Source organism: Camelus dromedarius, chromosome 8 (genome assembly GCF_036321535.1).
Source record: "Camelus dromedarius isolate mCamDro1 chromosome 8, mCamDro1.pat, whole genome shotgun sequence".
Lineage (NCBI taxonomy): Eukaryota > Metazoa > Chordata > Mammalia > Artiodactyla > Camelidae > Camelus > Camelus dromedarius.
This window is the reverse complement of record NC_087443.1, coordinates 71,172,812-71,316,990: the sequence shown is the minus strand read 5'-3', so window position 1 is coordinate 71,316,990 and position 144,179 is coordinate 71,172,812. Positions and strand designations below refer to the sequence as shown.

Sequence of the window (144,179 nt, the reverse complement as noted above, 5' to 3'; positions counted from 1 at the left end):
AGCTCCTGCTGACCTCTCAGTAAGAGCTCTTTGAATGTGTGAACTGGAAAGTTAACTCAAATTGACTTAGACAAAAAAGAGGAAGGGCAGGAGGAATCAAAACAAGGGCCTCCAACACTTAGGATTCTCTGTCTCTCCTCAGCCTCTGTCTTCATTCCCCAAACCCGCTGGAACACAGCTACCCTTAGCTCTGGGCTCACATACACACAATTATTACTTAAGAGGAAAAGGCTCATTCTTCCAGCTCAAAGTATAAAAATCCCCAAGAACAACTCTGATTAGCCCAGCTTGGGTCACAAGTACATCCTTGGGCCAGTCACTGCAGCCAGAGGAGTGAGCTTCCACAACCGGCCTGTTTGGTTGATGTGTTGGTTGGTTGGTTGGTTAGTTGGTTGGTTTTTTGGCGCAGGGCAGGACCTATTGCCATGGCCCTGGGCCCAGTTCATTGGAATGAGGAAGGTGCAATTCCTTGAAAAGAGGGGAGCAAAGCTGAGAAAGAGGACAAGGGATGCTGACAAGTCCTAATAAAAATGTCCGTGACACCTCCTTGCAGAGCTGATGTGCAGATCAACTGATAATGGATGCAAAAGAGCCCAGTAAAACGACTTTGTTTAAAGCATGCTGTGCACTGCTTGCTGTCATTTGTGGACAAAGAATAAAGCTCAGGAGCCACGTGGCTGAGCGAGCAACCCAGAACTGAAAGGTAGGAGTGATGGGTTTGTAACTAGCATTGTGACCTGGGGTGAGTCAGAAAACCTCACCAAGTTCAGTCCTATAAGGATTAAATGACATAATGTGCCTGGCTCAACATCTGAGTCTCTAGTACCTTCTTCCCAACATTTAGAATGGGAGTTTCAGGATACGATTCATAGCAAAGAAATGCCAAAGGAAGGAAGCAAAGGAAATGTGAGTGTAGGGTGGGCATTTTTCCTTACTCAAGCCATTGTTCAGTTAATGTACTTTTTTTTTTTTTTAAGTTGAGTCTGATATCAGTTCTTTCGGTTCCAGAGTCCAAAATTGGGTAGGCAATGTACATGAGGAGTTCTCCAGCCATTTATCCACATCCTTCATTGGTCATAGGCCCATCACTGCATGCTGGGTGTTTGACCTGACAAGACAGGCTTATTGTCATGGTAGCCACATGCTCCAGATTGTCTAGGACTGGCCCAGTTTCAAAGAGCCTGCCCTGCTCTCTTCAAGACCTCACTCACTAACTCTGCATCCCATTTTGTTTCCTTCATGGCACTTCTCTTTACTCAAAATTTTCCTATTTGCTCATTTCTTGGTTGACTTGTTCGTTTTCTGCTGTCCCCACGAGGACATCAGCTGCATAGGCACATCCCCACCTGTCCTCATTACAGGATCTCCAGCTCTCAAAACAGAACTGGTGTGTGGGGGCCATTCAGCAGTACAACTGAATCGAATGACGGAAGAATTGTCAGACCACATGGCCTGTTATCTGTTTCACAAGATAGTCACAGCACTTGACTTTGGAACTTCACTCTCATTTGGGCCTTACAATAAACTTGTAAGTTAGGTATTAATTATCCCCATTTTATAGATGAGGAAACAAACATTCAGAGAGATTAAATGGTTTACCTGGCATCCAGTGACAGAAAGGGACAGAATCAGGGCTCCCAGTCCAGTGGTCCTTCTGCCTTAGCACACACATGTCAAAGTTGGATGAAGGAAGCAGATCAGAGGAGCAATGAGGAGGCTTTGAGAACAGAAAGGTAGAGGACACCAAAAGTTACACTTTATTTGCTTGGTTCTGAAAGCTCTTTCTTGGAGCCTAATGTTATTTAGATACAGACACTTCCAATTTGCTGAACTCTCTCGCAACCACTTCTCCTTCAGATGCTATGGCCTTTCTTAAGATCCAGGTGGGGGTTTTAAGGACAGATATCTCTCAGCATGTCAAAAACTTGATACAGGTTTGTTTCTGTGAGTCAGGACACTTTGGATTGCAACTGACAGAAATGCAAACCAAAGTAGCTCAGACAAAAAGGTGTCTCGTCCAGCCACAGGAAGGAGAGAGCTGCAGCTGGGCCACAGAACAACTGAAACCAGAAACTCCGGCACCACCTTTCTCCTGCCTATTGAGTTAATTCTCCCTACAGCCCAGTTTTCTCCATGTAGTTGCAAAAATGCTCATTCACATCTTCTGTCTCATATTCCAATGTCCTCCCCCACTCCGCCTCCAAATGGTTCTAATTTTTTAAATTCCCAGGAAAGAACTCTGGTCCGGTTTGAGTCGGGTGCCCAGCACTGAACTAACCGACTGCATGGGTGTGACGCGAGCATGGGGCCACATAGCCCAGACTCGGTCCTGTCTCTGTGTATCTGCGCCTCCTCCAGGGAAAGGGCAATTGTCTGGGCCTTCACCCTATCTGTACCTACTACAGTTTTGGTGCCTGATAATTTTGACTGCCATGCTGCCTCTTCAATTACTGTCATAGTACTCAAAGGGTCACAGCCTTCATTAATTAAAACAAAACAAAACCCTCTAACTTTCTGCATTCTTAAGTGGTAAGACAGAAGTGGGCTGACTGACCTCTCAAGTCCCTGCCAACTCCCACCCATCTGTGGTTTCTGGATGTCAGTTTCTCTATAGTCCCAACATCCTTCCCAAATGTGAGCATCCCTCTGCTGTATCTCGTAGAACCAGAAACCCAGGTACCCAGAGAGCCTAAGGGGCCTGGAGAATAAACTTGGTTGAAGTGGGTGAAACTCTGTTGCATTGTGACCAGCAGGAAGAAACAAGTGTCCTGCAGACACAGCACTGGGCAGAGTCCAGGTCTTCTAGCTCTCGGTCCACCAGACTGCCATCCCTGTGAGCCTGAAGCCTCCGAGGCCTTATTGCACTACTTGGATGTGCCCCACCCATCTCTTCCTACAGCAGTGTGGGTATCCCCTCTCCAAGGGGAACCCAGGGCCTCCTGCAAACACAGATTTCCATGGATTTGGGAGTCAAACGTGGAAAAGGCTCCAACACCACAGTGGTGCTCTGCCCTTTGCTCGGTGGGAAAGAGACAGTGAAAACCAAGAAAGCAGGCAGGGCTTCCCATCAACAGGGATCAGCGCTCCTAGCAGTTACTGCTGAATCTCAAAATGAAAATAAATGCAAGAAATTTAATGTTTCTAATGGTGGCTCTCAGGCTCAGGAAGAATTTCTGAATCTCAAAGGAAAACTGAAAGAGTCTGGTGCCTCTATAGCAGGATTTCAGGGTTTAGAAATGGATCCGATGCTTCCCACCCCTTAAATGTGCCTATGTTTGATGAAGTCATGCCTAAGACACCTCTGTTGGGTGCAGATAGCCCTGAGCTGGGTTTAGAAGTATATAGCAGTAAGTGGGTGACATTTACCTGCATTTATAGGGCAGACAGGATGGGATTACACACAGAAGGATTAAGGCCTCCTGAGAACCAGGGAGGAGGTGATGCTGGAGCCAGGACTTAAGGAAGGAGGAGAGAGTAGCCAAGTAAAGGCATAGGGAAAGAGCAAAGAGAGGGTGTATGAGCATGGGCATTCTGGAACATTTTTGACCAGAGCATAGGGTGTGAGGTCAAGGGTAAGCTCCTCAAGGCCCTGAATGTCATTCGACACATTTAGACTACACTCTCTAAGAACTGAGCAAGCACAGATCACTTTCCAGGTGAGGTAAGTGTCACCAGAAAGATGAGGGGGCCTGTGAGCCACACATGCGCAAAGAGGAGCCCGGCCCGTGTTTCTTTGCCACCCGCAGCAGACGCTAGCCCGCTCTCATCCCAGCGCCCTTACCATAGCCGGCTGCCTGGAGAAGGGGGTTGGTAAGAAGACCAGAAAAGGGTGACGTGTAGAAGGTCCACCCAAGATCAGCCCAACCCAGGAGATAGCGGACAGCAGTTAGGAAACTAGCCATGGTCGGTCAGCACCAAGTTAGAGCAGCTGGTGCCAGGCCAGTATTAGAATGGAGGGCTGTTTTGGCCCAAAAGACACTGTGCCTTCCCAGCGAGCCTTGGAGGGCAGGACTCAGGACCACAGAAGGTTTATCAGCCTGGAGCAGAGGAAGCCCTTCCTTGACAGCCAGTGATACCCCCCTTGGAAGAAGGGGTGGGGTTTGGTCAGAGTTGCAAGCACTCGGGCAGCCCAGAAAACCACTTGGCTGCTTCCTCTGCTCTGGGAGCATGGGGGCCCCAAGAGAAAGAGGCACAAAATCAACAGGAATTGGTCATGATGGCTGCGCCCTCGTGTCTGCTCTCTCTCCCTACCCCTCCCTTTCATAAAAGGCAACCCTCCTGATTAATTTCTGGTTGCCGTTCACTGCTCCTGACTTGTCATCAATCTCAAGGTGTGCCAGGATGCTTTATATTTACTTGGAATTGCTTGCCTAGGCCTGCTGAATCGGCAGTCCTATTAGCAGGATTTTTTTTTCATTGTGTTTGTGAAATGAAACAAAATAGAAACGCCCTACCCAGAGAGCGCTTTCTGCTCCATTTCTCTGAACACCGTCAGGCTCTGGGGAGACTGTGAAGTCTTTTCAGGGGGCCAAGGGTACACCTCTGCCTTTGGTGCTAAGGAGACCTGGGAGGAGGTGTTGCTGGCTCCCCCGGACAGGGGCAGGCAGATAGAAGTCCTTCCTGCTTTTACGAAGACAGAATGGTGGTGAGGGTGGAGAAAGAGATCCCTGACCAGCCACAGCAAAGAAGTCATGCAGCTGATCATGGCCAAGACGCTGCAGTGCAGGACAGGGAGGGTTAAGGGAGGGAGACGGGTTTTAGTCCCAGTTCTGCCCTTCCTCTCTGGGACCTTAAGCAAGTAATTCAAGCGCTCTCTGAGTGTCACTTTCCTCATTTGCAAAGTGGGGAGAATTATTCCTGCTTTATAAGGTGCCCATGAGGATTAAGTGAAACCTCACAAGCATAATTCCTTGGCACAATGCCTCGTGCAGAGACATCCAGCAAATATCTCAGTCATTCCCTTCGGGGCATTACCTTCTATAGTGCTGTATGTTAGAGTGTGGCTTCTGGTGGGGCAAGGAGAGGAGGGGACCTTTTTCTGGGTCCTTTGGTGAGAATAATAAAAGGTTTGGGAAAGGCTTCAAGAGCCTGAAGCACACATATAACTAATGAGATGAGAGGGCAGTCAGCCCTCCTGAAACTGCTCCAGGGAAGTGATTTATTGCCCAGAAGCTGAAGTGCTCCAGCATCAGTAACTGAGGAGAAGTCGAGAGCACTTTTCTGGGTCACAGACCTTGGCCTTGCACTCACCATGCTTCACGTGAATAGTCTTTGTGTCAGAATTTATAATCAATCCTTTCTTAGCCGACCTTCTTTGTGGCTGACTTCTCCAGCATCGCGAGCCTGGGCTGTGTGCAAAATGAAGCACTCAATTCGTGCCAGAGAGAGAGAGAGAGGAGTGAGTTCCCTCCTCAGAGCAAGGTTAGGAAATGTTTTAAGCAATTTGCATAGAAAAGAAAACTCCTGCAGACCCTCACTTGTATGGAAATCTTGGTCCAGTGCTGCTATGGGGTATTATACAGTCAGTAAAAATGCTGCATTGAAGAAGTCCTGTGAAAAAATCAGAGTACAGAGTTGTGCTGTATGATCATACTATGTGATCTAAGCTAACTTTAAATGCATTTTAAAATTTTTAAGATGAAACTATTCCTTCCTCTGTCTACTCAATGGATGATGAAGGCTTTTTTAGGGTCTTTTTCCTACTTTTCTGTGTTTTATTAATTTTTCTACGAGCATGTATCTTCATAACGATAATAAAGATGAGGAGAAAAAGGAAGAAGAGGAGATAAAGAATTCTGAAAGGCCTCTTAGGCCTCTGTGTGTTGCTGGTTCCCATTTAAAATCACACTTTCCCTCTCTGGATACCAAGAAGTCACTGGGGAGGGGGAAGCACCACGATGACCAGACCATGGACATCAGACCAGAATCTCCAGCTGCAGAACCAAGGCCACTTCCCAGGTCTGCAGGGTGCTGACAACCAAGGGAATTACACACCCTCATGTTGACTTTCTTAGCATCTCACCTGCTGGAGAAAGAATGTATCGGTGAAGCCAGTGGTTCCGCAAAGGCAATCTTACACAGGTAAGTTTAGTACATAAAACAGGTTACAAAGGAGGCAGAGGGCTTATTAGGAGGGAGAGAGAGAGGGAAAGAGGGAGGAAGAGACAGGGAAGCCCCAGCCATCCCCGCTCAGTCCCCCACGCCCCATCCCCCATCCCCAGTCTATGAGCCGTTTGGATTTCCGTGGAAAGGAAACACAGCTTGAAAACCTTGTAAGGTTCAACAAGGCCCATCATGTGGAGAACAGAGATGATAGTGGGAAAGGGTGGAGAATTCTTTTTCTGAGTAATCAAGAAATATATTTTTGCTGAAAATCTATTTCCATTTCAACAGCTCCAGCCAGCTCTGTTTTAGAAACAAGCAATAAGGATGTTTTTACCAAACACATATGTCCTCTGGGAAAAGTGTAAGGCTTGATTTGTGAATACATTCAAGTTTGACTTATCAGGCTGCTTCATGGGCCCTGCAATTTGTGATACTGAATAAGGTGGTGATTACCAGCAGTTGATTCAGGCTTACGACAGGTTATTTGTCCCTGGTGAGTTCTGTGCTGGGCCTCCAGGAGGGAAAAAATACCCTTTTAGATTTGTCTCTGCCTAATTGTCTCCTGGAAGAATAGATTGCTGTGGGTGTTAGTTTCTTTTCTTTCTTTTTTTTTAAAATAAAGGTAAGTTTGTATATTATTAGAACTCATTTGCAAACATGATCTAAAATATTAAAGGCAGAAAATGTGCTTTTTCTGCATTTGGACTATTTAACTTGTCTCGGCACCTTTTCGAGATCTGGATCCTGGTGGATGGGAAGCTCTCAGCAGCCTTCAAACACATCTCCTGTCTCCATCTGTTCAGCCCCTGGGGGCCTGAGTGTCTCCTTTCTTTTGTCTTTAAAAACAGGCCCCCAGAGGCTGCAGGCCACCTTCTCAAGCATGCGGATGTGGTGTGTATGTGGGCGGGGGCACTCAAAAGGTCACTCTAAGTACATTTCTGGACTGTCATGTGCTGTGGAGACCCAACTGAGAGGAACCACAAGCAAGGGTCTGCAGAGGTGCCAGCCTTTCCTATGCGACAGTGGCAGCAAACACCTCTGCAGGGACACTGTGCTGGGGCCACAACAGAGACCAAGGGGCCTTAAGTACAGGCTCTGAGGGAAGACTGCCTGCTCCACCAGCTACTTCCCGAGTGATCGTGGGCTAGATTTTCCGCCTCCTTGGGGCTGTGCGCTCACCTGTAAAATGAAGATAATCACGGTAGCTCATAATGAAGGCTTTTTATATAATCCCATTGGCATTGTGATTACGTAAGAAAATGCCCATAATTTTTAGGGAAACACACAAAGTATGGAGAGAGAAAATGGACAGGAGATCACGGGTTTAAAACAATTGGGCAAAAATATAATGGGGGATGATACCATTTACATCAAGTTCAAGAACAGGCAAAACAAATCTATGATGATAAAAATGAGAATTGAAATGCAAAATGAAATGAAATAAAGGAAAGAAATGATAAGTGAAACGTGGAAAAGAGGAGCAGGCAGCTTTCTGGAGTGCCAGAAATGCTCTATAACTTGATTTCAGTGACAATTACATGGATGTAAATATTCGACAAACCTCATCAACCTGCAAATAGTTCATCACCATCATCATCATGATGTGACTGTAGAGTACGACAAAGCAAATGTAGTAAAATTTTAACATTTAGGGAATCACAGTCAAGAGTATATGGGAATTCATTCTTTATATTTTTCGTAACTTTCTGTAAGTATGAAATTATTTGAAAATAATAACAGTTCAAAATAAAAAAACTCATACCTGTACACTTAATATCTGTGCATTTTATTGTATATAAATTATATGTGAAAATAAAAGTGAAAAGGGATTAGGAAGGCTACATAACAAGATCTTGATAAATGTTGAATCTGATAGGTATATGAGGTTCATTATACCATGCTCTCTGCTTGTACGTATGTCAGACTATTTTTATAAAGCAAAGTGAAATTTTAAAAAATTAGAAACAACCAAAATATCTATCAAGCTCCTGGCCCTGTGTCTGGCAGAAAGAGGCTTCCACCTCTGAGAATGGCCCTATCAGGGCCACCCTACACCTTCTCGTCGGGTGATCAGGGAATTACACATCTGTCACCCTGCGGATGCTGGCATTGCCTGTGACCATGCTGGACAAAAAATGCACCTGCAGCTGGTTTTCTCTGCCCTTCAACTGAAATAAGGTGAAACAAATAGCCAGACAATGTTGGGGACACATGTCCTTTCGGAACTCTCACTCAGTTGACTCCCTTTGCCCAACGGGTCTTCCTCCTGCAGGAGATACACTGATGCAGCTGCAGCCAAGGTCACAAGGAAAAGTCACAGAGGGCAAAGGCGGAGACGTATAAATACCTTGTAAAACAAGCAGGAGCCACTCTGGATCTAATTTCTCAAGGTAAATGTTTGTCTTGGCCGAGACAGAGGGAAAAAGTGAGGGCTGATGACCTGTGAAGTGACTCAAGCACACCTCTTAAGGAAGTCTCAGTGTTTATGAGGACGGGAGCACTGACCCAGCAGTGTGGAGATCTGGGTACTTTTCTCTTCACATCACTGATGATCCTTGTGACCTTGGGTGAGTCACCACCCTCTCCCTGGACCTCTTTCCTCCACCCACAAATGAGGGTTTAGACCAAAGGAACCATGGGTGCAGTCCAGCTTTATGACTCTTTAAAACAAACATTGAGTTTCAGGTGGGAAGACTCCAGGTCAATGAGTCAGCAGCAGCTGGCTCAAGGAATCCACCAAAAGTCAAGGCTCCATGTGTTCTAGACTCCAGGCAGGAAACAAATGAGGATGCAGGCCAGACAGAGATTGGGGGAAAGATACCTAGTTTGGCCAAATCTTCTGAATTTTCCAGAGAACCTGAAAAATCTAGATTTTTATGTCCAACCTCCTGATCTTCAAATGATAGTAATGATTTCAAAATTTTTAATAAATGCCATGTAAGCCTAACAAAAATACCTGTGAACAGAATTAGGTCCCTGGGCTGCTAGATTGTGCCTTTTGTGTGATGTCATAGCCTCCTGGCTGGGGTCTGGATCGGGGGGTCTCTGATCTTTTCAACATTAGGGTTTTGTGTCTCCCTATGTCTCAGAGATCACCACCTCAAAGCTGAAGGCAAATTTTAATGACAAATATTTCATTTTTTTAACCATAACCTACAGTAAAAAAAAAATTGATTTCACATCTACTGGAGGTCACACACACATACATACATGTCTAAAACTAAAAGAAAAGATTCACAAGATAAAACTTACTCCTACTACAGGCAATGCCCTCTGATATTGTCTATTCCATTTTATCTTACTTCATTTTTTAATGCTGGTAGCAACCCATTAAACTGATTTCATGGGTCAAGTTAGAGAAACACTGCTTTAGATTTCACAGTTATTTAATTCTCCCTCTCACCTTATGAGGTAGGAAGTATTATTATCCCCATTTTACAGAACAGAAAAAATTAATCTCCAGCTTCACACACCAGATCCCATTTTCTTTCTTTTATTCTTTTAATCAAAAAAGGCCAGAATGAGGGAGTTAGGAGACTCCAAAAGACAAGGTCAGAAAGAAAAAGCCCCAGAGTTTAAGCAGTCAAGGAGGACCTTGGGGAAAATAGAAAAATCAAGCAGGGGATTAAGACTGTATGCTGTGAAGCGTGTAGTTTAAAGACTCCCCTGTGTCTTCTGCAGTAAATGTAGAAGTAAATGTAGTAAGTGTGCTGAAGACACAAGGGAGCCTTTAAATTGCATGCTCCACAGCATACAGCTGTGAAATCTGCAGTAAAATCCACATGGCTCCGCATGCTGTGGGTGATGGCTTCTGCAAGGAGGAACCAGAGATTTGTCACCCAGATTGCCCCAGCAGATTCCAAGGGGATGAGGAAATTGTTAATCCCCAGGGTCACATGAGAACTTGAAACTCCAGCTCCCAAACTTGTAGAGCTGGGTGATTGGTGGGAGAATGGGTAGGATTCAAATCCAGATCCATTTGACTATCAAGGCTGGCCTGGGAGCAATAGAAATAAAAGCAAAAATAAACAAATGGGACCTAACTAAACTTACAAGCTTTTGTATAGCAAAGGAAACCATAAACAAGACAAAATGACAACCTACGGAATGGGAGAAAATATTGGCAAATGATGTGACTGAAAAAGGCTTAATTTCCAGAGTATATAAGCAGCTCATACAACTTAATAATGACAACCAAAAAAAAAAGCCAATCCAAAAATGGACAAAAGATCTAAACAAGCAATTCTCCAATGAAGATATGCAAATGGCCAATAGGCACATGAAAAAATGCTCAATATCACTAATTATCAGAAAAATGCAAATCAAAACTACAGTGAAGAATCACCTCACACCAGTCAGAATGGCAATCATTCAAAAGTCCACAAATGATAAATGCTGGAGAGGGTGTGGAGAAAAGGGAACCTTCCTACACTTCCCACACGTTGGTGGGAATGCAGTTTGGTGCAGCCATTATGGAAAACGATACAGAGATTCCTCAAAAAACTAAAAATAGACTTACCGTATGATCCAGCATTCCCATTCCTGGGCATATTTCTGGAGGGAACTCCAATTTGAAAAGATACGTGCACCCCAATGTTCAGAACAGCACTATATTCAATAGTCAAGACCTAAATGTAAACAACCTAAATGTCCACTGACAGATGACTGGATAAAGAAGCTGTGGTATATTTATACAATGGACTACTACTCAGCCATAAAAAATAAAATAAAATAATGCCATTTGCAGCAACATAGATGGAACTGCAGATCATCATTCTAAGTGAAGTAAGCCAGAAAAAGAAAGAAAAATACCATATGATATCACTCATATGTGGAATATAAAATAAAAAAGACACTAATGAACTTATCTACAAAACAGAAACAGACTCATAGACATAGTAAACAATCTTATGGTTACTGAGGGGCAAAAGGGGGTGGGAAGGGATAAATTGAGAGTTTGAGATTTGCAAATATTAACTAGTATATATAAAATAGATAAACAAGTTTCTTTATAGCACAGGGAACTATATTCAATATCTTGTGAAAAAGAATATGAAAATGAATATATGTATGTACATGTATAACTGAAACATTATGCTCTACACCAGATAGCGACACATTTTAAATTGAAGTATAGTCAGTTTACAAAAAAAAAAAAAGACTGGCCTGAGAAACCTCATCATTCAACTCTACTACCTTCCAGTTCATCATTAATGAACTGACAAAAGCTCCATGTCGTCTCCATAGGCAATGATCAGAGAGGACAAGAGACAGAAGCCTAGCCTAGGGATGTCAGTAGGGGAGATTTGGTTTCTTGAGATATTGATGAACTTCGCTCCTAATAGGACCAGTCAGCTAAGCCTAATAATTCTGTTTCTGATTAAACTTTGCAGCCATCTGGTCTGGGTGGGGAGCCTGGCAACACCCTACATGGCACCAAGCAGCATAGCCTGGCCTTCACTTGTAGCATTTCTGGGATGTATTCTAGGATGGTTAAGTCTATCCCCTTCTCTCTGCCTCTTTCCCTTGTGTCTTCTACCTCCAGACTCCTAAAGAGAACCAATGGGATTGAGTGTCTACTTATAAAGCACAGAGGCAAGGATTTCAAGCATTTGCCTCGGGTGGCTTTCGGCTTTCTCCAAAGTGTGTGGTGTAAGCATAGTTGTTGAGTAATGTTTAAAGCCAAGGAGTCTTAGATTAGGATCGCAAAAGGCAATTAACAAGGCAATTTCTTCCCTTGGTTTGTATTTGTATATTATTAATGAACTACAAGGCCTCCTAGTGCGGTAAATTAGCCTAGGTAACTGGGGAGCAGAGTACAAACATTTTTTTTTCCCTTAATGGTCTCAAACTTTTATCTCATATAAAGAAAACTATACACAAGCACAGAGAGAGCTCCCTGTTCTGACAGCTGCTGAAGAACATCAGAGCAGCTCTGATAAATATTGATGTCTGTTTATCCAAATGCCACAGACCATGCTGGCAAGCTGCCACCCCTCCCACCCCCATGCAGCCCTAACTGGCAGGACTCATTATGCAAGGAAACTCAGCTGCCTTTGCTGAAGGACCTTCAGCCTTTGTTTCCTGAACACACGCGCACACGCGCACGCACACACACACACACAAATCCTAGGGGAGCTAGTTGTCCTGACCTACAAAGGTCAGGAATAAGGAAAAAAAAACTATAACGGAATGGCATAAGTATATACTCACATATAAAGAGAATGGTAACCAGAAAATTCTGCCTTGCTGAGATACCTAGCTTAGGAATGTGTGAATCCTACTCCAAAGTGCTGCTTTGTTACAAAATCAATGCCAATAAGAAATAAATTGTGCTACGTATATGTACCAGACCATTAACGTGGAGACATTAATAATCACCCATTTGATAAAGTCTCAGTGGAGCATTGACTATGTACAAGGCAATGTGAACAATACCCTTCACTTAGTCCCCATTCATCCATTTCTAAGCAACATGATTCAGCCTCAAAATGTTTGGGACTAAAGCAGAGTGTAAATTAATAAGGTCCAGGTATTCATTCCTTTAATGACTATTTATTGAATACTTATCATGTATACGCCAGATGCTAGGCACAGAAAAAAAAAAAAAAACTGGAAAAGACACAGTTCCTCAAAGAGCCCAACAGCTAGTGAGAGAGACAGGCAGGATGATAAAGGTTTATAAAGCAGGCCCTGGAGAGGTGTAGCCTGGGCTCCTGGGACCCACAGGAAGGAGTGGCCCATGAGGAGTGGCTAGGGAAGGTTAATGTCCAGGGGACAAGCCAAGTGCCCTAATGTCCTCTGCTTTTCCCTACATTGATTCCTGCTCTTGGTGTGATAAACTTGGCCCTCCAGGTGGCCTTCTCAGGAGGGCTGGCAGACCTCAGGTGGGCACCTCTCAGATGGGAAAATCTCAGTTGGGCATCTCCCCATGCCTCAAGAATCCCATTTTCTCCCTTTAGAGGCAAAATAAAACAGCTCCTCATTTCAGATTTTTTTTTTTCTGACAAAGTCTACTGCTTTTTTGTCTTCCTAGGCTCCTTTAGACTAAGGGCTCCTTGATACACTCTAGAGGATGCTGATCCTGAGGACAGTCAACCAGGCTAGGGATGCCAGGAGCCCCTTACAATGCTCCAAGGAGATCTACATGGGGTCAGAGACCTGGTGGAAAGCCACATGCAGCCTCTCGTACCTGCATATTTGCAAAAAAAAATTGCAGAGCAGAACTGCCTGACGTCTCATCCTCCACAAATCGGTGGGTCTGTGTATATGGATGCCTCTAATTTACATTTTATGAGTTTCTACTTGGATGACATAATAAGCACCTGCATGCAAGTGTTCCTTTGACTGGAATGTCCCCCATCTCTCCACCCCTATCAGCTTCATCTAGTTAAACACCTACTCATCCTTCAGATCTCAGGGAAATGCGCCTTCCTCCGAGAAGCCTTCCCTGACCCCTTGGGCTAACTGCACAAGTTTTTCACTCTCACTGGGCCAGGCACCTCTCCTCCATGACCTTTGTCATAGCCTGCAGTTGTGCATTCATCTGGGTCATTTAGTTTTATCTCTGCCTGCCTCTCCCGCAGTCAGACGCTCCATGTGGGAGGCACGGAGTCCAGGTTCTTCCCCTCTGTGATCCTAGCTCTGCTCACTGCTCTGCAGGCTGTGTGCACTCAGCAAATTCTCCTTGATTATTGAATGAGTTTCAAGAAATGAGACTCTCCCCAGAACCTGGTTCTCCTGCTCTACCACACCTCTGCCTGGCTTGGATTTCTCTTTGGTTTGAGGTTTGCTTTACTGATCAAAAGCATTATAGGCAAAGGCAAAGTCCTTTTGTTTCCAAATATCTCCTGTCACACTTGGCCCAAAGGAGCCCTTCGAAGGCAGCATGCAAAAATAATAAACAGGGATTTTTAAAAATTGAGATCTGAGTCCAAACAAGCCAAATATTTTGCCAAGAGTAGCATACATTTGTTGTTTCAGAAGACTATCATAGATACAAATCAATAACATTTTTGTTGCAGTAGATTAACCTCATGTTTGGAACAGGAAAAGAATCTAATAGGCAGATCTTCGTCTGCCCTCTCCCCCTCTGCAATATGATGCAGTGACGCCAGAGAGAAGAGCTTGAGGACGCAGAGGGTTAGAAAGCTAAGGACATTGTCTACTGCAGAAAGCAAGATTTGGAGAGAAGGTCAGATTCTCCCTGATCTGCCAAGTTGGTGGATAGAACTTTTCACTTACTTGAAATGCAGTGCGCAGATGGGTCACGTTGAAGGTGTCCTTTTGGCTGCATGTTTGAAGAACCAGAGAAAGCCAGCCTGTGAATAGAGGGAGGATGACAGAAGAGAGGTCAGGTGTCCATGAATAAGAGAGCTGTCCCATGTTCAACCTTCTAGATCCTGGTCCTTGTTCCTTTTGAGGCCAACCTGAACTGCCTATCCTTGGAATCCATGGTACCTGCTGTGTCCTCTTAGAAAATGCCCTGTCTCCACCTTTCTTGTTGCCAAAGTTAGTTTGAGTGTGTTTCTCTTTTTTTTTTTTTTTGTCTTCTAGTGGTTTTTTCTTTTTTAAATTGAAGTATAGTTGATTTACAATGATGTGTTAGTTTCAGGTATACAGCAAAGTGATTCAGATATATAGAGATATATATAGATATAGACATAGATACTTTTTCAGATTTTTCCACTATAGGTTATTACAAGACACTGAATATGGTTCCCTGTGCTATATATAGTAGATCCTTGTTTATGTATTTTGCATATAGTAGTGTGTATCTGTTAATCCCAAACTCCTAATTTATCTCTCCCCTCCTCCCTTTCCCCCCTAGTAACCACAAGTTTATTTTCTATGTCTGTAAGTCTATTTATGTTTTGTAAATAAGTTCATGTGTGTCATTTTTTTAGATCCCACATGTAAGTGATATATGGTATTTGTTTTCTCTTTCTATGTCTGACTTACTTCACCCAGTATGATCATCTCTAGGTCCATCCATGTTTCTGCAAATGGCATTATTTCATTCTTTTTTATGGCTGAGTAATAGTCCAGTGTGTGTGTGTGTGTGTGTGTGTGTGTGTGTGTGTACACGTCTGCCCTTTTTTCAGTTTTTTTTCAGTATACACACACACACACACACACACATATATACACACCATATCTTCTTTGTCCATTCATCTGTCAATGGACATTTAGATTGCTTCTATGCCTTCGCTTTTGTAAATAATGCTGCTATGAATATTTGAGTGTATGTATAGTTTTCATGAAAACTCTAATTCCAGGAGTAGAATTGCTGGATCATATGGTAACTCTATTTTTAGTTTTTTTAAAGAGCCTCCATACTGTTTCCCATAGTGGCTGCACCAATTTGCATTCCCACCAGCAGTGTAGGAGGGCTCCCTTTTCTCTGTACCATCTCCAGCATTTATTATTTTGGATTTTTTGATGATGACCATTTTGACTGGTATGATGCAATACTTCATTGTAGTTTTGATTTGCATTTCTCTAATAATTAGCGATGTTGAGCATCTTTTTATGTGCCTATTTGGCCATCTGGATGTCTTTTTTGGAGATTTGTCTGTTTAGATCTTCTGCCCATTTTTTGATTGGGTTGTTTGCTTATTTTTGCTATTGAGCTCTGTGGGCTGTTGGTATATTTTGGAAACTGAGCCCTTGTCAGCTGCATTGTTTGCAGATATTTTCTCCTATTCTGCAGGTTGTCTTTTCATTTTGTTTATGGTTTCCTTTGCAGTGCAAAACCTTTTAAGTTTAATTTGGTTTCATTTGTTTATTTTTGCTTTTATTTCCATTACTCTAGGAGACAGATCCAAAAAAGATATTGTTGCAATTTATGTCAAAGAGTGTTCTGCCTATTTTTTCCTTTAGGAATTTTATGGTATCCAGTCTTACATTTAGGTCTTTAATCCATTTTAAGTTCATTTTTGTATATGGTATTAGAGACTGTTCTCATTTCATTCTTTTACATGTAGTTGTCCAGTTTTCCCAGCACCATTTATTGAAGAGACTGTCTTTTCTCCATTATATATTCTTGGGTCCTTTGTCATAGATTAATTGACTATAAGTGCATGGGTGTATTTCTGGGCTTTCTATCCTGTTCCATTGATCTATGTGTCTGTTTTTTGTGTCAGAAACATACTGTTTTGATTACTTCAGCTTTGTAGTATAGTCTGAAGTCAGGGAGTGTGATTCCTCCAGCTCCATTCTCCTTTAGTTTTAGTGTGTTTCTGTTCCTTATGTATCAGTTTCCTGTGCTGCTTTAACGAACCTGGAATCTCTGCCTCCATCTTCACATGGCCTCCTCCTCTTCTGCCTGTATCTCTCCCCTTCTGTCTCTTTTAAAGACATCTGTCATTGGATTTAGAGCCTACCTAGTTAATCCAGGATCATCTCATCTCAAGATCCTTTACTTAATTACATTTGCCAAGACCCATTTTTCAAATGAAGTCACATTTACAGTCACTGTGGGTTAAGTCTTGGACATGTCTTTTTTTGAGGGGTAGGGGACACCATTCAACACACTACACCTTGCAACACACTGAGCCCTAGGGGGAGTTTACCAAATATTCCTGATTAGCTTTGCAAAGTATCAGTGACTAGCTGATACACTGGCCACAACACAAACTGTTTATAGTTCCTAAAGGATGAATACATGAATGAAAAAGCAATTGGCATTTTTTGTGAGAGAAAAGTTTTATGGCAAATTGTTTTTGAATATTCTAGGATGGAGCTAAGCCTTGGTCTGTAACATCTGAACTCGCTGTTTTCTCTAGTCTCTTGTGGATTTGTATGAATAATACTATAGTTAAATGGACCCTGTGGTGTACTGCACACTTGCTAGGTACTAGTCACTGTACTTGGCTCTTTATGGGGCAACACAGTTATCTTCTGAGGGCGGTATTATTACCCCCAGGAGTCACACTCAAGTAGCAGCAAGTTGATGCTTTTTACCACTAGGATGGCCTTTTTGGAGATCTGACACCTTTGAGGGAGGCCGATATCAGAAGGAAGAGAAGGACCTAATGTGGGCAACACCTACTATATGCCAGGCACTGCATGTGGTGCATCACGATTGTTATCTCCTCTGATCTTTATAGTTCCTCCATGAGAGCGATGGTGCAGAAATTTGTGGAAAGCTGATCACGTTAGCCAGGGCTTCCCATGGACATAATCTACTGAAGTCAGTAGGACAAAGTGCCAGATGTTCCTGCTTATCAATACCCAGGACTGTTCAGCCCCTTCAGATCTACTCATAACAATGTACGGAAGGTAGACACATGACCCAGGTAGGCACCAGAATGCAATTGTAAACTTAAGGTGAGAAAGCACCTCCTGAATTAGAATACTCCTCTTTCTTGAGAAGCTGCTAATGTCACCTCCTAAGCTGTCGGCCTGGAAGGGAACTGAAGTGAAGCAGCCTCCAAGGTCAAGGTCCAAATAGAAGCCTTCTCTTGGCACATATTTTGTCTTAGTAGTTTTCTACCCAAACCCCAGGAAATGATTTCCTTTCAAGAGCCTCATCCTGATCTCATAGTTTCCCTCTTCCTCCTTATTGCCAGTGGTATCCTTTCCATCTCCTGCCCTTAAGAGTTGAGGACCCACAGTGCAGATCAAATCACATCTAACCTCCCCTCTTTATTCCTCTTCATGTAGCTCCATGCACCCTGTGTCCCAGGTCAGCCACCAGGACATCATCCTCAGCTCCCTTCTGCCCCAGAACTGTAGGAGCCCATGATTGGGTTAATAAATTGTAGCAGACCCCAGCTGCTTGTGAAGAACAAATGTGCTTAGTTAATAAGTCTCCTAACCGCTTTGCTAGCAGGCTCCTGTGCATCAGCATTCCTGTCTCCTTGCTGTAAAAAGCAGAGACAATTCCTTGCTTGCATAGTTGAGGTTTCAGCTTAGGGCTGCTTCTGCAATGGCAAAGCCATTGTGTGTCCCTTGCTATAAACGCAGGACATGGCTTGTTTGTCATAAGCATAGGTCAATAGTTCAGGGTTTACTCTGCTCATTGCAAAGCGATGACCCATGCCCTCAGCCATAAACGCTGGGCATGCTTTCTGCTGTTTAGATAGTCTGTAACCTCCAAGACCAGAAACTGGCAGTCTGTTGGTCTGTTTCATAATCAACTTCTTATATCTGAAGAATGCACCTTGTTCCCCTCTCTCCATGACTGCCCTGAAGATAAGTTAAGCCTTTGTACTCATTGTGGAATTTGCAATCTCTACCCGTTCCTGTTTTTCCTTAAGCTCGTGCATTCCATGACACAATTGTTTGTGATCTTTTCTTTGATTGTGCACAATAAATACAGGAGTGTTTGAGAGGCTCAGGATGTTGGACTCCCTCTTGCTCTCTTGACATTCCACAGAGTCTCAAGTCATTGATTCCATCTTGGTGGGACTTCTGCTGGATGGAACCCACACAGAATCATCAGTCATCGAGTTCTGCCCATTTATCTGCCACCTCCATGGCTTCCTCTTTCCCTTAACCATCATTGCCCTGGAGCAGGTCCCCAGCATCTTTTTCCTGGACTCAGTCAGGTGTGCCTACCTATATAGCTCTTGATATGATCTTGTTGTTCCTTTGCTTTCAACTCTATGCTGGCCCCCCGTCAACCCACAGCAGTGGTTTTCAAAATGTGTCTGGAGGAACCCCAGTTTAACACATCTTGTTGGGGTTTTAATGGGCCAGTAAAATGGGCCTGAGTTATGAACAAATTAAGAGACACAGGACTCCAATAGATGGGAATGAAAATACCTCCTTTCTTATTGGGAAAGCTATGTTAGAGGACATGGCTTAGCTCTGACCAAATAGCGTAACAACTCTTCCCTGAATTAAACTACAGATGCCCTAAACAGTGTGAACATTCCTCTTTCTTGAGAAGTGATTGTTCTTTGAGAGGCAGGTACCCAGGTATGGATAGAGAAGTTTGAATTACCGTGCAAAACCAAGGGTTAGACTCTTGTTAAGCAGTATTTCCCAAAGCGGGTTCCGTAGAACACTAACTTTGGAAAGAGATGATCTGGGAAGAAAGTGTTCCGCGGTCAAATGCCTTTAGAGAAAACTGCCCACCGTGTTGTCCCTCACAAGAAATACAGCACAAGGAGCATATTAGAGGCTCCCGGGTCTGCAGTCAGGAAATCAGACTGACTTTGCCTATCAGAGGTTAAGTTTCCCACTTTTTCCCAAAATTATTTAACTTAAAAAAAAAAATCAAAAAACCTTTGAGAGCGGTGAGTTTCTTTATATATCCACGTGAAAGAAACTCCATCACAGTGAGGCTATGGGCCTCTTTCTGTCCCCAAGGGAGGAGGAAGAGGTGAGCTACTGATTGGAGAATGGGGAGGTGGAGAGAAGGGAATATGGCTCATGCCCTTTCTCCCCCTCTCTTCAACTAGGGCTTTCCTAAGTGGACCTTGGCTGTTCGTTTTTGTTGCTTCTATCAGATTGCCACTCTAAAAATCTCTTCTTTAATTTTGCTGTTCTGATCGTAGAATGAGTAGTTAAGAATGCTTTAAAAAAGCATGTGACTAAAGGAGAGCAAAAGGGCATTCTTGATTTCGCGAGTTTAAAAGTAGTTCATTCAAGTTTTACACGTGACCTCTGAACTCTGATGCAAAGAGGAAGGGAATAGTGCAAGGCCATTCGGAGCAGCTCTGTGGTTAAAAGTAGTATGAAGTCCTTTGAAGGATCCTTTGCAGAGTAGAGACATGTGGAACAGTTTTAAAGGAGAAGATGTCTAACCTTCATATTACATTGGAAATATGTGTCAGTTTTGTTCATGAGACAACGTGAATGGAGTATGAAATGTAGTGATGGGAAATTCTCCTTGGTCAAAGACAATCTGGCTCCTCTTCCTTAAGATGGAGACCTACTCCCACCCCCAACCCCATAGACCTTTGAGGTAACTAGAGAACATGGAAGAAAAAAGATCTGCCCAGCTAAGCAATTTTATGGAAAAGACCCTACGTGCATCAGTCTAGAGTTTTAATTACTCTCATTCTAATAGGAATGACCATTAAAAAGCCACATGGTCTAAACTGGGCAGGATCGATGTTTTTAGCCAGCTCTGGAGTTGTCTTCAGTCCAAAGATATTCTGGTCTGAGACAGAAATTGAGACAGTGTAGGTAAAAACATCTGAAACCCATGAGCATCTTCCATCTATTGATCCAAAGGTATCAGAGAATGTAATGAGCCCAAGCATGGTTTGAGGAAAGTAGCTTTAGCACAAATGAGAACAGTGTCCTGGGGTTGAACGAGCATCTAGGTCAATTTCTATAGAGATCCAGGAAAACAGGAGTTTTGACAGCCATCTGTTTCTTTGATCGATGCATTCAGGTCCTCAAATGAATTTCTTTTAAATATGTATGTATAAAGCCTGACAAGGCTCTTAGTAAACCAATACTTGTCAATGAATCCAGTAATTGTCAAAGCTCCTCTTCAGTTTGTATAAGAAGTATGCCCACAGATGTGACTTCTAGGGTCACTGGTTGTACAATTCAAGGGGTCTCGTCTACCCACAGGAGTTCACATATACCAAATATATCCAAATAATTCATTCAACACACTTTGAATTCTTGGGCCTGGAGTTATAAAGACAGATAGAATGTAGTCCCTGCCTTCAAGAAGCACAGTCTAGTTGGACTGACAGGCATGTCAGCAAATTAAAGTTCTCTGTGGAGTGACAGAGTCAAGGACAGAAGTATAGACCGAGAAGAGCAAGATCCAGAGGAAGAAAGGGTGTCAGAATGCCTGGGCAGGAAATAGAGATTCTTCAAGCATAGCAGAGGAGTCTGGCAAAAAGGCAAGGGCACTCTATTATGAGAGAACTGCTTGTGCAAAGGCCCTGAGGTGTAAAGTCTTAGTATTCAGGGGGCTGCTAAGGGTTAGGTATGATGAATATTGGAACAGAGAGGGAAGGCATGTAAGATGAAGGTGAAGAAACATAGGGAGAGGTCAGACCTTTCACTCACTGCTTCTTAGCATTATAGAGTACCTGTTATGTACCAGTCAGGTACTGTCAATACAGCAGTGAACAAGACAGCTGCAGTTCATGCCCTTGTGGAGTTTATGTTATGATGGGAAGAGACAGAATAAACAAGTTAATAAACATAATTTCAGACAGTGATGAGTACTATGAAGGAAGTAATCAGGGATGAGACAGACTAATGGATTTGGGGAGCAGCTTAGAAAGCATGGTCTGGGAAAGCCATTCTAAGATGATGGCTATTAAACAAATGAAGGATGAAGGATGAAAAGGCCAGAAATGAAGACTGAGGACCCACATGTGGAGGTCCCTATCATTTAGGAGACAGAGAGAGGAAGAAGAGGCAGCAGAGGAAACCAAAATAATTAATCAGAGATGTAAGACTATGTAGAGAAAGGACAGAGTAATGGAATCTAAGGGGAAAAAATGGAGTCTGAGGCCTTTCTTTCTCCTCTCTACTACATTATTCACCTTTCACTTGGCATTTTTTTTTTGAAGGATGCCTATCAGATTTCCAGGTAAAGCTAGTGGATTCAGCCAAGCAACTGATTTTCCTCCTCTTAAAACCTAACTTAAAACTATATTAAAGGAATTTTTTGGTAAGACCTAAACCCACAAGGACAGGGAGAGTTGGCTAGGATACAGCATCAAAAATCTGGAAAGCAGATGGGTGATTGTTAACTGACTTAACAGACACAAGGAGGCCAAGTCCCAAATTGGAAATGGGGAATGTGAGAGCTAACATGACAAAATGGAATATGGAGAAAATTAAAAAGACTCAGGAGTTGGTGGCACCAAGTACCTTTACAAATGAAGGTGAAGGTGGGAGACTAAAATCTGGAGGACTGGTTGAAAGCTGTTTGAGAAAGAGTTAGATTCCCTTCTCCCACCCCACATTACTGGTGACTGCCCCCTCTCACCCTGGCAGAAGACTAGAGATATAATCCTTGGAGAGAGTAAAACATGGCTGAGGGCAGGAGTGCTATAATAAAATAATGGAAAATTAGTAGATGGATGCCTACTGGTTTCTGGGTACCTCCTGATTGCTGCCCTTGTTCAGTGCCCAGAACCCTGATATTCTGGTCTTTACCTTCAAGCCCAGAGTTTCAAAAAGCATTCTCTGAGGAATCAGACTTGTCCAAGAGGAAACATCTCAAGATACAACATGAGCAATTACCCTAAGAATGGCTGATTCAGATCATTCTATAACAAAGTGCAAAATCTAGAAGCCCACCAGCATACACAAAGCTCCCATTAGCTTTTTGGTCCACTTATCTAAAATATGTGCAGACCATTACCTGACTGAAAAATAAACTCTTACATTCATGATCAATTGATTTTTGAAAGAGGCACAAAGATAATTCAATGGAGGAAAGAACAGTATTTTCAACAAATGGGCTGGGACAACTGGATATCTATATGAAAAAGAATGAAGTTGGACCCCTACCTCATACCATACACAAAAATTTATTCAAGATGGATAATAAACCTAAATGTAAGAGCTAAAACTATAGAATTCCTAGGATAAAGTAGAGGAGTGAATCTTCATGACCTTGGGTTAGGCAATGGTTTCTGAGGTGCGACACAAAAAACATAAGCAACCAAAGGAAAAAACAGATAAATTTGACTTCATCAAAATTGAAAACTTTTATGCTTCAACAGACACTATCAAGAAAATGAAAAGACAATTCACAGAATGGGAGAAAATATTTGCAAATCATATATTTGAGAAGGGACTTGTACCTCGAAACTTAAGGAACTCTTACAAATAAATGAGAAAGAAACAAATAGCCCAACTTAAGAATGGGCAAAGGATCTGAATAGACATTTGTCCAAAGAAGATCATCATTAGAGGTGAGGGCAATGCACATCAAAACCACAATGAGACACTACCACCTTACACCCTTCAGGATGGCTAAAATCAAGAAAACAAGCAATGGTGAAGAAGTGGAGAAATTGGAACCCATATACACTGCTGTTGGGAATGTTAAATGGTGCAACCGCTTTGAAAAACAGCCTAGCAGTTCCTCAAAAGGTTAAACGTAGAGCTACCATATGACCCAGCAATTGTGTATGTATATATCCACGGAAAACATACGTCCACATGAAAACTTGTACACGAAAGTTCAGAGCAGCATTTTTCATCATAGCCAAAAAGCGGATAAATGTCTAAAACGTCTGACAGGTGTACCAACAAATTGTATATTCATGCAACGGAATGTTATTTAGCCATAAAAAGGAATGAAAAATACTCATAAGTTCTATAGCATGGATGAACCTTGAAAAAAATTATGCTAAGTGCAAAAGGCTAGTGACAAAAAAAATTACATACTGTGGGATTCCTTTTACGTGAAATATCCAGTTTAAGCAAACAGACTGAGACAGAAAGTGATTAGCGGTTGTCTGGGGTGGGCTAAGAAGAAATGGGGAGTGACTGCTAATGGGCACAGGGTTTCTTTTTAGGGCATTGAAAATGTTGTAAAATTAGATTGTGGTGATGATGTCACAATTCTGAATATATTAACAATGAATCAACTCTACATTTTATATGGGTGAATTTTACGGTACATGAAAAATATTTCAATAAAGCTATTAAAACTCTCACTAGTCATAAAGATATCGACAAAGCATATAGATACTGTCAATATCTTCCTAGCACTACAACATGTTTCCCCATCTTACTACTCAAGGCCCTCTTGGCACTTTTTCAACTTGGAATAACCTTGTAAAGCCGGTTGGTCTTCAAAAGTAAGATGAAGCAAGTCAACGTTTTGTAATTACAGGAAAGAGGTCCTTCAGAGTTAAGCGGACAGGTTTTTACCCAATGGGAGAGGGTAGGTCGTTGGTGTTGTTTTGTAACATCTCATACCCTAGCACTTTAACACATGCTTATTAACTGTTTGCATGATGTTAATAAGACTTATTTGTCTTTTGCGGGATCCTGAAGAGCAAGCAGAAGAAAGATGTTCAGCCTGGGGTCCTACTGAATTTTCTTTCCTAATGTTGATTATTTGGTTTCTCTGGACATGAGGTGGTAGGGAGCAAAGAGCCAGTGTGGCATAGTGCTCACCAGGTCAGAATCTGGACACAGATGAACCTGGCTTGGAATTCTTCCCTGGCCATTTAGTAGCTTTGTGACCTTCTGCATGTTGCTTAGCCTCTCTGTGCTTCCATTTCCTCTCTGTAAAATGAGAATTCTGTCTTTACCTCAGTTTTCATTTGAGCACCTAACCCATTGTAGGTACTTTTGTTTTTTTTTTTAAAAAAAAGGCTTTTAAAAGGCATTTATGAGTAATATATCTTAGTGATTTTTTTTCCTGACTTAAAAAAAATAGTGTTAGCATTTTCTGCAGATCAGTATCCTATCCTTCTTTCATTAGTTGTTTCATTTTGATGTATTTATCATTAAGTTACTTGTCAAAGTACTTCCTGAAACTCTACTATCAATCAGGAAATAAAGAATTAAGACATTTGATTGTTACATACTTTGTTATTGAACAATTGTGGTTCTACCATTGCTTAGCAAAAGCATGTAGCGTGCAGAGTCAGAATGAGGACACAGAGCTGAAGAACCCCATTCTTCTGATGCGTGGGGGTCAGTACGGGTCAGTGAGGGCACGAGGCACTGTACATCTCCTTGGCTCAAAATTTTCTTTTAAGGTCCTATTCATCCCAGGGAATCTCTGGGGGGTTAAGTAGAAGTCTTTGTTACAATGCAGATATTTCTGAGGCATCAACAGCACATGCACAGTAATGATTAAATTCAGTTGTCTTTGACATTTTGCCAGCTTTCAGTCAGGTTTTCGATTTTTTAAGAAGTTTTGCCATTGTGAAGCCATATTTGTCAATGTAGAGGGAGAAGAGAACTTTAACAGCTTGATGTATAATTTTCAAACATGTTAAGCATTTGCACTCTAGCCCTGACCCCACATTTTAAGGATGGGCCTGATTGCTTCAATCGAATAATCAGATTGTTCTTTTTCTAAAATTTACCTAATAAAACCTTATCAACAGTAAGTATGTGTCAGACTTCTTATAAAGTACTTTCTACATATTACCTTATTAAATCCTCCCATAGCCCCCATGTCATCTGTAATTTTATTATCCTTGTTTTACAGAGGGGACACTGAAGCTTGGAGAGTTTAAGTGACTTGTTCAAGGTTATGTAACCATGAAGTCCTGGAGCTGGGATCTGACCCCAGAAGGCCCGAGTAACTTTGGGAAAGGGCACTTAAGGAGGGCTCACTTTGACGCGCATCCCTGTGGGGAACTTGGACTTGAGGAAGGAGCTGCAGGAGCACCAGGGTGTTGGGAGAAGGGGCTGCGCGGGCAAGTTCCCGCCGACTCTGCAGTCAGACTGGAGCTTTGATGCCACCTCCAGGGAGCATCCCCAAGCACCAAAGGCCACCAGAGGCCTGAGCAGGTGCAGAGGAGTGCCAGTGCTGCCAGTTCTTCATGTCCTCCTGATCTAACAACACACTGGTGAGAAGAACGCCCTGTTTATTTTTGTTATTCTTGGATGCTCATTTAACAGGAAAATTCAGAGGACTGATTCCTTCTTTCCTTCCTTTCTCCTTCCATTCCGCTCTCCCTCTTTCTCTCTCCTCTTTTCCACCCATCCATCCCTCCCTCCTTTCTCTCTCTCTTCCCCTCTTTCTCTTTCTTCCAGGAAATACATACTGAGCAACTACTATGCACTAAGCACTATGCCAAGTACTGAACAAAACAGACAGGGCCTCAGCCTTATGCCTAGGAGGGAGACAGACAGCAAATTAACACAAAAAGACTGAAAATTACAACCAAGATACAAAATGCCATGAAAGAGGGGTAGGTGCACTAGGAAAGTGTGTACTAAGGGAATCTGGCCCGGTCTCCGGGTATCAGGGAAGACTTCCCCAAGGAAGTGACATCTGAGCAATGACCTAGGTGTTAGCAGGCATTAACTATACAAAGGTTCAAGAGAATGTATCAGGCTGGGAGCCCTGTGAGGGAGGGACCCTGCGGGTTGGATCATGAAGATTCTAAGAGGAGGCCAGTGAGGCTAGACTATGAATAGGGGGCAAGGTTCCAGACCTTCCAGATCTGGAAGTAGGCAAATTATGGCCCCCTGCCTATTTTCATAAATAAAGTTTTTTTGGAACATAGCCACACTTGTTTGTTTACCTACTGCCTGTGGCTGCATTTGGCTACAGTGGCAGAGTTGAGTACTTACAATAGAGAACTTACGGCCTGCAAAACCTAAAATATTTGCTCTCAGTCCTTTACAGAAAAAACCTGCAAAGCCCTGATGCAGACCATGGAGGTCAGGCCTTGCAGGACAGTTGAGGATCGTGGTCTTTATCCTAACAGCCATGGGGAGTCATCGAAGTGTTTTAAGAGGGAAGGGGGTGGGGAATAATATTTTTCCAAAGAACATTCAGGAACCAAATGTATACTTACATTTTCAGGGTGTCCCAGGCTATGCCCTCCAAAGCCCCTTCTGAGGGTATCTTGGCAATTATCCCTGAAGAATTGGGTTCTAAGAATCGGGGCAGGTGACCTCATCAGTTTCTTCCTACCTAAGTCCTGTGTTAGCCAGACTTCTTTGGGAACAAGTGACAGAAACACAACGTAAGCCTGCTATAAAGCAGGCAGGGAATGGATTGGTTCACCCAGCTGGGAAGGGCAGTAGGATGGCTCATATAAAGCAAGAGAGATTGACAGAAAACAGAGCCTGCAGCACATGAACCAGGGGCTCATCATTGCCAGGACCATCTCTCCATTCCCTCCTCATCTTTGCTTGATTCTTCTTAGCTTCCTACACAAACAAGCATCGTCCACTGGACAATTCCAGGTTTATGTTCTCCCAGCCTTAGCCACCCAGCAGAAAGAGAGCATTTCCTTTCTATAGCCTGTATATTCTTGGGGTTGGATTCTGATGGATCCTGCTTAAGTCCTATGTCCTCCCTTCCTAGAACAATCATTGTTGTCTAAGGGATTGCGTGTGTAAATTGTCCAGACATGGGTCATGTGCCTATCCTCGGGGCCAGGGGGTAGAGCCTGGAATTGAGAACTCCAGGAGAACAACCTAGAAGGGGGAGTTCCCAAATGAAAGTAATGGTATGCAGATCCCCTCAAAAGATCCAAACAACATAATAGACCTGCTATAGCTGCCAGGCTGGTACCCACAAGCTTTGCAGAGGAAGCCACCTCTGCTCTTGTGGCCAGAGTGGACCAGAGATCAGTCGCAGAGCAGCCTGGAACACCTGTCAGCTGGACACAAGGGAGGCTGATCAATGCTGAGGTGACTCAGCACAGATGTCAGGGTGGGGGCCCGGGGGGCTATTCACTGAGTGGAGCTAACCAGTCAGACCTTCTCTTTTGGAAATACAAATGCCTGGTTTCCAAAATGAGGAGGGCCGTTTGCACTCAGATTGACATTGCCAACAACACTCAGAAATGTGTCCTGGTTTCTGTGTAGCTCACTCTACGTCCCAGGGCATAAACAGGAATCCATACAGTAAACCCCCTTGGCTCAAGGAAAGCCAGCCCTGACTTTCCCCCTAAGGAATTTGCCTGTCTTGATCACTACAATCTGATGCCCTGGGAGTATCTTCCTCTGCCTTTTAAAGGGAAAATGTTTCTGTCCTTGAATTTCACACAGCAAGAAATGAGCTACTCTTCTGGCAAGGAATAATCTGGTCAAAAGAAAGATTCCCTCATTGGAAGAGAATTTAAACACTTCAGCAGGTGACTGGGGGAGGTGTAACCACCAGACTTTCTGGGGGAGGAAGCTGAAGTAAAAGCTCAACACCATGGATTTAACAACCTGCTGGTGGCTGGGCAGGAGTCCTGAGTTCAAGTTCCTCCTGGGGCACCAGGGGGAGTCACTTCTTTCTTCTGCAAAATGAAGTTTCTTTCATTCCTTTTACAAAGCTATAGATTAATGGCTGGATCAAGAGAGCAGTGTGGCTGAAGGGTGAGTGAGGTGGAAAGTGAGAGATGAGGCCCGCAAGGTCATAGAGGCCAGGTCATTCAGAACGTTGGACTTCACTTTTGAACTTCAGCTTTCACCTTGCACCAGATAGGGAACTGTATTAGTGCCTTGTTGCTGTAATTACAAATTACCATAAATTTAGTGGCTTAAAACAACACAAACTGATTATCTTACAGTTATGGAGGGCAAAAGCCCAACCTCCAGCTCATCTCATTGGGCTGAAATTAAAGTGTTGGCAGGGCTGTATTCCTTTCTGGAGGCTCTTTGCCTTTTCCAGCTCCTGGAAGCTGCCCATATTTCTTACTCCCAGCTCCCTTCCATCTTCAAAGCCAGTAGTAGTGGGTTGAGTCTTTCTTACAACACATCACTCTGATCTTTCTCCCTCTTCCGCTTTTAAGGACTCTTGGGATCACATTGGCACAACTGGATAACCCAAAATAATATCCCTTTCATAAGGTGAGCTGAGGAGCAACCTTAATTCCATCTGCAACGTTAATTCCCCTTTGTCATACAACACAGCATACTCATGGGTTCTGGCAATCAGGATATAGACATCTTTGGGGGCCACTGTCCTGCCCACCACAGGAACCGTTGGTGGTTTGGGGCAGATGAGTGGTAAATCAGACTTGGGCTTTAAGGCAGTCAAGGTGGCATCTGTGTTTAAACAGGCATCAAGGTGGCGAGGGAAGAAGCAGAAGGGCCAGTGAAGAGGCCAGTTAAGAGACCACTCCAAAAATCCAGGCCCAACGTGGTGCTTGAGCCGCGATGGTGGACGTGCTAAGAAGTGATTTAATTCCATATACATTCTGAAGATGGAGCCAACAGGATTATCAACAGGTATGAGAAAAAAGAAGGAGGTGTCAAGGACAACAGAAGACTTGGGGTTAGACAGAGTTTGTTCAAATCTCCACTCCTCCACTTTCTAACTTAGTGACCATTGGCAAGTTATTTATCTGCATTAAGTATCTGTTTCCTCATCTATAAACAGGAGATGATAGTACCTACCCCAAAGGGCAAGTGTGAGACTGTGACTGCTTCTGCAGCGCTTAGCACGGTGGGCCCCCATTCCTGTGCTCTTGATCTATGATAGCCATTCTTATGAACAGGACTGCAGGGAGCCACTGAAGAATTTTTAGCAACAAAGTGACAAGATCATATTTGTACTGGAGAAAGATCATTATTGCGACAGTGTGGAGAATGATTATAGGAGGCAAGAAAGGCAGAGTGACTAGGTAGGAAGTAATGAAGAATTAAAACCATTGCAAGAGAAAAGAAGAGGGCCTGAAAAAAGGGCCAGGTAGGAGGGCTAGAGCAGTGGGGACACACTTGGGATATACTAAAGAGACAGAATTAAAAGAATGTGGGGGAGTATGGAGGGCTAGGAAAGTTTGGACAGGTGGCTGAATGGCAGGGAACATAGAGGATTAAGTTCAACCAAATATAACAGAAAATCCAGGGCTGCTATGGTACCTCCAAAATGTCATTAGGGATCCAGGCATCTATCTGTCTCTTCTGCCATCTTTAGCATATGGCTTCCATCATCAAAATTACCTCAAGGTCCAAAATAGCTGCTGGAGCTCCAGAAATCCTGACTGCATTTCAGACAGCTGGAGGTAGGAACAAACAGGGGAAAGCAAAATGGTGTAGCTTCCGGCTGAGTCAATTCCCTTTAAGAGACTTCCAGAAGGTCCTACACAACACTTCTTACATATCAGAAACCAGTCACATGGACACATCCAGGTGTAAGGGAGATTGGGAAATACGTGTCTTTTATCTCGATGCATTGACATTCATGAAAAATGGGAGTTCTGTTACTAGTGAAGAATGGAAGAATGGACACTGGGCAGGCAACCAGCACTGTTTGCCAGAAGGAAGACATTCAGTTTTGGTCAAGTCGAATTGGAGACATCTTAAGGATGGGCAGGGGAGGAGGTAGCTGGAGAGATGAGTGGAAGCCTTTGAAATGGATGTCATCATCCCAGGTAAATGATGTAGAGTAAAAATAGAGGAGGACCAAAAAGAGAATCATGGAGTCACTCAAAATTTTATGGGCTTGTATAGGAAGAGTAGCCATAAAAACCAAACCAAAACAAACCAAAACAGAGAAAGGAAAACAGGAGAAGAAATAATTTTAGTAATGTTTATTCACTTATGGGTACAAAATAATATAGAGGTTTTTTTTAGGGATCAATCAATAACACTCCTCTTCCTTACCTGCGTTCTGAACCAATTAAGAGCGAGTCATTGCCAGCTAGGATAATGGAGAAAAATGTCTGGGTTGCCTTAAGGACCTGATGAGAACAAAGACCATGAATTTATAGAAGCAAGAGGGGAGGATGGTTGGATTGATCCAGAGCTGAGGTTTTGCAGCCGGAAATGATGGAAGGAAAAGGATTAGTGCCACGCTCTTGGTTAAAAACCTTTGGAGATTTTATAAAGACTGCAAAATAGAAGCCAAACTTGTCCTGATAGTCACACCTTCCATGATTTGCTCATAATTTGTCTTACCTCCATCTCTCTTCCTCTTGGCACTGACCCTATTCATACCATCCTGCAACCATCCTGGTTCCAAGTGCCCTAAACTCTGTTAGATTCCTAACTTCTGAACTTTACCCTTCCAATCATAAAAGCCCAATACAAATTCCACTTGCTGCAAGAAGCTTCCTACCTTCCCCAGCTGGAATTAACCCTTCATATCCTATTAAACTAGAATTGCCCATCTATGCTCATTCTCAATCCTCTCTCTCCTTGGAGAAGTTGCCTCACCCACCAGCAGCCCAGAAGAGGCAAGCCTCTTGGGCATAAATAATAGGATTAGCAGAGCCCATCTGGAGTGTCTCTCCTAGCACTTGAAATTGAAATAGCAGGTCACATTAGGTACCAGAAACATAGGACCCTGTAGATGTGGATGCAGAACTGGTGCCTTCCAAAGCTGCCTGCATGCTGAGGTTATGCAGAAGTAGGAACCAAGAGCCCTTTAGGAGAGGGGAAAGGACAGAGACTTGCAGAGAGATGTAGAGACAAGATACTGGGTGGCAACAGGGCCAGAAGGAATGAGAGAAAGAGCCCTCTTACCTCCAGGTTTCTGAGAGAACCCCAGCTGAGCATCTTGGGGTTCCTGAAGCTATCCAATCTCAGTTAACTTGAGGCAGTTTCTGTTCCTTGTAATCAATTGTCCCTACCCCTGAACCAGAAGGCTCCGTTCCCACAAGGTGCTAGGTACTGTCTTTTAACATCAGTTATGCAGATGTGTTTCTGCTTCCACATGGGCCTGGCACCCCCAAGGGCAGGGACTCTGTCCTATTCATTCAGTATCTCTGGAGCCTGGCACACGTGGGATGCTCAAAAAAGTTGCTGGATTTGAATTCTGACAGTTCACAAAATGGTTTAATGTATCATTTTTAGGCAATCATTCTAAACTTCTCTATCTCTTCTCCATATTTTGTGATACTTGCATTATCGTAAATCATTTTTAATAAAATTGGTTTGCGCTACTCCTAAACTCTCCATATTCACATGCTTTGGCTTTCTCATCCTATTTGGTGGTCACCAGGAGGGATTCAGAATTTAACAGCAGAAGTGGTCCATGCCTCTCTCCACCTGGTAAGAATGCTAGTCTTATATGTACCCCATTTTCCAGTATTCAATTGCCTTTCCCCTTGAAATGGATACTTCCCATGAAGCCTGTTTGGGCAGCTTAATTTCAATGATGTCACTTAAGACTCATTTAAAGGTCAGCAGGTAAGCTAAGTATTTCTTCCTTCAAAAATTTACTCAGAATCATAAATGTTCAGAGCTGGGGGCCAAGGCTTCTCAGACTTCTGAATTTCTGTGAACTAGCATTAATATTTTTTAAAAGGTCGCTGAATTTATATAGTTCCAGGGAATGCTTTTATTAACACAGCATCATATTCTGCAATGCACAGGACAGCCCTCATAACAAAGAATTTTCCAGCCAAATGGCAATAGTGCTAATGTTCAGAAACCCTGAGTTAGCTGAATGACCTAGTGAAAGGCAAAATGGAAAGCCCCCAACCTGGCAGATATTTGCAGATTGAAATGTGGGGGTGGATTGGCTAGGTGGGCTGTGATGAGGTCAGCCAGCCAGGGGCTGGACTGGCTACCCACACCTGGGTAGGATGGAGGGACAGGGCCAACATTCATGGACATTTTGATTTTTAAATGGGATAAGGCACATAAAATGCCTAACATTGTGCCTGGCATGCAGTTGATTCCCTATAAATATAAAATAATTTTAATTATAAATATTAAATATAATAATAATTGTTATTGTAAGTGTTCAATAAATGTTGGACATTTTTAACACAAGGGGAAAATATTCACACCAAAAGGTATGCTGAGCTCCTTCATGGATTTGGAGTGCACTCCTCAGGGGACAAGTTTTGCTGGGGACCCGAATAACCCTGCGTAATAGATTGAGAAGATGTGGGATTCCCAGAGGTAATCTGAGGAGTAAGGAAGAGGCAGGAGAAGGGAAGAAGACGGAGGAACCTGCAAGATGGAGAGTGAGGCTGAGAACTCACTTCCAGGAAAATCACCAACTTCCCTTCTAGGGGAGGGAGGTGGTTGAAGAATATTTTAAGATGCAGAATGGATTAATATACAGTTTGAGGATTTGGTATCTCAGTAATGTTAAAGTTACTCAGATAATCTTCCACCCCACCTCCAGCTTCTGTGACATTTACTACAATGGTACAGGAGTGGTATGAGTAAGACTTTTGGTGGCTATTGAGGAAGAGTCTACATTTCCCATTTGCGTTGAAACAGTGTAGAACTGAGACAGCAGCCCAGAAGCAGAGGCCAGGAGCCAGAGGTGACCACAAGAAAAGAAGTTGCCTGGAGCTCCCAGATATCCCGGCAGGGCTCTGGACTTCCATAGGATGTGGAATATGGTTTTGAGCCTGGTTCCCTCAGCAGGCTTACATTTTCATAGCAAAGGAGCCATTTAGGTCTCACATCTGGGCATGAATAAGATTAGATTAGCCTAGTTGCAAAGTTCTATACCTGCTCCAGCTGGGTCAGAACAGGGCCGAACTCTGTTTTAGTTCTAGAATCACTCCGACTCAGGACAGTCACTGGCTTGGAGATCTTCCAAGGCTAGAGAGGAACACTGCCCTGGCCCCTTAAGACCAGCCAGAACCAGCCTAACTTTCAGGTATGGAATATCTGACCCCTGTGGGAGTAGGGATAGGTTGTTGTGGTGTCTGGTGGTTGGAGCACATAAGCATTTATGATGTAACCAGAGGGCAGGAGGAGTAACATTATTGCTGGGCAACCTGGCTTCATTAACTCTATGGCTTTGGTCAAGGTGCTGCCCTGTGCAAAATTTCCTGACGTCTTTCCTCACCGCACCTCCCCCCTCAACTCCCCTTTTCTGTGCACCATGGAACCAATAAGCTCCCTTCCAGCTCTAGCAACCTTGGCATCATAGTACAGAGTAGTGACCAAGGGTTAAGGGTTTAGTTTTAGAGAAACCAAGTTCCATTGCGTGACCTTAGGCAACCTAAGTTCCTACGCCAGTGTTTGCATCTGTAAAATGGATGACAGCTAACTATAAATGTCTCTTAAATGGACTAAATATAGTAATACACTCAGGGGGCTTAAAGCACTGCAAGAGCTTCGCAGTGAGTCACTATTCATCTTCCAATCATCTGGCAAATTCATCTCACACATCATTCCTCATACCGGCTCTTTTACGTTCTTCTGATTTAAATCTCGGATTATCTACCTAGGTGGTAAAGTTAGTCCGCATCTGACGCCTTTTTTCTGTCCCTCCTTCTCAGGGCCCACCCTCCGCGGACGCAGAGTCTGCTGGTCAGACTGATGGTGGGCGACGGCGGTTCTCTTAAGGCAGTCCAGTCTTGCCCTCGGCTTAGGAAGTCTCCGAACGGCCAGCTCAGATCCTCTGCGGCGCAGCCCTGCCGGGAAAGCCGCCAGACCATCCTCAGGGGCGCGAGTGGAAGAATCACACTGCAGCAGAGGTAACAGGGACCACGGCCAATGATGGGGGATGGGCGCATTAGAAGATAAGGGATCAAGAATGCGCCACGCCATCTCTGCTCGGCCTCCTTAGCCTCCAAGCAGTGGCTCCGGTTATCCTCCCAGATTCCAACAGACTTCAGAAGTGACAGCCACGTGGAACGCGGGGAACTGGAATGTTGGGCGTGGGAGGCGGGGCTGGAAGGGCGCCCGAGAGGTGAAGGACCCGCGTACGCGTGCCCGGGCGCCGGCTGCCAGGCGACGCCGCCGGGAGCGAGTACGTTCCTGACGTCACGCGACGTTCGTCCAATAAGCGGAGGCTGCAGATGGCGCCGTTCCGCCCCCTCCCGCCCCCTCCCGCCCCCGCCGCCGCCGCCACAGCGGCCGCCTCCGGGAGTGTCTGGGGAGGCGCGGGCCGCCGCAGGCTCAGGCGCTGCAGCGCTCCGGCTGGAGCCGGCGGACTAGGCCCAGGGATACGCTCGCCCCGACTCCGCCGCCCGATGTCCTCAAGATGGAGGCAGCGGGGAGGGCGGCGTGAAGAAAGCGGCGCTGTGGGCGCGGGAGCAGGGACCCGGGCGCCCAGGGCGGAGGCGGTGGCGGGATGGGGCTGCTGCTCATGATCCTTGCGTCGGCCGTGCTGGGCTCCTTCCTCACGCTCCTCACCCAGTTCCTGCTGCTTTACCGCAAACAGCCCGAACTGCCGCCGGACGAGGCCTCCCGCGCGGGCGACGGCTTCCGCTACATCAAGCCGGTGCCGGGCCTGGCCCTGCGCGAGTACCTTTATGGCGGCGGCGGGGCTGAGGAGCCCTCCGGCGGGCCCCCCGAGGGCGGCGCGACCCCGACCCCGGCCTCCGAGACCCCCGCTCCGCCGACGCGGGAGACCTGCTACTTTCTGAACGCCACTATCCTGTTCCTGTTCCGGGAGCTGCGGGACACCGCGCTGGCCCGCCGCTGGGTCACCAAGAAGATCAAGGTGGAGTTCGAGGAGCTGCTGCAGACCAAGACGGCCGGGCGCCTGCTGGAGGGGCTGAGCCTGCGGGATGTGTTTCTGGGCGAGACCGTGCCCTTCATCAAGACCATCCGGCTCCTCCGGCCCGTGGTACCCGCGGCCACCGGGGAGCCCGACGGCCCCGAGGGGGAGGCGCTGCCCGCCACCTCCCCCGAGGAGCTGGCCTTCGAAGCGGAGGTGGAGTACAACGGGGGCTTCCACCTGGCCATCGACGTGGACTTGGTCTTCGGCAAGTCCGCCTACCTGTTCGTCAAGCTGTCCCGGGTGGTGGGGAGGCTGCGCTTCGTCCTCACCCGCGTGCCCTTCACCCACTGGTTCTTCTCCTTCGTGGAAGACCCGCTGATCGACTTCGAGGTGCGCTCCCAGTTTGAAGGGCGGCCCATGCCCCAGCTCACCTCCATCATCGTCAACCAGCTCAAGAAAATCATCAAGCGCAAGCACACTCTTCCGAGTTACAAAATCAGGTGAGAGAGGTGCGGGGACAAGTCGCCCACCGGCACGGGGGCCTGGGGTGCTGGGAACCCGGGCCTGGCGGGACGCTGCCGCCGGCGTTGGGTGGAAGGGCGAAGACTTATTCCCAGCCCCTGCTTTCCGGGGCTCTTCCCAACCCTGGCAGAGCCCTAGATAGAGGCAAGTAGGGCCCACGTTCTTTGCTTCCGAAAGACATTAATAGGAGGTAGGAACCTTTTCTAAGGTGCTGTCAGCAGCATATTGAACATGGAAGGCAAGTCCACCCTCCTTCCCGGAGTCGGCCCTGGGGCTGTTGAGAAACTGTTCCTGTACGTGGTTGCTGCATCGAGGGCAGCTTTGCAGCATCACCTTAGCCACGTTGAGAAATTCTTCCTTGATACAAAGTACAGGCATGAGGAGTGCTGGTATCCCAGGGCTGTTATATTGTGCAACTTTGATGGTTTGGCAACTTTGAGGGCAGAGGGAGGATCTATTTGAAAGGAGTACTTTCCCATAGCAAGCTGGAAACGAGTTAGGAGCCTGTACATAGTGCAGTTCTCTGTACACTTTATGTTAATGTCATCTGCTCTTTTGGGGGAGGTTCTACAGCACCAACCCAGACTCTGTCCCTCGTGTGTCAACTCCATGACCGCAAGTTCCTCCCACAGTACCTGAAATTGCCCTGCAGGTAGTATTTTAAAGTATTTAATGTATTTTAAAGATAGGTAATGATTTTAACCTTTTAAAGAAGCCTTCCTATGTCTGGCAGCTTGTTTCTATGTAGGATACTATTTTGATTAACGTACAGGTTTCTTTTCTGTCTGTCTGTCTTTCTTTTAATATAGCCCTGGAAGGGGAAAGGAAGTTTTGCAGGGCTAGAAGTTTCATCCACTTTGTTCTAGGAAGGCTTGTCGGTGTTGAAGCAGAAAGGGTCATCTATGGCTATTTCTTCTGAAACAAGTGAATTTTAAATTCTACTTTCAGACCTTTAATTTTGTGTTCATTAAAATGTTTGACCCTTTTGGATTTTGTTCTTTATTATAAAATTATGTCAGTCTGGTATTTGCCTTACCTAGTTCCCTTTAGTGGAAGTTACATATTTGTAGATCACTAATTTTCTACCGCAGTTTCAAGCATCAGTGACCCAGATGATTAAGAAATAGTTTATGTTTGCATTTGGGGTGGAGTATTGACTTACGTATGTGGTGGATTTACCTTACTAACTGTGTTTTGTTTAGGCTGATAGCACAGACTGACAGCTTAAAACTGTCAGGTGGCAGGGGAAAATTTTAATGGAAATATTTCCCTAGATTTGCGGTCGTTGGTGAACTGGTCATTCACTATGTTTGATTTCCTGTTCTGTGAAGTAGAATATACCTTAAAAAAACCACTCTTTCAGTTCTGGAATATAAGTGACTAAATTATAAATGAGTTCTGGTGTTTAAGCAGTGAGATATTTATAGCAGTGTGTTGCTGAGAAAGTCATGAGAGAAGGTTGTCATGGATTTTGATAATCTATCACAACTTCAATACTGATGTTTTCTGGGCGACTTTCAGATAGTAAAACTTGATTAAGTTATTGTTTGGGGGTTATTTGCAGAATAGCCAGTGGTAGTGAGATTACATGTCATTTTGACATGTAGACTTAGAATTCAGTTAAATCTGAACGAAATTATGATTAGGAGTTATGGAGCCATTAATAGGTTTATTTTGTTGAAGGAACTTTATCATCTATATCACTGAACAGCATCATCATTTAAAATACAGCAAAATTGCTTTCACTTACTGTATCCAAAGGGATTTTTAAAAAACAGCATGCATTTTGTTATGTATGATTTTCAACTTTTAAACCTTAAACATTAAATGATCACCTCCAGAAATACACATATTTGTGCTCTTTATATTTGAAGGCATTTCAGTGGTCAGTCAGTAAATATTGCACAGAATGTATCACTCAGTCTGTAAATATTTATTGTACACCTGCTATGTGCTTGTTGTAGGTGGTGGGGCTTCAATGCTGAACAGCCTCAACCCTTATAGAGGTTAGAGTTTAGTGAGAATTGAATAACCTGTATGTAATAAGATTTAAACTAGAATGTGATTGATGGGGTTGAAGTAACTAGGAGGCTGATTTTATGTTAGTAAAAGAAAAAATAGAAGTGTGAGGATGAAAAGGGCTGCTTCAGGAAGTGTTGGGTTCTCTCATCTGTGTGTAGCTGTTCTTTCTGCCAGGAATCTTAAACTACTGATGTGGAGCGGATTCAAGTTTCAGCTAAGAGAATGAATTAAATACATTTAAGATGTATAACAGTTCTCATAATGAGAAATAAAGTAGCTAGTGTTTATCCTTTTTCATAGTTGAAGGAATAGTGCTCAGAATAGTTAAGTAACTTGCTTAAAGTCACACAGCTGTCAAGTGGTGAAATCCAGCTCTGGTAAAGCCAGGCTCCCTTTTTTCTTAAACTATACTAAGTTGTTCTTAGGGAATTTTTTTTTAAGTATGCTATCAATATAATATATGTGGAGGTATCCTTCCAGATTAACTGAGAACTCTGAGAAGAGTATGACTATAAAGCTTTTTTTCCCTTTAAATTGGGAATTTTGAAAAAGTATCCTTTTAAGATTAAATCATAAGATTAAATCTCTGGGTGCTGCCCCACATAGCATTTCTTCTTTAATCCAGCAGATTTTATTTCCAAATAGAAGGGCTTGCTAGTTTACCCTTTTTAGCTATTTAATCTACTTAGTAGAGCTAAAGCAGTAAAGAAAATTGTATTGAGTCTTAGGAGCCTTCAGCACTTTAAATTATTATATGACAGAAATATCTTGCCAATTAACTTTGTTGTCACTTCCTCCTCCCTCTTCATTTGTTTTTCCATTTTCACGTTGCTAAAGTAAAGGGTCCATCGGGACTGCCAGTTTCTGATGTCTCATCGAGAGATGAGAAGGGAGCTCAGGGTTGCTTTCTAAGGACCCAGCTGATAGACACTTCATTTTACCCAACTAACACAGTTGGTAAAGCATTATATTTAATGAGTTATAATATGTATACATATTTTCTACATATTATAATTCTAATTTTACTAATATTCTCATTTCACCAGCTCAGTGTTAATTGTGTTGGTTTTTTTTTCTTAAAATGTATACTTTAAAATAGTAAATTAAAGTTGTAGGTTTTTTTTTTTTTATTATTCTGAACGAAAAATTAGTCTTCGAGACAGAGATTACCGCTAATGTTCTTGACCACGTGGGAAGATCCATCTGCAGCATGAAATCTGAATACTAGTCCTGAGGAGCTGAGGGTTTGGAAGTAAGATGTTTGAGATTCTTACTGATGCTTCTGTTCCGAGAGCATTATTGCTGGGTCGTTAGCACTGGTTGTATACTGAAAGGTCAGGATTCAGTTTGCGGGTGCTTTTAATTTGGCCCGCACTGGAGGTTTTATGTTTCTCAATTACCGACATTTAAAAATGGAAGAATTTGTATGATTTGGATTTCTGACTTCTCAGGAAAATTTAGACGATCTCGTAGCCCCAGACCTGCATTCATCCTAGTGGTAAGTAGTAAGATGGAGAGATGGAGTCTAGAGCAGCTGCCAGAGGCTCTTACATGTAGTTTATAGTCCCCACCCACTTTCTCTGCTTACTGATGGTACCTGCCTGGCCTCACATCATATGAATTTGAGAGACTTACTAAATGAGGAGCGTTACTGACACTCTTCATTAAAAATGGGAAGAGTTAATAGCTGAATAGTAGAGGGTGATCATTTTTACCACTCCTTAAACAGTTTATCTTTGAAGAGACTTTCACTGAGAAATTTTATTTTATAAAGGACATTATCATCATAATGTTGAATTTTAAGAAATCATTCTATTAGAAATCTTTTTAAAATCTCTTGAAATATTTTTTTGTTTCTCTGCAGTACAGTGATAGTAAGTAGATAGTGCCTACTTTTCCCTTGAGTTTGGTGGACTTCTTTAGTGCAGGGTATGGGTCCCTAATTAATTATATGTAAGCATTTACTTTTCTGATCTATAAATAAGGGAACAGCTACTTAGAGATAAAATTTGAATTCAATGAATGAGAATGGAACAAATATTTGGGAAAGATTTCACTTTCCAAGCTCATGGAATATCTTCTGAACATGACTATTTTTGTTATAACTGTTGTTCTTTTACTCAAAAATATTCTAATATATATTTGTGGAAATTGTTCACATATTCTTAATGACGAAATTGAGGAGGTGAGGACAGGGATGTATTTAGTTAGATAGGGTCTTTTAGTATCTTTATATTTATCTGTGTTTTCTCTAAATATATCATTAATTTCAGAGAACTAAATTAGGGTTGGTCTGGAAAGCCTCATACTCTGTAATGTGGTTTGTAATTGTGTTATTTCTTCCTTGGTCTTATGAGATGAGGAAGAAAAACATTTATTCATACTGTTAGTTATTGCTTTTTTAATTTTACTGATTATTCAAGGTAAAGACATGAAGTAATCCATATCTTAAAAACTTTCAAAGTAAATTCACTGAAAGCTGACAATGTCATTTGTAAAGTTAAGCATAATGTACTGTGTTTATTTGCTTACTCTGTAATACTTTTTTTTCTATATATGGACAGCTTTTAAAAGGTGTCTTTGCCTAGGCTGGAAAATACTTTAAAATAGCTACTAAAATTCCTTAGTGATTGTAGAAATCATAGTTTTACTTACTAATAGTAGGAAAGATAACTCACCTTTGATACTTTGGAGAGTGGAGACAAGGACACTGGGATATTACTCTAGCTCTTCCAGAGTAATGATGCAGTAGCTAATTTTTTAATCTATTGTGCTTTTTTTCTTGTACTCCTCCTCAGATGACTATCTCTATATAAACGTAATTGTAAGATCATGGTCTTAGATAAATAACTAAGTCATTTTTAAAATGGCCACTTATTTTCAGTAACTACTTCCTGAAGAATTCCATACCTGGTGTTGTGAGAGTATGATGAAGGTGATAAAAATGGTTATAACATAGTTCATGCTCTCAGGCTGGCTAGTCTTCCTGGGAAAAACAAAAAATAATTAAAGCTCATTATTACATTATGACATTATTATGACATTTGGATATATTTAAGACCTTCAGTTTTGTGAGAAACAGAAAGAGGAGAGGTCATTGTCTCGACTTTGTGTTGTGTAGTATTTTGTGGCCTTAGGTTTCTTGGTACACCTAAGTATATTCCAATTGGTGCTGATTTTACTTCTTGTAGGTTGGATTTTGTTAAGCTATTTTTAATTATTGTGATTTAGGCACTTAAAACACGTTAGGTGGAAAATGATATGTTGAAAATTAAGTCTTTCCTCTAGAAATTCGCTTTATACATTGAAGAGAGAAGAGTAATTATGAAGGTCCTGTTGAGTTCTGATCAGTAGTGTATACAGGTCTGTTGGCTGTCTGGGAAAGCCCCACTTTGTTCCTGGGAATAGCCAAAGCAGATCATTATAAAGTAGACTGTAGTGGAGGAGCATGGCTGATCAAACACTTCATACAGACTTACTAATGTTATTAATCTGTCATGAGGCAGAGGCACAGGTAATAAAATCAGTTTGCTGACTATATTTGCCAGGCAATATGTGTACAGATGCAAACATTTGCTGTCTCACTTAATAGTTACAGCTACTGTGTAGGAAAGGTTGGTATCTCATTTTTACAGATGTGGAAACTTGAGACTTAGAGGGGGTTAGTGTGTTTTTCAAAGTTAAAAAGTCCTGGACTCCCAAAGACGTGAGATAAATCAGTGGTTACGCTAAGTAAACCAGGAGTGTGCAAACAAGTTGATGTTAGGCCCACAAATTGGGAATGATTTTTACATTTTTAAACTTTACATTTAAAATAACTCAAAAAGAAAAAAGAAGAAGAATGTACAACAGACCATGTGCACCTACCAATTCAAAATACTTACTATCAGGCCCTTTGTTAAAAAGGTTTGTGAATTCCTGCTCTAAACCCTTAAACAAAAAGCCTTAAAAACCAAAAAACTATGCTTACGTGCCTACGAAAAAGAAACATGTATGCATGTAAGTTGATAGGTACTTTTAAACCTTTTTTTGAGGGTCCTATCTTTTTAGAAAGTTAATGAAAACCATGGATACTCTGCAGAAAATAAATGAACAGTTTAATTTTATAAAGTTTTTTGTCCTCTGGAAACCTGTCTGGGGTCCTTACACTCTAGGTTGAGTGGTAAATGCAGATAGAAGGACCCAATTTTCTTCCCATAAATATAACTAAAACTAACAGGCTAAAATAAATATGAAGCACTTCATACTGGCCTTCTTGTATGGCTTGTATGGCTCAGGCATTTCTAAAAAACCTCTCTATGCAAGGAAGTATATAATCTGTCTCTTCTTTTTTTTTTTCCTCTTAGTAAGATTCCCTATAGCAGGCTGAAACTTTCCAAATCAGTTGTTCAAAGAATATCTGGCATTTCATGTTAGTTTCTACCAATAAATACCTCATTTAGACTCAGCATTTCTTCCCTTCACATTCTCCATTTTCTAAGAACTGGGTCACCAGGCAACAAGTCCTATTAAATCCCTTTATTCCTTTCTGGAGCCATAGGACCTACCAACACTTTTGGCGTGGCATCAGAGACCATCACACTTCATTGGAAAGTTGTAAAGCAACTACCTGGTCATTAGCAGAAGTTGTACAGAGTAGTTTCCAAGTCTCTCTTGCCAAATTGCTAGGACTCCCATAAAACCACATACTTACCGTATTTGTACTAGGGGAAATGATGTGTAAGTTTTAATTATTTACCTTCAAATGAGTAGAGCTGCAGGTGCTAAGTAAAGACAACCCGTACTATGGAATTATTTCATTCTTTTTGGGTTGAGGCTATAGAGAAATGCTTAAATTACTATTCCAGTAAATAGAGCTTTGGATTAATGTGTACCTGAATTTAGCATTCTTTTGAGCAACAACCCTTGGACAAAAGGCCTTAATCTTCTCTTAGTCTGAGTTTCCATTATCTGTAAAATAGAAATGGAAACGATATCTAATTGGAGATAATAAATGTCACATATGTCTACCAAATAAATGTATCTTTCCTTTAGTAACTAATTGAATATACGCATTTATTGATTATCCTACCTTGGTCAGACATTTTGCTAGAGATATGTCAGACGTTTGCTGGGTGATACATTAAAAAAATTTTCCCTTTTCAAATGAGTGATAAACTCATTGTAAAAATTCAGTTAGAAAAATATGAGATGTCAAAGTGAAAAATCTCCTGTGATACGTTTTCTTAAAGCAAAGTGTTAAATTTGGAGACTATTCTTACATATTTTTTCTAAATGTATTCTAATTTGTTATTAATTTATAAAAACAGGATCATAGGTGATACCCCACTGTTAGCATCTTGCTTTTTTTTTTTTTTTTGCTTGTTTTACTCACTATATTTTAGTTTTTCAAATATACCTACTTTATTTGCTTTGACAAGTGGTTAGAATTATACTGATTGGAAGTACCGTAACTTAACCAATTCCTTGATTTTTTTTTCAGTTTTTCACTAGTACAAATAATGGTACCATAAACATCCTGTTTATATCTTTGTGTAGATACTAGGTTTTTTCTTTTGATGTTTTTAAGTTTGGTTTTTTTGTTTGGGGATTTGTTTTCCAGTTTTTTTGCAAATGTTCAACTATTATTTAGGAGCATTAAGAAGTTAAAAATGTACTTCTCTCTCTTTTAATTTTATTTTCCTGATGTATACCCAGTGTTAAGTTTGAGGTGTACACCTAACTCAATCCTCAAACACACATATACAGACCTCTTATATACTAAGGAGGTACCTGTTTTTCCCTCTGCCCTTCCCTATCCATCTCCCTCTCCTTTTCTCCTTAATAATAAAATGGGGAGTATAATATAAATGTGACTCAGAGAATTGGTTTGTAGGTATAACATGGACATTCTCCTCTATGCAGTATATATGGGTCTAACTCATTCACTGATTTACTCCACTCCTGGCAGTACTCTCTCGCTCTGAGCTTATTATCTTCTATAACTTTTCCTTCCAGTCTATTCTGGCCTCCTGGCTATTCTTACACTCCAAGCTTGTTCCCATCACAAAGCCTTTGCTAGTCTTTCTCCAGCAATGTTCTTCCCACAGATAGCCAAAGAGCTCACCCTGTCACTTTTCTGGTCCCTGCTTCCAAATCACCTTTTCAACTATCCTGTATAAAAAAGTATGTTAGCCTTTTAAAAGCAGAATTTTTTTTTTGCACAACCTTTTTATTAACACATAATGTGTGTGTGTGTTATGTTACCATGCGTGTATATAGACACTGCCCAAAACCTAGGTATAATCTGTCTCTTCTTTTTTTTTTCTTTTTTTTTTTCCCCTCTTACTAAGATTCTTACTTATACTTAATAAATTTTCACAGAGTGAACTCAGCAATGTAACTAAAGTGCTGGGATTTTGAATTTAGTCTGTCTCAAGAATACCTGTTCATTGAATTTCTTAAGCAGAATGCATGGAACATATTTTAAGCCTTTTTTTTTTAATGGTTGAAAGTTTTCATTATAAACACAGACTGATAATATGTAACTCAATTCTTCCTGATTGTAAAATCAGTATTGAAGAGAAGTGCCTCCTCCTCACACACACACGCGCACGTGCCCACAAGCATAAATGATGCTGACTGAGGTCTCCAGCAGTACACAGTGCTGACTTCAAGGTCTGTCAGGCACCTTATGGACACCATCTCTCCTCTTCTCACTTCCACGTACAAAGACAAAACACAACTGTGTTTGCAGCCTTCTCTGACACTCCAGAAGCCTTGGTTTTTAATTTCACATTCTTAGGAAAGGTCAGTATCAATAAACTAGATTATCATCCTTCCCTTGGACTAATACAGAATAACAATAAAACTTATTTTCACTCTTTTGGTGCATAAATACCAGTTTTCATGAAATCAGTGAAATGCATTAGAACATGTATTTCTTCTCTAATCAGCATGACTTTATGCCTGTGAATTCTTCATGTATTGTAGGGAGAATGGCTGATGATAATGTAGGTGGAGTACTAAAGTGTCTGTGCTTTGATTTGCATAACTTTGATAACAAAAAAAAATGCTACACAATTTTCCACTCCCCAGCATAATTCTTCCTGATATATACTTGCAACAGAAATGCTGACTAGCACAGTAAAGATGTTTTAGTTGGGTTTATTCTTTTGTATAAAGTATCTGTTGCATATACGTGGTTCATTGGTAAGGTATGTGCCAGCTGAATTTGTATTTCTAACCTCGGTCTATTTAGAAATGGTATTTCTGCTAGGATCAATTCCATATCCTACCTGTATCAATGTGCAATTATAAGTGACTTGTTTTTTACTATAAAATTTTAAGTAGCAATGATAGGGGGATAATATTTCTGTTTAGTAGCTGGCTATAAGAATCTCTGTTTTGAAAAATGACTGTGCTGTGTTCTTAGATACAGCTGTTTCATGACATCAGTATCTACTAAATAGTGCATCTGGTGTTCATGTTGTATGCTAACTCATTGTCCTTTCCACACAATAGCCTTTCATAAATATTAGATTATACTCATACTCATTACTAAGGATGAATGTGGTTGCTGACTACACAGTCTTGCTGCCTTAGTTATTTGGTCAAGCAAGTAAATAATTCAAAGCTTTTAGTTCTATGAAACTTGCCATGGCTGAAGTAAGAGCCATTCTTCTATAGCTAATTTCACTGTATAATTATTTTTATAATACATTGAAAATCTTACTGTGTTCTTACCATTATTAAGTGTAGTATTATTTTCTGTAAAACTTAGGAAGATGATGTCTGGTCTATTTTAATACTTGGAAAAGTTGTTAGTTCTCAGTATTTAGCTTTGGATTTTAATCAGGACTATAATTGCAAAATCTTGACATGGGAAGAATTTAAGCAAATGTTTGTAGCAAAATATAGTTCCTTCTGTTTGCTAATGCTGGAGTGGTAGATGGCTGAATTTAGTTCAGATGTTTTGAAATTAGTGAAGTGTGAGGAGAAAACTCATGACATTCTTAGTCTGTAGTAAAGCCCGTGAATACAGTTTATCTAAATTATAGGCCGTTTTAATTGCTCAGTTAAAATATTTGAGTAAATTATTCAAAATATGTTAATATTTAGTACTATAGACTTAGGGTTTGGACTCATTCTGAGATTCATGCCAGTCAACAAGCACTTATTAGATCAGAATCTGTGGAGCGTCTGTGCTCTTAAGGTTTCTCTTGGAAGTAATTCAGGCTCTTGCCCTAAAACAGTAGGATTAGGGGATGAGGAATGTCTGTTTACTATGGATGTTTACTAAATCATTTCTTGACTTAGTGTATCCTTGGGCAAGACATACAACTTCTAATTTTTGATACTGAATGAAATAAAAATCTAAAGATTTTAAAGTCCTTAGAGAAAAGAATTACATAAATGTTAATGTCGTATTATTATTCACTTCTGTTATTTCTGCATAGGTCTAATGTAGGAATTTTTCCTAAATATGCAGGTACAAATCATCTTTAAAAATATTTTCATTTAGTAAGTTCCAACTTTAGTTAGTGGTTGATTAAGCACTAAGAGTAGAGGAAGATAGGAATAATACTAAAATCGTTTATACTTCAGAAGATGCTTTGCTACTTTTACTTGGATAGAGAAGAATGAGGGGCGAGCTGGACAGTTACAACCTTAAAGTATTAACTTTCACCTCATTTCTCTTGTTCCGATCTTTTGCTGTTTCTTACTTCATATCTGAGGTGGAGTTTTTGTCTGATACATCTGAGTGGCTTAAGAAGATAGACCTCTGTGTTATATACTTCACTGTTCGTGTCTTTACCATAGTAGGGAGTTAACAATTTTGCCTTAAGGTGTTTTCCCTCATCCACTAGACTTCAGAAGAGATTCAGTTTACCCAGTAAATGTTTGATACTATCTTTGTTCAGGACACTATGCACTGCAAAGAGAATTAGTGCAGTGAGGAAACAAAACTGTCCTTCCTTCCTTCAAGATTTTTAAAAAATCTAGTAGTGAGAAACAGTGTACTTAAAGTAAGATAGTAAGTTACAACTTGGAACTTAAGAAGAATTGTCAGACTAAGAAGAATTGCTAAGACTAAGAATTGCCAGACTCAGTGATTTTCAAAGTGTGGTGTGGGGACCCCTTTGGATCCAAGAGGAGCCTCCCAAGTCAAAAACTATTCTTATAATAATACAAAAATGTCATTTGCCTTTTTCACTGTCTGTCTCATAAGTGTGCAGTGGAGTGGAATGTGAGCTTGTATATTCTTATGTTTAAAAGTATTATTTATAATTTCTAATGTGGTAAATATCAATAGATGTAACCCACATAAACAACAGCTTTTTGAAGTCCTTAATTTTTTTGAATGTATAGAGGTCCTGTGAACAGAATCTTTGAGAACCACTGGTCTAACCTGAAGTTTATTTATTTTTTCCGTATGTAAAGGAGGTACCCCTATTGCCTCACTTTCTGAGTCAGCTGTAATGAATATTAAATACATACATTATTTTCCGTTGCTTTAGTATTGCTTGTACATACTGGTGTTGTAAGGAGTACAGGGCTGGGATGTCTTGCAGTTTTGACTGTACCATTTACTGTGTGATCACAGAAAGCCACTTGAATTGCCCCATATTTAGTTTTTTTCACATGTAAAATAAGACTTATAATGTACATTGTTACGAGTTACGAGAATCAAGGATGTATATGAAAGTATTATGTAATTTATAGACATACTAGAATTGTATAAAGTAATTTTTATATTCTCTTATTCAAAGGCATGTGTTGGGGAATCTGGTAGAGAGAAATAGGAATTTGGATTTGAGGACAATTATCATGGTTCTGCCCACCCACCTCCCCCCCCCTTTTTTTTAAACCTTTGTGAAAGCTGAGAGTTGCGGTTCAATTGACCATAGGCTATGGTAATGGACCTTCACATTGTGGGTCGTGATGAACATAAAAAGGTAGACTTATCAGACACGGTCAAGAGAACTACTTGGTTCCCTGAGCAACTTATCTCATTTGATACTTTCTCTCTCGTGCAGATGATATCAGTTAACACTGACTCATCTTTGAGTCACCAGCTATTGAGTTCTATTATGAGGGACCTGCAGCCTCTATTATCACTCTTTTGTTCAGTGCTTCAGAAAATTGTGAAGGAGTTTAGATGTAGATAATTCTGTGCGGAATTAAGAGTTTGGATAAAAGTGAAACTTTTATATTAGGTAGAGGGTATATGGATGAGCAGGGGCGGGGTTTTTTTTTGTAACAATATTTATTATCTTTGTTCTTATTAGTTACATAACTGTTCAGGAATATTTTTTTCTCCCTAGGAGTACAGAAATTAAAATAATTTTCCCAGATACGGACTTTGTCAGCCCAATGCACACCAAGGAATTCCATAAATAGAATAGTTCTCTATGGGTTTCCTTAAGTCGGTTGCTTAATATATTCAGTTTAATATAAGCCTTAGTTAAAAAGCTTAATGACACAGAAGGTGATACGTAAGGTAGGGAGGCATACTGACTGTTACTAATTTGTTTTCTTGCACTTACAAGTTCATATCCTCACAAAGAACACAATTAAAAAAAAAAATCAACTAGTATGGTGACTGAAATCATGGCCACCTGAAGTCCAAGGAAGACAAACAGCTATAACCATGAACATCAAACGTGGTAATGTTGAGCCCTGAACTGGTTCCTTGTGGAAGGGAAGAAATTTGCTGTCTCACATGTCTGTAGGAGACCAGCCTTCAAATAGATAAGTAGAAAGTTTGATAGGAAATATTTCTAGAGCACCTTACTGTGCTGAATGCTTTATGTGAATTTTCTCATCCAGTCCTTACAGTAACCCTGTAAGATAGGTGCTAATTATTATCCTACTTTTACAATGAAGAGACTGAGGCTCTCAAAGTTTAATTAGCTTGCCCAAGGTCTCAAAGCTCCTAAGTGCTGGACCCACAATTCAGAACCAAGTCCTGACTGCTGTAAACTACCTTGTCAAAAAGAAGCTGAGAAGTGAGGGGCGGTAAGAACTTTTCATTATTTCATGTAGTCCTTATAACAGCACTGTGAGGTGGGTGCAGTTATTATCCGCCTTCTGCATATGAGGAAACTGAGGCTTAAAGTCAAGAAGTTTGCTCAAGGTCATATTGCTGGGAAGTGGCAAAGTGGGATCCCAAGCCAAGCTGTCTGGCTCCAGAGTCTGCTCTTAACCACTCTTCTGTCCTGCCTGTCAGATATGTTTCCTCCTCAGGCAACTCCTTGTTCAGTGGGAGGCAGGGGTGGTGTGGGAGAGCTGGAGAGAGACAGACACGTAAAGATGGTGATTAGAGGCATCACAGAAGTGTGCGTGAAGTGCTTTTAGAACCCAGATGAGGAAGCAATGACCAGATGGGGGGGGGGATGGGGGGAAGGTTAGAGAGGAGGTGACTTTGAAGGAGAACTTGAATAGTGAAAAGAAGCTTACCTTGTGGGGCTAAGTACGGGATCAGGGTGATTAGCAGGCAGACCAATCTCTCAGAAAAAATAATATAGCCGTACTTGCTAAGTGTGGAGGGGCTCGGTGTGTGAGTTGTCTTTTTCATGTAATATCAGTTGAACTGTTTAAGTAAATTGAAAATTTGAAATTTAGGTTCATGGTTTACCAATATAGAAAATTAAGAGTATTTCTAACCACTTGTACTTTTTCTTTCTAGTTTTATGTAGTTTTGTATTAGTGTGCTGTATTTTGCATAATAACGTGTACCATACAAGTTACGGCTAGTAGAGGTTTGTGATGAAATTTAAATAGAGCAGGAGAACTCATTATTTAAAGGACTGCTGGGGTGCCTCAGAAGAATAATAAATGGAAACACATTTTGAAAACGATCATCGCTGATTTATCTAGTTTATACATCTAGTTTGCTAGTTCGTAATGTGCGAGAGCCAAGACTGTCGGACTGAAAGGCAGAAATGACACAGAACTCTCAATTGCCTGTTTGTATCTGCTTGTTCTCTCTTCCTCAGGCAGAATGTAGTGCTGTTTGTATCCTTGAGTCTGAAATAAGACTAGTCTCTGAGTGTCTGCCTGATTGGTCTCTCTATTCTTAGGTAAGAATTTTGTTGCATATTTGTTGAAGGGATGAGATGACATTTAAGCTGACTTTAAAGGATAGTATAGCTTTAGGCACAGGAAGATGAGATGAAAGTACAGTGTAGGTAGAAGAAATAACAAAGGAACAGAATCAGGACATTTATGATGTCTTTAGGGATTCAGTGAAGAAGCCAGTTAGGTGAGACTCAAGTGCAGAGAAGGAAGAAAACCAGAATTTGTGTGCCTGTTACATGACAGGAACTCTAGGTGCTTCACATGTGTGAACTCCCTAAATCTTTGGTATAGTCCTGTGAGGTAGCTTTTTACTAAAGAAAATAAAAGAGGCTTTAGAAATTACAAAATTCTAAGTGATCATTGAAAACCTGAACCAAGCCATTGGGAACACAGAAGAATAGTAGAAGAGACATTTTAGCAACATGAATTTGGGGGAATGGAGGTGGAACTGATTGGTTGTGAGAAGGGGAGGAGTAAAAGGTAACTTCAGGTTTCTAAGTGTCTGAAATGCCAAAAAGAGAAAACAGGAGAGGAGGAACAAGTTTGAAAGAAAGTGTTCCATTTACTTTTAAGCATAAATGTATGGAACATATAGAAGCTGTGAGAGGAAATGATGTTGCTAAGGAAAGTATAAAAGAGAAAGGACACAGAAGGGGGGAACCAAAGTTGTTTGGTATACAAAACAACCTCTTCTAATTCTCCATTATGGGAAATTTCAAACTTATTCACAAGTTAAGAGAATCATTCAGTGAACCCCCATTATTTGCAGCCAGATAATCATTAACTTGTGGCCACTTTTGATCATCTGTATCTTCCCACACTCCCCTCTCCTGATTATTCTGAATCAAATCTATTATCAAATCTCAAATCTCTAAATTTGGTATGATTCTAAATTCTTTACACAACACCTTCCCTCCTTGACGAAGCCTCATCCAACCTCTGCTTGATTATTTCTAGAGGCAGAAGGCATGCCGTACACTGAGACAGCTGTGTCCTTTTCTGACTAGCTCTTACTGTTAGAAAGTTTTCCCTTTTATTGAGCTGAAAGCTCTAGCATATTTATTATTTTGGCAAGGACACAAGAACCCATGCTGAAGTCAAGAGTAGATTTAGACTTCAGAATATTTTTTTATTGGGTTTGTAGTGAACCCTTTTTCTCTAAAGATCTCAGTGTTTGCAAACAGTATTACTGTTGCCGTGTGATGGAGATGTCACCAGCTGGCATTCAGGGTGCTTATAGAGCAGTCTTGAAGAAACATCTCAGTCAGAGCAAAAACATATTTTAGATGTTAAAAAAGATTCTCTCAGATCCATATATAAGAAGAAGGCTTGGCTCCTCTTGTAGGTGTAAAATTTTAAATATGTATTTTTAAAATGTTACCAAAGTAATGCATATTTTTTAATTAAACATGTTTTTTCTTTTAAACTTTTACTGAAGTATAATTCATTGCTCAAAAAGTGAACAGAACAGCATTCAGAACAAGGAATCTAATATTACCAGCAATCAAAAAGTCCCTCATATGCCGCCTTCCCTGCTCTGTCTAAGAGTAACTACTATCCTGACTTCTACCACCGTAGCTTTGTATGTGTGTTGGGGAGAGGTGGGAGTTGCCTGTTTTTGAACTTCATAAAAATTGAGCCATAGTGTATGCATTCATTGTTTTTCTAGCTTCTTTGGCTCAATAGTATATTTGTGAGATTAATCCATGTTATTGTGTATAGATGTAGTTTTTTTTTTTTTACTATATTTGCTATGATACATTCCACTGGAAAGTACCTCAGTTTATCCCTTCTATTGTTGATGGACAGTTGCTGTTACAAATATTCTTATGCATGTCTTGGTAAACATTTACGCACATTTTTATCAGATATGTAGGATTGATGGGTCATAGATTACACATCTATTCATAAGCATAGTAGATAGTGCCACACAGTTTTCAAAGCAGTTATAATAGCATGGTAGCAGTTTCACATCCTTTTCAGCATTTGATATTGTCTGTCTTTTCATTTGAGTTAATGTACATAACTTAAAAATCAAGTATAATATAGGACTTATGATTAAAATCAGCTGTTACTTCCCTAAACCCTCTTCTTTCCTCCCCTAAGTCACATTCTTTAGGAGCAACCATTTAAAACTACTATTTCTGTTTTTAACAACTTATAAGAGGCAGTGATTAATAACATGGGTTTTGGAGCTAGATTGCTTAGATTATTTTCTTGACTCCACCACTTACTGTGTAACTTTGAGCAAGTTATTTAACCTCTCTGTGTCTCAGTTTCCTCCTGTACAAAATGGGAATTAATTATAGTACCTACCTCATAGAATTATTGTGAGAATTAATAAATGTAATGCCTTTTACATAGTGAGTACTCAGTTAAATGTTAGCTATACTAATTAGTTTTAGTGTTACTCTGTATTACTCAAAAAAGTCATACAACTGTCTTGATTTTTTAATCAGATAAGTCTAATGAAACATTTACATATCAAAGCAATGACAAGAGCAATTATCTCTAGATAATTGGGTTAGATTTTTTTTAAAATAGCTTTATTTAAATATAATTCATATTCCATACAGTTCACTTGTTTAAAGCTTACAATTCAGTGATTTTTAGTATATTCACAGACATGTACAACCGTCACCATGGTCAATTTTAAAACATTTTTGTCACCTCAAAAACAAAATCCCATACCCTCACCCATCATCCTTCTTACCCACCTACCACCCCTAACCCTAAGCAACTATTAATTACTTTCTGTCTCTGCTGACTCCTCTATTCTGGATTTTCATATAAGTGAAATTATATAATTTGTGGCTTTGGGGGCTTATTAGCTGTATCTATTTGGAATATTTTTTCTGCTCCTCTCCCTCCCCTCCCCTTCCTACCCCTCTCTTTCTTTCCCCTCCCCCTGGCACTCCTGTTATGTGTATGTTGGTGTACTTAATAGTATCCCACATTTCTCTAAGGCTCAGTTCATTTTTCTTCATTTTTGTTCCTCTTACATAACCTCTGTTGCTCTGTCTTCAAATTCACAATTTTCTTTTTCTTCTGCCAGTTCACATCTACTGTTCATAGCCCTTTTGGTGGGTTTTAAAATTTCAATTATTGTACTTTTCAACTCCAGAATTCCCACTTAGTTTTTAAAATTATTTCTGTGTCTGTTGATATTATGTATTTGATGTGACATCATCATAATACTGCCCTTTACTTCTTCAATCATGCTTTAAAATTTGTGTGAACATATTTGTAAGAGCTGTTTTAAAGTCTTTTTCTGTTAAATCCAACACCTGATGACTCTAACTGGCAGTTTCTTTTGCCTGCTTTGTTTCTGCTTTATGGATCATGCTTTCCTGTTTCTTTGTATGCCTTATAATTTTTGTTGGGAACCAAATATTTTAGATAATATACTATAGCAACTCTGGATACTGGTCCTGCTGTCCCAGGGCTTGTTATTTGTTTGTTTTTTAGTCATTTGCCTGGATTATTTTAGTGGAGTGTTGAGTCTCTGACATTGTACCTATTGTTTTCAACAATGCCCTGAGGCACAAATTGTTCTAAAAATGAATCCAGTCAAATTGTGGCTCCTTTGAAGGAGTAGTTTCTGAAGTTAGTGTTTGATATTTGTTTTGACCCTAGGAAAGCTCCTCCCAGCTGTGTTAGTTCCTGGTTCTCTCCTGCAAGCTAGGCAGCCTTTATCGTAGGCTGTATCTTCATTAAATCCATGAATCTCTTCCCATTAGCCTTTCATCTCAACCTCCATTGTTCATGAGAACATTTTTAAATTTGAGCTTTTTCATATTCTATTGTAAACAGTTCCTTTGGGAAGAGTTTAGAAGCTGTTTCATGGCCTGCTTTCCCTCTCCTCCCTTGGCAAAATCTTTGAGCCAGGGCTCTGGAGTTAGGGATGGGGACAATGGCAAGTTTCTCTGTGAATGACACTCCCACTCTAACTATTGGGTGCTAGATGGAGATAGGATGAGAGGTGGTAGCAGCCTGAGGACATCTTGGCATAGAACCACTGTGACATGAGCCAGGTCAAGGACAGTCAAGGCCCCTGTTTTCTTAGTGTTTTTGGCCCAAGGTTGAGTCACTGTTCCACAGGTGGGGACTGTGTCAGTGAAAGGAGTTGCCAATCTCTTGACCACACTTGCCCCGAACTTAGCCTAGTAATAGGTAGCTAAGGGCCAGATGAGAAACACTGATGCCTGCTCTTCCCTTTGGGAAGAAAGCCCTCTAACAGGGAGCTAGAGGGGGTGAGGCAGCCTGTGTTCTTGGCTTTAGCAGTCTATCTCTTCCGGGCTGAGCTTGTTGGAGGGAGCAGTCTTGGTTCAGACACCACAGACTCTCACCTTTCTTGCCATATTTTTGTGGATTTTCTTGAATAGAATTTTCTTTGTTTGCTGTTTGTTTTTAGGACCATTTGCAGAGGCTTTAATTTTTGTTTAAATAATTTTCACCAGGTTCATGGGGGAGCAGGTTGGTGGAGCTTCTCATACTATCATGATAGAAGTACATCTTCCCAAGTTGTTGTTTTTTTTTAATTGAAGTGTAGTGATTTACAATATTAGTTTCAGATGTACAACAAAGTGATTCAGTTTTATATATATATTTATGTGTGTGTGTGTGTGTATATGTATATCTATATACACACACATTCATACATATTTTTTCTTTTCAGATTCTTTTCCGTTATGGGTTATTACAAGAAATTAAATATAGTTCCCTGTGCTATTTAGTAGGCCCTTGTTGTTTATCTATCTTATATATACTAACATGTGTCTGTTAATCACCAACCCCTAATTTATCCCTCCAGCCTCTTTCCCCTTTGGTAATCATAGTTTGTTTTCTATGTCTGTGAGTCTGGTTAAATAGAATTTGTATCTTTTTAGATTTCACACAGAAGTGATATCATATGATACTTGTCTTTATCTGACGTAACTTCACTCAATATGATAATCTCTAGGTCCATCCATGTTGCTGTAAAGAGCATTATTTCATTCTTTTTATGGGTGAGTAATATACCACATCTTCTCTATCCAGTCATTTGTTGGTGGACATTTAGGTTGTTTCCATGACTTGCCTATTGTAAATAGTGCTGCTGTGAACATTGGGGTACATGTATCTTTTTGAATTACAGTTTTCTCTGGATGTATGCCCAGGAGTGAGGTTGCTGGATCATATGGTAACTCCATTTTTAGTTTTTTAAGGAACCTCCATACTGTCCTCCATAGTGGCTACACCAGTTTACATTCCCACCAACAGTGTAGGAGGGTTCCCTTTTCTCCATACCCTCCCCAGCGTTTGTTATTTGTAGACTTTTTAATGATGGCCATTCTGACTGGTGTGAGATGTTACCTCCTTGTACTTTTGATTTGCATTTCTCTAATAATTAGCAGTGTTAAGCAACTTTTCATGTGCCTGTTGGCCATCTGGATGTCTTTTTTGGAGAAATGTCTATTTAGGTCTTCTGCCCATTTTTGACTGGGTTTTTTGTTTTTCAGATATTGAGCTGTATGAGCTGTTTGTATGTTTTGGAAATTAGCCCTTGTCAGTCTCGTTGTTTGCAAATACTTTCTCCCGTTCTGTAGGTTGTCTTTTCGTTTTGTTGATGGTCTCTTTTGCGATGCAAAGCTTTTAAGTTTAATTAGGTTTCATTTGTGGGGTTTGTTCTGTTTTGTTTTGTTTTGCTTTTATTTCCATTACTCTAGAAGACAGATCCAAAAAATATTGTTGCAATTTACGTCAGAGAGTGTTCTGCCTATGTTTTCCCTCTAGGAATTTTATGGTATCCAGTCTTACATTTAGGTATTTAATCCATTTTGAGTTTATTTTTGTATATGGTATTAGAGAATGTTCTCATTTCATTCTTTGACTTGTAGCTTTCCAGTTTTCCCAGCACCACTTATTGAAGAGATTGTCTTTTCTCCATTGTATGTATATTCTTGCCTCCTCTGTCATAGATTAATTGACCATAAGTGCATGGATTTATTTCCAGGCTTCCTATCCTTTTCTGTTGATCTGTGCGGCTGTTTTTGTGCCAGTACCATACCATTTTGATTTGTAGCTTTGTAGTGTAGTCTGAAGTCAGGGAGTGGGATTCCTCCAGCTCTGTTCTTCTTTCTCAAGATTGGTTTGGCTGTTTGGGGTTTTTGTGTTTACATACAAATTTAAAAATTTTTTTGTTTCAGTTCTGTGAAAAATGTCATTGGCAATTTGATAGGGATGCATTAAATCTGTATATTGCCTTGGGTAGTATGGCCATTTTAACAATATTGAGTCTTCCAATCCAAAAATACAGTGTATCTTTCATCTGTTTGTGTCATCTTCAGTTTCTTTCATCAGTGTCTTCTACGGAGTACAGGTCCTATGCCTCCTTAGGTAGGTTTATTTCCAGATATTTTATTCTATTTGTTGCAGTGCTAAATGGGATTGTTTCCTTAATTTCTTTTTCTATTTTGTTGTTAGTGTATAGAAATGCAACGTATTTCTGTATATTAATTTTGTATCCTGCAACTTTATCAAATTCATTGATAAGCTCTAGTAGTTTTCTGGTAGCATCTTTAGGATTTTCTATGTATAGTATCATGTCATCTGCAAACAGTGGCAGTTTTACTTCTTTTCCAATTTGGATTCCTTTTCTTTCTTTTTCTTCTCTGATTGCTGTAGCTAGGACTTCCAAAACTATGTTGAATAAAAGTGGCAAGGGTGGATAGCCTTGTCTTGTTCCCGATCTTAGAAGAAATGCTTTCAGCTTTTCACCATTGGGAATGTTAGCTGCAGGTTTGTCATATATGACCTTTATTATGTTGAGTTATGTTCCCTCTGCACTCACCTTCTGGAGAGTTTTTTTATCATAAATGGATGTTGAATTTTATCATAGCTTTTTCTGCATCCATTGAGATGACCATATGGTTTTTATTCAATTTGTTAACATGGTATGTCACATTGATTGAATTCCAGGTTGGTTTTGAAAGTTTTCTACAAGAGGAAGTACAGGTAGCTTGTAAAAATCTAGTTTTCTGAAAACTAGAGAAAACATTGACATTTTTAAGTTGATAGTTCAACAGGAGATAAAGGCTAATGAATTTTGAAGGATTTTGTGATAAGATGGGTAGAAAGGGAGGGGGATAGAAGCCTCCTTCACTGTCAGGATTCCCTTATGGGTATGAGACACTTAAAGGCTTGGACTAAAGTTTTGAAAAACCAAGTGTTCTTAGAGAATGTGAATGTGTGGGTTCTGTTTATTAGCTTGTTGAACAAATAGATTTATCCCACTGTTTAGTGTGTTGTTTTTAAACATTTAATTTTAAACATTAAATGGAATACATTTTTCCGATTTTAGTTTATTTTTATGCATAAATTCTTTTAGGAGACCCCCCCCCAAAGCATCACTAAATCCAAATTAGATTTTACTACATACAACATGGAAGTCACACCCAAAAAGATTTGTATTGAATTTCAGCTTTATGCTTGACAAGAAAAATTGATTAATAAAACAGCTGTGATTTAGCAAACTTGGGATTATTATATTCAAAGTTGCTAGTGTATATAGTGATATTTGTGATTTTTTTTATCCAATGACAGAGTTATATGTTCTTCAGGAGCCTTATGTGTTAAAAACACTCAACTACAACATTATATTAATATAATAGATATAGTTCTTAATTTTTTTCTTCTCAAAAATTTGGTGCCAGCCTGTGTGAATCAAATGATTTCAATGGAAATTAAAAACCAAAGGGGGCTTTCTTTTTTCCATCTAGTTCAGAAGCAGGAGAAAAGCACTGAGCATTATCTGTATACCTAATGAGCTTTCCCTAAAAAGTCTTTTCTTTGATCCTGTTCATTGGACACTGTAAAACAGTATTTCTCCCCCTCTGTTCATATCTTTCAGTATAAATTGTCATATTTTCTAAATGTTTATTTCACTTTTAATGTTAGATTTTTATAAATCAGCTCATCACATACTTCAGTCTTTAGAGTGTGTGTGAAAGGTACAGACAGTTTTGAGACCAGATTGCATTTGAGATTTCAAGACATAAATGCCCAGCAGTTTAAGTGACAGCAAGAATAAGAGAGTGAAATCAGTATATATGGTCTGCTGCGATCTGGGACCTAAAGCCAGTTATAGAACGTGTTTAGGGTTTGGATAAGCTTTGAGGAGTAGGGGGAAACCTGTTGGTACGAAATACTTGAAAACAGGGTATCCTCTGGATACATGAGGTGACTGCCTAGATTGGAAGGTTTCTAATGAGGAAAAATAGTATTGAAAAGATTAATTATGGTAGTCCTTGAAAGTGAGACCAAGAACTTTTGACTGTCTTTTTAGTGTGTGGTTAGTGAGAAGGCATTAAAGCTTTTTAAGCAGACAAATGTCATCTAGTGACAGTGTATGAAGTGAATTGAAAACTGCAGGCCCTCAAGCCCAGTTTTCTCTCATTTTCTTTGTCCTTTGCTTTCGTGGATGAGTACAGATTATGTTTCAAATTAAAGTTTTTTTAAGCCTATAGTTTGTAACTGAAACTTCTCCATAAAAACCAAGAGTATTAACAATGAGCACATAAAAGCCTGAATAATTTCATAGGTAACTGAAGTGTTACGTAGTTTGGGCTTTGAAGAAGTCATACTAGCTTGAATTCTGATTATGCCACTTACTGTATAATGCTGAACAAATTCCTTAACCTTTCTAACCCCTTTTTCATTTGGAGAGGGAGGCTAATAATATTGCCCCTCAGGATTGTGAGCATTGAATATGATAAAGCATGTAAAGCTTTTGGCACATTGACCAGCAAATAGTAAACATCTCTGATACATACCTTTGCTGCTGTTAATTGTTGTTGTTGTTATATTATTATTATTATTATTATTATTATTATTATTATTATTATTATTATTATTACTATTACTATTATTTTATAGTTATCATATACTAATCACTATACAATTAAATTGTTTCCTTGGAACAGTGCGTTCTGACTTTTAATATTTTACTGTAGGAAGACTCTTCCCATCTGGTCCAGAAAGAATACTGCCCTACCCAAGTTTCAGGACCTACTGATGGCCTTTAGATTTTCTTTTCCTTTGTTCTGGTGTCCTGCCTTGTCAATGAGGGCATGCCAAAAAAACAGGAGGTCTGGGTGCCATCTGCTGCTAGTTATGGGGAAGTGTGGGAAGCTTTGGTTCTGTAGGGCACATGCAGTATTAGGTGTTCATTTTGTTTTGTATTGCTTTCCTACAGGTAGGTTTTGTTATTATGTTTTAAACTGTGGTGTTTATTATTCAGAGATTTAGACTTATCTTTACTTTCGTCAGGTTTAAGCCGTTTTTCCCATTTCAAACCTCGCAAGGATTTGAAGAAGATGAAGAAGAGCATATCCATATACAACAATGGGCACTTACTGAAGGCCGCCTCAAAGTTACATTGTTAGAATGTAGCAGGTATGTTCTTTGCTTTGTCATCACTACATTATGGGAAAGAAAATGCAGTGAAAATTTACTTAAGCAGTCAGTATTTGTGTTTATTCCTCCTCTGTGTTAATTTATATTGTACTGTCTGAAAATTCTTTAATCATAAATTTCATAAAAGCAATCCGTTACAACTTTCAAAAAGTATAAACTATATTTTAGAAAGCATTCTAATGGGATCATTTATTCTGCAGTAATTTCCAGACTTTTAAAATGTGTAATGCTCTGTTGGCATATTTCTTACTAACTATTAGAAAGCTGTTCATAGCATAAACACTTTTGAGAATTGTTTGTGATAATTGGAAATATCCTGGAAAGTTGCAAAACAAGACTTGTAAACCCCTGATTCTTAAAATTTTAGAGTTGGAAGGGAATCTCAGAAATAATCTTGTTGCCCAGCCTCCTTAGTTTACTTTTCCATCCCCATAAGTCTAAGCTGTGTTCATATTTCGCTTAAATTACTTACTACACTAGCCTCTTAACTTATCTTCGAACACTGGTTACCAGTGTAACAACCAGAATGAGCTTTTCAAAGTATATATCTAATTGTCACTTTCCCACTTAAAAAATTTTAATGACTTCCCCTTAGAATATTCCTCTTAGAGTTTAGACCCAAATCTTTTCCATGGCCTGCATGCCCCTCTTACCTCTCGAGTTTCTTTCTCCACCCAGTCCCTCACTCACAAGTGCCTCAGCCACATAGGTCTTCCTAAAAGAAGAGGTTGTCAACTTTTTCTCTAAAGGGCCAGTTAGTAAATATTTTAGGCTTTATGAGTCACATGGTCTCTGTGCAAGTACTTAACTCTGCCTTGTAGTGTAAAAGCAGTCATAGACAGACTATAGGTAAATGAATAGATATAGCATGGCCATATGCTCATAAAAATTATTTATGAATTTCATAATTTTCATGTGTTATAAAATTCTCTTCTTTTGATTTTTTTCAACCATTTAAAAATGTGAAAACCATTGGTAATCCACAGGCCATACAGAAACAAACAGTGGAGTGGATTTGGCCCATAGACCATAGTTAACATTTCCTGCCTTAGATATTTTAAAATATCAAGCTCTTTGTGTTGACGCGCCACTGTTTTCCTGGCTGAAGGCCCTACACCATTTTCTGTTCCTTGAAACCAGCTTTTCTTGGTTCACCTTAAAAGCTACCCCCTTAATGTGTCTCCTGATCGTTCCAATACAGTGTCCTTATGCTACATTTCTGTGACCACTTACTTGACGCTTAATCACTCTATTTTTGTTTCCAGCTGATAATAAAAATAAGTGCTTGAGTGCAGAGGTTTTATTTATTTTATACCTAATGTATTTGTATCCTTGCTAATAGTGAGGTTATTTTTGAGTATACTAATAATATGCCAAAAAATTTTTAAGTCTTGGAGTGACTCAGTATTATGCACCATTATGTCAGAAAGTCTCATTTAAAAGGGATTACTGTATCAAAGAAAGACTAAATATGCTATAAATTGTATAAGAGGGACTGTGCATAGTAAAATGATACATACAATAAAAATATGGTTCTACATAAGGTCTCAATTTGAAGTACGTAAGCTAATATGCTCTGATAAACATGGGCATTAAATATCTAATTATAATTTGGGCTCATCATATTAACATTTGGAAGGACATTTTCAAGTCGCCTGTGTCTACAGAAATTTTGGACTGATACTTCCAGTGAATTTTCTTGTAGATTTATAGGCATTAAAATCATACCATTGATTACCTTTTCCAAAATAATCATAGCAACTTCTAAACATTTGAAGGGCAGCTTTGGACAAAAGTTCTTGACTCTCCTGCTGTTAATTCCTAGATAAATTCCTAGATACCTATTCACCCAACCATCTCCAAACCTGCTAAGATAGCCTTGAAGGTGACCGATTGATTCATTGGACAGGTATTTGCTTAATACAGTATATAAAATGTGTAATAGGTACTTTGCTAGGAACTTTCAAAAACTAGTTCTTTTGCCTTGGTGTTACGGGTGGGATTGCGGATTGATCATATGTCTGTTGCTCGTGGCTTTTTAAGCATTAGCTTTTGTTGTCACATTTGCTCCCCATTCTCTTGCTTTATCTGAGATACTGCTCACTTAAAGCCTCACTGTCAGCCTTGAACCCACGACTGCATGGATGCACTGAGAGAGTAATGTCAGGCGTTTATTTAGGTCATGTTGAATTGAAATAAATGACACAAAGAAAAGCATTACAATTTGTGAAGTATTTGTATCTTACTTTATTTTAATAAGGAACTGTATAATGAATCTCTGAAAGAATATACAAGAAACCAAAAAAAAAAAATGTTACAGGGAAAAAGGTGGAGGGAGCTAGGTTAATGATGATGATGGACAAGGGTGAAAGTGTGAGCCAGACTTTTCACTATAAGCTTTCATAATATTGTTTAATTTTTGTGACTATATCCCCTGGTGAGAAAATTTAAAAATAAAGACCAGTATTTCTAAAGAGTTGAACGGGAAAGCATGCTATGTTGCCGGCATCCTTCCCCAGGTGATAGCTTAATCTTGGGAACAAACACAATATTTGAATAGTTTTTTAGACACTGTCTTTATAAACTCGACCATGTAAAGTTACTTTGTATTATGGTGTTGTGTTATTATTCATACAGTTTAAGGATTACTTAAAATTGTTAATGAAGGAGAGAATAAATTACTCTTTTCAGCTCATCTCTGCTTTTTGTCTTCAAATTTAAGTCTAAACATTCTTTTCATATTCTCATTAAGATCTTATTTACATGTTGTTTTTCTTCTAAACTTTTTTCTTAGTATAAAAGTAGAACTCTCAGTTCAGATAGATTCCAAGTTTGTAGGATTCAAGCTAAAGAGGAGATATTACTATAGTCAAAGTATTCTTGTTTTTCCTGCTTCTGAATATAAATTTATCTTATGTGATTTATTGTAATCTCTAAAATAGAAAGAAAATGACAGTGTAGAGAAAATAACAGTTCGTCCCTTTTTGGAGACAGGACAAAAAATGCTTATCATTTATTTTAGTTTTGGAAACTTAAAGGCTTAAAACCTCTTGAGATATTTTTTATCATGACTGCTTAACTTAGAGATATGACAAGGTTTGAAAGAAATAGGAGAAAGTTTTAGAATGAACATGTTTTTGAGAGCACATAAACCAGTCATTTTTATAGACCATCTGTATGTATGTAGATAAAGTTGTTCTGAATTAGCGTGCTGTCATGAGTTGAAGTTTACTATTTTTAGCGGTTAGGCACGCGTGTTCACATTTCTCCTGCTTGAGCGAGACCTATTTAAACATGTCTAAGTTGTTATAATGTCATATGGTCATTTAGTGTTGTTATAGTTTTAGCTTAATATTCTTAGGAACGTTTATTTCTTAACTGTTTTAGAACTTGACCTTGAATCAGGTAAAAAGAATGTAACTTTAATTTTTTCCCCAAATCCATGAAATGGAACATCATACTCATTACCTACAGACAATCATAGTTTTGTGTGAGGACGTCTTTCTTTTTATTTTTTAAACTGTTTAATTTGAAATAATAAAGTAGTTTTCATGAGAACTTTTTTTAACTATTTATTTTGAAGTAATTTCAGACTTACAGAGAAATCTGAAGATTTTTTATCAGGCTTAGCTGGTATAAGGCTTTAAGAGTGAATTTTGCCAATGAGGAAACAAATTAGAAGTATTCATAGGAAACTATTTACTGAAAATTCTGGAGTTGTTGTACAACTGGAAGATTTATGCTTCAGAAGGCAACATGAAGTGGAAATAATACTGGCTTTTGAGTTAGAAAGTGCTGTGTTCACATCCTAGCTATGTGCCGTTATAGTTATATGTTCTCAGGCAAGTTACACATCTGTGAAACGGGCAAGGGTGCTACTTTGCTGGTAATGTGATTGGAGATAGGTAAATAAACCACAGTGCCTACCACATAGTAAGGTTTCAGTAGAGGTAACTTCTATTATTATGTCTCAGTATGATCATTATAGTATTTATCAATCTTTAAACAAAACTGTCTTTTTTATATATTTGGTTGTGAGAACTGGAATTTGAATTTTATTAATTTGAACGGGCTTCACACTCACTGTAAAGGGAAGTTCTTTTCTAATTATATGAAATAATAGTTTTCAATTTCCCAAATAAAACTTGGGGGTAGAAACACAATTTTGTTTGTAAAAATTGGTTCTAACAATATTCTTTTATCAAATTTTTAAAATGCAGTCATTCTGAATAGTTGCTTTTTTTTCTTGCATTGACTAAAGCTGATTTTTTTAACCAGAGAACTCAATTGCTGTATTTGTAGTACTGCTATTAGAAGACTAAATTATTTCACATTACTGTTGCAATCATGTTAAGATCATTGTTTTTAAATTTATAATTTGTAGTCCATCTTCTATCTTAAAGGATTTTAGGTCTTTGCAAAGAAAACATATGCCCATGTGCAATTATGTAGAAGATAAATAAAAAACAATACTATATAGAGAAGAACAATTTTCTGGCAGCAAAGGAAACTTGATGGAGTTCTTACTTTTTATTTCTTGATAAACTGTGCATGTTCTTCAGGGGAAACGAAATTCAAATTCTAGAAATTCTAGGAGGGATTTGTCACCTACATCTTTATGTCAAAGGCATTGAATAATGTAATAAATACCATTTCTCTTCTCTTTTCTTGTTTTCCTTAGTTTTATCAACCAGTTACATTTTTGAAAAACAAAGATTATACTCAGTGAAGGCAAAGCCTATAAGGTTTTGTTGTGTGAGGGTTCTGTACTCTTAAGTGGTGTATTTAGGATAGTCTGTCCTAATTATAGACGGAAGTTCTAATTAAGGTCAGTTCTTCACTGAGTCACACTTACACTGTTCTAAAGCCTGTGTTTTCTCAGCAGCTTTTAGAGTGTTGTTTTGTTTTACTGGGTTCCAAAAATACATTTAAAAATTTTTTTGATGTTAACACAAATACAGAAAACCAAAGCAGTTGACATTCTACTATTATTACCAGGAGTCCTTCCATATTCTGAAAATATCTGTCAACAGCATGGACTCATGAATTCTCCCCCCCCCCCCCCAATGGTTATAATTCTTTACCATCCTTAATTATTTTGGTGCCAGATCTGGCCACTAGGAGCCTCTTCAAACTGGCTCCTGTATGCTTGTGACATGACCCTGCCTTTTTCATTTGCTTTCTCCTCCTCCTTCTCCTCCTTCTCCTCCTTCTCTCTCTCTCCCTCTTCCTTTTTCTCTTTTCTTTTTTTCTTTTTATTTTTTGAGGTCTTCATTATTTTCTCATATATATAACAAGCTGTTCCAGGTTCATTTTGTATCTTCCCTGTCACAGCCCTAGACTCGCCTATTTTTGCAAAGAGTTCTGGTTCCTTTTAGTAGAGAATGATATTAGTAATCAACATTTGGGTATTGGGCATGTTCATTGTTACTTCGTATATTCTTTGGGCCTTTCAGTGGACAAAGTTAGGAAATAATGTGTATGTGTAGACATTTATAAATATATACATACATATGTACACATACACATATAGAAATCATGAGTTCACCTGATAACTTCCAATTCCAGTTCATCCTCTTAGAGTTGTTCCTTGCCTTGGTTCTTCCCCCTTTCATATTTTTATGCCCCTTAAACACTGGCTCCCAATAACATCAGCACTTTGACCCATTTGCTCAATCTTGTGCTGCGTCTCAAATGGTTTCAGAATTGCTTTGTCCATATATGTAGAGAGAACATACTTACTAAAAGGAATTCAGGATTTATTTATAGTTCTCCCCTACCCTACCCAAGATGGAGGGCATATGGTCAAGTACTATATTCATAAATTAGAATAATTTTCCCCCTTCAGTGTGATTATGTTCACATTGAAATATTGAAATATATAGTTGGATTTATTTGTTTCATTTTGCTTTCAATTTCAGTCTCCAGGTACCGCCCCTGCCTTTCTATCTTTGTTTCTTATTTATTAATATGTAGAGCACTAACATGCTTCCAAAACAAACTATACAAAAATATATATAGACTGTCCTTACTCAGAGTGACACTGTGTTAACCAAAACCTTGCCTGTCAGAACAGTGCAAAGCAGGGACACAATTCTGACATGCAGTTAACACAAAATGAAGATTGCCAGTACTGTCATTCAGATCTTCACTGATTTTTTTTTATCTAGTTCTGTCGATTACTGAATGAGTTTGTTTAAATCTTCAACCATGGCTATGAATTTATCTCTTTTTTTTAAAATAATTTGGTTATTAGGTACATATTTCTTCTTGACATAATGACTCTTTAATGAGTATAATTCTTTGTCTCATGATATTCCTTGTCTAAGTATTAATTTTATCTGATACTGACACAACTGCTACAACTTTCTTATGTTGTTTTCATGATATATATGTATTTTACAACCTTTTACTTTCAGTCTATTTGTGTCTTTATATTTAAAGTGTATTATATATTACAAACAGTTGGTTCTTGCTCTTATGTATATTCTTAACAATCTCTGCCTTTTCATTGAAGTGTTTAGTTCATTTACACGTAATGTAATTATTAATGAGGTTGTTATTAGGTCTGCCATTTTGCCATTTTTTTCTCATCTTTTTTTTTTTTTTTTTTTGCTCCTCTGTCCCTTCTTTTCATCCTTCCTGTTTTGTTAATCAAATATTTTTTAATAGTCCATTTTGATTCCTTTGTTGGCTTGCTAACTATAGCTTTACACTGTGTTTGTTGTTGCTTAGGGATTAGAGTATGCATCTTTAACGTAAAACCAATCTACTTAGAGTTAACATTGTATTGCTTCCGGTAAACTACAAGGACCTCACAATAGTCTATTCCCATTTAGACCCACATCATTAGTGTTGTCATATACAGGTATCCCCCACTTTTCGAAAGTTTGCTTTATGCTGCTTCATTTTTATGAAGGACCTACATTGGCATCTGTTTTCCCTAACTGAAAAAAATCCAAAGATTTTCCCTTCTACAAAAAGTGAAAAGAGAACATGTCATACAGCCTTTGTTTTACAGCAAGCCTTTAGAGAGGCAGCTGTGAACCCTAGCAACAGTAAGAGTGGCACCACCAAGCTCCTTTCCTGTGAACTACACTCAGAATCTCAGCATCAAGCTGCCATAGCTTTGAACTTTGAGTGTCTGTGCTTTACCTTGATTTATTTTGTACATCTATTAGCAAGATGTGTCCTAAGGTAATTGCTTCTTCACTTTACACCATTTTTGCTTATAAAAGATTTCATAGAAATGCTCTAATTTTGGCTAGCAGGAGAAACCTGTACATTACATTTATATATGTTATTAACCCATCAGTACTGTTATTTTTAGCTTTACAAAGTCATGTGTCTTTTAAAGAAATTAAAAGAAGAAAAGAGAGAAACTTTTTAAACATCTATTGTATATTTAAGATTTTTTTGCTCTTCATTCCTTCCTTTAGATCAAAGTTGTCATCTAGTATCCCTTCCTTCCAGCCTAAAGAACTTGCTTTAGCATTTCTTGTTATTTAGATCTACTGGCAGCAAGTTCTCTCAGTTTTTGTTTATCTAGAAATTTATTTTCCTTTGGATTTTGAAGGATAGTTTTCTTGATATAGAAGTCTACGTTGACAATTATTTTCCTTCAATATTTTAATTATGTTAATCCCATATTCTGATGAGAAGTCAGCAATCAACCTTATGGTTCCTCTTCCATGTGTGTAACACATTTTTCTGTAGCTGCTTTCCAAGTTTTCACTTTTATCTTTGGCTTTCAGCCCTTTGACTATTTCTAGAGGTGATTTTTTTTTTCCTGCTTCCCTTTCTGTGAGCTTCTTAGATATGTACATTAATGTTTTCAATCAAATTTGGGAAGTTTAAGGACATTGTTTTTTCAAATATTTTTTTCAACCTTTTTCTGTTTTACCTCTACTTACGGGATTTCAAATTACACGTTGGGCTGTGTCATTTTCCCTGTAGGTCCCTGAGGTTCAGTTTGTTTCTTTAAACTCTTGTTTTCTTTCCTCCATATGCTTGGATCGAATAATCTACCTTCAAGTTCACTGAGTCTTCTGCCATCTCCAGTCTGCTATTGAGCCCATCTAGTGAATTTTCAATTTCATTTATTATGCTATTCAGCTCTAAAAGATTAATTTTGTATCATTACCATTTCTCTGTTGAGATTCCCTATCTTTTCACTCATTATTATGTTTCCTTTAATTCTTTGAACAAGATGTTCATTTCTTTGAGTACTATTTTTTTCTTTTAAAAAATATGTATAAATGCTACATTGAAGTCTTAGTCTGTCAAATCTATCATCTGGGCCCACTGGGTGTCAATTTCTGTTCCACTACCTGTCCTGTCAACCATTGACTGTACTTTCCTATTTTCTTTGCTTGAAAACTGGACCATTGTAGACAATGAGTGGTAGCAACCCTGGATTCTATTATGTTCTGAGGGTGACTGATTTTTTATGTTCTGGTTGGCAGGTAACTTGCCTAGTCTCAATTGCAGACTTTGTCTTCTTACTCTTCCCACCCTCCCCGTCTTCCCAGTAGTAGCATATATTTATGTTCTTGTCTTTGTCTTCCCACTGCTGCCTTTTTAGACTGGTGCCCTGGGGGTCTCCTTTATTTAGCAGTCAGCCGTTTGAGCCTTTGAACAGCGATAGGACTTACCCTCTCTGTGGTTTCTTTGCCCCTAGGGATTTCCCCATAATTTCTAGCTGCTCTTCTGCCTTTGCACTCTGTCCTCTTAATATGTGCGACCCATAAGGCTTCAACTTTCTGCTGCTCGAATTACACCACCATTTTCCTACAGCCCTTGCCCTGAGCTAGGCTCAGGTTGGACAGTGCCCTTGTGCCAGAAAAATCGCTGGGGAGGATTCCAAGAATTATGCTTTCTCATTCCTGAATCCTGTATTATCTGTTGAGAATTTTGGAGTACTAGCCAGTGCATACAGTAAAGGAGTACTAGCTCTGCATGACAGTAAAGGCCTTTAGGTAGTTTTTCCTTTTGAACGGATGGTGGCAGCAGAGCTTTGATGAATGAAAATTCTCATTTAATTTAGTGTTTTATAATTATGAATCCTAATGTATTTGGTTAAGCAGTAAGTTTAAATTTCCTTTTAAGATTAAAAATTATTTAAATTTAGGGACTTTTTTTTTTTCGCCATGAGTTTATTCAGGCTTTTCAGTTTATGAAGCTGGTTTATGAGGGGTATGAACGTGATTTGCTTGAGTTCTCCATTCTTAGGACACAATTTTCTCTTGTTACTCTAATGTCTTTTATCTTTTATTTCATTATCTTACTCTTATCCTATGATCTTCATGTAGAGATGAAGTAATAGAGTAGCAATCAAAATATTGATTAATGCTAAAGTTATTCCCAAACTTACTCCTAAAAAATATTGGCAGACTTATGTTTTGCCTTAGAAGGTAGATAATGTAGAAGCTGAACATATGGGTAACATTTTCTTCCTTCAGTAAGGACTGCTTTATATCATCTCAAGATTGGACCCAAGATTTCCTTTTTAGATCTGAGTATTAAACAGTGAAATCAGGTAATACAACTATCCCTTGACAATTGTTTTCAAGATAATAGAAATAATGAACACTTAACTGAGTACTGACTGTTTGCTGGATACTATGCTAAATGCCTACATGCATCGTCTTTTATTCTCACAATAGCTTTAAGAGGTTAAGTACTTTATTTGCCCTGAATTTTCCAGAGAAAGAGATTGATTTAGAGAAGTTAAATAGTGTGTACAAGGCCACATTAGTAGACAGAGAAGTTTGTGTATGTGTGCGTGTGTTCATAAGCAACTATGTTGTACTATTTTGTGTGTGTTTAATGTTTACTGAGATGGTATCATACTATAAGCATCACTCTGCAACTTATTTTTTAAATTCAACAGCCTGATTTGAAAATCTGTAGCTCTTGTGTATAGATATCTGGTGGATTTGTTTATTTCATGGATAGATGGATAGATACTACTTTCTGTTTCTTTGATTTAGCTGCTGAAAACATTTGTCCTGGGATTTTACTAATTTTAGTTTTGCTTCACTTTTCCACTAGAGGGTGTACCAAGTGTTTGATTAATTTTTTTCTCTGTTAATGGAGTAATTTATTATATTTGGGTACAATGATCAGAAAGAAAAATTTTAATACATATAATTGGTGTTATAATCTCATGTTTTATTTTTATACTACAGGTTACTCATTTTGGGGTCCTATGACAGAGAGGCAAATATTCATTGCACACTTGAGCTGAGCAGTGGTGTTTGGGAAGAAAAACAAAGAAGTTCTATTAAGACGGTAAAATGGATTTGTGTTTTTTACATCTGTATAAAGTTTGTATTCGATACGTGTTTTATTAATATTTCTATGTCCTGAGTTATTTTTGGTCATGTTTTATTAACATTTCTATATCCTAGAGTTATTTTTGTGTAAATAATTATGAATAGCTCTTAACTTAGTCTTATTGCAAAATATCCATAATAAAATGAATCACATAAAACTGTACTATTAATTGCTTGTTTGCATAAGAAACCTTGTCTGACTAATTTTCATTTTAAAACTTTAAAATTGTTTCATAGTTATGGAATTAGAAGGAAACGATTCTAAACACCTTAGCATGTAAATTCAGAGCATTCATCAGATATTTTATGAACTCTTACTTTGTGCTAGGCACTGTGTTAGATGCTGGGGAAACAGTTCAAGACAAGAAAAGACCCTGTTTTTGTGGTGCTGTCACAGGAAAGAGGTTTGGTAATTGTCTGCCTATAGAGAGAAAGGGTTTTAGGAAGACAAGGGTAAACCTACAGAGATCAGATCAGTTAGGAGGCATTTAGGAGAGATGTTGGCTACTTTAAGTAGGTGCTAGCCAAGGAAATGGAAAGAAGAAGATGGATTTGGGACATACTTTTTGGTGTGTGAAGGACTTAGAGTTCAGGTTTCTTTTTTGATCTCTCTCAAAAGAGACTGTCATTAAATTGTTAAGACTTTGGAAAAAATGTAAGGGCTTTTAAAATATTTTAAGTGCTAAGATTAAAAATAAGTAAAAACAGTGCTTTACCCTCAGCATGTTTTAATTGGACTTGTTTGGATTCTTGGGTTTGAGTTCTTTTGTTCCTAAATGAGTAAAAATTGTCACTAGTTATTAGCTAATTTTTTTCCAAAGCTGAATTGGTGTTTTCTGAATATTCTGCATAGCAGTTTTAATAGTAAATTGACATGCTTCTTGGTTTGCATAAATTTAATAGTCTATTAAAGACTTTAGAGCATTTATCAGAATGTTGTGTACAGAATCTCTTTATTAAGCCCATAAAGTTTAACAATGAAAACAGAATCCCAGAATTTTATGGCTAAAATAGGAAAGAAAAAAAAAAGTGTGCCCTAAAGGAAGCTACAGGCTTTTAAAAATTTTTTTAAGAAAAGTTATTTCATTTACTAAGCATATACTGAAATATTAAAAGTTTGGTAATAATAAAATTCCAAGAGTGCTTCTTAGAACCTCAAACCTCTCTAGAGTTACTTTTAGTCTATTATGAGGTAAGATCTATTTAGTACATCAGTAGTCTTTTGCAGGAATAAATTATTGTTGTGTTCTTTAAAGGTGTATTTAATAAGTTAAATATTTAGCTGTTTCTATTACATTTAACTCTTGGTGGCAGTATAGCCAACCCTATGATTATTATTTATAGCCAATATTTGGGAAAACTATCTATTATGTCTTCATTATACTGGTGAATATGTACTTTTGAACTATACTACCTAGCTGTTTTATAGTAATTATAATGTGCTTTTTGGTATTTCTAAGATAGTCCGTTACTCTTCATAGCATTTTAAAAAATAGTCACAATTCTCAATTTCTAAAATAGATACATAAGCATATCGCCATGCTTTTGAAGAATATGACTTTTAATGGTTATATGGTATTTTATCGATATTCCTTTGAATTTTAAATTGTTTCCAATTTCTCTATGTAATAATTGTTGTAAACGTTCTTACATAAAAGTTGAGCAGTATGAAATCCTTTTGGAATACATAAAGTAATGTGATGAATGTGGGAAAGTAGGTAGAGGTAAGCTGGAGAGGGAGGATGGACTGATCCACACAGTTTGAATGCATGAAAGTAGTAGGGAGCATGGGATTTGGGGCATGGGAATGACAGGGCCAAAATAATGGTTTTTAGGAAAGTCTCCTCTTTCTTTCATGGTTGTTCATGCCCCTCCTTTCCTTTAAGATACATCTCAAGCAATTTGAAGCAACTCCTCAGAGAAATAAAATAACCAGCAGTAAAATTCGTTCTGAAATAAATACATGAAGAAGCAGTATTATTTTGTCTGGGTATGAAATGGTCATAACCTGCCATTGCTATTGGCATTTTCAGTTCCCTTTATTATACTTGCAAAGATATGAGATTAGACAGCTTTAATATTTTATAGCAAAGGTTAGTAAGATTTTAATCTTGAGTTATAATTTTAGATCTTAGCATATGTTAGTTTTGGAGAAAGAACTCTAGGTTACTGATTACATCTGGTGTCAGAAATGTCAGCAGCACTTAAGTGTCTCCAGGCATGAAATTATATATGTCTGTATTTAATAACTCTAGAGAGGAGAATTAGAGTGTTCTTCAAGACTATATAAAGCATTACAGAATAGTATTTGATAATTTGGGATATACTGCAAATTTGTCTAGAAAAAAGTACATCATTAAAAAATAAGTATACTAAAAAGTGATGTTTAGAAGCTATCTTTGTACAAATAAATTTTCAGGTTTAAATCTTTTTTTTAATTTTGAAATTTATCAAGCAAAATTAGCCACCAGGTTCAATGAATATACAGAATGAAAGAAACTTAATTTCATATTTTAAATATACCTTTGAGTTTTTTAAAGTATTTTAAAAGCATAATGTACCTTATCATGCTGTTAAATTGGAGAAGATCAATAATAGATGGAAAGTTTTAAATTTCTGGTATTTGCACAAATGTTGGAGGGCGGAGTGGAGAAAGAACAGTTGTAATGCATTAGCAGCAAGTACTAGCAAAATCTAACAAATAGTGGCTTAAGCAAGAAAAGGACTTATTTGTCTTGCATGAGAAGCCCTGGGTTAGTATGGCAGCTCAACAATATTGTAATCAAGGAGCATGTCTCTTATTGGCTGTCTCCTGCAGCATCTGTAGCATGGAGGTTTTGTCCCCATGGTTACAAGATGTCTAATGTACCCCTAGGTATCCACCTTTCAAGAAAAAGAGTGAGGTCTAAGGCATGACAGAGAGATACGTCAGTCAGGTTTTTTTGTTTTTTGTTTTTTATGTTTTCCTGGAAGCTCCATTTATACCTTACTGGCTACAACTAAAATCACATGGCCTTCCCCAGCAATAAGGAAGTATGGAGAATCATTTTAGTTTTTCAGCCATAGTAGAAGTAGAAGGCAAGGGAAAAGAGTTATGAATGCCTTTTAGGTAACCAGTCCACAATCGTGCCACAAGAAGAAATTCAAATCTATTTGATGACTTTTTTTATTTTTAGGGAATTTCTTTTTAATTGGAATGTCCAGGAATAATTGGAAAGAATAATTTAACAAATACCCTGCATAGAAGCTACTTTCTACCTTATTAGAAAGCCAACGATGGTTTGGATCAAAATTAGACACTTAGGTCAGTGCCCTGCTTATTAGCTCATTTGCAAAATAAAAGAGCTCATAGGATAAATCAGGTACTTTGTGGTAGTGTTTGTTCTTTAAAAATTATAAAGATTCCTTATGAAAATCCCATAAGATGTGACAGCAAATAAATTAGAAATTAGGCTTAAAACTTAGGATCATCTTGCAAGAAATGGTAGCGTCAATACTAAAAATATGTTTACCTACATCAAAGGAGACAAGGCAGTTTATGATTTATTTCATTCTGTTGCAGTATGCAGGTTTGGTGATGATAATTTGCTTCCCTTACACTGAGGAACAAATTTAAGGAGTTTTCAGATTTTAAAAAAGTTTCAGGCCATGATATTTTAGTAGGAAACTATGAAAACAATTGTGTAGCTCTGGAATTTATAGTACTTACCAAATAAAATTCACTACAAAATTAATCTGACATATATTAAATATACAAAGCACACATAATCATTATTGTGTGCATGATAAAGCAAAAAGGTCACATAAATGTCACATAGACACACATGGTTTTAAAGAGGGAGAGATGCTGAGTCTTACCCTCCCAGAACTGGAGCTCCCTCATCCTTGACCATCCACTTGCTTTACCCTTAGTTCCAGACATAAAATAGATTATCAGTAAATGTTGTCTCTCTTACCTCTCTCAGCTGTCCTGCCTGTGCCACCCATGTCTTCTGTCATGTATCCGTCCTGTCACTTGAGTCTTCAAACAGATTGTTTTATTCTTGGTGCAGCCTGGAATGCTGGAGACCATTTGGGGAGGAAAGAAGAGGGCACCGTGAAAATGAGCTGTGAAACCTCTGAATCTGGGAGTTCTGGGGTAGAGGAAAAAGGAGTGGGGACCAGTTGACACCTAGCTATTCAACCTACCTCTTCCTCTTGTTCTCCATTCTGAATAAAAAGATGAAAGGAGTTTTAATTTTAAAAACAAGGGTTTTTTTTAACATTTTTTATTGAATTATGATCATTTTACAATGTTGTGTCAAATTCCAGTGTAGAGCACAATTTTTCAGTTATATGTGAACATATATATATTCATTGTCACATTTTTTTCTCTGTAAGCTACCATAAGATCTTGTGTATATTTCCCTGTGCTATACAGTATAATCTTGTTTATCTATTCTACAATTTTGAAATCCCAGTCTATCTCTTCCCACCCCTGCCCCCTTGGCAACCACAAGTTTGTATTCTATGTCTGTGAGTCTGTTTCTGTTTTGTATTTATGCTTTGTTTATTTTTGTTTTTGTTTTTTTAGATTCCACATATGAGTGATCTCATATGGTATTTTTCTTTCTCTGTCTGACTTACTTCACTTAGAATGACATTCTCCAGGAGCATCCATGTTGCTGCAAATGGCGTTATGTTGTCGGTTTTTATGGCTGAGTAGTATTCCATTGTATAAATATACCACATCTTCTTTATCCAGTCATCCGTTGATGGACATTTAGGCTGTCTCCATGTCTTGGCTATTGTAAATAGTGCTGCTATGAACATTGGGGTGCAGGTGTCATCCTGAAGTAGGGTTCCTTCTGGATATATGCCCAGGAGCGGGATTCCTGGGTCATATGGTAAGTCTATTCCTAGTCTTTTGAGGAATTTCCATACTGTTTTCCATAGTGGCTGCACCAAACTGCATTCCCACCAGCAGTGAAGGAGGATTCCCTTTTCTCCACAGCCTCTCCAGCATTTGTCATTTGTGGATTTTTGAACGATGGCCATTCTGACTGGTTTGAGGTGATACCTCATTGTAGTTTTGATTTGCATTTCTCTGATAATTAGTGATATTGAGCATTTTTTATGTGCCTATTGATCATTTGTATGTCTTCCCACAAACTTTTGATCAACTATTAATCTTCAACAAAGGAGGCAAGAATATACAATGGAATAAAAACAGTCTCTTCAGCAAATGGTGTTGGGAAAACTGGACAGCAGCATGTAAAACAGTGAAGCTAGAACACTCCCTTACACCATACGCAAAAATAAACTCAAAATAGATCAAAGACTTAAACATAAGACAAGATAGAATAAACCTCCTAGAGGAAAATATAGGCAAAACATTATCTGACATACATCTCAAAAATTTTCTCCTAGAACAGCCTAGTCAAGCAATAAAAATAAAAGCAAGAATAAACAAATGGGACCTAATGAAACTTAAAAGCTTCTGCACAGCAAAGGAAACCATAAGTAAAACAAAAAGACAACCTACAGAATGGGAAAAAAATTTTGCAAATGAAACCAACAAAGGCTTGATCTCCAGCATATATAAGCAGCTCATAGGACTCAATAAGAAAAAAATAAACAACCCAATCCAAAAATGGGCAGAAGACCTAAACAAGCAATTCTCCAAGGAGAACAAGCTTTTTAATGTACTTTTTTTGATGCTGACCCTATTCCCTCTCCTTCCAGCCTACCGTACTATGCACTCAGACACTTGATAGCAATTGTCTTTTCATAAGGGTCAGATCCTTCCTTCTATAATTAGGGACAGAAGGTTAAAAATCTAAATAACTGTTAAGTCAGTTCGTAGGCATAAATAAGTCACTATCAAAGAGGAAGGGAGAATATGGGTTTCTCACTTTGAAATGGAGAATTAGAAAGGAATCTTTCCTGAGTATGTAGTAGATGGACAGAAGAGAGAGACTGGAACAGTCATGTGTTCAGTATAAAGAGAAGTGGAAGCACTTCATGTCTTGTGTAGCCCAATGTGCAGGTGTCAGAGGGAAGAGGAAATTGTGCTTAAAGACATTAGGAGATGGCATGACATTTCAGATCTGCCTGAAAAATAATAAAGAATAAATTCCTGAAGAGCATTCAGCTAACAACTGGGGAGAATCCACAAATGATGATATGGAGCTCTTAATCAGAATGAGTGTATTCCTTTCAGAGGATTATATGGTATCAGCTAGCAACTTGAAATTGGCAACTTCTATAAAAAGGGCTTTAGATAGAGTCAGCCACACCCAACATTGTAAAGTCAGAATTCATCTAGATTCTGGACTTTATCTTTTTGTTAACTTGATGGGTACTTTTCTTTCTCTCCATTGCTGCTTCCATATCAAAACCTCATTTTTTTGAAAGGATCTGATTCTGAGAGAGAAATAAATTATATCAGGTTCCCTTCAATTTTCTTTTAAACACACCCTTGCAATTAGACATTTGAAGAGATGATTCCTACTTTCTAAGAACTGACAGTGTAGGAAAAGAGACATATGAACCAAATATGTCACATAGGTAATGCTTTAGAGTCTATGAAATACTTTTAGCATATAGAAAGAGCCAAAGTCTCATGTGAATAGGATCTGTACTTGTTCCATTAAATATCACTACCTCTAACAAAAATTAGACTATGTATGGTATTCTGATAATTAGGAGACATTTGGTAGTGGTAATAGTGGAATCATTTTAGAGCAGAGGCAAGGAAAGCTCTGAAACGATGGAGAGATGGGATTTGAATGGAAGAGACTTCATAATGAGACCAGGCATGTTCAACCGCCAAAGACTGAGCATGATTCAGAGGCAATATGCCTTATTATAGAGCCCAGTGAGTCTCTCTTTGCTTCCAGAGTAAAAGTTAGGGCTACTGAATACAAGAAACATTTGGTAGAGACAGGGCAGTCAGTTGGGAGAAAATATAATAGGACTTTGATCAGTTTTCGCAAATGATCTTTAAAATAGCACTGTCCAATAGAAATAAAATGCATGCCACTTAGCTAATTTTAAGTTTTCTTGTAGTCACACTTTAAAAAGTAGAAATTAGTAAGTAAACAATTATAGTAATCCTTTATTTGAACCAGATACCTAAAACATTTGTCATTTCCACATGTAGTCAACATAAAAATTAAGGAGATTTTTTTAATACAGTCCTAGAAATCTGGTGCATACTTTACAATTGCAGCACATCATAGTTCATCCTAGCCCATTGTAAGCGCTCAGCCTCATGTGGCTAGTGACAACTGTATCGGACAGCACAGGTGTAGAGGAAGCCATGTACAATATAATATTCAGATTTTCACATGGCATTAAACTTTTCTAAGACACACCAAGAGGTACAAAATGGAGAAAGCTCTCAGGACAAATATGTAAGGAAGAATTCCAAACCATGCTTAAAATTCGAGGTCTAGGATCCTTAAACAAATAGACAATGTACCATTGTGCCTCCAAAACAAGACAACTTTTCATTAGAGTGGGTGTCACAAAATGAATACGCTTATTTTAAAACTATGAAATTCTCAGGATGAATTATTTGTGCATTTCTGATTTCTGTAATTCAAGAAATTTATAATAGCTAGATAAGGTGGGGAGAAAACTAAAATTAACATGGAAGTGAGATAGCCATATAAAGATAAATGGATGGGAAAAAATTAATGTTCTTCAGCTGTAAAAACAAAGGTGGGTGAATGATTAATGGAAGTGTATAAATACAAAAAGTGAAAAATAGAATGATCAATAAATTTTCTAAGCAAGGAACCAAGTCTGTGGGGCTATGAAGATAAATCTCATGGCCTTGATGATAGATAATCAGATGATAAATACTAAAAGAAGGATACTTAAGAGGTCTTTGATAATACTGCACGCCACATACTTACTGATAGACTTTGCAGGGTCACGAATATGCTATATTCTTTTTATGCTGTGTCCTGCACCTGGTAGAATTCCTAGCATGTTAACAGTTGTTCAGTGAATGTCCTGGGAGGAAGAGGGGAGAATAAGTGGCCTGAATGGCTCCGTGCTTCCAGCTTCTGCTTGATGCTCCAGCCCCTGACCTCTACTAATACCACTTCCTCCTTCTGTCCTCCCAGCCGAAGGGCAGTATTGATTGCTTCACAGTGTGCTATTTGGTTCTCAGTTCTTCATCACTGAGTAGCCATTCCCCTGTTTTAAATTCCCTCTGTTTCAAATATTTATGTGTGTCTGTATTATTATCAGTCCCTAGCTGATTCACCAACCAGTCATTTATCTGGGAAACTTTTCCTAAGAGCATGAAACTCTTTGGTAATATTTATCACAGTTGGGAGCTTTCATTTATATTTGTACAATAATTTGATTGGTATTATCTGTACCAATATCTTCCTTTATAGCAGACACCGTAATTGTTTTTGCTTTCAGCACTTGGCCTTTTGTAGGTATTCAGTAAATGTTTCTAGGAAGACTGAAGCTGTCTGTCTAGCTATGAACCTCTATTTACCCTCAACCCTTTTCCTTTCAGACTTTCAGCATGACTTAACATTTGTCTCTTTTCTCCCTTCAAGGCTACATCTGATGTATGTTTTAAGCAAATAAAAATGTTTAGGTTGAGGAAGTCCACAAAATGAGATTTACGGCTCAACATTCCCTCTGTTAAAAAGCCTGGTTTTTAGAGTAAGGATTTTAGTTTACAAATATGGTACATAATGGTATAGTGGCATTATAAAAAATGTCAGAAGAACTTATTCTATGTGTATAGTTTAGCATAGCCTAAATAAAATGATTGTAGGATCCAAAATTTTACTTGCCTGACTTCCCTTTTAGCTTTGGAGAGTTTGAGAAGTTCTTGCTGAATAATATCTGTCTACAGATTGTTGAATGTACATACAAAGAGTCTAAAAGACCTTCCTAAAGAACTGTGATTTCAAGTAAGAACATCAGAGACAGACAAATTTATAAATACTTTAGGCTGGATGCTTCAGGGTTGGCATTTTGGTGTGTTTGTTTAAGGCCAGATGCCTTGCAGATAGGGTTTTGGTGCTCCTGTTTAACCATTTGCCATTTACAGTCTTAATCTTGTCAAAAGAAAGAGAAAGATTAAAGCAAATAAAGCTTCTTTGAAAATGTCAGTTTTTATGAAAACTCTAGCTTAGTTCCATTTGATAATATTTGCAAATACAGTAGGGACTGAATGAAATTTTAACCATATATATTATAACGTTCTATAATTTGGCTTCTTAAATAAACTAAATGCCTTTGAGCTGCAGTAGTAAATCCTATGCAGCATTTCCACTCTTAAAGTTCATCTTGGTTAAAAATGAGGGATGCAGTTTTCTGTCTCATATTTTCTAAAGGTGTTTAATATGATTGTGAAATTCTGTGAAAAGAGTAGGAACTTAGGTTAAAATATAGGAATACTGTGTCTCCAAATCAAATCAGTATAAGGCACTGTGAGTATAAGAAAGAAACTGAGTATGAAGTGCACAGCGATGAGAGTTTGGTCTTTTCCTTCAAGGAAGATAAGCAGTGAGGAAATCAGATCCAACAGTACATGAGCATCAGTATCACTATTAGCATATGAATGCTCTAAGAGAGGTTCAGAATGAAGTACTGTGAGGTTTTGTTGAAGGAGAAAAAGCATTCTTTTGTAAAAACCAAGAAAGAGTATGATGAGGTGACATTTGAGCCAAACCTCACAGTATATTTAGGATTTTGAAATGATAGGAAGAGCATTTCAAGGTGCAAGATGAGGAATAAACCTGAATAAAGAGGGGGAATGTTTGAGTATGTTTAGGGTACATTGAGCTGTCCAGGTTGACTAGAGAATATGGTAATGTAGAAAGATCATGCAAAACAACAATGAAAGGGTTGGACCATGTTGTAGACGTGCTTTAAGTACCAGGCTAAGAAGTTTGGCTGTTACTCCAAGACAGAAGTTATAAGGCTTTTAGAATGAAAGTGATCTCATCAGAATCTTGCTTTAGGCAGACTTGGCTCTCACTTAGAGTCTTAGCTATTTCACTTATTGGCAGTAGGATCTTAAAGTCCCCAAACTCATCTTTTCCATTAGTATTTTATTCCTCTATAAAATGAGACAGATAGTGCTTCACATGGTTATATGAACGATAAATGTGATTCTGTACATTAAAATATCTAGCACAGTATCTGACATATAGTAGGTAGTAAGTAAGATGTTACTAAATCTGTCAGCAAATGGGTAAAGTCAAAGATGATTTGACAAGGGAAAGACTTGAAATAGAAGAGGTTAGGTAATGAAAGTCTAAGCCAGGATGTTGGTGAAAGTGGAAAGCAGAATCAGTGTGGCTCGGATACCACTGGTGGAAGTGGAGAAATTTTTGGAGAATGAGGAAACCAGAAAGTTGGAGCCATGAGGAGGGAGAAGGAAGAGGAGAAAGATCTCATTCTGGACATGTGGTTGAGGTGCCTTGATGATCAAAGGCCAGTCCAGAGATGGATTTTTTTTTATGTGCTGCTTTGATTTATGTTTGTTTGTTTTTAATATTTTCAGAGTTATTATTTAAAGTTCTAACATCTAGTAAGTTGAACACTTTATTTGGGGTATATACTCTGTTTAGATTTCTCTTTCAAGTAGGATAAAGAGAGGCAGAATGGTTTCACAAAAGAGTAGTAAGAATCTAAATTTTTTTTGAAAGAACTTTTGAGAACAAGTTAAAGAAGTAATATTAATGAAACTTAAACATTGTTTTGGGGTTCTATTTCTCAGAACCCTTCAGTTTACTGAAGTCCAAGTAAAACTGATTCACTCAGTCCATACTTTGTCATGAGCTAAAACATCTCATTCAGGGCACAGTAACACCTTCCCATAGAAACTCACTTAACCAAATAGCTAATTTTCTGAGTCATACTCTTAGATGTGGGATACAGAACTAGAAAATAGACAATTTAGAAAAGTGTTAGAGAGGTTTCGTCAAGAGATCCCACAGTGTATACAACTCCCTGGCTGCACGTATTCAGTCCAGTGGTAGTTAGGAGTGAAAAGCAAAGTATGAGCAATTTCTCTGTGCCTATCAGGATTTTGACTTCCGTTAACCATTTAATTCTCATAACCATTCCATGAGAATAGGCACTGTTATCATCTCCATTTTATATATGAGGAAACTGAGACACAGAGAAAGGAACTTTCCCCAGATCATCCAGCAACGCCGGTGATAAAGACAGTCTGCAAACCCAGGCCTGTGACTCCACAGCTGGCAGCCTTCACTGCTGTACCCTCTCCGTGAACGGGGCTGTCAGGTCCGCTTCTTCCGTTTTAGTTCTGTGCCTGTGAGCCAGTTATTTCATAATCTCTAGAACAGAGATAACAGCGACGGTTAGACACTTAGCCTAGTATCTGGCACATAGTAACTATAACAGTAACTATTATTATTGAACTTGACCTAAACGCCACCTCTTTTGTGCCACCTCTTATGTTTTTGGTGCTGTCTAATATTTTGTATATCCTTATAAATCCCCCACTTCCTTTTAAATCCTTCCTATAACGAGGTGAGGAGGACAGGGGAATAACTTCCTTGAGGGATAGTGTTGTTTTAAGACAAGAGTTTCCAATAGTAAGTTTTAAGAACACTAGCAAGTTTATCGAAGGCTATTGTAAGAAGGTTGGAGATCGACTTAGCTGTTGCCCATCTCAGCTGAAGGTAAGCATTCACAAACATTTAAATTTCAGGAAGGTTTGAGATAATTAAGAACTTCTTAGGAATAAAGAGTGTTAATGTCTATATCTGAAATGCGTATAGTTTACTGTACAGGAACCATACCACAATAAAGGTGTTAAAGTAGTTAAGGGTGGGGCCCTCCTTGTTAATAGTAGGTGATCTAGTCAGTCTGTACACACTGTATTATATCTACTATGGCAAGCATTTCACAGAGAACCAGTGTAGGCTATAAATATTTTATATTCAGTGTAATATGAAAACTGAAAACATGCTCTTCAGGTATAGGTACTTCAGTGCTGTGATTGCAGGAAAAAAAATTGTGTGTTTCACCTTTCATTTAAAGCATCCATCAGTTCTTGTGAAAATCATAGACATCAGCCAGATTTGTTGTCTGTTAGCATATTTTAACACATCGATAACATAAAGACAAACCTGTATGATTTCAGAATATCATTATTTATCCAGAGCTACTTGGTTCATTATCAGGTAGCATTGATACATATTGTAATAATTATATAGGATAACAGAAAAGGGTTATACCATACTTGTGGCAAAGATCTGACTATCCCAGAACCCAAGAGTATCCTTTATAAATATTCAGCAGCTCTTAGGAGGTTTAAGGCTGAAATACAAGGTCTGCTAAGTTTGCCACCTTCAAGCACGAGACCTCCCTGTCAGGAACTGAGCACTGACTGAACCTTGGAGCCTATTTATCATTAAGAGAAGTGGACATGTACTTCCTTTTTTTTTTTTATTGTGTATATATTTTTACTGAAGTATAGTCAGTTTACAATGTTATGTCAATTTCTGGTATACAGCATAATGCTTCAGTCATGCATAAACATACATATATTCGTCTTCATTTTCTTTTTCACCATAAGTTACCACAAGATATTGAATATAGTTCCCTATCCTATACAGTATGAACTTGTTTATCTATTCTTTATATATATTAGTCAGTATCTGCAAATCTCAAACTCCCAATTTATCGCTTCCCACCCCCTTTCCCCACAGTAACCGTAAGTTTGTTTTCTATGTCTGTGAGTCTGTTTCTGTTTTGTAAATAAGTTGATTTGCCTTTTTTTTTTTTTTTAAGATTCCACATATAAGTGATACAATATGGTATTTTTCTTTCTCTTTCTGGCTTGCTTCACTTAGAATGACAGTCTCCAGGTCCATCTGTGTTGCTGCAAATGGCATTATTTTATTCTTTTTTATGGCTGAGTAGTATTGCATGGTATAAATATACCACAGCTTCTTTATTCAGTCATCTATCAATGGACATTTAGGTTGTTTCCATATCTTGGCTATTGTAAACAGTGCTGCTATGAACATTGGGGTACATGTATCTTTTTGAATTAAATTTCCCTCTGGATACATGCCCAAGAGTGGGATTGCTGGATCATATGGTAAGTCTATTTTCAGTCTTTTGAGGAATCTCCATACTGTTTTCCATAACAGCTACACCAAACTACATTCCCACCAGCAGAGTAGGAGGATTCCCTTTTCTCCACACCCTCTCCAGCATTTATCGTTTGTGGACTTTTGAATGATGGCCATTCTGACTGGTGTGGAGTGATACCTCATTGTAGTTTTGCTTTGCATTTCTCTGATAATTAGCAATATTGAGCATTTTTCATGTACCTATTGGCCATTTGCCATTTGTATTTCTTCATTGGAGAATTGCTTGTTTAGATCTTCTGCCCATTTTTGGATTGGATTTTTTTTTAGTTATTACTAAGTTGTATGAGTTGGACATGTACTTTTCAGTTATAAGATGAATACGTTCTGAAGATCTAATGTATAGCATGGTACTATAATTGATAATACTGTATTATATAATTAAAATTTACTAAGAACCCTTTCTTAAGGGTTCTCATTCAAAAAGGGGGTAACTGTGAGGGGATGGATGTGTTAAATTACTTGATGGTGGGAATCTTTCACAGTATAAACGTATATAAAATCACCTTGTACACTTTAAACACATTATGATTTTCTTTGTCAATTATCTCTCAATAAAGCTGGGGGGAAAAAGAAAAAAGTATTAAAATCATAACAGAAAAAACAGTCTAGTTATGTATAATTAATAATATAGTTTTAGAACATTTAAAAGTAGCAGAGAGTAGGAGTAGAGCATTTAGGAAGTAGTAGAGCCCTCTAGCACTCACTTTGCATTTTACTATAAATGAGAAGTTCCATCATTTATTAATTGAAGGTAGTTTAAGATGAATAGGCTAAAGGAAAATCAGGTTGAAATTTGTGTTATCTTCTTCAAACAATCAAGTGGAAAGGGCAGGAACAACAGTGCTGAATTTATATGCCTTATTGCATCAGTATTTCCATAAGGTGTTGTGTATTTCTCCACATAAATACTGAACATGAATAGACTACAAAGTGGGTTTGGGGACAGCTGCGTTTCCCATTTGTAAGCATGTTGATTTACATTGATATTGTATTGTACTAGACAAATACATGGTTATATTTGAAAGCTGTGTATATATAAGCAGCATGCTCTATACTGGAAGAGATAAGGATGTTTTATTAATCACTGTAAATAAAAGACTACTGGGCAATTCATTATATTTAAGGTTATCAAGTGATTCTTAGAGTATGGACAGATGGCTTGTTTTTTAAATGAATGACGTGTGAATTATCTTTAGTAAATCAGTCAACACTGAGAATGTTGTCAGAAGTCTTAAGAAACCATTTAGCCTAAGGAAGTAGGTATCATGAAGCAGAGTTTTAATTTTTGTGATGAGACATTCATTTGTGAAATTTGAGGAAACTTGCATATTTTAGCAATAAAATTAGTACTTTTGTCAGATAAAAGTGATATATGTTTGGAAATTGGCATGAGTTTTGTTTTTTTTTTTCCATATTAAAAAAAAAATTCAGACAACTTTTAAAAAATCTGCAGAAGGCAGTCATAATCGTACTATCCAGAGAAACCACTAATGACTTTTCAGAAGAACTTTATGAATGTAAGTGTACACACACTATTCATGGGGTATGTTTATGGTTCCTTAAATAAGAATAAAATGAGATTCCTGCCTTTTTCTAACTTAGCGATATACTGGGAATATTTTTATCTCCATGTACATGTCATTGTTTTAATGTTTGCATGATATTCCACTGTGTGCCATATGAATCATTTATTGGTGAACACTTAGATTTTTTCCGATTTTTTGATGTAAAGAAATCTATAGTGGCAGTGTACGTATATTCACACATATTTATTCTTTAAGTCATAGTTTGGCACACTTTTTCTATAAAGGGCCAGATAGTAAATATTTTAGGCTTTGTGGGCCAGATAGTAACTGTCAAAACTACTCAACTCTGCTGTTTTAACTCAAAAGTAGCCAGAGGCAATACATAAACAAATGAGTGTTTTCAGTAAAACTTAAAAAAAAAAAAAAAACAGCCCATAAGCCGTAGTTTGCTGACCCCTGATTGGAGTGATTCCTTGGTCAAAGATTATGCAAAATAAAAGTTATTGGTACATATTTCAAAATTGCCTCCCAGCTAGAATAAAGTGTATAGATTAGATAATAGTGTTGCATCAGTGTTAATTTTCTGACTTTGATAATTGTCCTGTGGTTATGTAAGAAAATGTCCTTGTTAGGAAATACACACTTAAACATTTAAGGGTAATGGGGCATCACGTCTGCAACTTATTTTCAAATGGTTCAGAAAAAAATAATGCAGAGAGAGAGAAAAAACACAGATGTGGGAAAATGTTAACAATTGGTAAATCTGAATTTAAGATAAATAGAAGTCCTTTGTGCTATTTTTGCAACTTTTCTGTAAATCAGAAATTATTTCAAGATAAAAAATAAGAAACAAACAACTGGCCATAAAACTCTCACACTCCCTTGGTGAGATGTAAATCACACTGCAGAAGGACAGTGATAATAAGTGAAGCTGAGGGTTGACTTGGCAATTCAGAATCAGAGCTGTTTCTATTTGACGAAGGAATTGAAAAGGGCAAGAGTTCCACTCTGTTGTTTCCATAACAACTTAGACTTCACATACCTTTCAGAGCTTTTTCTTTTTTTTTTTTTAACATTTTTTATTGATTTATAATCATTTTACAATGTTCTGTCAAATTCCAGTGTAGAGCACAATTTTTCAGTTATACATGAACATATATATATTCATTGTCACATTTTTTTCTCTGTGAGCTACCATAAGATCTTGTGTATATTTCCCTGTGCTATACAGTATAATCTTGTTTATCTATTCTACAATTTTGAAATCCCGTCTATCCCTTCCCACCCACCGCCCCCTTGGCAACCACAAGTTTGTATTCTATGTCTACGAGTCTGTTTCTGTTTTGTATTTATGCTTTGTTTATTTTTGTTTTTGTTTTTTTAGATTCCACATATGAGTGATCTCATATGGTATTTTTCTTTCTCTGTCTGACTTACTTCACTTAGAATGACATTCTCCAGGAGCATCCATGTAGCTGCAAGTGGCATTATATTGTCAGTTTTTATGGCTGAGTAGTATTCCATTGTATAAATATACCACATCTTCTTTATCCAGTCATCCGTTGATGGACATTTAGGCTGTCTCCATGTCTTGGCTATTGTAAATAGTGCTGCTATGAACATTGGGGTGCAGGTGTCATCCTGAAGTAGGGTTCCTTCTGGATATATGCCCAGGAGTGGGATTCCTGGGTCATATGGTAAGTCTATTCCTAGTCTTTTGAGGAATCTCCATACTGTTTTCTACAGTGGCTGCACCAAACTGCATTCCCACCAGCAGTGTAGGAGGGTTCCCCTTTCTCAGAGCTTTTTCTTTCACTGGAATGATTGTATAAAATTTAAATGATCCTCAGCCCAGGTTCAAAGACTGTTAGGACAGTAATCATATCCAAATGATTACCTTGCAGATACACTTAGGTTTCTTCTTTGTCTCTCTCTTTTTAAATCTGATTGAAGTCTCCATTAATATTCTGATTTGCACCTAATTTAAATTTTTTAATTCCTTTCCAATTTTCCAGAGGAAAGTGAAGGAAGGGAGAAAGGAGAATTAGGTTTCAATCCACCCAGATAGGTGGGAAAGAATTAGTCCAGAGACCTTTCCCCTTGGATCCTGGCTGGTCCTGGGGCTGGGCAGATATCAGGGAGGGCTGAGCTAGCCCAGGAACCTAGAGCTAGCACTCGTGCTGCCCAAGGCTGACCTGTGTCTGTACTCCACCATTTTGGCCATTGTTCGTAAGCCAAATTCAGAACTGTAGCATTGTATCTTTCTGCCCCTGAAGGGTCAATCTAAGCAGTCTCTCCAAGTGACAAGTATGCTCATCTCAACAGCAGATTTCCCTGAGAAAAGCAGGAAGAACTTTGTTTATGATTTTATTTTTAGGGCCTTAGCCTTCATTTAGCAATTTATGAAGTATGTCTTTCTCAACATTCAAATTTCGGTTAGGTAAACAAAATGTATCCATGGGAGAAGTCTGTTTTCCAGCTCCCTAGGGTTGTGGTTTATGGCCTTGAGAGTTCTTGAGTTTGGGGAATATGAATAATGTAGATGTGGCCTGTGAAAGGAGAAGCACTTAATGGTTTACAAATACATAGATCTTTATGATGCTTTTTTTGTAAGAGGTAGGTTTTACAGCAAGCAAACTTTTGAAACATATTTATAAGATTTGGGTTTTTTGTTTACTTAAGAGAAAAAAACCTTCCTCTTATGCTAATATTCATGAAATTTGAATTTTTTGTAAAGGCTTAGATGGATCCACGTTGGTTAAATATTATTTGCATTCAGGTTTTCAGCCACATTATAGTATTATTTAGCACATTTAAATGCTTTTTTTTATACCGGTACCATTTATTAACTTTGACCATCTTGGGCATGAAATTGGTAGTGGAATTGATGTTATGCTGCTTTCTTTTGAGAGATCTTTCAGTTGAATGAATAGGATTCCCTCCCTCTTCACATAGACTGAACTTGTCAAAGAGCTGTAATGTTGAACTTTTTTCGCTTCCGAAAGTGTATCATGCTGGTCCTCATCTCCTCCCTTCAAACTTGCCAGTCTGTTAGATATATTGCCTCCATTTTGACCTGGCCTAGCAAACTCCTACTAATCCTTCAAGTGTCAAATTACATTAGTTTTTTAGGAATACTTTCCCTGCTCTCTAAATATTCGTTCGGTGAGTCCTGTTAGATCACACAAGTATTGTAATTATTTGTTCATGCCTGCCTTTCCTGCTACCATGAGGCCAGGAACGCTCATCTGTATTGTTCTTGGCTGTACCTCCCAGACCCAGCACACAGTACTTAAGCATTTAAATGAGTGAATGAATCACTTAATGCATTTTTTTTTTCTGTTACTTTTCTTCCTCATTTGCTTTGCTATAGGTTATGTTAAGTGTGTGTTTCTTAGGTCAGTATTGGTTTTCTGAAAATATTACTTCCATTTCATTTTGGGAGAGGAGGTATAGGCAGCAGTGTGCCTGAAGATCATAGACATCTTTTTTTAATTTTAATATACTGAGAATTCTGGTAGGATAGGTACTGGTTTACATTATGGACCAGAAATGGTTATCCTGTTATGGAATGGGAATGATTATCTGCATTTAAAAGCTTGCTGTTAAAAAGTCCAGTTTTATACAGGTGTTGTGTAGTTTGTTGTGTCATCTCTTCCTTTCCTGCCTCACCACTCTACTGAAAAAGCTAAGAAACAGTAGTGATAGCTTTTTCAGAAACTTTTCTGATGACTGCCCGGAAGTATACCTGGTCACAGTAATTTAGGGTCTTTCACTTAGTGATCCTTTTACTCTTTCTTGCATCTTTGGGTTTTTTTGCTCAATGTTACAAGCTCAAGTAGGAGAGAACAGTTTGTAAAAGAGTTATATTGATGTGTTATTAAAATACATCCTTTTCTTATCCATTGTATAAAAATTATGTTCATGTTAGGAAGGGATTTTAAAAATCAATATGTTGTTTTTTCCCCGCAGGTGAAAATAAGGCGTCTCAGCTGGCTCCAGGATAGGCTGAAAGGATGTTAGTGTGTGAGAGCTCTTAAAGGCTATCTTGGTGTTTTTACTAAATTGCTCTCCACCAGATAGGTACACATACAGCTAGAATTTCATAACCTGTGTCTGACATTATTGGTGAAGTTAAATGCAGGCTGTCTGCAATCTTGTATGTATTGACTCATGAGTCAGCTCTTGTAATTGCTGTTTAGCTAGTGTCTGTAATTCTTGACAATTAATAGGCTTTTTTTTTTTTTGGTATGTCATACAAAAATACTAAAAACAGTATTTCTACTCTAGTAGAAATTTGTCTTTTGGTTTCAGCAAAACTCAGGCCGGTTGACACAGGCTAAGCCACAGAGAAAACACTTTTCCACCCTATATTTTTTTCTATTCCTATTATAGATTGGTTTACTGATTATTTACACTGACAACACAAAGTTTCTTCGTAACAGTTCAGGATATAATCAACTACTGAAATATGAGTTACAGATAATAAAGCCCATTTTCACTTAGCATGTAGAGGGTGCTCAAGGGCAGGGAGCAAGTTCATGCTCCTGGCCCAACAAGGATGACCTCCAGTAGTCTGCGCTCCTTCCAGACTCTCTGAAGCCCACCTCACTGCCCCTGGGGGTGGGCATTGCAGCTTAATCATCATGGAGACCCTAAAGATGCAACCTAGGAGTTTGGAGGTGCCTCACCCTGCACCCTTCGGAGACCCTCTCCCTCGCTGACGCTCCAGGACCTGGAGCTGCCCTTGCGCGCCTGGGGTCCTCTTGATATGGAGCAAGGGCTTATGCGCCCAAGGTGTTTGACAGCAGGTGTTTGAATCAAAGTAAGGGTTTATTTGCAGGGCGCCAGGCAAGGGAGTGGGATCCATTCCAATCTGGTCTTTGACTTAGGGACTTTTTTAAAGGGGAGGAACAAAGAGACTGGGCTTAATCATCATCTTGTGACATATCTGTGACATTTTAAAAATATGTGATTTTTTAAATTGAGGTATAGTTGATGTACAGTATTTAAGTTTTAGGTGTATAACATAGTGATTCACAATTTTGTACATTATATTCCATTTATAATTATTATAAAATATTGGCTATATTTCCTGTGTTGTGCAACACATCCTTGTAGCTTATTTATTTTGTACATAGTCGTTTGTACCTCCTAATCCCTTACCCAGCTTGTCCCCTTCCCTTTCCCTCACCCCACTGGTAACCACTAGTTTGTTCTATGTGACATTTCTTTTTTCTCTTTTTTAATTGAAATATAATTGATTTACAATATTGTGTTAGTTTCAGATGTATAGTGAAGTGATTCAGTTATATATTTTCAGAGTACTTCCATTATAGGTTATTACAAGATATTTAATATCTATATGCTGTTCCCTGTGCTATCAGTAAATCCTTGTTGCTTATCTATTTTAGGTACAGTAGTTTGTTAATCCCATAGTATATGTGATATTTCTTAGTCATAGTTCTGGGAGTCAAGATGGCTCTTGTTTATGATTCTCAGGCCACGTGGTCCATAGCTTTGGGGTCTGTTAGCTCATCTTGCCCTGAAACAACCTGAGTTTGTACGTTAATGATGATATCTACAACAGCAATTTTGGTACATTAATGGTGTTCCCAACAGCGATGTTAGCCAGCTGAGTCTAGGTGATTAGTGTTCAGTTAGCACAGGACTGGGGTCAGAAGTGACTAAGAAAGTGAGTAGTTTTAGATCAGATAACTATGAACTCAGTAAGGAAACTGTTTTAGGGGGACTTGGTTTCACTCCGTAGGAGGGTGGCGAGGACAGCACCACACTTCTGATGCCCCGAACCCCCATCAGCTCCTGGACAGGGCCCCCTGTCCGTGGAAGAGGCAGCCTCTGGGGTCAGGAGGAGCCGCTGGAGTAGCGCCGCTTCACTGGAGTAGTGCTCTTCCCCTTCTCTGACTCATCGTGCAGGTGCCACGTTCGCGCAAGGGGAGGTGGCAGAGGCCCTGGCCTAGGTGTAGGGGTGGTGAGCAGATTCCATCCTACCTACATGATGTATCTGTACCTTTCTGGTTAATAAATACAGCATTTTGAGTTTAATGAGCTACTGTGTATGACAGTCTCTAACACAGAGACTGGTAAGTTAGAACCTGTTTGAAACAGATACTCACTAAAATTCGCATAAGCAAAAAAGGGTTACTTATTTTGAGGATATCATGGTGTTTCATGGATACCACAGTCATGCGTCAGGGCCACTGTTCATGAGTGTGCAGGTTAGGCTCTCCATAGCTTTTAGTAAGAGTGCAGCCAGGCCTTAGAAACAAACTGGAACCAGATGCTAAAGCACTGTGAGGCCTCTCTTTCCTCTCTGCTCCTGGCTGTTTATGTGCTTTATTCTTCACTCCACAGACTGGCTTTCTCCCCTTCCCAGTCCCTATGAAGATACATAGATACCTTCAGCTACATTTATGTTTGTTCCATTCAAGGACTCTCTGAATCTGAATTCCCACCATCCAGGAAGGAACTCTGTTTGGTGCAGCTTGGGTCAGGTCTGAGCCCCTGGACCATCTAATGAGGCAAAGCAAGGGAACCATGTTATACAAGCATGGCTGCTCCCACTGTAACTATGCTAGGGACTGGAGGGCTGTAGAGATGGGCCGAGAGGGGGAGAGTTTGGCAAACATCAGTGTTTGTTTTGCTGAGCCTACAGTGAACATTAATTTCATTTCTTCTTTCTCTTATATCTGCTGTGCCACAAAGTACAGGTAAAGGAACGTGTTTACAGCAAATAGATATTAATAGCAAACTCTGTATACACTTACTGCAAAATAACATATTGCAGGACTTTTTAGGATAATCAGAATATGGAAGATTCTGTGGTATGTTCTATGAACTGTTCTCTGAAATGCTATTTCTTTTTCCTAGTAAAATGTTTTGTTATAATTAGGGTAGGAATTTTCTTTCCCATTATATTTCAACTGACTCCATCATGATGGTTCTAACTTTCTGATGTGTCCTGAACGCTTGTCTCCATCTCTTTGCTCTAACAATGTTTCCATGACCTAGAAAGATTGCCTCTCCCACTCCATCCCATACGCTCACCCCAGCTCAAGACTATCTGTTCAAATTCTAATGCATTAAGATATAACCTAAATGTCATCCCTTATATGAAGCCTTCCCCAGACTGCTCACCCAGAGGCAGTCTTCACCTCCCCCAAATTCCCGTCATACTGTATCCATACATATCTTGTGGCACGTTGTGCTACAGCCTTGGAATGTAATTTAGATACTCTCTAAAACAATGCTAACTAATATTTAGATATTGACCACAGTGCTTCCAACCCTCTGACAAAGGTAGACTCTTGTGGTCTGAGTTATCTCATACAACTTACATCACCACAGATTTGGACTTGGAAGATTTGGCCTAAAACTTCCAGACAAATTCCATGGTTGTAAAACTGAGATATTGCTTCTAAGGAGAGAGGTGTTGTGACCCTGTTTATTACCTCACCTACAGCAGAAATTCTGATTCTCACTGGGACACTGAGGGACCAGGTGTTCTTTGTTCTTTAAAAGAAACACAGAAAGCAAATTTACACTTTCTACAAAGATTTTGACTGTGAAGTTCTATAGATGTTAACCTTTCCTTAACCATAGCTTATCTTTTGGAATAGTGGAATACCCATATTTTGGTGGAACTTAAAAACATCTAATTGGCTTCTTAGGAAAAAGGAAAAGTTATTGCATGATGATTGTTAGAACTGACTGAATGTTGGGGAAAAAATTTTTGCAGCTGTTTAACTGTTTATATAATTTTCTCCTTTCTTTTATTAATGTATTATATTGACTGACTCCTGGCTGCTTGAATCAACCTTGAATTCCTAGAATCAGTTCCACTTGATTATAATTATTACCCTTTCCATGTACTATTGGATTGAATTCCCTAAAATTTTGTTAAGGAATTTTGCATCCATATTTGAACATTAGAAATACTAGTTTGTAATTCTGCTTTCTTGCTTTGTGTTTGTCTGGGGTTGGGAGTCCCTTAACATGATTTGGGAAACGTGCCTTCCTTCTCTATTTCTAAAAGATTCCAAGTATCTTGTTAGTTCAAGGATTCACCAATGAAGCAATCTAGATTTGGAGGGGGTTTTTGTGTGTGTGAGGGTTTATGAATTTGATGTATTTGATTGATACAGGGTATTCAATTTCTCTATTTTTTTAGTCAATTTTTGTCATTTGGAAATTTTCCAGTTCATCTAGGTTGTCAGATGTTTTGACATAGATTGTGCATAATGTTGTCTTACTCTTTTAGTGTCCGTAGATTTTGTAGTGACACTCCCCTCTTACTTTGATTTTAGTAATGTGGTCTTGTCTTTATTAGTCTAGCCTAGAGGCCTATCAGTTTTATTGATCATTTCATTGCATCAGCTTTCATGATTTCTCTGTTTTATTTTCTATTTCATTGATTTCTGCTCTTTCCTTCTACTTTGGGGTTTCTAGTTTAAGGAAGGAACTAAGATCACTAATTTTAGATTTTTTTCCTGATACAAGCATTTAAAGCTACAAATTCCCTCTAAACTGTTTTAGCTGCATCCCACAGATTTTGATAGGTTATATTTTCATCATTCCATTCAGAATATTTTAAAATTTCCCTTCTGATTTCTTCTTTGACCATGAATTACTTAAAGAGTGTTGTTTTACTTTCCAAATGTTTGGGGTTTTCCTAGTTATGTTGTTGTTAATTGATTGCTGATTTAATTCCATTCACAGAACATACTTTGAATTTCAGTCTTTTTAAATTTATCAACACTTGTTTTATGACTTAGCACATCCTGATGAACTTACCATGTGCACTTGAAAAGAATGTGTATGCCGCCATAGTTAGGTATGGTGTTCTACAGATGTCATTTAAGTCACGGTTGATAATGTTCAGATAGTCTGGGTCTTTGCCTGTTTTTTCTAGTTATATTGGTTGCTGAGAGAAGAGTGGAGAAGCAGGTTATACCTCCGATGGCAGGTTTGGTAAAGTAATAAATTGCAAAGGGACATATATATTCAAGGATAGGAGAATTTATGACTACGTTTTATAACCTACCACACGGTTCATTTTAATTATTCTTTGTGCTTTGTATATATTTAAAATTTTCTATAATAAAACCTTAAAAACCAAATCCTTTCTGGTAATGATGTCATATTTCAGGGAGTGCATACCATATGCTAAACCAGATGTAGAAAAAATATTTAGAATTTCTATTTGTTTATTTTCCTCATTATTTAAAAAAGTTCTATTTTGGCATATTTTTTAATAGTATGTGATATATCCAATAATCTTAAATTAAATCTGAAAATATAGATAACGTGTTTGAGGGAGAATTATATAATTTAATATATTTTTTTGGCTATTCTTGTTTAAAAATGGTAGTTTTACCCCAATGGAGATGTCAGTTTTGTTCTAAAAGTTATGGTATCATTTGGATCATCTTATAAACTGTATCTTAAATAATACATTAAAATAAAATTTTGTGTGATAGTTATTTTTTAATATTTTATTTTAAATTTTTGTCAGATTTTTAATTGAAGTGTTTTATACCTTAAAATCACTGTCAAAACTTAATTGTAAGTTTTAAATTTCAGAGAAGGCTAAAACTATAATTCCAAAATTAGATGGGTCAGCAGTGTGAGCTTAAGAGAAAATGAAACAAGATTTTAATAAAGGAGAAGAGAGAAATAGTATCTTAAGTTCTGTACAACTATGAAGTTAAGAGCATTTACTAATAACCAGTAGTAAAAATTGGATGGGGAGTAATTGAGTATTTGCCCTTATTAATTATTCCTACTAAAAACCTTATTTCTTTTCCCATCTGGACTGTTTACTTCACGAATCATTTGAAATGCAAAGGGAATAATATGATTGGAAAGGAGAAAATAAATTAAGAAACTGAAGTACACAAAAGCCTTTACTAGCCTTGGTGACCTTCTCAATTCCATCACTCAAACCTCCATTCCATTTTAGGAATAAAGAATAAATAATAAAAAACACATTCCAAGTCTGAGTGTTAGTTTTTAAAATTTACAGTTCTCAGACTCATGCAGTGTAGTTTTTTAACCCCTCAACTACCATTAGCTTTCTGATATTAGAAAAATTTGCATTCTAAATTTTAGCTTTAGTACTCTGTTTATTAAGTATGTATTTATGTTCATGGATTTGAGAGAAAGTGTTTTTTAAGGGCTTTTGTTAACTGAAAAATACTTTGAACATTATTAGGTGATTACTGCATCATAAGACAAGAGATGAACAAACGTTTTTGGAGATTTAAACACAAATAATGTTTTATGGGAGGGTTTTTGTTGGTTTTTTGTAAACCTTTAAGTAATCAAAAACTTGACTGCATTTCCCATTTCTTGATCATAATATGATTAAGATTTTCCTTAATCTAAAAGCAACTATGTAATATCTATTAACACTTGTATTAAAGAACAACTTTTGGTAAGGGTTCTTTTACCAGCCAACATGATTAGGTAGGAGAATTGAATTTCTAGCTTTTAAGTAGGATTTGTAAATTAAAGCAAGACAGACAGTGATATATTTGGATATTAGCAGGTTATTTGGTAAAGTCCCTCATGAGGTATCTTGAAGAACAGGCATGACCTGAATGATAATTCAATTAGACTGATTTGTGATTTAGCTCAATAAACACAGATTGAATTCTTGTCATCTAGAGGGATGTGGCATTCTGTCCTTTTTTTTAAATCAGTGATTCAAATAAGGATAGATAGCATATATTGTTTTTTTTAATTCATGGATGATATGAATCTAAGATACATACCCCTGATAAATTGGATGACATTTCTTTAGAAAAAAGAATGATCTTGATGAGTTAGAACAGAGTATTTCATTAACAAGATAACTCTTAATAAAACATAAACTCTTTTCCTCCTCAACCCCAAAACATTTAGCAATACACCATAAAAAATGGAAATTCCAAAGCACATATAATGACATAGAAGATTATTTCCATTATATTTTAAAAAGCAAGATTCAGAATCATATTCATAATGGGATCTCGGTTTTCTCTGTGTGTGTGTGTGTGTGTGTGTGTGTGTGTATTAGAAAGTATGAATTATTAACAGTAGTTACAGTATACAGTGGTTTTCTTTTCATTTTGCCTTTCTGTTTCCAAATTTTCTACAGTGAGCATGGATGTTTAATAAGACACACTGAAGATAAAGTGTTTAATTTTGTTGATGGTCCAAATGTGCGGCCTGAGTGTATGTTAATTTATATTGCCACAATATAGATTTCCTCCCTCATTTATGAGTCTGTAATAATAATCACCTTGGTACAAAACTCAGCGTCAACTGTAGTGCTCTTGATACATTAATGTTTTCTCAGACTACTATGAACCTATTGAATCTGTTTTCATTTTTCTCTCCTTATCAAAGGTTGAATTAATAAAGGGAAATTTACAAAGTGTCGGACTTACACTTCGTCTTGTCCAGTCAACTGACGGGTATGCTGGGCACGTCATAATTGAGACTGTGGCCCCAAACTCGCCTGCTGCAATTGCAGATCTTCAGCGGGGAGATCGGCTGATTGCTATTGGAGGTAATTATGCTGATGTGCAATATACTTGACATTTACAGAGAAATCAGAAAATAGATGTGGGAGTTGTTCCTTTCTTCCCTCTTTATTTCTATAAGCCTGTTACTTTTATGATGGAAAGAAAGTAATAACAATACTATAAATAAAAATCTGAAAGAAGCCTTAAAAAATTTAAAATACGTATGCCATTTTAGTTCTGATGTATAAATCTTTAAAATGCTTCGTCTTTAGACCATTTTTCTGTAACCTCTCTAATTTTCCTGTCCTTCCCTTCTTCTACTTCTCTATTTTTTATTAAATGTCAAAGAAAGGGCAGGTCTACAGTTGTCTTTCTGTATGACCACCACCATTACTACTCCAAGCCTAAAACTGACGGTATTAGCGCTACTACCCCTATAACTTAGGATTAGATAATGAACAGGAGAGTGAGTCCTTGTCTAAGAAAGCACACCTGAACTGTCCTGTGGCCTCGTGTTGTTCCTTGATTGGTCAACCGTTTGTTAATAGACTGTCATTCAGAGTGCAGCCCAAATCACTATCACTGGTGGAAAGATGTGTCACCTGTATGCCTTCCTATCAGTTGGATCGATATCAACAAAAACTCTCTGTTGATAGGCAGATTATTTGCTTGAATGTTTATAAATAAGCAGTAATATTCACTGTGGACACCAATGGCGAAGAAGTCCGAACCTTTTCAGACCTTTTAGTACCTGGCCCACCCATTCTAGACTTGTCAAGAGATTTCTTGAACACATGGTTGGTTACAAATGAGCTTTTAAAGGCAATGTGGAATATTCCCTCATAGCTAATACAATAAATAACAAGGTATATGAGTTCCTAAATTAAGGAGCAATTGTCCTTGTTTATATGTCAAAGAAACTCTGCCTTTAATTCAAATCCATCATGATAATAAAATAATGAAAATTATTTAATTGTACACATGGGAGCCTAGCTAAGTTAGTATTTCATATGGAAATCCTTCTAATCATGTCATAAACAGTGCTTTTGAAAATCTCTTGTGTATTCCAACTACCCAGACATGGTGCTAAAATGTAGATTCTGATTTCAGTAGACCTGGGGTGGGGCTCCAGGCTCAGCATTTCTACTAAGCTCCCAGATGACCGTGCTGGTCCTTGGACACTTAGGATAGTAAGGCTATAAAGTAGACCTCATCCAGTACATAGTCATTTAACATAAACATAACGGTTACTCTCAGCTAAAAACCACAGTTCGGTATAATTTTTTTACATCAACACATACCCTGTTTTGGTTTTACTACAGCATAAAATTGTGTTTTTTCTCTTTTATGAAAGATTTTTGTTTTCAATTACACAAGTAGTAATTATCAAAAATAAATAAATCCAAGCAGTATAAATACATGCAAAGTGAAAAAGCAGAAGTCATCCCTTCATGTCTAACGTGTAAAAAAAAAAATAATACTCACTGAGGTAAGGGCCAGGTGTAATACACATTCATTTTTTATAGCTGTACTTCCTTTATATGGGTATACAATATTTTTTAAAATATTTAGTAATGAGATTGGTGATAATTGAAACAAGATTGGCAAAATGTTTGTTATATCTGAGCTCAATGATGGAGTTCATTTTACTTTTTATATTTGCTTATGTCTGAAATATTCTCAAAGAAAAGTAATCCAGATTTGGCTGACCAGTCCACAAAGCTCTTGGTAGTTGGGGAAGAGATGGGATGAGGGCAGATGTTACATCACAAAGAGTGAGTTTAGACTGAGTTGAAGTTTTTTTTTGCCTACTTCAGATCATTAGATGAACTTATTTTTCATTTATGACAAACTACAATTTTGCTGGGACATGGTATAGTTAGAGGGAAGCAGTAAAAGCTATGGCTGGATGAATCATGAAGAGTCATATTAGAAGCTCTGAATTTCAGTGGGATGAGTTTGGCGAAAGGTTTTTGAGCCAAAGCTTTAGGAAAATTAGGAAGCAGTATATGTTTGGAGATTAAAATAGGGAAGGTCTAAATGAGGGATTCCAGTAAAGAGCTGTTTATTACTGTAGTTGAAGCCAGTGATCAGGAGGATCTGAACCAGGAATGAAAATGGCCTGGAACTCTATCTAGTAAGATTGACAGCAGAATAGATCTAGGGAGTCAGCCATCTCCAGAATTCAAATCATGTGACTGGGAGGGTGGCAAGTTGATTCACATAGTAGTGAAGACAGGAGGATGAGAAGGTCAAAGAAGGGTTTTCACTACACTGAATTTGTAGTTTTAAAGAAACATCCAGGCGATGCTATCCAGAAGTGGCCCGGAATGTAGGACTAGAGCAAGGAAGAGGGGACACCAACCAAAGAAAAAGTTGATAGTTGAAACTACTGAAATGGGTGTAATCCAGGGAGAGAACAAAGAGGCAGAAAAAACTAAGGATAAAACCATGGGAACGTTTGCATACAAGGGGCAGATACAGGTGGGAAAAAAATAAAGCAAAGGAGAGATGATCAGAGCCATATTAATAGTGTTGTGAAAACCATGGAAAAGGAAGGCTCTAAAGGAGAAGAAGGAAGGGAATTAAACCATTAGCAAGGATGAATAATGGAGTAAAGTCCTGAAGGAGCTGGGGAGTAGGAACCAAAGTCAAGTAAAGGGATATTTTCTCCTCTGAGACAGCTTAATACTGAGAATGATTGACAGGGAGAAAAGGTGGCTTCTTGTTGATCTTTTGTAAATAAGGTGATGTCATCTACAGAATAAACGAGAGCAGGGAGAGTGGGATTCAGGGGAATAGGAAAGGTTTGAAGCTGGTGTTTGAAGACTTAGTTGTTTCAAGACCGGTCAAAAGAATGCTAAAGCAGCTCTGAACGCCTCACTGAAGATAGATCGCATAACCCAGTGCTGAATCCAGGCAGTAAGCTCAGGAGCTGGGCAGGGTGATAAGGGGGTAGCAAAGCTGGGGATCAGAAAGACAGATGGTAGAAGAGGAAAGGGCTAGGGCATAAAAGTAAAAAAGCTTGATGTGAACATCATTGAAGTCTTGAGACTGAGGTTTGGAAGGAAAGCAAGTAGTATCAGTCGACCAGCTGGACCATGAGAACAAAGGAGGAATGACTAGACATGGAAATCACCTCAAAACAGATTTTGTTAGCAGACAGGAATGTAAAAGGTGGAAAATAGAAGATTGTGATCAGACGTTAATTTCCTGGTGTATTACTTTGATTTGGAAAAGTTCTAAGTATGACCAGGTCTAAAGCATGGTCTTGCCTGGGCAGCCAAAGGAGAGGATAGAGGTTGAGGAACTCTGAAGTCAGGTTATTAGATGGGGCTGATGTTACTTTGATTTATTTAGAATGCCCTTAAGACCTTTGGAAAGCAAAGCCCCCCCCCCCTTTCTCTAAGTCCTACAGAAAGGGATAGCTTGGGTAAGTACTTTTGGAGGGGAAGGTAGGGAGAGGGCAGGAAACAAATAGAGACCTTAAAAGATACTAGAATATCCCTAGAAGAACACATCAGAAGCTGCTAGCTCTGACTGCTCCGGGAAAGGGACAGTATGGCTGGCAGATAGAGGTAGAAGGGAGATTTTTTACTGTACATCCTTCTGTACCTTTTGAATTTTTAGCTATGTTAATGTAGCACCTATTAGAAAGTAAAATGAAAATTAAGCTGTCGTTGGTACAGATGCAGATAATAAACAACTTGTTTAACTTTAAAGCCTTCCTTTTATGCCTTCCTTATTCTTTCTGGTCCAGAAGAAGATTAATTTGATGAGTGGGGCTAATAAAAACAATCTGTAAAAGAGTCCACTAGTCATAGTATAGTATTTTACTGAGTTTATTTTAAGCATGGTCTCTTAATTTGAATCATTCACCGCATAGCTTGTAATTCCTGGTGCATTTTAGAATTTCCTTCAGTAGACTCAGAGATTCCCATCATTCTAAATCTGGTCTAACCACTGATAAAGTCCTTTCCAGTGGGTCTCACTCTACTCCCTTCCTTAATTCAAACTGAGAAAAAAATGTCATTTAAACCTAGGAAGGAATGGAAAGCAATTAGGAGTTAGCAACTTGGCACCCTTCTAAGAATTTTCATGTCATCATTTGGTTTGAAAAGGTAAATATTTCCAGGACATCAGAGCATTCAGCATTTGAGAATCAGTACACTGATGTATCCATAAGCCAGTAAGATATCTTAGAGGTTTCATTATTACTCTTCCAGTAGTTAAATAATCATGAGTTAATGGCAATTATATTTAGCAAATTAGGTAATTTTTATTGCAGTAATTTATACGCTTTCCCTTTTAAAAATCTTAAAACAGGTGTGAAAATCACATCTACACTGCAAGTGTTGAAACTTATCAAGCAGGCTGGTGACCGAGTCCTAGTGTATTACGAAAGGCCTGTTGGCCAGAGCAATCAGGGTGCAGTGCTGCAAGACAGCTTCGGGCAGTTAGAAGAAAACTTCTTGTCAAGCTCATGCCAACCAAACTATGAAGAGGAAACAACTGGGCTGGCAGTAGATGCTGAAAATAGAGACTTGGATTCTGAATTTGAAGACTTGGCGAGTGATGTCAGAGCACAAACTGAGGTCAGAGACGAGGCACAGTCATCAAGTCACAGTCCCAAACGTGCTCCAACAACACTTTCTGTTAAGCCCCTGGGAACCATATCACCAGTTTTAAACCGTAAATTAGTTGTAGGAAGTCACCCACCACCACCAAAACTTCCATCCAAAGAAGGAAATAAACCCTTAGCCCTAAAATCTTCTGAGATAACAGAACCAACACAAGTGTCAAAATCCGCCCAGGGATCCACTTTCAAACCACCTGTGCCACCACGACCGCAAGTCAAAGTTCCTTTGCCTTCTGCTGACGCCCCAAATCAGGCAGAACCAGATACTCTCATTGAAAAGCCGGAGAAGGTGCCGCCGCCGACTCCTGCAGATAAACCTGCTGAAAAGCAAGTGAAAAATCTGGAGCATGTAGAAGAAGCAGCTGCATCTAAGCAGTTTTTAGCAAAGCCAGAAGTGGCGAAAGATGTGACTTCAGAAAGTTCCTGCCCTCCTAAGGACTGTTCCGATGACCCTCAGGCGTGGGAATCATCAGAGATTCCTTATCGTAATAAGCTAGGAAAATGGACAAGAGCCAGAGCCAGCTGTCTCTTTGACATAGAAGCCTGCCACAGGTACTTAAACATTGCGCTGTGGTGCAAGGATCCCTTCAAGTTAGGGGGTCTCATCTGTTTGGGGCACGTTAGCTTAAAACTTGAAGAGGTGGCTTTAGGGTGCTTAGCTACATCAAACATGGAATACCTTTCTAAATTCAGACTGGAACCCCCATCACCTAAGGCCATGGTCACAAGAACCGCGCTGCGCAACTTGAGTATGCAGAAGGGGTTCAATGACAAATTTTGCTTTGGTGACATTACTGTTCACTTCAAGTATTTAAAAGAAGGAGAGCCAGACCACCATGTAGTCACTAACTTGGAGAAAGAAAAAGAGCTCCATTTGGTCGAAGAGGTTTCTGCCCTACCTAAGGAGGAACAGTTTGCTGGACAGATGGGTCTAACAGAAAATAAGCATAGTTTCCAGGATACTCAGTTCCAGAACCCAACTTGGTGTGATTACTGTAAGAAAAAAGTTTGGACTAAAGCTGCTTCCCAGTGTATGTTCTGTGCTTATGTTTGCCATAAAAAATGTCAGGAAAAGTGTCTAGCTGAGAGCTCTCTTTGTGGAGCAACTGATCGGCGGATAGACCGGGCCCTGAAAAACCTCAGGCTGGAAGGACAGGAAACCCTCCTAGGCCTGCCCCCTCGTGTTGATGCTGAAGCTGGCAAGTCAGTCAACAGAACAACAGGCTTGACAAGACATATCATCAATACGAGCTCTCGTTTGTTAAACCTGCGTCAAGTCTCTAAAACTCGCCTTTCTGAGCCAGGAACTGATCTAGTAGAACCTTCACCAAAACACACACCCAATACATCAGACAACGAAGGCAGTGACACGGAGGTCTGTGGTCCAAATAGTCCTTCTAAACGGGGCAACAACACAGGAATAAAGTTAGTGAGAAAGGAAGGTGGTCTGGATGACAGCGTCTTCATTGCCGTTAAAGAAATTGGTCGTGATCTGTACAGGGGCTTGCCTACAGAGGAAAGGATCCAGAAACTAGAGTTCATGCTGGATAAACTGCAGAATGAAATTGATCAGGAGTTGGAACATAATAATTCCCTTGTTAGAGAAGAAAAAGAGACAACTGATACAAGGAAAAAATCGCTTCTTTCTGCTGCTTTGGCTAAATCAGGTGAAAGACTGCAGGCCCTAACTCTTCTTATGATCCACTACAGAGCAGGCATTGAAGACATTGAATCTTTGGAAAGTCTGTCTTTAGACCAGCACTCCAAAAAAATAAGCAAGTACACAGATGATACAGAAGAAGACCTTGAGAGTGAAATAACCCAACTGATAGACTCTCAGCCGTTCAGTAGCTTGCCAGATGACTTATTTGGCCCATCTGAGTCTGTGTAACAGTCTATTTAAATTTTCAAGTAATTGAAGAAAAGTTGCATATAAAGTACCGCAGATACAACCACATTTAAACCCTCTTATTATGCACTTGGCCTGCTGCTCCACAGTTATTTGCTTCTGTAAGAACTAGAGTGGAAAAGGTGGTTTTCCAGCAAAAACATGACCCGATCACTAAATTGGTTGTTTCAGATCGCATTTATAGCTGTGCTTTTTGGGTTTATACTGGGAATTTATTTTTAATAATTTATTTTTAACTTTTTCTAATTATGTAACTATGTAAGCTAACTTTTCATGTTTATTATGTGTGATGTCTCATTGTGTTATTTTTCCTTTCTCTTCCTAGTTTTTGAATTAATGTTAAATAGGATACTGTCCAAATTCTTGAAATACTTTCTTTTCCATCACCGTTATAACAACAAATTTGCTGCATGCCCAAATTGACAACAGCAATCATTGAGGGAACAGGTTTTGAATCTTACTTTGTGTTACGAAGTTTATCATCTCTACCTGCTTGGGATTTTTGTTATTTGGGGGTTTTGGGGGTGCTTTTTGTTTTGATTTTGTCAAATGTAACATGAAAGCAGACGCTGCAGCTTTAGTCAGTTACGCGGATTGAGTAAAAAAACTTTTTACATATATTGCTTGCTTTCTATGCTTCTGTGAAATTTTTTTCTAAAGCTTCTGTGCAATTTAAGTATAGTAAGAATATGGTGATTAATTTGAAGAGCTTGCATTGAAAAAATATAATAGGGAGTAAATATAGAATGCAGTTGGTCAAGAATTTTTTGTGGAGAGGATGACAAGATTACTAAAAATCAGTAACCAGTTGGATTTTGAAATACAACCTTTCAAAATGTTGATGCTTTCTTTTCAGATGGAAGTTCTAAACATTTATGATTATTTCTCATCTTCACTTCTCCCCTAGGAAATAAAGCATGTGCAAGGATATTTGAAGTTTCAGAGGACTGTTCTTAAAGTGATCTTGCTGATAACTGGTTTTGGCTTTTTGTTTTAGAAACATTTTCATGCATGAGAATGTTGTGAGGGGGAGGAATTGTGCAAAATAGATTTACTGCTTTATCTGGCATCCTACAGGTTTAAAGGAATTGATCATCCTGAATGCTTCTGTAGTTCAGACTGTCATTTAAAAAAAAAAAAAGAAAAAGAAAATTAGACAGCATGGTACATAGGAATTGGGACCAGCTCTCTTAAAATGAAGATCTACTCTGATACTCAGTCCGTCATGTGGATCCCAGCAACACATGACTGAGGGAAAACGTGTGAGCATGATCTCTGTTGGTATACCATAAAAGTTTTGGCCTTTTATATGCCTATGAAATACGTATATGTTTTTCTGTTTTGTAGGTAACTACTGTCGTAATCAATGTATAGTGAAACTGACATGAATTTAAAACTAGATGGAACAGCTTTTATGGCTGGCAGGAAAAGGCAAAGTATAATAGTAAGGATTCTGGCCCAGGTCTATAACCCAGGACTCCATACAAGAGTTTAAGTAGCAGCTCTTCTGTTGGCCATTACTGAACTGTGCAACCATAGACAAGCCACAGAAGGGCTCTGCGCTACAGTCTCCCCAGGTCTAAAGTAGGAATAAACAAAACTTACGCTTAACTACCTCACAGGATTGTTGTGAGGAAAACAACAGCATAGCTGCAGAAGTTCTCTGAACAGTAAAGAGCTACTCAAATAAGAGATGACTTGTATGGATAAAACATTTTTATGGTTAGAAAATTAATCCACTTTTAAAATCAATAGCCAGTTCTCATTCTTGCTATTTCATTATTAAGTGAAATATTAGGAAACGAAATACCTTTCTTGGCCAAGTTGATAATAAAAATATATCTGTGTATGCCCTCCTTTTTTGTTTAAGCATGCTTGCATATAGAAGTCTTCATACACCAAATCCAGTGAAAGCTAAAAAGTTGTTCTGTAACATAGCTTGAAACAATTTACCCAATGTAATAACCAAATTTCATCTTATAAAAAATAACTTACCACTGATAACCTGGAAGGCAGAGTATCTGTAAGTGGCTGGTGGTTATGGATTATACCTTGGAAGTTTTAGTGACATCCAAGCATGCTGCTGAAACTGATGCATTTGAAAGAGCTGTAGAAATAATGCAAAACTGGTTTCATAAAAATCTACTCATGTTTTAAAAGTATTTGACTCTGTAGAACCACAATTATGGCAAGCTCAGTAATGCTGCTAATGATATTTGTAAAATATACCTTCAATGTAGCGCAATATTTTTATATTTACTGGGAGAGGCAGTAGAGGCATCACAGTTGTACGTTAGTGCAAGGGGGGACCACTCCAGACAGCCTAGGGAATAGTAAGGTGTTACTCCAGTGAAAACAGTTGTATTATATCACGGTCCTGATGTAATCATTCTGCCATGCTATGTTATCAATAGCTAAAAACTAATAATAAATAAAAAACTACCACAGAAAACAAGAATATCTTCATTTGATACATCTCAAAAAGGTGATTGCTGCATCTCTATGGAATCATTGCCTGGTGTAATTGGGCCACGAAAACAAGCTTATTAACAAAGTCCACTTTGCTAACAAAAGTGCTGTTCTGCAAACTGCCTAAAAGCATTACTTTCTGGTTTTGCTATTACTTCTTAATGCTGTGAAATATTAGATGTATGGATTTGCCTCTGCTGTCTAGCAGCAGTTAGACAAAAGTGTGTTTCCTACATTGGTATTTCGATGACTGACTGGGTTAGACAGTCAAGCAGAGCAACACTAGCATTACTTTAGAATCAATCAATATGCCACATTTCTTAATATCAAGCCTTATGTGTTTCAGTATCAGAACAAGCTGAAATACTGTGTGGCCATTTTGTGATTTTGAGAGGAGAAAACATGCTAAAAATTTGAAGGTACTGTCAATTCTAAATGTAAGTATATTTAAATTTTTTGAAAGGCAATTTGAAGACACTTGGCTCCTGCTAATGGTAAGATAATAAAATCTTAAGTCCTGTAAAAGTAAGTTTTAAATCACTTTAATTTAAAAATATATTGTCTTTATTTCTAAGTTGAGAGATAATAGCTTTCCTAATCCTTTTTACACACACACACACACGAACTTCAGGGGCCCGTGGACCTACTGTGTTAAATAGCTGCATCATTACATATAGTTACCTCTCACAGCAATCAGGAACACAGTGTAACTTTAGAGATGCAAGGATAACTTACTGGTTTGTTCCACACTCACACCATGTGGCTATTTACATATTTCAATTTAAAACAAATTTTGCAAAGCCAGAAAGTATGGTTCAAACCAGTCTGGAGTGGATTTTACCTGATGCCTGCAAGCAAAGAATAGTCTTCAATTGAATATCCACAGTTAATACCTTCTTACATATTTTATTCCAATGATAATGTCTAGTTAACAAAGGAATACAAACAGGCACAGTAGTGTTCAGAAGGTTTATTAAGTAAACTAGCTAAAACATGTTGTAGGTGGATACACTTAGCAGTCAAAAGAAAGAATTGAATATTCATTGCTACCTCATTAAGCATTTTGTATCTGTTTTGCCAGGTACAAACATAAAAACCACTTCTCAAAAAATGAGTGTTCAAAGAGCTGTGTGTTCTTTGTTCTAATAGACACATTAAAAAACAAACAAAAAACCTCTTCATAGTCTTGCCAACCCCAGAATATTAGTCATATAAAAGACCTTACAGTTTTTCCCCTTAAGATATAATATATCTTTTGCTCTCAAAACAGTTCTGAAAAACATGTATCTTTTATATGATCTCTGGGCATCCCCAGCAGACATGTCTGCCAGTCATTCTAGAAGAGACTGAAGCCTCCCACGCAAAACTAAAAGAGGAGTAAGTTACATGGTATTGGGAGTGGGGAGAACCACAGACCCTCTTAAGAATGGGTTTGTAACACATTCTTTTTTAAGGCTCTCCCCTACGGAAGCAGAGAACAATCCTTCCTTTTAACTTTGGCCATAGAAGTGCCTCCAGAGCCATCCTCCAAAGCAGCAGCCTTGTGTGAGTTGCCCAGTGCAAATACATGAGTAGGAAGCTTGTTTGCTCCCAATACATGCACTTGAAAATCAGACGTCAGATCAGTCAAAGCCCCACAAGAAAGCTTCATAAAGAAATGAGGAAGGAAGTATTAGCTACATTCTCAGAGAATGGCAAGGTTGAGGAGTCCTCCCAAGGTAATAGGAACAGTTTTAGCTTAGTGAAGACCTGACATCAGGTAATTTTACGATTACAGAACTACGGAACAAACAAGTACTACTTGAGACAGTCCACGCTATCTTCAATCATATCTCACACAATACTTGATGTAAGCTGACAATGTTCACTAACACGGTATTTGCTGTTACATCGAAAAGGCACATCAATGTCATGCTTAGAAAAGCTACATTGCACAGCACTAGATGACACACTAACACACATTTTTAGATGTTTGGGTTTTTTCCTGCCTGTGAAAGGGGGTGTGTCCTAACCACCCTGCTAATTTTTTACCTGTTTTCCTAACATGATTCAGATATAATTTTATTCCTCCTCCATCTTCATTTAAAATTTGTTTTCACATAGATGTGAACAACTTTCAGAAGTCTAAAAAAAAGTTTCAGGCAACTCAAAATTAATAGATCCCTAAAAAACACTTGGATGACTTCCAGGTCAAAGGTAATTATAGTCTGATTTTTTCATTTCGTAACAGCTATTAGCCTTTTAAATTTCTTTTCTAAAACTTGATCTAGATGTTGATTTATCTCATCATGCTTAAACAGCTTTGACAGGATAAGGGACAGCTATCCTCGGCGTTCTGTCGTCTGGTAAGACAAGTATGTATCTGAAAGGAAAAGCTTCTCACTCATAACTGTACGTTTGGGTGCTTTTCTCTGCTTTCAGAGCATTTACTATTTTACCCTTATCGGCTTTAATGTCTGCTGCCAACCATATGACATGTAAACAATATAATTTACGACCATCTGTTTCCAGGTAGGTGGTTACATAGAACACTAATGCCAGCTGAGATTCACGGATCTCTCCTCAAGATGACTGACTCAAGTTCTTGTCCTCTACGTTTGAGATAACTAGCTTTTAACTCATGGGTATACTGGTAGTACAGTTGACCCTTGAAAAACACGGTTTGAACTGCACGAGTCCACTTACAGAGTTCTTTCGCTAAATATGGACTGCAGTACTACATGCTCTGTGGCTGGTTGAGTCCACAGATGTGTGGCGGTGGGTGTGGAGGGCCAACTGGAAAGCTGTATGCAGATTTTCAGTTGTATCAGGTGTCGGCACGCCCAAGCCCCATGTTGTTCAAGGTCAACTGTAATTACGAACTCAGTAACTCAACATTCAGTGTCACTACATAATATATGCTGTCTTATTTGATTCTGTTTTTCAGACTTCCTTCTGGCTTCTCATTGTTGGAAGTGTCTCGGAGATAATGTGTGCTTTAGTTTTAAACACTCATTACCAATATTCAGAAAAAATATAACTTTTTACCCAGGTGTTCGTGAATGTAAGTTAAAAAATTATATCTGATTTGGATTCAAATATTTATAGATTTACACTATATTTCGTCAAAATATACTGTATAATATTTAATAAAATCAAATACATAAAATAAAGTTTTCAACACTGTTTATACAAACCCCTAGAAAAGCTGCTTTTTCTTTATAAGGCTGTTGGCAATCGATCATAACCATGGAAAAGGAAGGACCTTTGGTGGTTCACTCTTTGACCAGGGAAGAAGGGTATGACGAAGACAGTTCTGGATGAGCCATTTCACTGGAAACACTGTTGCACACAGTTAGACACTTGGGTGACTTTGGAGGGTCTCAGTCACTTTCAGACTCTTCATCCTCACCTATCGGATACGCCTGGATATTATTCTGAGTGTACATTTTTGTTTTAATGGGGCAGTTGTGATCCATGAGAATAGCCTAAAAGAGAGCAAAGTGCAGATTTATTAACTTCTTGTTTCATCATGATACAATGGTTTTAACCTGATTTTAAGGACTAGTAGTTTGAAAACTAGATACAGTACCACCTACTATTAACCACGTAGGCGTCTGGTGCAATTGCTAGGTGCCTGGCCTGGAGGACCCGGGGTCCCGCGCTCTGAGGGCCCCGGGCAATCGGAGACAGCAGCAGCAGCCTGCGTGCTGTCTTCATTACACCCACAGGGGCTGTGAGTCAGCAGAGGGGGCGGGGGAATCTAAGCTGAAGAAGGGTATGCAGGTTCGGTTTAGGAAGAGTTATACTTAGAATGTTGGAATTAGGGTGGGGGGGACCCGGGAAGTCACACAACCCACCTTCATTGTAGCAGCACTCTTACTAAGGACGCGCTCTCCCCTTAATGCGACGAGCTCCTGTGTCAGAAACGTACCCGAGGCTGGACTAACACCTGGCTCCACATTTCTATTCACGGATCGAGTTCTGATTCCAGCCATCATCACAGACTCTCCTTACACTATTTCAGACCACTGCCTTAGATTTCCCCAGACTAAACGTCACAGAGCTCCCCGCACTGCAGTAGGGGGACAGGCACGTTCAACTCTCAACTGAAGGAAAAGTAAAAAGGAAGGGGTTGTCTCTGAACTCAGAGCAAAGCCCAGTTACTAAGAGTTGAGCCCTGGCCCCGCCAAAAGCCGGGTTTCTTCTCACACACAGCAGAGTCGGGATCTCTATCCAAAGTGATGAAAATGTGGGAACAAGTGAGTAAAAATGACACAGATAGGAAGCTGGGACAGTGAGACAGTTACAGCACTAATGTTCTAGGCCTCGAGACTGAAGACCCCAGGCCTATGTGCTAGAAAAGTTTTACTTACCAAGTATCTTAAATTAAAAAAAAAAAAAAAAAGTGAGTTTTGCATCAGAGTCACCTAGTAAAAGAAAGTTGTAGTCCTCAAACCACCTACCTTCCTGGGCAACAGCTGGAAACTTCAAGAGAAAGATGTGAGAAAGGTGACCTATCTTCAAAAGTAACTCAACCTGAGAAAAATAAAACTCCCTTCCAGAACACGGCTTTTCTCACCGCGTATTCTGAGAGCTAGAGGCTGCAAGCAAGCAATGGTCTCACAACAGGAACAGTTTCCTCAAATGACAGAGTTGGTTTTCTTAGCCTTACAGAGGGACCTGAGTAACAGGCTTTTTTCTCTGCCTGTATTGGTTAACAGTGATTATTTAAAAAAAAAAAGTTAAAAAGCAGAAATCCAGTAAACCAAATGGAAGAAATACTCAAGCGCTCAGAAGCTGGTTCATGATTAGATGACCTGGGAGCCATGAAAACAGCATTCAATCTTTCCATTCAGAGTGTAAGTCCAAACACCACTCTATCAGAATGCTTCCTAATGAGAGAATGACTTGCTAAGGTCCGTATGTCTTATTCTTGGTCTCGCGTCCCCTGCGTGAGGTAACTGCTGATCCTGAATGCCAGCACTTGTCTGCATTGGATTTTCTCAAGTGGGCAGTAATCAGCTGTTTCTCCTCCAAGGCAGGCGGCTTCTTGCCCTCGCCCCCCTCGTCATTAGGTGCGATTGGTTTCCAGCCTGTTTCTTCCTGCTCTCCCGCACGGTAAGCGGCAGCTGCTGGCTGCCACCTTCCAACGCTGCCACTGTGCCAGTCAAACGGCATCTGACGCGATGCCTTCGATTACAGGCACCCATTATCAGCAGCAAGATGCACATTCTCTTGCGTTGTCAGTGGTTCATCCTGCTCGGTGCTGATTAAGGATTTTGACACTTTACAGGGAAAGCGGCTTTCTGGACGCCTGTCGTTCTTGTTGCCTCGCCTTTCAGGGTGATCTCTTCCACTTTCTTCGGCACTTTTCTTTTAAAATGAACTAGAGCCTCAGTTTAAACGGGGAAAGAGAAGATGTACTGAGGCCTGCCTCCTGCCAGTCCGGAGCACACCCCGCATCCTCTGACCTCATCCGTTTCCTCCGACACCCAGATAAGCCCTCCTGCTGCTGCCCACAAACGGACCACATGACAGCACCCACCTCGACTGCCGTCAGGAGGGCAGCCTGGGGTCTGGGGAGTAAAAGGAAGCAGCTCTTGCCCCACAGACGGACCACCGGGCTGACTGAGCGAGTCAGGTTAGGTCAGAGCAAGAAACGAGAGTGGGGTGACACTGGAACCAGGGACAATTTATTGAGCATTTACTATGTGCCAGACACGGGGGTGACACTCCACTGGGATTCCTCCCTTCAATCCTCATGACACCCTTGGTGACAGACAGCTCAGCTTTAGGGCCTGTGTGGACCTTCCCTTCCTCCCAAGAGTCTTAAAACAGTCTCCTGGGTGACAGAAGCATTTGTAGGTGATTTTTTTTTTTCTGGTCAAATAGGGATGGAAGTAATAATCTTCACTTAAGCCTTAATCAGATTGATATGGTGGCAACAGAACAAAAGTTTTCTTTTTTTGGTCTTTTTGGTTGGGGGGTGGGTTGTGGGGAAGCGAGAGGTAATTAGATTTTTTTTATTTTTTACTGGAGGTACTGGGGATTGAACCCAGGACCTCCTGCATGCGAAGCACACTACCACTGAGCTATAACCCACCCCCTCAAGAGTTGTTTTCTGCCGTTGCACAGAGAATTTCTGACCCTGCTTTGGACACGGTACCGGGCTGGGGTCAAACAAAGGTGGACAGGGAGCTTAGACAGCCAGGCTGGAAGAGAAGTGCCCCGGTTGTTCAGAGCTGGGGAGGCATCAGCGCAAGAGGGAGGAAGGGGGCGGACGTCGGAACGTTTCCACAGCCACTCTGCTTCTTTGAGTCAAACGAGGCATGAGTAATTCAACATTATCAAGTTAAATCCTATATAAGAAAGGGTACAAGACTAGTGCTCAGTGCTGAATGGGTTTTTTAAAATATATTGAGCTAACTGATGAATGCAAAAGATGCCCAAAACAAAGACTGCACATAACCTAACTTGGGGCTCTGTGTCTGTCTTTAAATCCACTCTTTGGGGAAAAGCGTAAAAGGGCAGTTCAAGAAACCCTGAAACATGAAGACCTATTTCAGTTCAACCGTCAGAAGGAACTTCCAACGTCCTCCCAAGAGAACATCACAGGTGAACCTCGCATCCATTCCTCAACACAAAACTACCATCTCCACTGGCCTTGTTTCTCATTCACTCTTAATCTCAAGCCCTCGTCTTTCAACTAGATGAGTGTTACCACCATTTGATATTTTAGAAAAACAGCAGCCACACCACCACCAGGTGTGAACATTTATCAGAAAAGGTAAAATGACTAATGCATTTCAAAATTCAAATTAGAATCGGTAAGTTAGAATTTGCTCAGAAGAGGAACACTTTATAGTCAATACCACATTAGCCTACAGCTATGTTTCTAGTCATGAAATTATGAATTTAAAGGTTAAACATGCTCACATCTATGTGCATAAATGACAATTTTTCCATAAGGTTCATTAAAACCATCTCCAGAGTCTTATGCAGTGAAGACTAAGACACTATTACTGAAAGCTGTAAAGATTAGGAGAAAAGCAAACAGACCCAAAGGTGGCTGATCATAGGAATAAGCACAGGAGGCAAAAAAGTTATGTTTTAGATTTTCAAGAAGCATAGAAAATTAAACTGAACTACCCATGTTTATACCTGGCTGACAGAGCTCTACTGACTGCTAATCTATGTTCAAAAATAATTTCATTCTTTAAATGTCTAAACATGATACTTGATACAGTAAAAGCAGCAGCTTCCCTCTGTGGTATAAACTAAAGAGAAACTCTTACTACCATTTATGTTTGGGGAGTTCTATTCAGGAAGGAGCAGAAATATATTTTAGAACTATGCCTAAGACGTTACCCAGAAGACCAGGCTAAAATGACCAAGAAACACGTCATTGCATCCTAAAATTTTCTTACCATTTTTTCTTCCTTGGCAGGTGGACTTCGAAGAAAAACGCAGAGAGGAGCAAAAAGAATATCAATTACTCCAATAATTGTCATGAGCCACGGAAATCCAATTGCCTTTGCGATAGCCCCACCAGCGGAAGGACCTTTCAGGAAACAGAGAATTAGATAAAGCTCTCTCTAAATGTCTTGTAGGCAGAAATATGCAAAGGTTTAAGTAATTTTCAGCAGGCATTATCAATCACGCACTGAGAAAAAAAGGTTGTTTTGAAAAGCCAATGTCCTTACCTATCGCATATCCCATACAGAATGCCACATCCGCAATGGCATACACGCTCCCGTAGACCGACACGTGCCGCAGGTCCACCAGGTAGCCCATGATGGGCATCATCGACGAATCCACCATGCCTGTGGACAGTCAGGGAACACAGGCTACAGAAAACTGATGGAAATCCACAATGGGCTGAATGTCAGGGACCGTATCCAAGACTCAAAGCCCTGCCAAGAGTTCTTCCCCTCTCAGCACTGCTGCCACAAGACTTGAGGTAAACTCCCTAGAGCGTATCTTCCACCCAGGAGAGACTGAAGGTGCCTGAGGCTGGGACTGGAACCCAGACCACCATCTGCCTGTTCTTGGCCTCATCTCACCTTGTCCTCCACTGTCTGCTGGAGGGCACCTAGGACTCTGGTGACTCACTGGCCGTTCTTCAGATCCAGGGCATTGCTGGCTCCGGGCTGTGTGGACCCTGAGCCTGCTTCTTGCGGGTGATTTCCTGATTTGCTCTTTTCTGGCCCACTTGTCCACTGCCCTCAAAGAGTGGGCGAACCTATGTGCCTCACCCAGCCTCGTCCCCAACCACACCCTGGCCTCACACTTAGATTAGGAGAGTTACAGCTGAAAAGTACTAGGCAGAATCAGAAAGAAACAGAACAGGAAGGAGAGTGAGGGCTCATCTGGCCCTACTTGGGGAACTAAAATCAATAGAGGTTGGCTCATTTAGCTGGCTGAAAACCAAAAACCACCACCAAGACCTGTATTAGAATCTCTGGTCTCTTGAATAGTCAGGGACAGGAAGCAGAAAGAAAGAGCACAACATATTCAGAGTTCAGGGTCCAAATTCCTGGCGGGCAAGCATCATCACGCCTCATCTCTCTGAACATCTGTCTCCCCACTGATAACATGGAGATGAAAATGGCTAAATGAGATGACAGCTGTGAACACGCCCAGCAGGGCATGCAAATGCTAGGTCCCTCACCCACACACCTAGCAGAGGCAAGAGGATAAGAGAAATTTCTTTCATTCAACTATTTTTTGCTGATCACCTGAAATGTGCAAGGTGCTGGGACATGGGGTGAACAAAACAAAGAGCTGAAAAATGAATGACGATTGTGACCGATGCTACGAAGGTGCCATGAGAGGTTATGTATGTGTATGTGTATATGTATGTGTATGTATACATATGTCTATATGTATCTGTATGTTTATATACATGTATGTATATGTACGTGTATTTGTATGTGTGCACATATTGTGTATATGTGTGTACATGTAAATGTATGTGTATGTATACGTGTGTCACATGTATGTCTATATGTGTGTGCATATTATGTGTCTGTGTGTATGTCTGTATGTGTATATGTAAATGTGTGTATGTGTATGTATACGTGTCACATGTATGTCTATATATGTGTTTGTATGTACATGCATTTGTATATGTGTGTGTAAATGCCTGTGTAAATATATGCATGTGTATGTGTAAGAGTACGTATATATGTATACGACTACGTGTATATTTATACACTAGGAGAACCTAACCTGGTCTGAAGAGTCAGCAAAGCCTCTATTCTTTCTACTGGACCAAAGATTCAATTCCTGCCTTTACCCTGTGACAGATTTAGCTTTACTTCTATCACGATCAATCTGTATATTATAAATAAGAAATGAGCGTATGCTATTTATCTAAACTATTAACAAGATTTTCCCTAACATATTACTTACCTTCCTCACATTACTACAGACTCGTCCCCTTTGCCTGTGAAAATGCCCACGGTACAGCTGTTCATCAACACATCAGTCTACCTTTTCTGTACAAACCTTATTCAGAAAAAAAATACATATGAAGTTTTTGTCCCCCAGCCTCATATGAGAGGGTCTGTGCACAGATATGAGCCCAAACAAATGTGCTCTGAGTAAGCAGTTCGTCTGTTTGCCCAAGATCAGCAGTGGAGAGTCACTTTGCTTCTGTAAATATCAGGCTTTTTCAATACTGGTTTTCAGGAAATAAACGACTGTGTGGAAGCTGGTACCCTTCTGTAGATGATCTACAAGTTGTACTTGAGCTAAGCTGCCCACAGCCTCCTGCCAAGTGTCTAGAAATTTTAGATTGAGTAACTATAGTCTGCCTGAGTGAAAGGAACTCTTTCTTAGTAAAGGGAAAACAAAGTTTTAAGGCACAAGGCACATGTGACTTACCAATTGCAAAACCAACTCCAAAGTTGGGAGCTATGAGTCCATAAATGTTTTTTGCAAAAGGGATCTGTAAGAGGAAATAAATATTATACTAAAACAACATGATACACAGCTGTAAATCATCTTGCAAAGACATCTTAATGACCTGTTTTCTCTGGCCTGTTTTGCAAGTTCCCTTCTGAAGGAAACAGAAGGAGGAAGAAGGATGGAGTTTGGGCAAAAGTGGACCCTCCAACGCTGTAACAGTCAGAGCTGAAATGGGTTTTGTGACCACCAAGAAAAAACAGTTCAGAGTCATAGGTGACCATTCGGCCTAGTCCATACTCCATTTTTGGAAAGAACTAGAAGGTCTCATTTGGGGTAGATACTGGCCTTTGGCAGAAGATGTTTTATTCTAGAAAAACATCTTGCTATTGTTTCTGGCTAGTTGCCCTGAAGTGTTTAAGACACTGTAATGTTTAAGATGATAGTGGAAGAAAGAGTGAAATAAAAACTAGGTAATAAAACATTCTAAATAACTTCCAACTGCCATACAATGAAAATAAACCCTTTGGAGAGTACTGTCCAAAGTTTTTAAGATGATTAAAAAAAAGAGAGAAGAAAATGGAAGATGTAATAAAACTAAATGTCAACAGACTTTAAACTGCTATAAAATATCTCCTGGCGATTCTTGCCCAAAGCAAACGTTTCATTCACAGATTATTCCCACTTGCCACATGTCCTCTTTTACTCACACATAAAATGCTGATTCCAACAATTATCATTCCTAGAAGAGCACAAAGCCACCTGCCAAAAAATAAATAGGGCATCATCGATAAACAATTCCACCCCCACTTCACCCCACCCCCACCCTGGTCCAAGCTTTACTGGAAATCAAAACAATTACTTGTAACAGCTAAGGTAGAAACATTCAGAATTTTTTTGAAGAACTACTTATTATAACAGGGTGAGTATTGTTTCATTTCACCTTACCTCCCCATTTTGTGTGCAAGGATCCCAAAAACATTGGTTCCGATGAGATAAGAGACACTAGCTGGCAAGAAAGCAACGCCTGTAAATTTATGAAAAGGACACCTTATCAGGACTGCTATCAGTCAAGTGTGAGAAAACCTAATAATGCTTAGACACCACAACGGGGATCAGAGCAGATGAAATGAAGCCCCGGGGCCTGCACCCAAGCAGCTAATATCCGGTGGCTGACGGAGCCAGTCTGGACCCCACACGGCTCATCCGTCCGCACGAAGCTGCTGAGACACTCCAGAAATGAAATCCAGTCCTCTATCATTGCTTCATCTCGCCTCCTCCTCTGCCGGGTGGCGAGCTTTTCCCGGGACACCGACAGGCCCTACCTGTGGAGCTGTCAGCTGCCATCCCACCCAGGTGACAAGCAGTGGTGGCATCTCCTTCTGTCCCCTCCCCTGTCCTTCCTTCTCTGATAGAAGACACAGGCATTGACAAAATTGGGGCACAGTTAAGCACAAATTAAAAAAAGTTAAAATTATCCCACACCCCATCACTCAGATAACCACCACGGTTGCTTGCCCCTTTAAGTTTATATGTACTTAAATAAATGGGTGTCCACAGAATTTTCATGGGGTTTTTCCCCAAAAAATATATGGGATTGTATCTACAGTTCTCCATCCTGCTTTTTTCAATTAGCTTTATGAACATCTTTCCGTGCCAGAAAAATAAATAAGTAAATAAATGTTCATTTTTTGTGCCCAGGTCCTATGTGATTGACAATTTCACGTCCAAGGTTTAATGCTCTCCTAGGGGAGGAATCTTGCCAGCCCCAAGCCAAGACTGGTTTCCAGCTGCCGGTGCCAGTGGTCATCTTGAAAGTACCCTCTGCCTTGAACAGAAAAGCTACTCAAGCCAGCTCAGGTGTGGCAGCCAGAGAACTTGTCCACAACAGCTCCATCTGGTCCCCATCCAGTATTGGGACAATAGGAAAATCTCTTCTTGAAAGATGGCTTTTCCAACTTTTAATAATTTTTAGTATTTTTTCTTGAAATCCAGAAATACCAGATTTGCTGCTAAGCTTTGCCCACATGGTAAAAGTTCCTTTGTTCTCAATCATACGACTGCATGAATTAGATATGCACTCAAAATGCACAGGGCCCGGGGTCCTCAACCAGGCAGCTCACCAGCACACAAGTGGCAGGTGTGATCCTGCCTCTCCAAGGACATGCGAGCTTCCACTGCCCCTCTGAAGGCACTAATGCAAGCCATCAAATCTCCAGAAAGGCTGAGCCTTCCAGCACAGAAGGGACTTCACAGTGATTGCTTGCAGGAGCTAAATACAAAAGCAAATCTTCCTAGACTTGATAATCTGGAAAGTAACAATAAAGTGCAACCTAGTTTCATGCTCCAGGAAACTGTTTCCCTCACCCTTAGCAACATAAGGCGGCCACATCATTGCTGGGTGTGATTGGACATGGCACACGTTACCAACAACACGTGTCCAGCTCAGGGCCAGACTGCAGCAAAGACAATGACCACAGCATGGCTCTGGTCACCACAAGAGCCCCTTCAAAGGAGGAGCCAGATGATGTGAACCACAACGTGGCTGCACTAGGGACGCACACAGGTATAAGGCAGCGCTCTGGGAACAAGAATCTGCGGCTGGCACAGCTCTCAAAGCAGCTGGCATTTAAGCCTGACCCTGGAGGGGCGGAGCAGAGAAGAACTAAGTTAGTCTGGAGACGTAAGAAATCATGAGGGCTTTTGTCACCGGATGGGTATCAGGGAGGCATAAATGAACGAAGCAAGAAAAGTATCAGAAAAGCAACAGCACAGGTAGCGGGTACCCTGATGAAGAGCCAGCGACATTCAGCCTCAGGGTCAGAGAAACAAAAGGAAAACGGAGGGGAGGGGCCCCGACTCCATCTAAGGAGGCAGCTGCCATCCTGCCCAGACAATTACTGCCCTGGAGGAGTGTGGTCCCAGATGGGAAGGTCTGGTTTTTCTAGAGAAGTTGGAAGTCTGGATTCTTACGTGAAATCTCTTGCTTTTTACATGTTGGCAATTAGTCTTTTAAAGACATAAACCTCATGCAGGCCAACACAGTACCAGCCGATCAAACCCTACCTATGGGCTGAATCTGGCCCACAGACACCCTATGTAACCACACGATGAAGGAAGTGGCTGGCAGAGAACCTGGCCGGAATGGCTTGCTGGAGAATCCTGACTGCAGGAGCGAACCATGGAAAGGATCTCTGAAGCCAAAACTTCAAAGCAGGGATGCAGACAAGCTCAGGGAAAGCCCTGGATCAGCTATGTCCCCCGGAACCAAGCGGAGAGCTGAGCTCACACGTGTGACCTGGGAGCCATCATATGTTATTTTCCACGGACAGCAAATACAGTTGGCCGTTGAATAACATGGGCTTGAACTGCGCAGGTCGACTTGTATGTGGATATTTTCAGTACACGCTCCGTGGTCAGTTGAATGCACAGATGAGGAAACTGCAGCTACAGAGGAACAGTGGATATCAAGGGCCGACTATAAATTTTTGCAGATTTTCCACTGTACAGAGGGTCAGCGTCACTAACCCCAGAGCTGTTCAAGGGTCAGTGTACTCTCAGACAGCAAACACCAACGTCCTGATTCTCAACCAAAAAGCATGGGACTAGGAGGCATGAAACAAGGTGTTCATTTCAGCTGGAAACTGACCAGCCAAGGCTTGGGTGGGTCACTTTAACCCCTTAGAGCCTGAGAGACAGCAACAGCTCCTGCCGCTCACACCTCACAGGGAGGCTTTGAGGATCACATGGAAACGTGCACAACAAGGGCCTTGGCACCAGCCCTCCTCCCAATCTGATCCCTGTGCCCCGTCACTCATGCAAACCCCTCCTTATCCACTGCTCACCCTGGCCTGCTCTCCTGACCTTCCGCAAATTGTAGTCAGCGCCTGAGGGCAGGGACCACTTCACCTGTCGTCCCCCCCACCACAGCCTGCCCCTTGGGGGTAACAGGCAGCGACATGGTCTGGAACCCACAGCTCTCCTTTCTCAACTTCCAAGCCGGGGACAGGGCCATGCACCCTTTGGACCTTGGGCTCCGAGTTCCCGAGTCCTATTCTGACAAGCCTCGGCATCCTCTGCCAGGACCTCAGCCACCTCCTGACAATCCGCAGAACCAGCCTCCCGGAACTCAAAGAAGCCTCAGGGTGCCTCGCGTAGGAGCCCATCTGCTGTCCCAAGAGGTGGCCATCTAGCTCTGCTCCGAGACCTGGAGCCAGGAGCCCCCGACTCTTCCAGACAGCCCTTTCAGGGGTGCCTCCTACTGCAGGGCGGGCATCCTAACACCAAGCCCTAAGCTTTTCCTTCACCTCCACCCACTGGCCCTGGTTCGCATTCTGGAGCCAAGAGAAGCTGTTTTCAACCCCCACCTCTAACCCAGCCACCAGAGTTGGAGGACGCATCCCACCCATGACTCGGCTTTGCCGGTGAAACACGGCCCAGGCTCTGGGCTGTTCCCCAGTGGCCCCACTGTCCAAGTTCAAGTTACTTCTCTACCTTGAAACCTGGTTCCCAGAACTGCCCCAACCCACGATGGGTCCACAGCATGGGACCACTAGCATGTGAGGAAGGAAACAAAGGCTGAATGAATCTGCAGGGCTCCTTCACTGTCCAGCATGGGCATCTCCCCGGGCTCGTAGTGCACAGACCTGGGCTTCCTCCAGGCGCCCCCACCTCGCCTTCACGGGGCATTTTCCACCCCAGGGCAGGACGTCACCCTCTCACCAGAGGAATTTCTGCCTGTCAAGATCTTTGAATCTGTGACTAATTGAACATCTTTATCCCTCCTACGTTTGTATCACCAAATGCAAACAAGACTACTTTCTAGGCCTTTTCCCAGCCCTGTGAGAAGTGTTGATGGGGCCGGGCTGCACCGGGGCCACGTGTGCGAGCCTGCTCTTCTCTGGGCCGCCGCCCTCCTTCCCAGCATGCGGGCGCCTCCTCGCTTACGTCTGCTTATAGGAGTTCACCAAGAGGGATCATCTGCCCACCCCTGTGTCCCCAGTGGCTTGGCTGGGAACCAGAATGGGGCAATGGTCCACTCCTTGGGGTGGGGGCTCAGGAGGCTTAAGTCCTCACATCCCATGACGACAGGATGTTGGCAATCTCCTTGTCTTTGCTACCCAGCCAGGCTGACGCAGGACGTGCACAAGTCACAGCTGGATGGGAGCAGGAAGGCTCCCCCGCCAGCAGGTCAGTGTCCTTCCCTCCATCCCACACCACATCCCCATGCCTCATTAAAGGGCCAGAAGAAAGAATCTGGTGGCCCTGTTGTCTGAAGTCTGCTCTAAGCTTGCCTTTTAGGGTCATAGGCCTCATCATGACCATGAACTTTGATTCCCTAACCCTCAGGGTGTCAGGGACAGGTCACCTGACCCAGGACTTGAGGTAAAGCGATGCCATGATGGAATTCGACATTTGCAGATACTAACTACTATGTATAAAATAGATTGTGTGTGTAAAGCACGAGGAACTATATTCAATATCTTGCAGTAATCTATAATGAAAAAGAATATGAAAAGGAATATTAGGATGTATATGGATGACTGAAACATGATGCTGTACACCGGATACTGACACAACACTGCAAACTGACTACACTTCAGTTTAAAAAAACAAAAGAGAGGGGTGCCATGATGATTCTCCCTCCACCAACCCAAACCCGGGGCACACCCAAGGGCAGCGCAAGAAGACAGGGATGGGCTCTCGGGGAGCCCCCTGGAATAGGGGTGGGATGTGTCCTCACCTCCCTAAAAATTATGGCCAAACCCACACTGTTCAATAACAGTGTCACCCACGCAGCTCAAAGATTGTTTTGCTCTGACTTCACATCTTACGGTCTTTCTCCAGAAATAATCAGGGAAGCAAAAGGTAGAACGGTCTCTCCCTTTTCACACTGGACGGAAGAGAGTTCACGTGAGACCCTGAACAGGGAGGGGCTGGCAGCCAGGGCCTCCAGGCCTGCGTCCTTGCCTCGCAGACAGGTCCCCTCCTCGAGCCTTCTCACCAAGGCTCGGAGGGGCCTGAGGGGCTCGGAGAGGTGGGCCAAGAGCTGCCAAGGCCCACAGGTTCCCTCACCCTGGAGATGACTCTGCAAACGGACACAAATTTGATTCTCTGGAGGAAACGCAAGTCTATCTCTGAGGCAAGGAAGGAGCCATCTCATTGGGGGGAAGGTACGGGGTTGAGGAACATCTGGCCATGGTGATAAGCCCCACGAGAGGACCTCCTGATGCAATCTGGGCCGCCTGCGACCTGCTATCTGACCCGGATGGCCCCAGGTCTCTGCCTGACGTGGAAGACTTTATAAGGAAAGCCTCAGGCTGTGTCTGGAGAGGAAGAGGGCACAGCCGCTGATGAGCCCTGCACATGGCCAGGCCGTTCAATTAGGGTGATAAGTAGGTTAAGTAGAGAAAGCAGAAAAGCATCCCTGCCCAGGAGCACGTGCAAAGCCAGCCACGTACCACCCACCCGGGGTGCCTCCCGAGACACCGAGAGGCCCCAGTCACTGCCGGCACCAGAGGGAGAGAAACCCCAGAGAAACAGCTCCCACGGTGTAATCCACCAGTATCAGCGACAAGACGTGACAGAAGTCCGTCTCTCCTGCAGAGCGGTGGGGTCTCCTTAGGACCTTTGAGAGCCTCTGGGTTTCTTCTGCTGTCTCTGTGGCCAGGAAGTTCAGAGCTAAACTTCTGCCTAAGAACTAGCCTTAGTTTAGCTCCCAGAATCTTTCCTCCTTCACTGAATGACTCTTGTTGTTGGAGGCTTGGTTTTGGTCTTGTTTTGCGGCCTGATCCACATACCATAAAATTCACCCTTCTAAAGTGTACGGTTCACCGGTGTTTCATATATTCCCAGGGCTGTGCCACCATCACCAGTATTTAATTCCGGAACACTTTCATCATCCCAAAAAGAAACCTCCCACTCACCAGCAGTCCCTCCCTATTCAGCCCAACTTCTCAGCATTTGGGGCTTTTTCATGAAGGAATTTTTTTTTTTTTTTTTTGATGAAAGAACACAGAAGTTCAATGCAGAACCCAAAAGGACTAGTGCCCAGACGAGGCCGACTGGAGTGAGGCAGGAGGAACAGGGACCAGCCCAAACAGGAGGCAGAGCCAACATGCCTCTGCAGAGGGAAAGTTTAAGTTCCGCTGAGGAAGGCCGGGGGCACTAAAAATGTCAGCTTCTTCAGAACTGAGAGTCTCCATCTGAAGATATCAGTATGTAAGTTGAAAGAACTATGAAAAGAAAATAAATCTCTAGGAAGGACAACTGATAAATTCTTAAAGAAATGTGTGTCTGCAGGGACTAGCCTTCCAAATATTAAGCAATATTCTGAAGCTACAGTAATTAAATAGGAGGGTACTGACACAGGGAGACAAGCAGACAAACTGAACAGAAGAGCAAAATCCAGAAACAGACCCAAGAACACACGGTCATTTCGAGCATGAAGGATGTGGGGGAAATTCAGAGAGACTCCTAGGACTCCCGGCTGTAGGGCTGGACAGAAAACAGAACAGTAACGCCAGATCCCTGCCACACACCTTATAGCAAAATGAATTCCATGTAAATTCAAGATTTTAATGTAAAAAACAGATCAGAAATTTACTGGAGAGAAACGAGGGTGAAAAAATAACCTTAGCAGAGGAAAGGCCATCCTGAGCTTGAGCTGAAATGACAATGACTTGAAGGGGAAGGCTGCTGAATCTCACTCGTAGCATTTTTAAATGTTCTGAAATGTTTTGGAAAATCAAAAAATAGGAGTGTACACATATTATTTAGAGACATAAAGGAAATTAGCAGAAGAAACAACTAAAAGAGTTGAAGGTGATCAAACATAAAGAAGAGATTTGGAGATGAGGAGGCATGGGACAGAGACTGCTGCTTTTTCATCATGGTTTTTATAGTGCTATTTAACTTTAAAATTATGTACATGTGCAACTTGGATAAAAATTAAAAATTAATTGTGAAAATTAAATCTACCTATTGTGACCCAGAAACATGGAAAAACAAGAGGTCACACAGTGATGAAAATGGTTAAGATTCCACCTGGGTTAGGTTTTCAAACATTTCACACACATGGTTGATAAATGCAGAACCATCTGGAAAAAGACACACAGAACTATTAACAATTAAAAACTAAGTCTGTTGTTATTCCCTTTCACTTAAATCTTATTGCTGTCTACATACATTTAATATAACTAGTCCAGTTCAGAAACATGGGGAGATGCTGAATGTATTTTTCCTCTCTCATCTCTGCCCAAGTCTGACACCTTTATACTAATCATGGATGACACAAAACTGAAGCCGAAATAAACCCCAAAGCTCACTGCTAACCTAAGCACCGGCCCCATTAAGTGTTAAACAGAAACAATCACATTATTATCCTGCTACCGGCAGCTCAGAGAGGCTACCATATGAGACCCGCCCTGGAGACAAAAGTCCTAGAATCAGAAGCACCCGCCCCAAGTCTTACCCAGTTGCCACTTGTGGGAACACATGGTCTCCATCATCCAGATGGGCAGGGCCGGCTCCAGCATGGCGATCCCCATGTTTGCAAAGCAGATGGACCCTTTAAGGGAGAAGGGGGTTAGTGTGCTTCTGTTTTGGGTCTCGAGTGTCCCCTACCATTTCCAAACACAGTTCCATCCCTTGTGCCCAAAGCCAGAACAGTCAGCTCAGATACCCAAAACTTCTCCTACTTTTGGAAGAAAGAGATAAATAACAGCTCAAGGTGGTTAATAGGGAGGGCTGTGTTTTAAATTATTATTATTACTTAAAACAACCAGAATAATCCCAGAATCATAAAGTTTGGAACTGGATGGAGGCTTAGAGATCATTTGGCTTAACCATCCCAATTTATTAATGAAAAAAGGGAGTTCCAATTTATTAAAGTAACTTGCCTGAGGCTACCTAGCAGCTCAGGCCACTTCCAGGCCACACACAGACTCAGGTAAACTGAGGCTCCTACACCTGTTTCACTGTGCAACGAACACAGGTTATTTCTAATGAGGCCCTTGGTTACCTGATAATCCAGTGCATTCAGTGCAAATATGCTGCTGAGGGATTTTTTTTTTAATCAACTATACCTACAGGGTATCCATGCAAATATCCATTATCACTGTGTTAACCAGAAGCCTCTGCAAATGCAGGACCATCTGGGGAAGAAAACACACGAAACTACTGCCCCCATCGTTTTGAGAGCATCCTGTGCTGTGCACCGTGGAACCTTTAATTTGCTAGAATCTTGCTTCAAAGAACATTGTGCGATCGTGATTAAGGTGCTCACATTACGGAGAAAACTTTTTTCACTCTTCGTAATCATTTAAAGACAGAACACAAAAACGATGCTGAAATGGTTGGACTCCCCTCATCCACCTGTTCCGTGTTTTCTTAGATTCTGTATGTGTCTTTTTGACATTAATTACAGGGCCAAACAACCAGAGTTGTTCCCATCTCCCCTGTGATCCGGGGAGCCATACCCTGACACCTCCTTATCTAACTCTGACCCACCAAACCAGTATCCTCCACCCAGACAACTGGAGAGGGCACCCAGATGGGAATTATTTAAACTAGCCAGTCCTAAGCTGCTCACCCCAACCTGCCTTTCCCATGGAAACTCCTAGGCTCTGGCCTGGGCCTTCCCCTCACCCCTTTCTGCCTCCCGCCCTAACCTGGTGATTCCCCATGTGGTCCTGAGAGACATGGCGTGCCCTCTTTTCTCAAGAAACATAAGTAATAAAATGTACCATCAATGGTATTGATCCCTCCATGTCATCACTTGGTCACCTCCATAAACTAATTCTCACTGGTATAAATGAGACACTGTCTGGCCCCCAACTCCCACAGTCCAGGCTGCCTGGACCTGCTGATGACCTGACATTCAGTGCTGGCTGGATCTCTGCATCTCCTCCCGGGGGAGGGGAGTCACAGTGAGAGTCCAGGCAGCACAGCCTGTCCACGTGTCTGCCCCAAGGTGCAGGGACTCGCATCTCTGGGCCCTCATCTCTCATCACCTATGTCCTCGTCCCCATCTCGGACAGCCAGGGCTCCAAGGCAACCTTAGTTCGGGGGTGTCCCCTGCATCTTGCCGGGGGCACAGAGAGGGCCCTGCGTGAGGAGGTCACCACACAAGGTTTATAACCCTCTGGCCAACAAGTGTGACAGACAAGGTCTAGACCAGGGTCACACGCGTGCTGCCCTGACCAATTGCAACAGCCTAACGATACCAGCCTGCGGTTTTGAAAATGGCTGAATCTGAAAGCCCTCGGGCTCCCCCAGCCCTGCTAGTGTCTGTGACCCCTGCTCAGATAAATGTAGCCAGAACTGAAGGGAACCCTAACAGCCTAATGCCACACTGCACGGCTGCCCTCTCCAGCCTGACCACTGTTGACGACTGTGTCCAGGCCCGGGCCGCATAAGGCTGGTCCCTCATTAGGCAGCCCAGGCCTGTGCAGCTGGGATGGTCGTGGGAGGACAGTCGCTTGGACGGATGCAGCCCATTATCCTCCCCAAGAGCCACACAACCCCAGGGCTTCCTTTGAGCCCATCGAGGCCAAGAACCCAAAGGGCGTCTTCCAGCGGCCAGTCCACCGCTGCACAGGATGCCCCCTCTGCAGAGAGGGAGGTGCCCCTTGGCGACCCTGCTGTCAGTCTCTATTCAAAGATGCCAAGGTGAATCAGACCACCCACCTAAGACGCCTGTGGTGAGGACAGGGACTCATCCCAGAGGTTCAAGGCCAAACAATTATGGCCTCTGACACAAACACAATGAGTAAGTTTGGCCCCAAACAATCCTCCCTGGAGAGCACCTCTGTGACTCAGACATCTTCGCCCCAAATGAAAAATAACAAAGAAGCTCAGCTGTGTCCGAAATTAATGAGAAACATTTAGCTAATAAGAAATTAAAGAAAAACATTTCTTGTGACCTCCTTGTGCCTTTTCTGTTTTACTACAGCCCAACGTTTCCAGCCACAAAATGGACATCGGTCCTCGGCATCCACCCCACCCCTTGGCTGAGAAGAACCGGGGTGCAGGGGAGCCCCACCTGCAGCAATGAGGATGTACGGGTCCTTCAGCAGGGTGGTAAGCGGAGTCCCCTTCTGGCTCTGTCAGGGAAAACAGGGTTAGGAGAGGCTACGTGGCCACCACCGTGCCCACCTTTTCCTGCTGCTCACCTCCGGCTGCACCCGGGACGGCTGGAGCACAAAGAGCTGAATAGCTACGAGAGAAAAAGAAGAAAAGTGTGGCCCTGGGCACCTGACCACAGGGAGGCCGAGCTCACAGCCCCCGAGGTCACGGCCAAGGGGCCAATGGACCAGACTCACCTCCATCCAAGAGCACCAGGGCAGCCAGCACCAGGAACGGGGCTGTCTTCCCCACAAACTCGTACAGCACACTCCCAAAGGGGGGGCCCACTGCAAGGAAGAGAAAGAGGGGCCGGGCCAGGCTGATGCCCTCCCCCAGACTAGGACCATCCACTGTTTCTTGTTTCTCCCTCCACTTCGCTCCCAAAACTATGCAGGGTGGCCACCCTCCATTCTGTTCAAGAGTGTTAAGTTGTCCTGGCAACTTCCACCAAGTGGTTTTACACAATCTGTAAGGGTCAGTCCAAAAGCAAAGATCATAGAGAAACAAGATCCAGGCCAGAAGTGCACAGGAAAACGGACCAGTGAGGACCTCGTGGTCCTTATAAAGCAGCACAGACAGGGACTGTGGGCTCCCAGATGAAGGCCAGGAGTGTAACAGAGGCAGGGGGCCCAGATGTCTCAGGGAAGAGGTTTGCACCTGGCCTGGGAGCTCAGCCAGGGCAGGTGGGGGAGGCAGGCTCAGAAAGGGGGAAGGTCCTCAGGTGGGACGGTAACTCGGAGAATTTGAGTGGAAGGACCTTGGTAGACCATTTTCCCCACCATTTTTCAAAGGCCCCATGGAAGCTGGGACTAAAAAGGGGACAGCAGTGTGAAAGGGGTCTCCCTGTCCAACACCAGACAGGCCCTCCTCCCAGTCCGGCTCCACAGTGGACATCACCCACCTAAGACCCCCAAGGCCAGGCCTCCCAGGGCAATCCCCATGGCGTTGCCTCTCTCTTCATCATCTGTGTACACACTGGCCAGCATGCCCATCCCTAAACAGGAACAGAAACGGTGACAGCTAAGCTCTGGGAGCAACAGAATAATCATCACAACTCGCTCTCCCCATCTGGCCCAGACGGCAGTCTTCCCACGCCTGTCAGGCCAACAAAAACAGAAGGCCAAGCAGAATCCAAGAAGAAGGCGGTACCTTCTCTGAGAACCCACCACCAACCACAACCACCAATACTTTGATTCCCTGAATTATTCCGGCTTATTCTGTAAAGGGCTGCCAGCCCAGGCAATGCTGGTGGACCCTCCGACAGATGGAAGCCCTCCCAGGGCACTGACTTGGGCATTTCCACACCTACCAGCTACAGATGAGCAGGAGGAGCCGACACCTTGCAGGGACCTGGCAACCAGCAGGAAGCCGTAACTGCTGGAGAAGGCGAACACTGCGGAGAGAATGGCCCAGCCGAGCATCAGCGCAGCCCCCGCTGATGCTACGACCAAATCATCTCAAACAGGGGCTTCTGAAGGCTTCCCTTAACCCGATGGGCTATTTCCATATCACCCACATCATGCTTCTGCTCTCTGAAGACCTCTCCTATCCACTCCTTTCTACAGTTGCTATCAACACTGTCCCCCTCACCCCAAGGCTGTGTCCCCAGCTGGTGGTAGTCAGAGCCCACCCGTGACCCCCACTCAGAAGGCAAACATCAGACACTTACTAACTGTTGAGACAAACATGATGCAGAATCCCGTGAACATTGGAATTGGATAGCCGATTCTGCAAAACAGAACCAAGACGAAAACCTGGTGACTGCTTTGTATTTTTTTAAGCCTCTCCGTTGAGTCTCCCCTGCTTACCCTTTGGGATCAGGAGGATCAGCGCTTGGTCAACTTTTCTAAAAATTCATATAGTTGGTGCTTCCTACATGACCTTTTTGTGTTTGACTGTCTTGGAACGGGAATACATTTATGGATTTCCACGCTGTACAGAAACTTCTCTGGAATAAATGCTAATAAAACATTGGCAAGTAACCGAGAACACGTCCAAATACACAGCCCCTGTTTCCATCCTATTTTTTTTTTAATTTCTTTAATTATCATCTTTGCTAAAGCTTCCCGGAAGGGACAACTGCAGTCAAACGATTCTAGTAAAAGGTCATCAAGTGAGTCAACAGGCAGCAGGGACAACCGCACTGCATCCCAGAGGCATTAGGAAGCAGGAGATTTTCAGCTCTGTCTTCACATTGACCCCGATGAGGCCAGCTGAGAGAGATAGGCCTTGTTTTCTTTGCAAAAATTCAACATCCTAATTGCTCTGTAGGACTGTTGTCCATACAGGGCTCTGCAACCAGGTGGGCAGGGGAGATGGGAAGACCCTGGCCTTCTGGTATCACCCTCCTGGCTGGACACCTGGCCTGGCCGCTCAACCCAAGCCAATTTCCCTTTGGCCCCACTGAGAGACCACCCCCCACCCCCCAGAGCTGCAGTGAGTATAAAATAAGAAGTGGATGTTAAACTGCTAGCAGGACACCTGGAACATAAAAAGTGCTTCAGAAATTTGGTTTCCTCCCTCATGCTCTTCCTGTTTTCCTTCTCTGTTTCCTTTTTGTTTCTCTAAGCAAGCAGGTTGGTTCCTGCCGTATGGATGGGGCATGAGAGCGAAGGCCACGTCCTAGTCCCCCGTCCTGAGAGGGGCCCACACTTGCTGAGCTGTTGTCCTACAGGAGATCTGGGTCAACCCAGAACCGCCCTGAGCATCTCCAGGCCTCATGTCCCTCCAGCCCCAGACCCTCCAGACCCTGGAGAGAAACCAGATGAGGGACAAGGAACCCTGAGTCCCAATCACACAGCCTGGGAGGGCTCTCTATTTCAGGCTTGAATTTTTTAAAATCATAATAATACCTTCAGGTTACACTCAGTTCTCCGGGCACTTACACCCATGAGCTCAATGCTCTGACAAGGGCAGACAACCACCTCTCTGTTTTACAGATGAGGAAACTGAGGTATGAAAAATTAACTTCTCAAATGCCCTCAGGATAATTTCACTCAGGGCCATTCCATCCAGTCCAGGACTTTTTCTTGTAAACTTTACTTACCTTCTCAGGTAGCCAAAAGGCGTATGTAGCTTTAAATAGACCCCTTCTAAAAGTTCTAGTCACATTCATATGTATTTTTATCTGCTTCATGTGCATCCAGAAACCAAAGAGCATCCAAAATCACAACAGATTCCCAGGCAGTCCCCTCCTACAAACCCAGGCAAAGATTCCTCTACTCTGACCGGAAATGAGCTTGTAACTCACAAAGCTGGGCTTAAAGCCAATCCCATGAACTAGGAAAGATACCAGGGTTCTGAACTGCAGTCCAGATCTATCAAATGGCAGCTTATCTTGTCTCAACTAGCTCCGAGCTGACTGCTCACCATGCTCTTATTCCAGTAGGCAGAAGAAACCCACGCTAGGTCCAACATGGCACTGCTGGATGCCGACTAAGAAAACTTCCAGGAAGCTCAGAGAGAACTCACAGGCAGTTTATTTTTCTCAGCAACTGCTGCATGTCTGGGGGAAGAACGGACGTACGGCTGCCTTGGAGTAAACAAAGGCTTCTCACCCCTTTCAACATCTTACTTGGAAAACCATATGTGTGTCAAAGCTAGTAGAATACCAGCGATATTATATTTAGTCCCACCACTGGCCAAGGTCACCTGGCAGGACACAGCTGGGGGGGCTTCCTCTTACCAGGAGGCTCCAGCGTTCCCAGAAACCATAAGCAGGGAACCAGCGTGCAGGGTCATCTCTGATACTCACCGCAATTCCGTGAGGTAGCTGGCTTTATCTCTGCTTTCAGATGGCCACATTGAGGCTCAAGGAATTTAAGTAACTTGCCTCAAATTCAGGGCAACAAGCATACCTCGAGCGTCTAAGGTGTGCCAGGTCCTGCTGGCACACACTGCAGTGGGAACAGCAGTCGCAGGAGCAGAGTTCACACGGGGTGAATGGCATGCAGGGTCCACAGTATCTTTTAAAACCAGGTGGCTCTGTCCCCACAGGGCTGTGTGCTTATGGAGAATACGTTTTACCAAGGCCAGGTGCTGTGTCTCTCTTTTAAAATGCTACAGCTAGTGTCTTTTTTTTTTTGTTTTAATTCTTTTGGGATTTTAACAAAGCACGAATAGAATAAGCAAATGGCAAAGCCAGAAGGAAACTCAAAGGCTGGCCAGTTCAAACCATCAAGCTGGATGAGAAAGCTGAGATTCAGAGGCAGAGTGGTTCAGCCATGATCACAGAGCAAGTCAAGCGCTTCTGATACCACTGAGTTCGCAACGCTTCCTTTTTGTCCCCAGACACGTGTGTCCTAGACTTTCCACCCGCCACACCCCTGACAGGCTGCCCGGTGGAAAGTGCTGGGCAGCGTCCTCCACTGAGCTCAGCCCCGAGGCACATACTGCACAACGGGCAGCTCCTGGCCCCCTGAACACCCACCTCCGGAGAGTTGCCCAAGACCCCAGGGTCACTGCCTGGTGGGCAGATCACCACTGTCCTTTCTCCTTCCCCACAATGTCTCCTAAATGGACAGAACCTCAGCTGACGTTAGTCATAAACGTCTGATCCAGCCTCTTGTCCCAATTCAATGCCATCTCCAATAAAGCACTGTCAAGCAGACCTACAACTGATGTGGCCAACCTTTAACCAAATATGCCGTTATCACCCCCTTGTGAGTCATCCTGGCCCACAGTCTTCCTCCATAGAGCATCAGCGAGCAGTTAATCCAATTGGAATAAGGATGAAAATCACATATTTGAATCCTAGGAAAAAGCACCAAGCAAGAAAAGTTATATTCATCACAGATCCTTACATAGTCAGTGGAGAAACCCCCTTATGTCCCTAAATTGTCACTGACAATCAATACATCTTCTCTAGTGCTTCTAACCAGTTTATCTTTACTACAGAGATTAATGCAAGCTCTCGTCTCAGGCTTGCTAGGACCTTGGTCCCCTCTGCTGTGGTAAGTGACAAAAGCAAGGACACAGAGGAGGGGACCGGGCAGGGTAGAAACCATGATCAGATGAAACAAGAGGTGACGTCTCTCTCTGTAACGATCTTGACACACTCCTAAAAGGTGAGCATCAGTCAGCAGAAAGGTATTTTTACATTTGCTCAGATATACTGGGAAGCTTATGGTCAACTATTTCATAAATAAAACAAAATTCCTAGGTTCAGCCCTTAGGTCTGTCTTTTTTAGCTACTAGATGTGTGTGGGGAGGAACGGGAGCCCCGGACATCATGCTCTCCCCAGGGGTTCCCGGACACATGGCTCACGTGAGGGCTTTGCGCCCACGAGAAGGACCCAATTCTACGGCCAGCTTCTGATTTTGAAGCAAAGACTCCGTCACGCCATCCCCCCAACCCCAACAAGGTCTAGGCTGGGAGATCCCTTTCCAGAATAGCTGGTTTCCCTGTCCACGGAGAAGCTTTTTGAAAAGGTCACTGCTTATGCCTACAAAGCCCACTTCAGACCAACAGGCTGAAGCTGGAAGGGAAAAAAATACATATCAACAGTCGATTTTGTAGAGATTTCGTGCCCTGTGGCTTTCTCCCTGTCAGATGTCAGCTAAGATTTGTGAGGGAAAGTAACTGGCTTTCAAACATACTAGGTAACTATGGAAATAAATTAAGCCACTGACGCTGGCTTGATAAAAAGCAGACCACTGAGACAATGACAAGCTGAGGAGGGAGCCCGGGAGCAGCCCCGTCCCTGCCTCCGTCTGCCTCCGTCCCCGCCTCCGCCCCCCAACTTAACCCTTTCCCAAGCCACCAGGTTCCTTTGCAGCATCTTGTGTCAAAGATGCAACTGCTATGTGAGCCTTACTTTAAGTAAGTGAGGACCATGATGCCACGTTCTTAACCTGACTGATGGACTTAAGGTGGTTTTCACATTGTTTACCTGCCTGGAACATTCCTTGTGTGTCTGTCCGTCTGTCAGTCTGTCTAAAATCCACCTACTGGGCCAAATAATAAAAGGTGTTGCTCATACAAGTCCTTCTCCCCGCTTTACACACAACCGCAATCATAAAATGAATACACTGGAATCAGAAAGTAAGTCCCACAAGCCTCAAAGATGGGAATCAAGTCAACCAAGGCACCCCCAGGTTTTGCAGAGTGTGTGATTGGATGTGCGATCACTACACTCGCCAAAATCAAAGGCCTTTTGCTCCCTTTCTGGTCACATATTATTCAGTAAAAAATATAGTACCTAAAGAGTAAATGAAACAGGAATTATTTGTCTCATATTATCAGCCAAACGAGCACTTAAGTGCTTTCCAAGAATTATCTTTTTTTTTATATTTTCAGGGTTTAGCATGATCTTATCCAATATTTAAAACCAAAGACAGGCAGCCTGCCTCTTGTATCACCCACCCACAAAAGGCAATCACAGAACAGCATCAGGACCATGAATAACGGGGCCCCAGCTTATAACATGGGGGTTCAGGTTATGACGTGTGTGATGTAGGGTGTCTCATTTCAGAGTGGGTCCCACTTACGGCAAAAGGCTCTAGAAAGGAGTGCCTCCAACCAGCTTGTCTCTAGGATGCTCCCCTGACCCCTGTGGGGATGCAGGATGCCTTTCTTTTCCCCATTGTTAGAAGCACTGCAGAGACGTTAGGAAGCTGGACCAGCTCACATCAGAGGCTAGAAAAGGATATTTTTCTAGGGCCAGGGAGTGAAAGATGCTTCCTTCTCCTGGGTGGCAAACCCCTTTGCCTATAAAATACTAAGGCTGACCCAAAAATTTCTGCTAAAGTCTCCTCAAGACCTGATGCTTTCACTACTCTTTAATCAGAAACATATTAACCAAGTGCAAAGTGCCATTTTAAACTCACTTCTTCACAACGCTGAGAACGTTCAGTCACACATCTTGTTGTAATTGCGGATGTGACTGGTGCAAATTACATCAAAAGACTATTTGCAATGGCTCACAAGGGAAGGTTCTGTAAAAGGAAATGTTATCTATCATTTCTCTGAGCAGAGCCGTGGAGTCCCCGGAAGTGCTGCAGCTCCCCCAGATTCACAGCTACTGGAGTTGGACAATATAAGAAAATATTACTTATTGCGATCATTTTGGAGGGACAACAGAGTTGGTTCAATTGTTTTGCCTACATCGGTATTAAAATTTGTTTGCATTTCCACACTACAAGGCAATGCTAGAAGATGGAGATTATTCTGAAATGTGCTGGAGAGCTGGGAGAGTCAGCTAGGGATTAAATTTTTGCTCTCGATGTAAGTTCCAAAGTGGATTACTCACCACACAAAGAGACTAAATTTCACAGGTCACTAAACAAAATTTGTTTTCTCTTGGAAGACATTTTTTTTTGGAGCCCCAAACATGAGCCTTAGGTGGCTGCAATGTCAAAGCATTTGGAGCACCTAATAGGGAAACGGTCTTGCTGGTTTTAAACAGGCTACTTCCCCGTGCCATAAGCAAAACATTAAAATCAAGAATGGGACTTTTTTTTTTTTAAGCTTTTCATTTGCCATTTGCATTCGGAAGACTGGCACCCTCACATCATTTCAGCCGAGTTCCTGAGTATTACACTGTACAGCTAGTAACGTTCCCGCCCAAGTGATTGGCAAGGCGTTATTACAATAATGTCCTCAATTTTCCCATAGGGTATCTGAGCTGTTTGCTTTCTCAGAATACAAAACCCTGAGCTGTTTTCTGTAATTATACCAGATGCATTTTAAGAAGGACTCGTAGTCTTGAAAAAAGAATGAAAACCCTGCAACTCCCGAGGTCTGCTTGGTTTTCCTTCTGAAGAACAGAGGAACTGCTGAATGTCACCTGGATAATGGCACCTCTTGACTGGCTCCCAATCAGCCCCTCGTCCTGTGTTAATTTGCTTAGCATTTTCTGCAGTCTGATAACTGCACAACGGACTGGAAGCTAGATGTGGTTTCAGATGGTTAGGACTGATTCAACGTCACTACTCAGTCCAGAAAATCAGATCACAAAATGTGCTTCTATGCGACTCACCATGGGTACATTATCAGCAACCTGTGCGTCAGAGGACAGCTCCTGATGGAGGAGGCAGATCTGCCACCCCCTCTGAGCCCCTGACAGTCCCCCAGCCTCATCACCTCACCGACCACCACCCCTAGAGCTGCCCCAACCCCTCAGTCTCACAGAGCCCCACTCTGAGAAGGGCCCTGAGCCCAGTTTAATGCTTCTGCTGTCGCTACCTTGAAATGTTTAATAGTAGTTTCAGAACAGGCCTGCCAGCCCCCCTCCACCTTTCCCTGGGCCAAAGCCTGGTAAATGGAAAGCCCTCCCTGCTGCCCAGCTGCAGGCATGCTGGGCTCCCTGGCTCCTCAACGCAGCTTTGGAACCTCTGGTGGCTCCCAAATGCCCCTGCAACAAACCCCACTCCTCGCTCACCTAGCATGTGGGGCCTCTTATAGCCCAGCCCGCCTGGTCCCACTGCCCTGCCCTCCTCCGTTCACCCAGCCCCACTCTTTTGTTCCCTTTTCCATCTCTAGTTTTTGTCTTTGTTCATGCTTCTTGGCCTGGTTTACAGGGAGGACTCTGGGCACCACCCCCCGGCAACCATTTTTCACATTTCTGCCTTTGGGGTTACACTGCTCTCACAGTGGCCGGCCACTGCCACTCACACTGTCCCAGCTCCTCTCTTTGCAGCTGATAACCTCCTCCTCGCTCTGCAAGCCGCCGTGCTGGGCCTTGAGGCCCCACATACCAGGCAGAGCTGGGCCACCTCAGCTGCACAACAGCAGATACTTGCTGGCTGGCTGCCCGCCCACGATGGAGATGTGAACAAGTATTCAAAATAACGCGGGTCTCGACAAGAGTCCAGAACACCTAGGTTCATATAAAGCTAGTTTGGCCAGCTTGGATTATCCATAAAAAAAAAAAAAAAATCTCTTCCCTTTGTGCACGTGGACCCAGCTCACTCGGTGGGAGATCTGTCTGTTACGCTGCCCGGGACCTCAGGGTCAGCTCCGAGTTTCATACACGCAGCAGGACTGCAGATCATGTCCCACGTTCCCTGCCTGGCCAGCCACACCAGCCTTTACCACGCCTGGTCTGAAGGAAACCACCCCCCTATCTACTATGAAGTGCATGACCAGAGGTGGAAGAGAAGAGAACGGCACACACGACCCCACGATGATGCCCATGGTGGCAATGAAAAGGCAGAACACATGGGAAATCGTGAGTGACTCACGACAGAAACCTAAGGCCAAGGAGACAGGATTTTTCCCCAGCTCACCCAACCCTGTTTCTCCAGGTTCTGATAAATGAGTGAGAAACGGAATCCCCAGGGCAAGTGATCTGGAACAGTATAAATCTCAAACTCTTTGAGCAAAATTAATACAACCCACCTGTTGGTGAGCAGTCCTACGAACGGGTTGGTGAGGAGCTGGACAGTGGCTTTCGAGGCAAACAACAGGCCAACCTGCACATTCTCATTCAGGAGGTCTTTGTCTTCACTGGGACAGTCGGCAGGGGCAGTGGACCCGTTAGTCACTGTGCGCTGTGTGGTGGTGGCCTTATGCAGCAGCCCCCCGGGAAGGTCGCCGGTGTTGTTTCCGGTGACCATGGTGGAGTTGTCATAATAGGAGAAGATGTTCTGGAAACTGCCTGAGGCGGAGGCCGTGAGCACTGGCTTGGCAGTCTGGATTTCTACGGCCTCTTTCTCATGCTCAATGCTGTACAAGTAACTTGGGATGATGGGGACTGAGGACAAGAGCAGAACAGTGGTGATTACACTGAAACCCTCCCCAGGACAAAAGCCAGCCCAACTGTGGTCATGTCAAATGCCAAAGGAGACCCTCGCTCCGACACTGGAACCGTTTCACGTTGCTAAGCTCACTAGGAAAACAAAGCCCCCGAGGCTGTGAGCACGCCGTCTGCTCGCAGGGCCAGCTGACCGGCCCCAGAGACGCCTGTCCATTGTGGGCTCCTTCACAGGAATATTTTAGGAAAGAAAGATGTGATCTGAAGTCTAGACAGTGCTGACCTGGGGTCAACCAGTGCTTCTCGGAAAGAACTTTAAGTGAGTGAATCAAGGAAATAGAAACCTAAATTTCATTATGTGTCCTACAAAAAAATATAAATAAACCTGCAGGAAGTAATAACTGGGAAATTCTGCAACAGGCCCACTTCATCTTTCTATTGCTTGAGTGGGAAGCTGCAATGTTTCATACAACCCCAAAGCTTTCCTGAGACTTTCATAAAGGAAAGAAAAATCGATGTAACTGAAGCTTTGGGCACGTGTGTAGCAGAGCATTCAGGGCAAAGGAGGACTTAGGCCCTTGTTACTGAACTTGGATGAGCCCCACAGCTCTGATATTCCTGGAAGTAAAAACCTGGCTATCTGATGCTCTGGAAACTGTCAAGAGAGCGCCTGACATTGAAAGAAGGAAAATAACCCACCCCTGAGAGTCCAGAGAAAAAGTTATTTCTTCCTCCATTAGAAAAAAAGGGAGGAATATTTTTAAGGAAAAACATGCCAAATACTTTGCTGTTAATGGGGCTAATTAAGAGGTCTGGATGTCAATTATTTAGTTTTTCAAAAACCCATTATAGGAAAAAGATTAAAGCCAACATTGTTCAAATTGCTTTTGTATGGGTCCCAAAACGTCTTCATCTCAAATCATTCGTGAAATCAATACGTTTAAATGTGCCTTCCTTTTCTGGAGGGAGGGATATTGACCTGTTCCTTTAGGTGGTACAGCGAATTATTAACCCACATTTTCAGTGGCATAATAATTATTATAACATTATTTTGAATTCCGAGAAAGGCTCCTCCTTAATAAAAAAAAAATTATCGCGGTGAAAGTGACAAGAGGAAGCAGGAAATTATCAGGAGGAAACATAAGTTCTGGGTCTTATCAGATGTCACATTTTCCGACCAGACTACCAGGAAAACGAAGCCACAAACGCGGCTACCAGCCTAGGCGCCGCAGTCTTGGGGGATGTATTTTTACGAAGCCTGTTCTCCAACTTTCCCGAACCGCGCTCGGGTAAGTGTGGCGCCCAGGGAAGAGGTGCCCGGGGAGGGGGGACGCCCGGTCCATACGTACCCACGACGGTGAGCAGCATGTTGTCCAGCAGCAGCGCGAGGAACACGATGAACAGGATGAGCTTCCGCGAGTGGCGGCTCTCCTGCAGCCAGCGGAGCAGCGCCAGCTCGCTCAGGGCCATGGCTCCGGGGCTCGGCTGCGGGCGCGGCGCGCGGTCAGGGACCGTAGCGGGCCAAGGGCTGCCCCACCCCCAGGGCTCAGACTTCGTCCGGCCCTTCAGCCGCAGGGGCCCTCGGGGAGACGCGTGCACCGGGCGGCTCCGGACGGCCCCGGGCGTCCCACCCTCGGTTCACCTGCGGAAAGCGCGTCCTCCCCGGCACCTGAGCTCCTCGTTAATAACGCCGGCAAGCGCCCTCGGGGCCCGACTGTGGGCGCCGCCTGGCTTTCCGCCGCCCCCGCAGGTTCCACTTCTCCTGTGCGCTCAGAAAGCGCCGCGGGACCCCCGCGCACCGTGCGTCCTGCGCCCCGCTTTCCCCGGGACGCCCTGGAGCCCCGCGCGCAGCGCCTGGGGTCGGGGTGGGGGACTTCCCCTGCCCTCGGCTGGGCCCTGCTCTTCCCCGCGCCCCGGCGGCGATCTGTCCCCAGCGCCGAGCCTCGAGGACAGACAGCGGGGTCAGCGTTACCTCGGGTGGTCTGCGGCTGGCTGCCTGCCCTGGCCGCCGTGGGCTCCGTCCGTCCGGGCGGCTCCGGATTGCAGCCTCCGCCCCAGCGCCCGGCCGCCGCCGCTCAGTTTACCGGGTCCAGCTCTGACGTCACGGCCGGCGCGGAGCAGGGGCGGGGGGCTGGGGCGCCCCGGCCTCCGCCCTCCCCGCGCCGTCGCTGCCCGGGAGTGGCCGCCCCCTCCCTGTCCCCGCACCGATCCGGACCCGCGCTGCCCTACCGGGCTGTGCGCCCCGGACCCCGAGGCCGCTCCGTCCTAAGTCGCCCGGGGCGCAGACCCTCGCCCTCCGCTATATGTAGCCGCGAGCCTTGGAGACCCAGGCCCAGGTGAAGCGGCTGGGGCGCAGAGGGAAGAAGTCATGAGCCTCGAGGGGTCAAGGGTCTCGGGTGAAGAGTCAGGGATTAGTGCTTTCATCTGGCCTCAGTTAGGGGCTGAAGCTCTGAGCCTCCCTGTTGCTGAAATTGGCCGAGGACATGAAGGCTAGTGAGTGTGCCAGGCAAAGACGTCTTAGAGTGTTGGGAGCCAGGGACACATCTCTTTCCTGCGGAAGCCACTCTGCACCCCACAGCCCCTCTCCTCTCCCACCTCCAGAGCATGATGCAGGAGTCTTTGGCCATCAGGGTCCTTGGGTTCCTCCGGATGGTGATGTAGAAATGGGGTAAGAGGTCACCTCTCAGTGTCAGCCCACAGTGAGAGTGGGGATGTGAGGGCCCCAGGCTCTTGAGTCCAGGTGCCAGAAAGTAGGTGCCTTGTCACCCTAGTCAGGGGACACTGGAGAATTACGTGAGTGCCTGGCTCCTTAGTAAAAGGGTTCAGGGGGCAGCTGCCTCCGGCCCCTGTGCTGTAGTCCTCGCACCTTCGTGTTTTCCCCAGGGATTCTGGTTAAGAGATGGTTAAAACAGGCAAAGTGCCTGTTTGTGGCTGATCTGGAGCTGTCATCCCCACTACCAAGGAGTAAGAGCCCAGCTTTGATTTCCAAGTCCCTCCATTGCATAAAGAGAAGAGAAGCAAACAGACGTCCCTCTGACATAGCTGGAGCCCTGGGGACCCTCATAGGGGGCTGGAGGAGCAGGAGCTGTTTTCCTGGAAAGCCATTTAGAATAAATGTTATCTGCTGCAGTTTCGGCAGTAGAGTGTGGCTGTGTTTTATTAATGTTTGCTTGTCATCTGGAAACTACTTAGAGCAGCAGGGTGATGTGTGGTGATTCCCACTCTCTGCACCTCCTTACTTTCTTCCAGACACCCCCCTGCACGTCCCATTGCTGTCCCGATGTGAGAAAAATGGTTGGATAAGTAAGTAGGCCAGTAACGTGGGGACTCCAGGCTGTCCCAGGATGTGTGCAACTTAAATATTAAACAGGGAGGAGAGAAGGAAATCCACTTAGGAGGAGAGAACAGATGGCAGGGAGCTGTTTGAGATGGCTGTGAAGGACATCACATTCACGGGGTGTCCCCAAAGTGCCTGGAGTTTCAGAAGCCAAAGATGCAGGCCACGCCCCTGTGCTCCCTGGGACAGAGACATTATGGTTAAGGGCTCTTGTCAGGATACCTGGGGCCCAGTCCTGCTTCCTTGATTGGTGACTTTGGGCAGATTATGTATCTTCCCTATGCCCTAGTTCCCCTATATCTGAAATGGTGATGCTCACTGGACGTACTGCAGGGTTGTTTTTCGGATTAAGTGGGAATCCACAGGCATCCCTTAAGACAGTGTCCGGCACAAAGTGAGGGTGTCAGCTATTCGTTCATCCAACACATGTTTGTTGAGTGTTTACTACATGCCAGGCACTGTGGTTGATACTGGAGAGACATTAATGGCCGAAAGAGACAAAAATCCCCGTCCTCAGAGTGATTATACATTCTGGTAGCAACGCTACACCAGGGAACACAGGAAGCCACACCAACTCCAGCCCAGCCAGCTGGAGGAATATGGCGCCAGGGAAAAAGCCAATCTCTGTGCTCCCTCCTCCTGATCCGTGCCACCGCCCCTGGAGCACCATGGCCTATAACAGTGTCTTCTTTTTGTTGACATCCCCAAAAGAGTTTTTCAAAAATAGATATGCCTCACACATTTTTCAGTTGGCATCTAAAATGGGTTTTTTTAAATCGTAAATTTAAATAGTTTTGGATATGTCATATATTCACTTTTATATGTAAAGCCATTATAACTCTGTTTTAAGTGTACCCAATGGAATATAATTAAGAATGGAAAAGCACCATATTATATTTAAAAATACAAACAAGTTTTTCTTTAACAGTCAAAAAATTTAGTGTTTCCTTTTGCCTTCGAAGTGTATTTTCATTCCACTTCCAACTGAATTTTATCCAACTGTAAGGTTTTTATTATTTAAATCCTGTGTTTATCACCTTATCTACTACATGAACTGTGTATATGAATATGCATTAGCTCTTTAAATTTTTCTTATGGCCATAGGGTTCTAAGTTTTAGAATTCCCTCTAAGATTGTGTGATTAAAATAATTATTAGTAATCTATAAATGATAAAGCCTCAGACATATAATATGAATGTTGATAAATCTTTAACACAAAAAGAGAAATTGCATTACTTAATGAGATGGATGGGGAGACGATTTTTGGAGTCTTGATAAAAGAGAAACCATATTGTCTCTGGATGTTTTTATGCCTCAGAACAATGTTAACACAGTAAAATGGTAAGAGTCAGGTTGAGTGGGCTTTAGGCTTCCCTTCGTCCAGGGGGAGGCAGGAGATTGTTGAAAGGGGAGTTGATAAAAGAGAATCCTCATGTCTCTACCTGGGTCTGTCTCAGCCAGGTCAATTTTTAAATACAGGTCACATGGAAATTGAGGGTCTCCTTTGCTTCATTACACACCCAGTGTCCCGGAATAGAGGTTGAAGAGCCAATCCGGGAGGCCTGCCTGATCTGGGACTTTGGGACTCTATAGCCTCCTCTTAATCCCTGCCTTCGCTCTCCAGCCACACTGGTTCCTCTCAGTGTTTCTCTGCCTCAGGGCCTTTGCATATTCTCTTCCCTCCTCTTCTTCTTCTAGTTATCACCTTCTCATTCTTCATTACCAGCCCTAATGTCACATCTTAAGGGAGTCATCCTTTCATGGACATGCCCCCCATCCCTCCACCCCCATATCAGACAAGTCCTTCTGTCATAAATCCTCATGGAACTGTTACTTCCTCCAGAATATGTCTGTCCACAAGGAAGAATCCTCCCATACATGTGATCAGTTGTCTCTGTCTCCCCAGGTATCAGGACTGGGGACACTTTTTGCTTATCACCAAGGTTCCAGAACATGGTTGCTGGTTATTAAAATACCTGCGAAGAGGAAGTGTACTGGGCAGGCTGGGTTCCCTTCTGAAGCAGAACTGCGGGAACCAGAGGGAAAAAGCAACTTTGCCTGAAGCAAAGGTTACATTCCGGTCTCTCTCTCCCCCACCAGAGGCCACTCCTCCAGGACCAGGCTTTGAGGAAGCCCCTGAGCGAACACAACATTTATTTGCTCTTCCTGGGAACTCAGACTGGTGAGCTTGGCCACCCAGCCCTCTGCCCCCACCCACTCCCACCCTTTTCAAACACTAGGGATGAAGAAGGTACATAGGTACCACCGGAGCTGATTTTTCACTGAATTTCAATATTTAGGAAAGATAAGGTATGGAGCTTTCCGGAACATAGCAGTTATTTGAAATAGGCATTATTGAGATAAACTAACATGAGTTTAAGCCACAGATGGCATCCTGATTTGGTCACTTTTACAATTCTGTGAATTGGGGCATGCTACTAAACTTCTATGCACCTCAGTTTCCCATCTGACACGTGAGCATGGTAAGAGGCCCCCCTAACAGAGCTGTTTCGGGGATCAAGGAAGATGATCCTTGCTCAGCGCCTGGCACACAGCAGACGCTCATACGCTCCGTATTGCCTGGCCTCGGGAAAGTGAAAGTGCTTACAGGTGGACGATGCAGGTGGTCCATGGGGAAAATAGCCTCAGATGCTCCAGAGGACTTGGAAATAAGGAAAACAAATGTATCCCCTGGGCACTAAGGCAAATAATGGATCAGAGCAGAAATGAACAGTGGCATCCTGAAGGGACACATTGGCTCCTTGGCCAACAACACCAACAGGCTGTGCACAGAAGGGGCGCCCAAATGGCTACCAAGCTCATGAAGAGACAACCAGACACATCAGTGACCAGAGGAATGCCAATTAAAACGAGAGTGAGATGCAGTGCTACACCCAGCCAACTGGTAACAGTGAGGAAGTTGGGTAAATGCCACTGGCTGATGAAGATGGGGTCCCTTTCCTTGGGGGTGAAGTGTGGACTGGTGCAGCCTGTCTGGAGAGCAGTCGGGAGTGCTTGGTGGAATTAAGTCAGCCTGCACCCTCTGATCCAGTAATCTCTCTCCCTCTCTATGTCTCAGGGAAATCCCTAAGGGGAGTCAGTGCAGTGTTGGTGGCAGTGGGAGTTGCAGGCAACCTCAGACTAGGGAATAAATAACTGAAACGTGGAGGATGCTCACGGTGGAGCGCCATGGAGTTGGGACAAGCAAGATTGCCCGCATGTCTGTGTGCAGGTTTTACAAAGTCTTGAGTGGGAAGGAAGGAGGAGAGAAAGCTCTGTAGCACGATCCCATGTTGCTTCAGTGAAAGCACACAGAGCACCTCTTACTTTGAAGGCTTCATGTCTGTTCCAGGGTCTGTAGTAAGCCCATCGGAGTGAGTGCCTTTGTAGGGAAGGGGCCCAGGAGTGGGCATCTGGGATGAAGTGGGAAAGTGGAAAAAAGTGGAAATAAACCAAGAAACGGGACTTGAAAGGGCCAATGATGATAGGGTGCTCAGCACTGAGACAGGTGATCAACTCAGCTCTTGTGCGTGTGATTCCCCCCAAAGGAATCCATGTGCCTGGAGAAGGCAGAGCCTTTCAGTATGGAGTTGGCTGTTCTGAGCGCATAGGCTGCACGTGGCTCATATTCCCCCGGCAGCAGAGCTGGGCTGTGTCTCAAGCCAGACTGACGGGAAATGAGAGCAGTTGGAAACCCAGGTCCAGGAAAGAGGGAAGAACGTTGGAAAAAGTAGACTATCTGGCTAAATGCAAGAGACTCAGGGGAGGTTTTTTGTCTTGTTTTGTTTTGGGCCTTTTCCCTTTTATTTTCTTTATAAACCTTTGTTTAAAATTATAACACTGTCTTGAGGGATTTACGACATGGGCAGATATATTACTTGTAACAACTAGAACTTAAAGGATGAGGGTGGTTGTGGGGCTATAAAGTGGCCAGATTTCTATATTTTATGTCAAGTGGTATATTATTAACCGTAAATGGACTGTAAAAAGTTGAGGATGTGTATTGTAATCTTGAGAGCAACCACTGTGAAAGTAATACAAAAAAGAATGGTTAAATAGTGAACTGGAAAATTACAATTAAATGGAATCCTATAAAGTATTCAAATAATTGTAAACGGCAGGAAAGGAAGAATAGGTGAGCAAAAAAAAAAAAAAAGTCAAGTAGAAAACAAAAAAGTAAAATGATAGATGAAATCCAGCTAGCTTTATTAACAATTACACTGTGTTTGGGTACAATTAAAACACAGACATTGTAAGAATGGATTAAAAAAAATTTGTGGCACCCCTATGCTGTCTAGAAGAGACACTCAAAAACACACAGGTAGGTTGAAGGTAAATGGATTTACCATGCAAACTGTAAGCATAAGAGGGCTGAGGTGACTACATAAATATCAGATAAAATAGATTTCAAAACAAAACTTTAAACAGTGATATAAAGAAACAGCTTTCAAAACGATAAAAAGCGATCAATTCAATAGAAGACATAAGAATCATAATGTGTATACACCCAATGGTAGAGCTTCAAAATGTATGAAGAAAACTAGACAGAATTAAAGGGGGAAAAAAAGACAATTTCACAATCCAAATTGGGGAATCTAACACCTGGACAAAAAAAATCAGCAGACATAGAAGATCAAAACAATGCCATCAACCACCTTGGCCTGACTGATATATTTCTACCCTGAACAAATAGCACACTTCACAACTTTTCAGGTGCTCATGGAAGGTCTCAGCCAAGATCTGTCCTACCCAGAGAGGTGTTTGGTTTTGGGGGTTTTTTTTCCCATGAAGCCAGCTCTATCCATTGTTGAATATACATATAAAGAGTGAAGCTACAATTAGAAAAAAATGCATTTTATTTTCACTATTTTCTGAGTTCTTCTGTATACTGCAAAAGCACATTTTCTGTATAAAATTTAACCAAATCTACTGTTCTGGTTTTAAGACAGAATGGTAAAGCAAACATCAATTTACTTGAAGGAGGCCTTGCTGACTGCCAATGAAATTAAGTCATAGATGCTCTAACTTAATAATCCAATCACTGAATTAACTGGCTTCATGCAGCATTATCTGTAAAATGTGGGTCTCCAGGTTTGGCCACTTTAATAGAATCACTAACCTGTCTGAGGACATTTGCTGTAATTGAAGGCTGCAGAAGAGCCAGCCAGCTGTGAAGGGCAGCGTTTCATCAGCTTTATGCCTTGATTCTCCACTCTCACCTGGACTGTCGCAGTCACCCCTAGTGGCTACCTGGATGGCCACTCAGGCCTCCCACAGTCCACTCTCCTCATTAGCTCCAGAGAGCGCCAAGACACCAGTGTGGTCACACCACTCCGTGGTCCAAACCTTCAATGGCCTTGCACTTGGGATAGAGTCAAACGTCTTCCATGTGGACCAATGGGATGTATCTGGTCCAGCCTCAATAACTCCTCCATCTCC

General features: G+C 41.1%; 2 protein-coding genes and 1 long non-coding RNA gene across 4 annotated transcripts in view; 2 read left to right on the top strand and 1 right to left on the bottom strand.

Moving 5' to 3' along the window:
• The window catches only part of LOC135321873 (uncharacterized), a 6,914-nt gene extending 740 nt beyond the window's left edge, over positions 1 to 6,174 (top strand). Inside the window, exons 2-3 of the long non-coding RNA XR_010382058.1 lie at positions 554 to 703; positions 5,870 to 6,174. This is a non-coding gene — a long non-coding RNA (uncharacterized LOC135321873). The remainder of the gene's footprint in view (positions 1 to 553; positions 704 to 5,869) is intronic.
• A 28,267-nt stretch (positions 6,175 to 34,441) lies between these two features.
• PDZD8 (PDZ domain containing 8) lies at positions 34,442 to 109,112 on the top strand. Of its 2 annotated transcripts, none has more exons than XM_010987205.3 (5): positions 34,442 to 35,556; positions 58,973 to 59,098; positions 69,310 to 69,412; positions 95,555 to 95,717; positions 100,000 to 102,839. In XM_010987205.3, exons 1-5 carry the CDS (start codon positions 34,685 to 34,687, stop codon positions 102,201 to 102,203), a joined length of 3,468 nt encoding a protein of 1,155 aa, XP_010985507.2. In that variant the 5' UTR covers positions 34,442 to 34,684; the 3' UTR covers positions 102,204 to 102,839. The 2 variants fall into 2 exon arrangements, with proteins under 2 accessions (XP_010985507.2, XP_064344548.1); XM_064488478.1 differs by lacking the exon at positions 100,000 to 102,839 and adding an exon at positions 105,037 to 109,112 and having other exon boundaries at positions 34,473 to 35,556.
• On the bottom strand, positions 107,950 to 136,886 carry SLC18A2 (solute carrier family 18 member A2). The gene is made up of 15 exons (XM_064488479.1): positions 136,753 to 136,886; positions 135,049 to 135,403; positions 127,378 to 127,436; positions 127,018 to 127,101; positions 126,610 to 126,702; positions 125,906 to 125,995; positions 125,756 to 125,799; positions 125,626 to 125,686; positions 123,055 to 123,150; positions 115,530 to 115,608; positions 115,292 to 115,343; positions 114,561 to 114,624; positions 112,376 to 112,495; positions 112,100 to 112,233; positions 107,950 to 108,157 (listed from the first exon to the last, which is right to left on the bottom strand). Exons 1-15 carry the CDS (start codon positions 136,871 to 136,873, stop codon positions 108,053 to 108,055), a joined length of 1,557 nt encoding a protein of 518 aa, XP_064344549.1. The 5' UTR covers positions 136,874 to 136,886; the 3' UTR covers positions 107,950 to 108,052.
• Positions 136,887 to 144,179: the final 7,293 nt, after the last annotated feature.

What these genes read in the sequence shown, in the direction of transcription:
- SLC18A2 (XM_064488479.1), bottom strand. Translation starts at nt 136,873, where the DNA reads ATGGCCCTGAGCGAGCTGGCGCTGCTCCGCTGGCTGCAGGAGAGCCGC. An exon ending in CCTGGCCTTGGGGGTCTTAG is followed by an intron (nt 125,996 to 126,609) that starts GTGGGTGATGTC and finishes TCTTCCTTGCAG; the next exon opens with TGGGCCCCCCCTTTGGGAGT. An exon ending in CCTGGTGCTCTTGGATGGAG is followed by an intron (nt 125,800 to 125,905) that starts GTGAGTCTGGTC and finishes TTTCTCTCGTAG; the next exon opens with CTATTCAGCTCTTTGTGCTC.
- PDZD8 (XM_010987205.3), top strand. Translation starts at nt 34,685, where the DNA reads ATGGGGCTGCTGCTCATGATCCTTGCGTCGGCCGTGCTGGGCTCCTTC. An exon ending in ACATTGTTAGAATGTAGCAG is followed by an intron (nt 59,099 to 69,309) that starts GTATGTTCTTTG and finishes TTTATACTACAG; the next exon opens with GTTACTCATTTTGGGGTCCT. An exon ending in TCGGCTGATTGCTATTGGAG is followed by an intron (nt 95,718 to 99,999) that starts GTAATTATGCTG and finishes ATCTTAAAACAG; the next exon opens with GTGTGAAAATCACATCTACA.